Source organism: Natator depressus, chromosome 9 (genome assembly GCF_965152275.1).
Source record: "Natator depressus isolate rNatDep1 chromosome 9, rNatDep2.hap1, whole genome shotgun sequence".
NCBI lineage: Eukaryota > Metazoa > Chordata > Testudines > Cheloniidae > Natator > Natator depressus.
This window is the reverse complement of record NC_134242.1, coordinates 75,733,441-75,874,830: the sequence shown is the minus strand read 5'-3', so window position 1 is coordinate 75,874,830 and position 141,390 is coordinate 75,733,441. Positions and strand designations below refer to the sequence as shown.

Here is a 141,390-nt window from a genome sequence, read left to right as displayed (position 1 = left end):
AAGCAGCTCTCCTGTCTACAATTACAGGATCACAAGCCTCAGCGATGGGCAACGTGTTCTGACAGATAAAACCCTCCCAGCTGAGGCTGGCCTGACAAAGATGCTTCTTTTCAGCTTACAGAGACCTGACAGCACAGGTGGGCTAAGTGTGAGGAGAGGGTACACAGTGATTAAAGGCTGGCGACAGAGTTCATGAGCACCAGCGGTCCCTGGCAGCCCTGGGAGATGGGCACAGAGGGGTCCCAGAGGCAAATCTGGGGGCAGAGAGATCAAAATAATTGGCAAGCTGGCCACTATCTGAAACAGAGTCAGCTGATCCTGTGCCCTAAGAGTAGGGGGTATCTGTGCTGCTTCAGCAATGAAATCCAGAATCAGAGATCTTTACAGTCCAGTATTCCACCTTCCCTGCTCCCCTGCTGCTTTTGGGAGTCAGCGACCTTGTGAATGCACCAACCCTGAAACACAAATGGCAAAGCAATAAAAATAAATACAAACGCTCATTGGAACCTGAGCCTTAACTATCTTCAGTAGTGCTGAAGCCCTGCAGGGCCATTGGGTAGCAGGGCCTTAGGAGCTGAAACAGAAACAAAAACATACTTAAGGCAAAGGGATATAAATAAGTGGGGCTAATAAAGCAACCTAGGCCTGGCCTGTGTCTGAGCAGAGACCCTGGTGAGCTCACTTATGCACTATACCTTGCACGTACAAATGGTAGCATGTCCGTGTACAAACCCCACAAGTGCTCAGTCTGTGATGGATTTGTGCTTGCAGAGGCATTTGTCTCTGCCCATCTTTCAGTGGTAGGGTGGCCAGATGTCCCGATTTTATAGGGACAGTCCCGATTTTTGGGTCTTTTTCTTATATAGGGTCCTATTACCTCCCACCCCTGTCCCAACTTTTCACACTTGCTGTCTGGTCACCCTATTCAGTGGTGCCTGCGAAACTGCACAGGCACAAATACAGGCCACATTCTAAAACACAGGACAAGGATTGCACCTTGAATTGACAAAGTAGCAATAAAGCCCTTGGCCTATAGTTTTGGCACTGTTGTCATTTTTCCAGTCTGCCAGACAATATAGTAGTTATTGGTCCTAAAGCTTAGTTGTGCTCAATGTAATGCTTAGAGAATAACATACATGAACCCCAGAGAATTCAGGTATCAGGCTTGTGCTGCTGCATATCTGATTCTGTGCAATCCCACCACAAAAGAGCTGCTTCTGTTACAGATGTTGATGGCTGGGAGGTCTCTTTTCTCATCTCCCAGTAGCAGCGCCAGCATAGCCAGGAACAAATGTTCTTTCCTGCATTCAAAGTCTTCACACATCCCCAGATTTGCTATTTGATCAGATAAACAGAAAGGCTAAACCCATATCGGCTCCTTAGCAGGTGGAATTTGCAGAATTTATATTCACCCTGTGGGATTTTATTTGTTCTTGGATTTTATAAATGCTAAACTGCTCCATAATGCCTGACTCATAATGGGCACTTCTGGCTGGGTTCTGATCATAATCTTGGGATCTCAGACCAGAACCCCGCAGTGTAAAAGCACACAGTCTTGCGTTGCCCTGAGTTGCAGTCACTATCCTGATGCCAGGTGCAATCACAAAAACTCAACAGATCTCTCCTGGTGGGAGAGGAGACTTTGGCACACTCTGTATGCAGAGCTATCAGCACATGTTGCAGCGCATTGCAAATTGACAGAAATCACCAAAGTTTTCCCCCAAAGAAAACTCATTCCAGCAGGATTTTCTTGCTGAAGGAGGGAAGGAGGCTTTGTTGTTGAATTTCTTTTCTTGGGGTTTTAGTTGTGGTCAGAGGCTTTTGTGACTCTGAACTCACACTCAGTCAAAGGTCAAAGAGAATGGGCTTCTCTTTAGCAATACCTGCCTCTTTCCCTCCCTCTCCCTTTTGCTGTGTTAGGCAAAATATGTCACCCCATTTGACAACTCTGACACCCGGAGACTGCATCAGCTGACAGCCAGACAGATGGTGCTGTAGAATATTTCCTATGAATGAGCGCTAGTGGCTCCTGATCTTGCTGCTCCCTGGGGTCTGGCACTCCCTTCACATTGACTGGCAAATCAGATTATGTGCTGTTATTAATATAGCATGATCCAATGGCTGGAAGCTGAAGCTAGATAAATTTAGACTGGAAATAAGGCATAACCGTAGGGGTAATTAACCATTGGAACCATTTATGAAGGCTTGTGGTGGATTCTCCATCACTGACAATTTTTAAACCAAGGTTGGATGTTTTCCTTAAAGCTCTGCTCTAGGGATTATTTTGGGGATGTTCTCTGGCCTCTGTTATGCAGGAGGTAGACTAGACTATCACAATGGTCCCCTCTGGCCTGGGAATCTATAATCATGTTCAGACACATGCATTGGAGAGGCAGCCTCAAGGAGAGGCTATCGAGTTTGATGAGTGTCTCGCACTAAATGCAAAGCAGCCTCCAGCAGATTGATAGGGCAGTCTCACCAGGGGACTCAGGGTGAAGGATATGATTAGCACTGAACTTGGCCCTGATCTCACACCTAATCATCCACATTCTCCTGAGCTTCCCACTTCCTCAGGGAGCCACCTTCCTTCTGGGCTGGCTGGCTCTCACCTCCTTTGGGCTTCCTGTGCATTAGTCCATCACACTGTGAAGAGAGCAGGACAGCCAAGCACTGAGCAGCCTCCTAGCCTGAGAAGCTTCTTGTCAGGAAAGTGCTCCCTTATCCTGGCATTAATGGGGACAAGAGAAATCAGGGGGGGGCCGGAGTTGCAGTAATGAGAAGAGGCAGCCTTGCAACAACCAGGCAGGTGAGGGTACCAAAGGGGCTTCCCCAGCTCTAAACATCAGTTTGGAAACATCCTTTCATCACATCTTCAATCTGGAATCGGGCACTCTCCACCTGTTGGACTGGCTCTCCCTCTCTCTTTTGGGAGCCATATGATGACACAAGGCCAGCCCTGCTGAGAGAGGTGGGGAAAATTCCTGCTAATTGGCCCAGTCTGTAAAGGCAGAAGGAAGTGGGGGGGTGGAGGCTATTTTGTCTCATAAAACAAAGCCACCTTTACACTTGCAAGAGTTTTCCATTCACAGCAGGGAGCCGTTGATTAAAGGCATTGTAATAGGGTCAGCTGGGATATGTGAGCCACATTCTTATAGGAGTATGCTGGCACTACCATATGGAAGAGATCATTGGCCCAGCTAGTCCTGTGTCCCACCTCCAGCATCATACAGTACCTGCTGCTTTAGAAGAAGACGAAAACATCTTGATAAATTGGAGAATTGGTCTGAAATCCACAAGATGAAATTCAGTAAAGACAAGTGCAAAGTACTGTACTTAGGAAGGAAAAATCACAGGCACAACTACAAAATGGGGAATAATTCACTAGGCAGTAGTACTGCTGAAAAGGACCTGGGGATTACAGTGGATCGCAGAATATGAGGCAATAATGTGATGCAGCTGCAAAAACGTTCATTATCATTCTGGAGTGTATGTGTAAAGCCGACAGACCCCGGTCGATAACTGGTGTAGCATCTGTTAACCACCTAGTCTGTCTGTCACCCACAGGTGTAACCACAGCCTGTGTCTCAATCTTCAGCCCTCTGTCAGAATACACAGAATATCTCTGATTAATGCACTAAGGTACTCTGAGCACAGAACCAGTGAATATAAATGGCAAAACCTCAAAATGAATAGGAGTCACATCCCATTTCTGCCCTAGCTTCTGCAACACACATTTCCTTCCTATGTGTATCACAGAAACAGAGTCTTCAAATTAACAATCATATTCTTTTGTTCTCCCTGCACCTGCCTCAGATTAGTCACATGACCAAAGATTCTAATAGCCCTCTTAATTTCTGCAGTACTATCAACAGGGGACACATAACTGACCAGAATTGTCCTATAGGGATCTAATCCTAACTGCGTACGAGTTTCCATTATCTTAATAATATTAATATGGTGCACAAATTCAATAATGTTCAATAACACCACATTCTTTTATAACTAATTGCTGCAATATTCCTCAAAAGAATTCAGAGGTGAGCTCTGAGCAATCCTCAAGTCCCTGTCTGTTTGGGCACCAATCTGTAACCTTGTGTGGGCTAGAGTTCACTTCATTTCCCATCTCCAGTGCCTTAAAAAAACCCAACTCCCATAGAAAGTAGCTGGAGACTCAGAGTTCAGTCTCTAAGGATTTTCAGCAAGGATTGCACAGGGGCAACCTCCCCACATTCAAGTCCCAAAAGGAACTAAAGAAATGAATTGAATTAAATAACTTTATAAAATCTTATGATAAAGAAACAAATAATCTAATTTTTACAGCATGGCATGGCTATTTTATAATCCACAGACATTACCTTCACAGTTATACATAAACATAAATAAAGAAAACAAATTAAAATCTGAACAGTTCAGTCCCCACAGAAATACAGTGAGAAGAAACTGAAAGTTCCCAAAAGCTTAGTTTTTGTTCACCTAAGTCTCAGTTAGAGTCTTCGATCACCAAATCTATACAGTCTACTGAGTCTAAAACAGTGGTCACCAACTGGTCATTCGTGATCGGCTGGTTGACCCTAGAGGATCTCCCAGTCGATCGCGATCTTCAGGGGCAGCACAGCATGGCTGCAGCTAAGGCAGACTCCCTGCCTACCCTGGCCCCACGCCGCTCCCAGAGGCAGCCACTGCAGCCCCATGGCCCCAGGGGCAGGGGTCTCCCTCCGCGCGCTGCTCCTTCCTGCAAGCACCACCCCTGCAACTCCCATTGGCTGGGAGAGCTGCAGAGAGGGGCAGCGTGTGGAACCATGTGCCTCCTGCCCCTCCCAGGGGCTGCAGGGGCGCGTTGGTCCCTTCCAGGAGGGGTGTGGGGCTGGGGTAGATTGGGAGCCTGCCTTAGCCTCGCTGTGTCCGCTGCCGACTGGGAGGAAAGTGCTGCCCGACAGGAGGCCGCATCCCAACCCCCATCCCTGAGCCCCCTTCCAGAGCCAGCACCCCATACCCCCTCCTGCACCCCAAGCCCCAGCCCTGATCCCTCTCCCAGAGACAGCACCCTGTACCCCCTCCTACACCCCAACACTCTGCCCCAACCTTGACCCCCCTTCCAGAGCCAGCACGGAATACCCACTCCTGCACGCCAACCCCCTGCCCCAGCCCTGACCCCACTCCCAGATCCAGCATCCTGTACCCCCTCCTGCACCCCAACACTCTGTCCCGGCCCGGAGCTCCCTCCTGCACCCAAACTCCCTCCTAAAGCTTGCACCCCTCACCCCCTCCTGCACCCCAGCCCCTTGCCCCAGGCTCAGCCCAGAGCCCCCTCTCACACTGAGCGAACCCCTCAGCTCCAGCCGAGAGCCCGCATCCCCTCCCAAACCCCTGCCCCAGCCCTGTGAAAGTGAGTGAGGGTGGGGGAGAGCCAGCGACCCGCAGGGGCGGGGGGGAGTAGAGTGAGCGGGGCAGGGCCTCGGGGAAGGGGCAGGGCCTCAAGGAGGGGGCGGGGTAGATCCTGGGTTGCCCTTAGATTCAAAAAGTGATCTTGGGCGTAAAAAGGTTGGAGACCACTGATCTAGAACAACATCTTCCCTCCACTTGCTTGTAGGCATCTTCAGTTGGAATCCATGCAGACTCTTCCTCTGCTGAAATCACTGCTAGCCAGTCGGCTAACTGATTAACCAATCACTCAGTTAAGTGTATATATTTAAAGAAAACCCTGTTACAAGAAAATACAAAACTGAGAAGAGCAAAATAGAAATGACTCTTTCCTCATTACTACTTTTAAAGAAAAGTTGGTGAATCAGACTAGTTGAGACAATTTAACAAGAACAGTTTGGCTAAAATCCAAACAACATTCAAAGCATACAATTAAAATAGAAGTTATTTTTCCCTACCAATTCCCTTTGCTATAATTAGCATTGCCCATGCTTCCCTGTTAGAGGGTTAACATTAACAATATCACTAATCTGGCCTTCTGCAAAGCAGCTGCCCTGACTGCTTGCCCTCATGGAGCCTGACCCCAGCAACACAGAACCTATTGGAGCAGACCCAAAACTACCACATCCAATTCCAGAAGCTTCTGGCTGTGGAGCGCTTAATCTGCCGAGCAACAATGACTCAGACCCTTGATGCCCTTGAGGAGCAGTGGGCGCTGTCCGGGGTTCTCTGCTCAGTGTCCCCGTCTGGTTCCTTTCGTTTGACCCTTTAACCGCATTCCTGTCCCTGTTATTTCATTAGTTGTCCCCTGTATTTATTTGGTTTCCAGGTCCTGTGGATCCCCCTCTTATGCTGGGGGTGTGTGTGATCCTTTAGCAGTGGCGGGCTTTGCCCGCCCACTTCCTGGATCCCAATAGGAGCAATGACTCAGACACAACTCACTCCTCCCTTCCTTGAATGGGTCTCCTAAAGAGATATCTCCTTATTAGGCACATGGGTTACATATGAACAGGACTGTCGTGTGTAAGACATAGGAGGTAATTGTCCTGCTCTTCTTGGCATTGGTGAGGCCTCTGTTGGAGAACTGTGTCCAACTCTGACCGCCACAATTTAGGAAAAATGTGGCCAAACTGGAGAGAGTTCACAGGAGAGCAACAAAAATGATAAAAGGCTTAAAAACCTGACCTCTGAGGAAAGGTTAAAAAACTGGGCATGCTTAATCTTGAGAAAAGAAAGTGAGAAGGGACCTGATAACTGTCTTCAGATATGTTAAGGGCTGGTATAAAGAGGACCGCGGTCACTTGTTATTCATGACTATTGAAGGTAGGACAAGAAGTAATGGGCTTAATCTGCAGCAAGGGAGATTTAGGTTAGATATTAGGAAAATATTTCTAACAATAAGGATCATTAAGCTCTGAAATAGGCTTCCAAGGGAGGTTGTGGAATCTCCATCATTAGAGGTTTTTAAAAACAGATTTGGACAAACACCAATCAGCGATGGTCTAGTTTTCCTTGGTCCTAGCACAGCGCGGTGGACTGGACTTCATGACTTCTCAAGGTCCTACATTTCTATAATTCTATGATTGAAGAATGCCAGGAAGAAACAAGGACTGCAAACAGGGGCGGCTCTACCAATTTTGCCGCCCCAAGCAGTCGCCGCCCGAATTGCTGCCGCTGCAACAGCGGCAGAGCTGCCGCCAAATTGCCACTGCCCCCGCAAGAGCGACAGAGCTGCAGCTGAATTGCCGCCGCGGGACACGGACTGCCGCCCCATTCTCAGTGCCGCCCCAAGCACCTGCTTGGAAAGCTGGTGCCTGGAGCTGGCCCTGACCACAAAGCTTCCCCATTCTAATGTCTTCCCAGGGCTCCTCGTTACACCTCGCCCTGCTAGCGTCTCAAACCAAGTCTCCTAATGACCTGGTGTGATTTTGCAGCAGTGCAGTGATTGTGGAAACAGGCTCCAAGCATTGTGCTAACTTCCGATGTGCAAGAGCAAAGCATCCATCCTAATTACAGTACCATCATCAGGATTTAAGCCTGCTCTACCAAGCTCTCTAATCTGCTTTCTCAGGGCTCCAGCAGAAGCATTATTTATAGCCCACTCTTACTTACTAAAAGTCCCTCAACTAATAAAGTAATAGGATTCTAGCCTCGAAATACTCCCCCTACAATATGCACACACACACAAATCACATCTCCAGTCAAAGCCTCTCTGGCAAGAGCAGCCTCCAGGGGAGGGACTAGCAAGGAGCTATAAGAAGCCTACAAGCAGAGAGCAGAAGCCTCCTTGTAACTTGGCTATAGAAGAAAGGGCTGGAAGAGTAGCTGGGCTCTGTTCACTCATCTCACAGGTAAGACCTCTCTACCTCCCTTTTTCTCAGGCTGGGAGAGGGAGAGGCTTTTTCTGTCCCTCACATCCAGTACTCTGGGGGAAGGTCAGTTACTCTGTCTGGTTACGTTATGAGCTCACTGGGGCAGGGACCCTTCTAGGTCTTGTAAAGCGCTAAGGACCAGTAATGTTAATTTTTCAATAGCGGCTATATAGGTGGGTAGCGCCTTCTGGCCCACAGGGGGCTAAAAGAGGGCTGCCTGCCTGCTGAGACACTAAAGGACTTTGCCAACCCTATCCAGGGAACCCAGGAGCCTGCATGTGGTTGAGCTGGAAACCAGAGAACAGAAGTATTAATATGTCAGAGTAGGAGATGCCCCATCCTAACCAAGCCATAATATGTCTCCAAATCCCTAGTGCACCCTTCCTCACAACAGCCTTAGGAGAAATAGGAGGGGACTCAGCTCCTTTCTTCTCTGGCTTCCTCCTTCCACTTTCTTCTTTAATTCCCACCACATCCCACCACCAACATCCTGCCATAGACCTGCCTTGTCTCCATCTGGGGAATGGATGAGTCCCATAATATCCTCCTCTGCTCCCTCTTTCTCTGACTCAGGGTAATCTGCCTGCTACTGCTCCTGAGGTCTAGCTAGGGCAGATGCCCAGCGTTTCAGAATCCCAGAGCTTTTCCACAGGGCATTAAAGACACAGTCTGCTGTTAGGATTAATTACCTGTCTCCCAATGGGGCAGAAGGGGGCTCATCCCTCTTCCCCCAGAGTTCTGATTTCTTTTTTCTCCTGGGTTTTGTTTCAATTACACTGAAAAAAGCTCTGCCCATGTGCCGCCCAACTTAGCAGTTCTGCCTGGGTTCCTATCCCACCTGGCTTAAGCAGGGCTATCCAAGTTTAAGATGCTGAGCTCATCCCTGATAAGCTCCCCGCAAATCAGCTGATTACAACTGAGATGTTTACAAGTGTAATTCTGGCAGCAAAGACTGATAAAGTAAAGCTCATTCAGATGATGACAAGATCTTGAGCAGTCCCCTGACTGCAGGGCGAAGCCAGAATCCACTCCATGTTGGCACAACGCTACAGTGCAGGGTTTACCTGAATTGTCTCTGATGATTAATGATCACTATGGCAGTCTATGCTCTCAGACCATTCACTGGGACAGAGGGAAGGAAACGGAACTGGATATCTACGGTCCCGGGAATTGACCTGGGTTTCGCACACCCCTGGAATGGACTTTGGGACCCTGGCCCTGCACCACTAAAGCCATGGGTTTTCATGGATTTCAGTAAAAGCAAAAGCAGTCCCCATACTAGCTATGTAAAGAGTGAAGAGAGAGATGATGGATTCATGAATGGTGAGAGACAGATGTAGAGGCAGAAGTGGTTAAATATGGAAATGTTCAAAGCAGAATGGTATTTTCATTTCCCACAGGCTGAATTATAGGAAAGCCCATTGTGCAGACTGTGAGCTTTTTGGGGAGAGGGGACTGTGTCTTCCTGGGTATGTGTATAGTGATAAGCACTAGTCAGCAATGACAGTGGCAATTGTGCATTCCCATTAAACTGATGTGGGGGTAGAGACAGGAGAAATAATTTCCCATAGCAGCAGCATGAGATGGATCTTACCTGCCCTATTTTTGTGCATTCTCAGAGTAATAATAATTAATAATATTTAGCCCTTAACTAGCACTTTCCATCCACTGATCTCAAAGCACTTTACAAAGTGGGATCAGCTTATTATCCTATTTTTACAAGGGACAAGCCCACTGAGGAAACCGCGGTACAGAGAGTAAGGACAACAATTTCAGAAGTGGCCCTATTTCTGGCTGCTTCAGCTTTTGGGCAACCAGTTTAAGACATGCGGGATCTAATTTTCAGAGGTGCTGAGCCCCCACAGCTCCCATGGGAGTTACTTGTATCTTGTCAGAAGAGTCTAGGACCTCAGGAAGGGACTTCTCTTATGGGGAAAGCCAGCTCTTTGTCCTTGTTCAAAGACCCCTTCCTGGGAGGTTGTATGTAATTAGTGGCTTGAATATGCATTGGTCTTGACTGCTCTAAGCTTGGTTTCCTAGCTCCCTTTATAGAGGACTGGCAATATAGCAACCAGCAGCTTCCTCCTAACAAGTCATTATAGCAAATTTCTTGCAGATAAGGACTTGCGTAAAATGCTAGCTCCTCTAGTAGCTTCATTCATTCATCCCCCTTTCCCAGCCCCACAGATGCTCACTCAACAGTCACTTGCCATCAGGATGGTCTGAAATGGTTCTTCTGTCACCTTCTAACATCTGTTCTGCCCTACTCATCACTCTCGTCTTTTCTGACCCTCATTTTCTTTGCTGCCTTCCAGTGTGATAGAGGAAGAGTTGGATGCTAGGTCTGTTCCCATCTGGGTTATGGGGGTAGCCTCGAACCACAGTTAAACTTGCATCAGTGCTGCATGCACCTAGCCACATCCACCAAGTCCTTAGGGAATCAGGAGCAAACCTGGGCTGGGAAACAGAATGCCCTAACCCCACTCATAGCCTGTTCCTCTGCTGTCCTGAGACGTACGAAAGAACCAGTGAGACCATAGCCTGAGACCCCAGGCTGAAGGAAGGCCCTGGCCTATCCTAATATCATAGTGTCCCATCAAATGTTAGACCTGTCATTGTGAGAACTAGGGCTCCTAGATATCTCACCCTGGTGACGCTAGGCTGAGGAACTAGGGCGCCGCCCATGCCATGGCCATGCCATTGAGTGGCGCTGTGACCCCACGCACCACTCCCTCAGATTTGGAGGGGGTGGGTGTCAGGGCTTATGGGCCAGGGGAGTCAGGCTGCTGGTGGGAAGGGGGCGCCTGAGAGGGGAAGAGGAGGGTCAGGTGGGAGGAGCACAAATCTATGCCCCCCCTCCACAATTTTAAAGGGCTCTCTGAAGACCCTGCTTTTGATTGTTTTCTTTTGCTTCCTTTTGCAGAACCCCTGCTGTGCAGCGACTGATTGAAAATGTCAGACGGCTCCAAGTATGTCTTCCTCTTCCTTCTCCCACTATGTATTGGATTGGGGCACTGCAGAGTGCCAACATGCAGCACCCTTCACAGGAAAGAGGGGACCCCAAACACACTGTGTTAGCTCGCCCCAGCCCTAGTGGAGGCAGCCCATACCCTGCAGAGATCGGATGGAATGGGGTAAATGCCCATTGTTTTGAAGGCCTCAGCCCCCTCCGGGGACAGTCCTGCAACCAGCCCATGTTGCCTTTTGCTCCCTCTCGATGTGGGACTGGGATGTGCCATCCTCCAGGGATGGTCAGGAGTCTCATGCACGTGTGTTTAGCAGTGGGTGACAGGACTTTGCCTGGCTTTGGTGGCCCATCCCTCTCTCTGTCATGCATATTCAATGCCATCTGCTGGCATTATGCAAGCTCTCCCACTCTGTATCCTGCCCAGAACAAAGCCTGCGTCTGAAGGAAGCTGGGTGCTTAATGTTAGACTTGATGGAAAGGGAACGTGGGATTATGGTAATGGGAATTGACACTGAAGTCACTATCAGCTCCTTAGCATCAGCCTCCAGCTGGCAAGGATGTCCAAGGTGACTTTAATCCTCCAGAGTCTGGGCCAGGAGCCAGATGGACATAGGACCAGAGGAACTTCCAACCCAGTCAAGTGTCCCAGCTCCTGCCAAAATCAAACCAGTTCAGTGGTCCATTAAGTCCAGTGTCCTGGCCCAAGCAGCGGCCAGTTCTTGATACGTTAAAGGAGGAGGAACCCCACCATCACAAAAAACCGACCCTCGTGGTAGGTCACATGTGCTGCAGTGTTCACGTGTAGTGGCTGGGCTCAGTGACTATAAACCCTGCATCTATCTCATAGATCAAGCAGTTTGACTTTGTTGCTGAAGGTCCCAAATCCAGTCTCTTTTGATGAGAGCGGTGTCTGTATGCATATGCAGCCACATCTATGTACATGGGGGATTGTCTCCTCACCACTGGGTGATCAGTTCATGCAAGGAAATAGGAGCATTGGGAGCCCATGTAGCCTTTTACCCTGACTGCAGATAATGTCTAACTGGAATAGGAACTTGCCCCACAGCATATGCTAAAGCATCAGAGTTTAGCATTACTAAGGCCATGTCTACACTACGGGGACTACAGCAGCACAGTTATGGTGCCATAGATAGACTGGCATAACCTGTACTGTAGACGCATCCTACAGCAACAGTAAGGGTTTTTCTGTCATTGTAGGAATATCACCTCCGCAGCTGCATTTACACCGTGGGTTAGGTCTGCATAGCTCACCTGGGTGGATTTTCCCCATCCCTGAGCACCTGTTGACCTAAGTGCAAACCAGGACTGAGTGTTTGGCAACAGTAGCTCCCTGTCCTGTGGAGAAATCCATTCCCCAGTGCCAGCAGCTAGAGAGAATTGGGGAAATGCAGCAGGCCTACCTGAGAAACCTGAGACAGGAGCAGGACCAGTGCCTGGCTGGCTGACCATATTCTACAGTGAAAGGAGATATATACACATGGTCTCCCTAACTCCAGGAGCTGTTCACTAGCTAACACTCTCACATTGCAGTTCCCTGCTTTCCTCCCCAGCCTTTAAAATATGGTCTGTGGCAACAGTATGTCCTCCACTCCTCCCCACCAGGAATATTCTTCTCATGATAGTAGGCAGAGAAATCCACAGCACAGATTGCTCAGGGCATATGATATCTCCCTTCTCCCCAGCCATTTGAGTCTGCACCAGGCAGAAACAGACAGGAGCTCAGTTTGGGGTCTGACCATGCAAGGGACTGAACCCCCAAAGATCCTGAATTCACATGCCCACTCCTCTGTAGCTGAGAGTTCTGGCTACAGACTCAGACTCGCTCCCCGACTTCCTCCTAACTACCAGGTGAACTGACTCCCCTTCTCCTCCCTTTCTCTGAACATAGCACTTAGGCAGAGGCCAGCCTGCAGGGACTTTCAATCTTTTCCCAGACCTTCCCAACCCCTTTGTGTTTGTTTCCTTTGCAGGGTTTTTAAGAAGACCAGCCCCAATGGGAAGGTAAATACCTGCTGAGCTTGGGCAAGCCTGGGGGGCTGCAGAACACAGACACATGCAAATTTGTATCCCAGGACACTTTACCTGTTGAACTAAATTGTATTTGATTTATTCAGGCACTACTAAGAGAGACTTGCAGGAACATGTGTGTCAGAGACTCCATGCTAGGGGGATTCCAAATCTACCAGGGGTACATTGTGGGGAATCCCACCCTCTTCAATCTCTCTCTTACTCTATTTCTGATGCACCTGGCATTTTTAAATATAATGAAGTCCCTAAGTAATGATGGCTGTTCTGGTAACTTGAATAATCACAGTATCGAGAGATCTCCATTCCATGATCCCAACCACGGCTACAAACTTGAAACTTCCACTGGTCAAATGAAGAACAACAATCTGTTTCTTTGCTGTTCTTTTTTTTTTTTTTCCTCCCCTCATGCTGCCTCCAGTTATCCATCTACTTGGGGAAGAGAGATTTTGTGGACCATGTAGGTTCTGTGGAACCTGTAGGTGAGTGACGTTATCGTCCCCATCCCATTCTGCAAGCCAGTATCCTCTGCATGTGACACGGCACCTGATTGCTATGTAGCTGGTTGTCATGTTGCAAACAAAAGTTTTGTGAGGCCAGATTGTCAGCTGGTGTAAAATGGCTTAGCTCCATATGTTCCAGTGGTCGGTGATTTTCAGTGGGAATAAGCAAGAGGAGCAAGCAAGACTTGTGAGAAGCAAAAATTCTGGTTTCCTGCAAATATCTGTAACATAAGACAAAGGTGGGAGAAGCAGAAAATCTAGCCTCTAGGAGCAGGTAGACAGACACGCACTAGCTCTGCTCAAGCTAGCACACTAAAAATAGAAATGTGCCCATGACAGCATGAGCAGCGTGCCTGAGTACGTACCCAGGAGGTCAGCCAGGTCTGTATATGGAGAAAACTGATCACTACATGGAAATGGTTTTGGAAGTATTTTAGGAAGTGGTAGCACCTCTTCAACATGCAATTTCCCTATGGGATGGGCTAATGTCTCTGCAGCTGGAGAAAGGAGCTACTTTTGTTGACTAAATTTATGGATAAAGTACATTTTTAAAAGAACATTTGCAGCCCCACCTGTTGTGAAGGCTGAGCTCACCTGCACTTCTTGTGCTTATTTGCAGATGGTGTTGTCTTGATTGATCCAGAGTATCTGAAGGATAGAAAAGGTAACTCTCTGCAGCAATAAGATGCAAATGTTGAGGCTATGATATGCCTTGTGACTGTAGTTAGGTTAAAGTGCCTAGTGATCACCAGTCTCCCTATTCAAAGCAACCCTTCCTGAGCCAGAGATGAAAGACTGTCTCTGTGTTCTGCTCTTCTCTTCTGTCTTGGGTACTGATTCTGAAGCTACCAGAGGCTTGAAGAAGGATTTCATGGATCTTTCTATCTTTCCACTGGGCTTTAGAGACCCAGCCCTAGATAATTGGGTCAGATTTTTGCCTGCACAAAGAAACTGCTTTTAACTTTGAAGAGTCATTAACATGGCCTCTTCTCTTGTCTCAGTCCTGCTCCTCCACCTGCCCTTTCCTCATTTCCATTCTTTCCTTTTGCTCATCTTCTTTTCTCTCTTTCAATTTCCATCTGTCCTGCACTGGCCCCAGTGTATGTGATCCTGACTTGTGCATTCCGCTATGGCCGAGACGACCTGGATGTCATTGGCTTGACCTTCAGGAAGGACCTCTATGTCCTGACCACTCAGATTTATCCTCCTGTGCCAGAACAGACACCAACTTCCCTCACTCCTTTGCAGGAAAAGCTGTTGAAGAAGCTGGGCGAGCATGCTTACCCCTTCACTTTCGAGGTAGGAACTTCTAACACACATGGCTCTTTCCATTCACACACTCCATTATCTCTTGCTATGCACCGTCTCTCTGGAGCTGTGAAGCAATGGCCACTTCTCATGCTCCCCAACAAATGATCCAGGATCAGTGGCAACTAAGTTAAGGAGGTAACTCATAGTAGTATCCTTCTCAGCTACATCAGCTCAAAGGTGCTGCCATATTGCTGGGGGAGCAGTCTTGAGATTTTGTCCCTTGGGTAAGGGATTGGGGCAGAACCAGCACCAGCATCAGCTTGAACAGAAGCTTCCTATGGACAGACATAAAACCCATGTCATAGACAATGGCTTAAGAAAGTACAAAGAGACTACGGGGCCCCAAATGCGTTGCTACAGTGATGTGGTGTATGGGTGTGCAGTGTGTGTGTGTGTGTGTGTGAAGTTCCTTGCTCCATTTATGCCTTAGGGAACTAATCCTCAGGCACACTCCTTATCTGAGCTGATAGCCATGATGGAAGAGGAAACTCACCTGCAGAACTCTGAGCTGCTACCAAAATATCTGCCAGGGACACATCTATCCCACCATAAACCCCAAGCCTCAGGGGACTGAAGCTAGGGATTTTCTCATCCCGACACCCCTCGGTGCCAGGGGTCACTAGCCTGGAGTCAGACATTACAGTGAGTGAGGGGGAACCTGAGCTCTGATTGTGCTGTTCTGCTGGGTTGGGTTTGGTGTTCTTGGTGAAGATTTCCTCTCTTCCCCCAGATGGCAACCAACTTGCCCTGTTCAGTCACTCTCCAGCCAGGACCAGACGATCTTGGAAAGGTGAGCTTGGGTTCCGCATTTCATACCTATCATTGACCTGAGAGAAAGACAAAGAGGTGGATGGATGAATTAAGAATCTGTCTCCAACAACCTGCCCCAACTTTAGGGCTCCAAAAATCACAGCTGCTTCCATTGTGGTACAGCCAGCTGGGGGGCAGCTCTGAGAGGGAGGTAGCACAGCTGCTTCATGCAGAGACAGGGTCTTCAGAGAGGTTGATGATACACACTGATGTGATGAGGAAAGGAGGTGAATAAATGTAACTATCAGCACTTATTATCCCTGATGGAAGTTAAGGGGCCCTGTTCCACCCTGAGGCCTATCACAATAACCTTGTAACCATCTGTGTTTCCCTCAGGCTTGTGGTGTGGACTTTGAGGTCAAAGGATTTTGTGCTGAAAATCTGGAGGAGAAAATTCACAAGAGGTAATTCCAGTGCATCCCTTCTTCCCCCATCACCCTAAAGCAAAAGAACCAAGTTTCTCCCCTGAGGCCAAATCCCTGCAGGAGAGCAGCCCTCGATTTATACTTCCAATGGAGGCCACAGGCTTTAGCCTCCATCATCCCTGCCTCATGCTTTTTGATTCAAGGTGCCAGCCTCTGTTTCCATTTCTGATGCTTCTTAAGAGCATACTTTGGTTTGCCCATGCATCTCCCTGGGGCGGGGGAATAAAAGTGTCCATCTGTTTAAGCAAACAGACATTTTCCTCCATTCTTTTAGATCTAGCTGGGGGAGAAGGGTAGGTTATATGTGGGACCCCTTGGGACAGACCCAATGTCTCTGTGCTTACAGGCCTGGCCATTTCTCATCCCTGCAGGAATTCAGTGCGACTGGTGATCCGAAAGGTCCAGTTTGCCCCAGTAAATACGGGTCCAGCACCAAAGTCAGAGACCACCAGGCAATTCATGATGTCTGACAAGCCCTTACACCTTGAGGCCTCCTTGGATAAGGAGGTCTGTATCCCTGTATGGAGTCTCTCCCGTGTACTCTTGCAAGTAGGGCCTGTCCCACACAGACTGGTACATGCTGGTCTTTCCCTTTGCTGCTGGAGACTGATTACAGCAGAAATGCTCAGCTGTGAAACTGAGGCTCCAGAAGAGGATCTCACATCCATTCCAGCCTCCTGACCTATTGTGCCTCTCAGCCTTCCAGCATCCATCATTCATTTGCCAATAAATATGGGGGCTTCATCCCAGCCTGTACTTTTTAAGACATGCTTTACCCTGGGGTGAATCCTCAGGAGTTTAGTTGGGCTGGAACTTTCTCTTCTATGTCTGTATTTCTAGTGCTTGGAAACAGACCCTTTCCACAGACCCAAGAAGACAAAGGACCCCCTCCTATCTGGGCTGTCCCCTTCTTGGAGAGGAGAGGTCCTGGTGCACATTGCATATGCATTCCCTTGGGTCCCTGCATCCTAGCTATTACAGGTCTCTCTTTCCATGGTGCCTCAACTTCTACTTATCTATTTAGGTCCTTACTTTGGTGCCCATCATCATAGTATCTGGCTACTTCCTTAACACCTGTTAGCGCGCAGTGTAACCAGCTCCGTTGTGATTGCAGATCTATTACCATGGAGACCCAATCACTGTCAATATTAATATCAACAACACCACCAACAAGATTGTGAAGAAAATTAAAATATCAGGTGAGAGAGAACATGGTGCACACCCTCAGGCCTCAGCTTCATTCTTACCTCCTGTGCCCCACATTCTTCCTTTTGCCCCCTGCCCTACACTTTGCTCATGCCCCACACCCTGGGGCAGACCTTTAAAACACCTTTGTGAGAGTCAGGTTTTATAAATAAGTGTGCACATGGGCCCAGTAGGTGAACTCTGCTGGTTGGGCACAAGGCCGAATGCCTCACCTCTTCTCTTCCCCACTCTCCCAGGCTCAGAGAGTAAATCCCTGCGCCTGCTTCTCCTCTCACTTGCACCAGTTCTACACCAGTGTAGTTCCACTGACTTCAGTGGGGTTATACCTCCTTTAAACCAATGCATGGGAGGGAAGAACCAGGTACTTTGTATGGTTCAGGGATGCGGTTTAGAGACACAATAGTTTCATTCACCCTCATAGAGCTCAGACTGTTAGGGGAGGGATGAGATGTAAAACAACTGAGGCCAGAAGCCTGCACGACGTGTGTCATGCTCCAACTTTATCTAACCTGTCAATGCAGCGGTGGAATGACTAGGAAAATCCTTGGGAAGCCCCCTGCTATTCCACTGGTTTAAGGGACTACCTCTTGAGATGCTACAGAGCCGCAGTGTCACAGGGTATGCACAAGGGGGGCAAGCATGAGCATGCCCCTCCTCCAATCTCAGCGTGTCTCTACAGCCCAGGGAGGGAAGAAGCAGCGTGGCTGGCTGCCAGCTGAGCTCCTCCTTCCCTGATCCCTGCAGGTGCAGCCTGCTGCTTCTCCTTCCCTGCTGCTGGTGTCCCAGGCATTGCCTCGGCCTCCAGCCCTGACTCACCTCAGTGAGTGCCTGCAAAGCAGGCAGCAGTGCTGGGACTCCAGCAGTGGGGAAGAAGCAGCAGCTGGAGGATGAGGGGGAGGGGGAGGAGGAGTTCAGGTGGCAGCCAGCCGCCCTGCTGCTTCCTCCCTCCCTGGGGGGGGCGGGGGTTGCAGGGACACGGAGAGTGCAGTTGCCAGGGCAGCTGCTGCCACCTTGCTGCCGGGCATCCCCGCTAGGGTGTCTCGAGAAATCTGGGCCGGGGGGGGATCACGCAGACCTTTCACTTGTGTGTGTTTAATGTGCCCCTCCGAAAGCAGTCAAATTTAAATTCCTGCGCATGCCTCTGTACAGAGCCACGGACAGTGTGTGCAACATCCTATGTGATAGGCATGTCATTGCCACGATAGACATTGTGTTCCCTTTCTCTCTGATCAGTTGAGCAGATCACAGACGTGGTTCTCTATTCGCTGGACAAATATACAAAGAACGTGTGCACAGAAGAGATACTGTAAGTGAGAGGAGGTAGCAGATCATATATCACTGGGCTTGGCTGGCCAGTAGAGTGAGGGGGAGAGAGAGAGAGAGAGAGAGAGTCAAGGAGTGGGAAGAGAAAGATGGGGAAAGAGAGGAGGCAGGAAAGATGACGTTTCAATGCGGAGCAAGACTATCCAGAGTTCTAATAGGAAATAGGGAAAAAGAAACAGAGCTTTGAAAGGGATATAAACCCCCAAGCATCAGGGCATAAGCCACTGTCTAACCACTGGGAGCTAGGAGGAAACTTCCCTGGGGACAGATTGTCACACAACTGCCCACAGCAGGGTCCTTGCAACTTTCTCTGGAGCATTTGGCGCTGGCCACTGTCAGAGACAGGATACTGCGTGGACTAGATGGGTCACAGGTCAGATCTAATCTGGCAGGTCCTGTGTTCCTGTGCAAAGGAAGAGGGAGAAAGAAAAGGGGAGGAGAAATACAAAGGAGAAGGAAGTGGGAGAGAGAAAAGGAGACAGAGAAGCCGGGGGATACAGACAGCAGGCACGTTTGTGTTTGGCAGAGTGGCGGGGGAAATAGAGATTCTCCTCTTCCTGGGGCATAGAGTCAGCAGGGTTGGGGGAAGGGATCAGGTAGTGTGTTGTGGCCTTGCTCTGCCCAGACACATCTGCTCTGGGTCCATAATCACAAGCCGTTCCCTGGTGCAGCAGCAGGCAGCTCAGGATCCTAGCTTTCCAGTGGGTTACTTGCAATTGTCACTACTCTGTTCTCTGTTGGGACTTTGGTGGCTGTTCTGAGCTTTCCTCTCTGCATCCCTTTCAGTGAGACTGTGGCTGCCAATTCCACCTTCTCCAAAAGCTACACAGTGACTCCCAGCCTATCATCCAACCGTGAGAAGCGTGGCCTAGCACTTGACGGCAAGCTCAAACATGAGGATACCAACCTGGCCTCCACCACCATGTAAGAGAAAGGCCTCCACCCTGCCCACAGTGCTCTCCGGCCGATCTCTTTGCTTCTCTTATCAGTCTCTGCCAGACAACCACTTCCCACACACTACTCCCACTTTGTACCATCCAGTGCTGCTTGCCAATACCTAGGTACCCAAACCTTGAGCTGCAGCCTCCACTCCTGCTAGTCCAGTCCTGGGCCTCTACACACTGCTTATGTACCTTGATCCTGTCCTGCCTCAGTCCCTGCAGCTCTGTTTCTAAGACCTTCTTGAGCAGAGACTGTTAATCATGCTGAAGAATTTGTTGCGTTTGTGATGAGGCTGCACACCCACTGATCCATCTTGCAGGTGAGAGGTAAGCCCATGGGCCTGACCATGATCTTTAAAAGATCCCATAACACTTTTTCCAAGAGCCGGTGCATCAGCCCTAGTGTCCTGATAAAATTCCAGCTGAGGTAATTACCATCTACACCCACAAATTCCTCCATGCTTTCAGCTACATTAGTCTTCCCTTCCTTTGTGCCCTGTGGCTGTGCAGTTAAACAGCTACTTCCCTCTGCACAAGATGGAGCCCTATGGGAGACACAGATTATAAGATTTTTATGGCATTGTTGTGGTGGCTTAAACCTATTTTAGTAGCTGTCATCCTGATCATCAGGTGACAAATTCAACATGGCATTTCTCATCCCAGGTCATCTTCTGACCTCTTTTCTATGCTTTTTCTTGTAGACTGAGACCTGGGATGGACAAGGAGGTATTGGGGATCCTGGTGTCCTACAAAGTGAAGGTCAACCTAGTGGTATCCAGAGGAGGGTGAGCATCTTTCCGGTACATAGAGTGTGACTCTTTGGTGTAAGAGTTGTGTGTTTGAACAACACCTAGCATAACAGTGACCTAGTGCATGACTGGAGCTCCTAGGCACTACCCCAATACTACTACAGCTAATCAGAATAATACTGACATGTACTGACCAGGGAAATAGCTTAATAACTGGATTCCTTAGTTTGCCTTTTGGGGCCATCTCTGTACCCTACAAACACTTAAGCCGGGGTTCTCAAACTACATTGCACCGCGACCCCCTTCTGACAACAAAAATTACTACATAACCCCAGGAGGGGGGACCAAAGCCTGAGCCCGCCCAAGCCCCACTGCCCCGGGTGGAGGGGGCCGAAGCCTGAGCCCGCCCGAGCCCCACCAGCCTGGGTGGAGGGGACCAAAACCTGAGCCTGCCCGAGCCCCACGGCCCCGGGTGGAGGGAGCCGAAGCCTGAGCCTGCCCAAGCCCCATTGCCCCGGGTGGAGGGGACCAAAACCTGAGCCTGCCCGAGCCCCACAGCCCTGGGTGGAGGGAGCCGAAGCCTGAGCCCGCCCGAGCCCCACTGCCCCGGGTGGAGGGAGCTGAAGCCTGAGCCTGCCTGAGCTCCGTTGCTCTGGGTGGAGGGGACCAAAGCCTGAGCCCGCCCGAGCCCCATTGCTCCGGGTGGAGGGGGCCGAAGCCTGAGCCCACCCGAGCCCCACTGCCCTGGGTGGGAAAGACAAAGCCCGAGGGCTTCAGCGCCAGGTGCACAGGTGCCAGCTTACTCTGGGACCCAGGGATGCTCAACCTCCCGCTCTGCGCCCACCCACCTCCTTCTCCCAAGTCCCCACCCCCACTCCACCTCTTTCAGCCCCACGTCTTCCCGCCCAATTCCATCCCCTCTCCCGAGTGCGCCCTGTCCCCGTGCCTCCCTCCTCCCTCCCCTGCGCCTTCTGCCCACTGTGAAACAGCTGATCACGGGCGGGAGGCACTGGGAGAGAGGAGGAGGAGTTGATCGAAAAGGCAGCCAGTGGACAGGAGGCGCTGGGCGGGGAAGGGAGGAGTTGGCTACCGATGGGTGCTGAGCACCCACTAATTTTTGGAGCACCTTTTGGAATCGGCACCTATGCCCAGGTGGGGGCCTGTAACCTGAGCCCCACCACACAGGGCTGAAGCTGGTGGGCTCAGGCTTCGGCCCCAGCAAGTCTAATGTGAGCCCTGGCGACCCCATTAAAACGGGTTTGCGACCCACTTTGGGGTCCTGACCCACAGTTTGAGAACTGCTGACTTAAATCATCCAGGCATTGGGTCATCCACATGGCATCCATTCCAGAGGTGAGCCTTGGATTCTCAGTGATTCCCACCCCTTTGCTCCCAGGTCACATCCCCATTTATACCCCTGCACCTCACTTTATTACCAAACATTCTCTAATGTCCCACATTCTCATAAACAAACTAGGGAAATGTGGTGGAGATAAAATTCCTATAAGGTGAATGCATAACTGATTAAAGACCGTGCTCAAAGAAAGAAGTTATCAATGATTCATTGTCAAACTGGGAGAGCATATCTAATGGGGTGCCACAGGAGTCAGTCCTAGGTCCAGTACTATTCAGTATTTTCATTTATGATTTGCATCATGGAGTGGAGAGTATGGGACTCTTGACACATCACCACAGGACACCTGGGTGCCATGACAGCAGGGATCTGTGAAGGGTGTCACTCACCTGCCCAAAGTAACAGTGACACGAAATGAAAAGCCTCATTGTCCAGAAGGGGACATTTTCCACTCATTCATTACATTTGTATTTGTTGTACTGTTTTTTAGTTGAATTCTATGTTCTTTCTTTCATCCCCACAGCATCCTGGGAGATCTCACTTCAAGGTAAAGAATGAGTCAATTGACGGGTGTCTATCAGGAATGGTGTCCCTGCTTACGGAGCTTTGCAATCATATGGTGCACAGGGCCCAGAGACAATGAATCCTTCTTTCACTGTACAAGAATGAATATCAAGCCGCCCCCACAGCTTCACACCTCCAAAACACACATATGCAAACACACTTTCAGACACCTTGCGTGAAGATGTGATTGTCAAACCCCACACCGCCTGTGTGACACCTTCCTGTGTCCTGCTAGTGGGTGGCTCCTCTTCTCTGGGCTCTCATATTCCCTGCTCAGCTGTTAGTGCAATTACCCAGCAGATGACTTGTGCTAAGAGAACTTCACTCAAAGTTGAGGAAGGAGTGGGTCAAGTAGAAAATCCAAGGCCTTTTCTGGCCCAAACCATGATTTGCAGCCTGACCTCTCTCCAGTCCGCTCTCTGACCTGTATTTCGCAGCACCATTCAGGGAGTTGGATGGTGTTCCTAATGCAAACACACACAGCTGCTCCCCATCCTGTCCTTGTCCCACAAAAGTTACATTTTAACACATATCAGTTTTAATTACGATTTTGATTATCTGATTGTTGCAAAGCATTGTGGGATGTTTCCATGACTGCCGGAGTGCTGTAAGCAAGCCTGAGCAGAGACAGCCAGACCTGTACTCATGCCCATTGAAAAGGCCATCAGTTCAGGAGGATTTAACATACTCTTGTGCTCTTCCTTCACAACTGTCTCTGTGTAATTCTCCCCTTTAAGAGATGTGTGCTTTTCCTTCCAGTGATGTTGGTGTTGAGATGCCTGTTATTCTGATGCACCCAAAGCCCACTGATGGTGAGTGATCACGCTGGAATACAATTTTCACTAGGGAAGCAGCAGGGAGGAAATGCATTCATATTCCTGAAGGTGTCAGAAACACTAGTGACACCAGTTATCTCTAAGGCCAGGTGAAGCAGTTCAGCTCAGAGAAGACCCAACCCAGATGGAAACAAACCTCAGAGCCTTTCCAGGGTGGGATCAGTTCATTTGCCCTTTTCTCTGTGGCTCTGTTCCTTCTGCCATGGCCAGGCCTGGAAGCTCCAATGCACCCTGAAAGAGAGAGGCTTGTATTATTCCCTCTCCAAACTGAGCTTCCACACTTTCTGCAACTGACCCATCACTGGGTTCCCATGATGTCCTGCACAGTGTGCCAATGATACCATCAACAATATGAAGAAGGCACAGGCTATGCTTTCCAGAGTCCATTGTTTCCAATGAATTTGTAGTCAGTCAGAGCAGTTCCCACTTACATTTTAGCCATGATCTGTCTATGGCGTGCCAGGGGAGGTCTCCCGTAAGTTTGCCACCTCTCCAGATCTTGACAGGACCATCTTGTTTCCTGCAAACTTGTCTTGCAGAACATGCAACTCATCATCACACCAGTATGCTGCATTGTGATGGCACAGACATCACAACTTCATGATGCTGTGGGCTTGTAGTGGAGGACAAATTTTTAAGGGTGGTGATCCAATGCCCAGCCAAGACTTGAGGCTAATGCTCTGCTGGAGCAAAGGTCCTATTTTGCAATTGTGTGTCTGAGCCACTAAACACAACACAGGTAACAGGAGAGCTGTGAACTGTGTTTAATGCTTATTTAGCAGAATTGAGTAATAAACGCAAAACTCCACAATGTGTGTAGTGTAGTGGAAGGTTTGACTTTGCCTTGAGATCTAGGCTGAGAAATATTCTCAAGGTTGCATGGTGTCTCAGCCATATGTCTACTACTGACCTTCCACAGTAACTCTGCAGATAAAACACACAACCCCTGTCAGTTATTTGCCCCAGAATGTGTCTTTCCAATAGAAATATCCCAGTAGTAAGAACATGTCCTTTTGAAATGCCTGTTTCAGACTAACCTCTGCGTGTCTCTCTCAATCTTTCTCCGCCTCCCCACGATGTGTTTATAAATGGACTATAGAAATGCCAAGGTAAGGAAAAGATTTCTCGGCCTCTATACCAACACTTTCTGTAAGAAATCTGTTACATAAACTCATTGGTGATAGCTGCAATACTATCTAACCTGCTCCCATTTCAATATGCAGTTATGGAGCTTTCTGTGAGTGTCTTGGACCAAAAGATCCATCATAGGGCTCAGGCCCCACAAATGTGTGCTCTCGACATCACAACAGACACTATGACATTACAATGTGATGTCACCGCTAAAATGAGCATTGTCATAGCGGGAGGAGAAACCAAAGCTGTAAGAGAGGCATGTTTGCAGCTTAATTTTGTTTATTTTATGGTTTCCTGGCTTTTCTTCTCCTTGCTAAAATCACACTGGCCCCTGTTGTTTCAGATCCAAACTGTGTTGCCTATTTCAGTGTTACTTTATTATTTTCTGAAGGGAGTTGCTGTCACCAAGTTGGCTCCATAGATACATGCCCTGCTCTGTTGCTATGGTAGATGGCCCACTGATAGAGATTTCTGTCCCTTGCTCCTATCAGCACAGCTGAGAACACAGACTACAGCGCTCCCAATGCTGTTGCTTCCTTGGTAATCTTAGCTGGCTCCAACTCACTTAAGCTTGGTGGCTGCTGGAAGCTGCACTCCAGGCACTGGACTACCGGAAACTGTAACCAAAACAAAATCCAAAATGTCCCTAGAGAGAGGGCACTGGCTGAATTCTTAACAGCAATAAATCCTGTAGCTACTGTAATTAGTGTAGGAAATGACTAAAGCATCCAAGAACTGTCCCAACAGGACACAAATCCACCAGGATTGTTATTACCAAATCCCACTATGTGCCAATAAATTATATATTGAGAGCCAGCCTCATAAGATAAAGTCCTGTATCGCCCTGGTAATTCTGTTTAGCTCCAGAACACTCTGTCCAAAGGGCTCTAACGGTGAAATCCCACTTCCCCAGCTGGCAGCAATTTATACTGGCCAAAACACAAGGATGGAATTGCCACACTTACAAGTTTCCCCTCTAGGAAATCTCACAATGTCAAATCCATCCCCCCACTCCAAAGTCCACCAGCTATGACTTTGATCTTTAGTTGCAAGACCATGAAAGACCATTTTTGTGTCTAGTTATATCCTGCGAGGTGCTGCTGCGGGACACTGGAGAAATGCATGAAAATCAGAACCGTACTTTGGGAACAGGCAGAGTCCAGGAGCTCCCTGTACCTAGATAAGCTACTCACGTGTTCTCACAGCAAAGAATGTGCCCTTTATAGCCTCTCTATGAGCCTAGTCAGGATATTTCAAATTTCTCTCAGGAGTACGGAACCCACTTGCACTTCATTCAGTTTGTCAAATCACTTTATAGTCTTGAAATTTTGGAACCTGTTTTGCTAAATTTTCTCCTTTTTTCCTTCTGTTCCTTTTTGTGCCTCTTTCTCTGTTTCATGGTGTCATTTTGCATTTCCCTCTTGCAAGGAGGTAACTAATCCTCTTTATGTCTCTCTGTCTCCATTTTGTCTGTTTGGTCACTGTGTAAAACTTTGTCTTCAGGAATCTCTTTAGATGCAGGTTTCCCCCCTCCATACACACACCTAGCTGAATGTCCTGAGCAGAATTGCATTGCTTCTGCTGGTAAAAGTCTTAGCCACTTGAGTAGCTATTTACTATTCATCAGCACATCTTGTGGATTGCCTTCAGTAAATGTCCCCCACTACACTGTCCTAACCAATTAGCACTCCAAGCCTCCTGGGGCCAGGGCTGAAATATGTACAGAAGGTGAAGCACTGTTCCTCAACAGAACATGTGCGTTGAGGAGTCCTGTGAGGCTGGGTGTCAGCAGAAAGTGGACATTGTCTCCATGCTTCTGATTATTTAAGCAGGGACTTCACCCTTTTGGGACTTTCACACTGTGACCCTCCCTCCTCTCCCCCCCCCCGCCCCACACCCCGAGGCAGATGATGTGTGTAGTCACCAAAGTCCCAATTTTGAGGCCTCATCATACTGTCTTCTTCTCTCCAGTGAGGAAGACATTGTGATTGAGGAATTTGCTCGCCAAAAACTCCAGGGGGAGAAAGACGATGAAGATGAGAAGGAGGAAGCTGAAAAAGACGAAAGCTAATCTGCTGCCCTGTCCGGTCCAGCCAAAACATGCAGCAGTGACCACTCCAGTGCACATAGATTTTTTAGAGCCGTCCCTGATGTACCAATCTTATATTGTGGTGTGATACAATCACCATTTGTTAGCAACTGTAACTATTTGAATGCTGTCAAGGAAATGTGTTACATTCTGTTTATGCCACCCACTGGAATTCTGCAACATTCTGCAATTTCTTTATAAATAAAACTATATAAACTGAAATGTGCTGGAATCCATTTATTTTGGCTTTGGTTTTACTCTGATCACTTCCTCATAAGTCAAGGAAGAGCCTACAAGCTAGAGGCAAAGTTGGTGCACAAGTCCCTGTGTCTCTTTCAGAACAGCGCCAGCTAGGTGGACACCACCCCACAGGGAAGGGTCAAGTCCAAACAAATTGGTTTTATAAATATGTTATTAAAGGAGAATGTTCAGCATATGCTGTATATACTATTCTTATAAGCAGTTCAGATCTGGAATAGCCTTCCAAGGGGAGCAATGGGGCCAAAAAACCTAATTTGTTTCAAGACTGAGCTTGATAAATTTATGGAGGGGATGGTGTGATAAGGTTACCTAAAATGGCATATGGCTCATCTGTGACTGCTATTAGCAAATATCTCTAATGGCGAGAGATGGGACCCTACATGTAGAGTTACTACAGAGAATTATTTCCCAGGTGTCTGGCTGGTGGGTCTCACCCACATGCTCAGAGTCTGATTGATCACCATGTTTAAGGTCAGAAAGGGATTTTTCCCCAGGGCAGATTGGCAGAGATCCTGGGAAGGTTTTTTGCCTTCCTCTACAGCATGGGGAATGGGTCACTTGCTGGTTTGAACTAGAGTAAACAGTGGATTCTCAGTAACTCAGCCAGAAGTTGTGCGTCTGTTGCAGGAATAAGTGGGTGAGGTTCTGTGACCTGCAATGTGGAAGAGGTCAGACTAGATGATCATGCGGGTCCCTTCTGGCCTTAAGGTTTGTGAGCCTATGATTTACACATAAAACCCTTTCAAATCAAATGACAGGACGTCATTTCCTATATTTCAGATTTTCCCTATAACCATGGTCATGTTTGCACTAGGAAAATTCAGACCCATAATTTCGACCCGGGTAGTAATGTTGAAAGTACTGTACTAGTGCGTGCAGGACATCAGCATTCTTACTATGTGACCTAAGTCTTCAAGGCCCATGAAGGCTAAAAACATGGTGTTGTTTTTGCAAATGGAGGCTTATAGTCTACAGTACATTTGGGCAGGGAAGCGTAGATCCCTGTTATCCATCGGATGGGTGGGCCCCTGTTATAGGTGGATTAGGGGAAACCCTGGTATCCAGCTGCTGCGGAGCCCCTGGAATAGATGCATGGGGGGATTTTATGTAAAAATCTGGTGTGTGTGTGTGTGTGGGGGGGGTGTTCCTGTTACAGGTACATTGTGTTATCCATCTGGTGGGAGGTCCCTATTATAGGAGCATGGGGGACCCCCTGTTACACATCTGGTGGGAGGTTCCTGTTATAGGTGCATGGGGATCTCCTTTATCCATCTGGTGGGAGTCCGTTATAGGAGCATGGGGGGACCCACCCTTACCCATCCGGGTGGGGGTAGCTAACAGTCTGGGGAAAGGGCAGGGATGGCCTTACCATGAGGCAAACTGAGGCGGCTGCCTCAGATGCCAGACTGTGGGGGGGGGGGCACTAGGACCCAGAGTGTAGAAAATTGTATCTGTTGCTGATGCATATGTATTCTCTCTGCTCTAGATGCACAGAGATGGTGGAGTGCTGTGCTGGAGGATGGAGGGCACAAGAGACATAACAGGCAGGAGAAAAGGGGAGAGGGAATAACAGAAAGCAGCAGGAGCTGGAGGGAGAGAGAGGAGGAGGAGCCTCTTATCTACCTCTCTAGCACCCCCAGGAGCCTGGACTGATTAACCCCAGCTTCTCAGGGAGCTTCCTGTTTCCTGCTGCTTCCCTGAACCCACTTGAGGAGAACAGGCTGTCAACTGCAGTAGTAGGAGGCAGTTAGACCCTTAAGACGCTGATATCTTCCCTCACTCAGGCCCTGCTACCAGCCTGCTTATTTGTCCCCTTCAATTGAGTGTTGAGAGCCACGATAGCTGGCACAGAACAGCAGTCATGAGTGAAAGAAGAAAATGCCCCCTGGGCAGCATTCAGAAAAAAAAGAAAGCAAAGGAAGCTTTTCTATCTAAGCAGAAAGGAGCTCGCCTGAGATACATAGACACAAATGTTCATGGTGAGCCTTCTGGCCCCAGTGAGGATGTGAGTGATGAGGAGATGCCTGATCTTCCAGTTAGTCAGAGTGCAGGTGACCTGGCAGCTACTGCAACATCCATATCTCCATCACAAATGGATGGAACCACGCACATTCCTGAAGAAAAGTGTAGATCAGAGAAGACTGTGGTGGAGGTGCAAGAAACAGCTCCTGCTGAGTTTAGTTCCTTAAGTCTAGATGATCCAGGGCTGTGGACCCACTTGAGCAGTAGCCTGAGGGACTTCCTTGTACTGCATGGGCCACAGCAAGTGAAAATCTTCATGTTCCCCAAAGACAATGAAAATAGAAGTTTCCATCCAACACATTCCTGGCGTGAAATCCCCAATGGTGACGAAGTGGAGAGGCCATGGCTTATGTATGCAAACCCCCAGAATGCTGCGTGCTGTTTTTGTTGCAAACTCTTCCAGTCCAATGTTCCAGCCACATTAGGTTCTACAGGAACAAAGGACTGTCAAAGTTTTGGCCCAAGCAAGGGGGCATGGGGGGCGCCATTTGAGCGCCCCGCCTCAGATGCCAAAATGTTGTGGACCGGCCCCGGGGAAGAGGGTTTGCCCATCGCACCTCAGTCACTGGCTGCGTTGGGCTGTTAAACACCCAGCCTTGAAATCAGCACCAGCGCGCCACGTGACGATTCGGTGACGTCACACGACAGGAACGGGCAAGCTGGTACGTGAAGACGTCGCTCACGCGCCGGCCGGGATGAACCCAGGGCGCAGGGGGATGACGTTTTCGCTCTCTGCGTCTGCGGAAGTGACGCCCGAAGCGGTGGCGGTGGGTGGATCCCGGAGCGGTGGGAGTTGGGCAGCGTCTCTTTTTCCCCAGTCCCGGCTCCAGCTCGGCCTCCCCGCTCCGCCATGTCCGCGCCCGGCAGCGGCGGCGAGTTCGGGAACCCGCTGCGCAAGTTCAAGCTGGTGTTCCTGGGCGAACAGAGCGGTGAGCGGGGCGGGGCCATGGCTGGGGGGCGGGGGGTCGCTCTGTGACTGGGGTGGGGCCGCCGGGGGCGGGGTGGAGAGACAGGTCTCCGTGCCTGGGCGGGGGTAAACTCGGGGGCGGGGCGGGAGGGATTTGGGGGCAGGGTGGAGTCCGTGCCTCGGGGGCCGCGGGCGGGGGGACACCCGGAGCTGGGGGCTGAGGCCTGAGGCGGGGCAGACCCGGGAGTGGGGGTGCGGTGTGGCCAAGTGGAAGACTCAGTGGCTGCATCAGGGGCCCAGGGTGTGGCCCCGTGGGTTTCCGCAGGAGCTGCAATCATCCCCCTCCGTGATTTCTAGCCTCTTGGGGGTGGGGAGAGGGCGCTGCTGTCATCGTCCTGGTGCTCTTCGCACAAGGCCAGACACAGATCTGAGCCCTGCTCACCGTTCCTGGGAATGGCTGGCTGTGTCCCCAGCATTGCTGACCTGGCCTGGTGTGTGGGGTGTCCAGCCCGGCTCTCAGCTCTCCAGTCCTTAGCCAGGGATAAGACCTTATCTGCACCACGGAAATCCACTGTTCTGATGATGACACGCCCCTGTCAGCACACTTATAACATGCCTGGTGACCAAGCACAAGTGCCCCAGCCAGATCATCATATGCCTCCCCAAATCCTTTGCTCCAGACACAGTTCGGTCTCTGCCTTTTTGGTGACAATGTGGATGGAAGTGTTTGGAGTTATAGTATGAATGTTGCAAATAGTTCTTCTTTTACTCTTCTGCAGTGCACTGGTTGTGATCTCCCCAAATCCACAGTGTCTGTCAGCTGTGTCAAGAACTGGGAGTGGACACCCAGAGAGTAGTGCAACTGAAATGGCTTTAGAAATGGCCTAGTGTGGATGGGGGACAAAACTGCATTGGTTCAAAATATGATTCAGTGTAGGCACACTGAACTTTTTATATTAATGGTGGTTCACTCCCACCAGTTCAGTTGTTTAGTGAAGCCCACTGTGTGTGTTTTTGGCATTATCCAGCTTTGCAAAATTCTGCTCACTCACTTTTGAGCAGGTGAGTTTGAAAAAAGCTCACTTTTTTATCACAGGATAAGCAAGCAGACTTTTATGTCTTGGCTGGCTAACGTTCATAACATGTGCGAGGTTGCAATAATATGTGCGCACATAGAGCATTGAGATTACTATTGAGGTTCTTAGTGGGAAGTCGGTCTCTCCACAGGCTGAAAGCTACTGGGTTTAGTGCAGGGGTTCTCAAACTTTTGTACTGGTGATCCTCCTCCATTGCCCCCTTTCACACAGCAAGCCTCTGAGTGCAACCCCCCTTATAAATTAAAAACACTTTTTAATACATTTAACACCATTATAAATGCTGGAAGCAAAGTGGGGTTTGGGGTAGAGGCTGACAGCTTGCAACCCCCACATAATAACCTTGTGACCCCCTGAGGGGCCACAACCCCCAGTTTGAGAACCCCTGGTTTAGTGTAATGCCAAATTTCTGGGAGCTGTCTGTGGAGGGTGTTCGTGAGTAGGGTAAAGAGATTTCAGGAATTCCACTCTCTGCACTTGTGGGAGAATTGCATGATCTTAATGCATTTCCACTAGACTGCTTGGGGGAGCACCATGGCCAGGTGCAAACAGTCAGAAAGGGCTTTTCTTGTTGCTCTGCTGAAAGCTCACATTTATGAAGAAGGATGGTCCAGTGGTTAGGTACTAGCCTGAGGCTCAAGAGACCATGATTCAAGTTCCTGCCCCACCACAGGCTTCCTGCATGATCTTTGGGAAGACATTGAGTGTCTCTACCTCATTCTCATGTGAAATGAGAATAATAGTACTTCCCTACCTCACAGAAGGGTTGCAACTCAAGGATAAATATTTAAAGATTGTGGCCCCGCCTCCCTAATTTCCCACAATGGTGAACACTGAAATAGATAAAAATAGAAAAAATGTTTAAAAATAGACATGGATATTGTCAGTCAATATTATTTAAAAAAAATTGAATTCTGTCTAGCATAATTATGATCCAAGTGCTATAATGTTGCTGTTTCAGATCTGTGTGGCCAGAAATTACCATTTCATAAGTGTTGTTAAACTGTAACTAACCCTGGTTTGGTAGCTATCTACACCAAAATATGGTTAAAGTACTTATGGTGACTTCTGTCCAGCTTTGTAGAACACAGTTGCAAAATATGATTATCCCCAAATGTGTTTAAGCAGCTGTTTTTCAGTATAAACTAGGGCTGAAAGTACAGTGTTAAGAAGCTGTATGAGGGAGCATGGTCCAGCTTGGGAAGGCAGTAGAGGGAGGGTCACTGCAGTGTGCGGTTGGGGTGGTAAAGGAGTACATGAGAAAATCTAAGATCCCATAAGGCAGATTTCACAGTGGTGGCCTGCGGAGTGCTTGGTTGTCAATGGAGAGCCAATTAGTGCTGGCTCTTTCTCCATTCAGCTACTAAACAGTGCTTAAGGAAAGCTAAAAATATATTGTTTTCCTAATGTTACTATCTATGTTGGCAATGGTTGTAGTTTCCACAGATAAGTTAAGCAGTTCTGAATGGATAGGAAGGGATCCATATTAAAACTTGGACCCTGTTATGAAACCACTTGATAGCTCCTGTCAAGAAGTTATGCCCTTTTCCTATGAAGGGAAAGAGAGGGTGCTCAGAAGCATTGGTGCAACTGAAAAAAGTAGATACAAGTGAAGAAACATAGGGTCTGATTTCATACCTGTTACAAGAGGTGTAATTCCCATAGATATCTCTAGGTCAAACTCCATAGTGATGTAAATAGGATACAAGTTGCATATTGGTATTAAATAGCCAAAAAATAGCATAAGTGGTATAGTAGTGTAACTTATATAGCCCACTCTCATCCCCTCTGTTGCAGTTCTACTTAACCTCTCTCTCACTTCTGACTCTTCCCCTCACAACAGAGGCATACTTTATCTAGTTCCTCCCATCTTAAAAAAAAATCTTGACCCCAATTGCCTCTGCAACTACCACCCCTTCTTCCTTCTGTCTCTAAGCTCTTTGTAAACAGAGCAGTCAGTCACTGTCTAGAGTTGCTTTCCAATCTGGCGTTCTTCACCTTACAGTCTACTGAAACTGCTGTTGTGAAAGTCTTTAATTATTTATTCATAGCCAAAGTTCTGAACCAGTACTTCAGCCTCATCCTCCTTGACCTATCAGCCACCTTTGACATCATAGACCATGCTATTCTTGAAATTTGTCCTCCCTTAACTTCAGTGACTGTTTTCTCCTGGTTCTCCTCCTACCTCTCATTGCTCCCTCAGCATGTTCTTCAAAGGATTCTCCTCATCCCCCTTTCATCTAGTTGTGGGGGGTTCCACTGGACTCTGTTCTTGGTCCTCTTTTCCATCTCTAGATTGTCTCCTCTGCAAACACATTCAGTTGCCATCTCTATGATTACAACTTGGAGATCGTCTTCTTCTCCAAACTAAAATCTCAGCCTCTCTCTTACTTCTCATTGTAGTTGTCTAGTCATAAGCTCAAGCTTAACATAGATAAAACAGAACTCTGGATCTTCTCTCCCCAGTACCTCATTTTTCAATCACTGTGGACAACACTACTGTTCTGTGTCTCTTGCAGGCCCATCACCTGTGCATCATCTTTGATTCAGACCTGTAGCATCTACTGATTGTTTCTGCTCAGCATCTCTGAGATACAGCCTCTCCTATCCATCCACACAGCTAAGACTCTCATCAAGGCTCTCGTCTTGATTACTGCAATATCTTTTTTGCTGGCCTTGACAATTGCAAGCATTTACTTCTCTCCCTGGTTCTTTAGACCTCAGAGGTCCTTAGCTGAGCTCAGAATTTACCCCACCTCTTTCTGTCAAGGGTACATGTTTCTTATTGATGGTAAATCCCAGTAAGAGCTCTTAGTTTGCTCCGTGTTTTTCTTCCATCTTCTTAGATCAACCATGCCACTGGATACCATAAAGATGACCTTCCTGGCAGAGCTTAGCTTGTTTGCCTTCTATTATCCTACCATTCTGCCACTGAAGCCATTGAGATTTCACAACATTTATTTTTGGTTCTTCTGTGACTTTCTGCAGTTCCCTATTAGATCTTCTCCCCACAAACTTGACCCAGTCATATCCATTCAAAATATTACTGCAAAGTTCACTTTACTAGCCCATTGTTTTGACCATATCGTCCCTCTCTTTGCATCCCTTTACTGGCTCCCACTTTTCTGTTACATCACACACGAGCTATTTGTCTTCATTTTCAAGGCCCTTCACGGCCTGTCCCAACCCTCCCTATCATCTCTCATTCACTATTGAGATGTCAGCTCCTGCCTCTGATCAGCCTATGATACCAGTCTCCATTGCCCACTTGTTAAATTTTCAAACAAGCAGCTTCTTGCTTTCTCATGTGCTACCTGTCGTACTTGTGAGGAGCTCCCATAAACATCGACAAAGCTACCTCATTATCTACTTTCAAATCCCTTCTTAAAAAATTCCTCTTGTGTGATAAAAATGGTTGGTCTGCTTGTGTGCTGAAGCCACTGCCTATCATGCTGCCCAATACTGTCACACTGTTTCTTTGTACTCCACACTAAGCTCTGTCTGTATCCATTTGTCTCTTAGTTAGTCCCTGCCCCAAACAGTTTACAGTCTATCTCATTGTTCTGTTTGTGCAGAGCCTAATACAATGGTGTCCTGGTCTGGGACTGGGGCTCTTAGGTATTACAATACAAATAATTTATACAGATTTGGCATTGTTTTGGGTGAGCAAAATGAATAATTTTTAAATCCCATCTACACTTCAGCTACAACTAAGTTGAGGACCAGGTTACAGTATACTTAGTAATTAACTAGTACAACCTTGAAAATATCATGTGGCTTGGTTAGATCTATTCTGCATTATATTTTAACCACGTTGTGAGTGGGTTCTTTGTCTAAATATTTAGTAGTATAGACAGTTTCTTACAGACCAAAGAAGGTTGTCGCAAGAAGAGCAACAAACGCTGAATTTGGAAACTTTATCATTTGAATTAACTGTGCTTTGTGGGAAGCATTCTTACTCCTTTTCTGCCACTTGAAAGTAACTTTTTTTCTCTCCTCCTGCAGTCGGGAAGACATCTCTGATCACCAGGTTTATGTATGACAGTTTTGACAATACTTATCAGGTGAGTGGGAGCCCAGTAAATGCTTTCTTTTATCAAAGTACATCAAATTCCTTCACTGTTTGGGAAGAACTGACTTTTCAAGAACTGTGATAGAAGCTACATAAGCCTGGGATTACATCCCTGACTATCTTGGCTAATAGACATTGATGGACCTATCCTCCATGAACTTATCTAATTCTATTTTGAACCCAGTTATATTTTTGGTCTTCACAACATCCTTTGGCAATGAGATCCTTAGGTTGACTGTGCATTGTGTGAAGAAGTACTTCCTTATGTATGTTTTTTAAACCTGCTGTCTATTAGTTTCATTGGGTGACTCCTGGTTCTTGTGTTATGTGAAGCTAGATGCATGACGTTTCACATAGGTGGGCGCTGACATCTCAGTGCCATGTGGAGATAGGTAAGATGTGGAACCTGTGTAACTCTCCCTCCTTACAGAGGCTACACAGTTCCCTGCCTACACTGAGTTTCCCAGCAAGTCGGACTGCCTAGATAAGTCAGCATGAGCATTTTGCTTTCTTCTCAGAGGCTATAAACAACATAATTGCCCACAGTTATGAGTTCTCACACAGCCCTTTCTAAGCAAGCACACTTATTCTTAAGGTGAAAGCATTACAGAGAAAACATATTAAACAATAAAAGAACCTACACACACCAATAAGCTTTACCAGAGAGAATTCAACTCCCACAAAGGCTCTGGCAGGTGATCAGTTCTTCAAACACCACCAAGGGTTTTTTCTGTGGTTCATAACAGCTGTTAGCTCAGAACAAGCACTCTCATGAATTTGTAGTTTAGGACTTTGATCTTCAGATTCCAGGAATAGGTAATCTGCAGATAATGGGTTTCTCCTCAGGGCATAGCTTCAATAGGTTGGATCAGGAGGTGGGAATTTGCATTCACCTCCTCCCTAGCATTTCCTGGGAAACCCACTTAATTTTGTCCCAAAAGTTCCTTCTTATCTGGTACTTTGTTTAAAATAGCCTTTTGATGCTCAGAACACTTCCCAGGGTTTACATCACATCTCCTCCCTAAAGAAGTTATGCAGTCCTACAATAAGAGATAAGGTTTGCATGTGTAATACAAATGGATTCCAAAGCTACTTAAACTTAATTCAATAAGATCTTGCAAAGATATTGCAGAAAATTGCCCTATCTGTCACTGTGTAAGACACTCTCTCATGGACGGATTGAGGCGATAAATGCACATGAACAACCTTAACTGGAAGATTTTTGAGACTAATAAATATAATGCTTTACAAACCAGTATAAGGGGATAAATTGCAGGTTACTGAGACCTTTTTCTTCTTTTCAGGCAACCATTGGAATTGATTTCCTCTCAAAGACAATGTATCTAGAAGACCGCACGGTGAGTGGGGATGCTGTAATTAACCTGGCAAATGCAGTCACAAGAGCCGCAGTTGCCCCCGCACACAGTGTTTCTGCCTGGTTCTTCATGCAATGGCCATTCCTCCAAACCCCACAGCAGCCTTCCCAGGGGCAGTGTTTAACAGGAATTGCCAGACCTGGTCAGGCTAGTAATCTGTCTTGCATGGAATCCTGTTGTACTGGCTCAAACCACTGGTCCTGTTTCTGATACTTGCGATACTTGGTGCTTCAGTGGAAGGTCAAAAAAGCACTATGCAAAATTGTGTCAAGTTCACAAATCCATATGCTTGAAGAAAAGGGCTGTCTTTGTGTTGTACTTGTTGCTGCTATATCACAGGCATAACATGCTCATTCTCAAAAGTGGCTGCAATGCTGCCTTTGGGACTGTCAGTATGAATGAATCTAAGTAGACCAGAGGTGATTCTGCTCTGTGAAGTTACTGAAGATTTCTGAGGCTAACAAGGTCAATTCTCACAGGGCAGGTGGCTAGATAAGTCAGTAACATAATTCTAACCTACAACATTCAGATAACAAACATATATATCTGAATAAAGTCAGTGAAGGAAGGAAAATGTTCACTGAAGCAATACAGTTAAGTGTGTCCGCTACATGAGGCCCCTTAGATTCCTCTCTTATTCCTTTTGGTATTCCTATTCCTTTCCTGTTGAATCTCAAATGAGTACTCATCACTGGCTGAGCAGGTGAAACTGGTCTTCCTTTGGAGACAGTCGCTGCTCCTGAGTGATGTGATGCTAACCCTTCTGGTTGGGTGGCACTGGGCATGCTGCCTCTGCACCTGATCTTCAAACCAGAGCAACATCCCTCTCTCTGGTCCACTGTGGCAGAGAATGAATTTCCTAACTGCCTTCCTCTCGCATTATTTCCACGGTTAGCTTTCTGAGTCATGTAGGGGGTCCACCAGAGGCCATAAAGCCTGTTGAATGCAGGCAAAGATGGTGAAATGGGAGATGACACAGGAGCAAAAATACCTGCTCTCTGGTTGTCTGCATGTCTTTTCTCACAGCGCCTTGTAAAATCTAGCACCAGCCGTGTCTGAGATAAGGCTCTGGCTGCCATGCTTGGATGGAAGCATGACAGGGCCTTGGTTGCACACTGGCCTAATTCACATTTTGGTGCGTTTGATGTATCCTCCCCTCAGAGCTATCCTTGTTCCAGATGCTCAAACTCTAAATCCATCCTGTGTTGCCTGTACCGTGAACAGAAGAAACAACTGTCTCTAGCCCCTAGTGCATGTACTTTTCATTCTCAAAATCAGCCCTCAGTAAATTGCCAAAGAAAAACACACACGGGCTTTGACTGTGGGAGATAGAACACAAACATGCTACTTACAACTCATTGCTTGTTGGGTGGATGAGACGCACCAAATTAAATGGAGTGCTGAGGAATCTCATTTACCTTAATGAGTACCCATAACTGTCAGAGCTCCATGTCTCAGCTACAACCTCAGCCTGGGAGGATGGATGGAACTTTGTCCCTCACCTCCCAGTATTGCTCACTAACAGGCTGAATTCTCAAGTACAAGTTCAAAGCTTTGGGGCTTCATTCTTCTTCATACTATGAATCTTTAACTTGTGTGATCCTGGAATGGAAGAGAGGAATAGGCTGCTGAGGTGTGGAGAGATTTGACCTGGAACTGAAGCTCTGCTTGCCCTCAGCCATCAGAGTGTCTGGGTGCAACTCCCGAGTCAGTGTGATTGGTAGGTTTTTGTAGATTTCTTTAGGGCTTGTGAAAACTGGTCCCACATGGCATAACCTTCATCAAGAGGTAAGGAAGAGCCTAGTTTATGGTAGCAATGTCAACTGTTAGTAAATTATCTTGGGATGGTGTGAAATCTGAGGGAGCACAGAGGGCTTGCAGGTAGTCCTGCTTTTTAGGCTCCCATGTAATGGCTTCCAGTGTCTCCTGTTGTATGTATTCCCTCTTTCCACTGTGGGATCCTCTGTTCTGAGCATGAGTGACGGTAGGCCAGTTTGGAGGGTGTTTGATAACACTATATCAGGAGAGCAAACACCTCAGTTGAAGGTGGCTGGGCCTCAGGCATTATCCTACCTTTTGTGCTTTACACCTTATAATGAGATTAAACAAAGACCCTCTTGGCTTCATAATGAGCTAATCTACAAGAGGCTCCAGGATGATTTAGTCCTTATGTATTAGGTATGATAGCGTACAGCCATATGTAGGTAGCAAGCATTGTGGATAGCCCTGTCCTGTCTGACTGCCAGGATGCAGTGATATAGATACACAGTCATAATCCATCTCTGGTGGATGTTAGAAGTGATTTTATGAGGGATGTTTTGGTTTTTCACCGAAATAGGGTCTGTCTCACAGGTCAGCAGGTTGGTGTGGAGGCCAAGTGATGGTTCTGCCATGTTGTTTGCGGCCATTGCATGGAAGGGATGGAGAGGTACCTTCATCACTCTTCATTCTCCTGCACTGCATTTTTGTTCCATTTTAACTTTCCTTTGAATGTTTTTGTGTTATTTTTTGCCTTGCAAAATAGTTTTCTTTTTATTTCACTTGGGTTTTGGTTTTATTTTGTTTCCATTTTTCCTGCTCTTCCCCTTCCTCTCCCCCCACATTTTTCCATTTCCCAGATCAGGCTGCAGCTGTGGGACACAGCCGGCCAGGAGAGGTTCCGCAGCCTCATTCCCAGCTACATCCGTGACTCTGCTGCAGCTGTCGTTGTCTTTGACATTACAAGTAGGTACTGAGCCTGAGCTCCTGCAGGGGCCTTGCTGTTAACAGGTGCCCTCTAAGTGGAGGAGACAGCTCTGTTTTTGGAAGGGGCTCCTTTCCATATGGGATGGGCTAGGCTTGCAGCTAGAGGCCTGCAGGTGTTCTGTAGATGGATCTGCTGCCTCTGAATGAGGTAGCCGAAGTCTTTTCTTTCCCACTTCCAAATGTAATTCTGCCAAGGCTGCTTAGGGAATTGGGAAATCATTGATTTCTATTTACTCAAATCTCAAACCTCAAACCTTAAAGATGACCTACAAAGGGTGAGTACGTGTGTGAATTGGATTTATGCCTTTTTATATCCCTCTGTGTTATTAAAAAAGGTCTTAAGGGTTTTTCGGACACTTTTATGTACTTGTTTTAACACTAGAACTTTAGGTTTTCTCTGGACAAGTAGAGCACTAGAAGGAATTTAACAAAGATACCAAAGAAGTGAAACCTGAGTTGGGGGAGTAACTTTTTTTTTATTTTCAAACTGTGTGAAACTGCATAACACCAACTTAAAAAACTGCACAATGCATGTCTGGGTTGTCCAAAGAGCCCTCTAACAAAAAGGGAAAGGCAAGACTTAATATTCCTGGCATTTCTAAAGAATAAACAACTTTGAAGGGAAAACACCCATCAATCAAACTTTCTCTAAATTAAAATGGTCTTGTCTATATGGGAGGTGTAAGCTAAGGGGTGAATTTAAATTGATAGTTGTACTAGTATAACCCCTGGGGTAGACACTTATTCCATTATTAAGAGTTCCTTTTCTTGGTTTAGTTTATCACTTGGGAAATCAAAAAGTAATTTATATCTGAAGAAGTGCCCACATGGAGGGTTATACCAGTATAGCTATATGGTATAGACCAGACCTAAGTAAAATAAAAAACACTGCCCCAACAGTTTTTCCTTTGCAGGTTCCCTTAAATCTACAGCTTCGGATACAATATTCTAAATCCGAAGGATTTATGGGTGGGGACTACTTTTACTTTTGTCTTGCACTGTGCTGAGTACATAAATGTTTAACAAGTAAGATCACTTTTCTGCTTGAATTTTCCACAGTGATTTGTAGTGGGGACAAGCAGTTGAGGTCTCTGTAATTTCTAAGCTTACTCCACTTTGGGAATGATTGTCTGAGACTTCCTTTGGGGAAGGACCTCTGGGGTGGCAGAACATACACATGTAATGTGCTATAGGGCACCATGCAGGAATTTGAGGTTGAAAATGAGGACAAGTCTGCCTTCTGCACATAGACATGGACGTGCTCGGATATACATTGGGAACACCTCTAGCTGAGGTTGGAGTTTGAGAGAAAGGATGCGCACTCTGCCAGTCTGTGATGACATCTATCCCTCCCTGCTCCTTCCAGGGTTGGATATTGCAAGGGGCATAACATGCCATTCAGCCTGTACTACAGCAGGCTATGGGAGGCTTGCAGTTCTGTTTGGACTTGGAGTAAAAGATTGTCCTTACACAGCCCCGGCCACAAATGAAATGGTGAGAGTTGGGGATAGGAAGGATGTTACGATTGTTTCCCTTATTCTCCTTACACACACTAAAAAAAAAAAAAAAAAAATGTACATATATGCAGTCTGTCTCCACAGCAACTTCAGCTTCTCCAAACAGGCTTCAATAAGTCAAAACAGTCTAGCAGATCAGCAAAGCTGTGGCACCCCATACAACATACTTGGGTGCCTGCTGAGACAAGCTGGCAGAGCAGGATCAATCCAGAATGAGTGCTTGAACCTCGCAGTAACACCTTCTAGATACATGGCTACCACTCATGTTCCTATGTAAGTGAGGCACTACTGGGTTTGGGGCTCTTGTGCAATCAAGCAGGTCCATTTCCTCCATAATAGTGTGACACTCCTTCTGAAGTCTGTTACCTTGTACTATAAGGAGACCAGCCAACTTGTGCATACCAAAGGCTACGAGAGAAATATCTGGATGAGGACCTCTCCTCCTTCCAGAGTAGGGAAGGGGTTTCTCTCTCTACAGCACAACCCTTGTACAGCACTGCTTAGGGTTTTGTGGTGGTACTACTCCCCAGAGACTGTCTGAGCATCAGTTTTTTGACTTCTGGGAGCCACTGGAGGCTAATAAGGTATTGCAGTTAAAAATTGTTTTTCTATGTCTCCTCCCCCCCTGACCCTCCCCTCCCCACCACACACACCCCTTAACCCATCACCTTAGGGTTGTGTTGCTTCTGAAACCGTCTCAGAAACCTTTGTGTGTGTCAGACCATGGCTCAGTGTTGGTGAATTTTTATGCTTGTTCAAACACAAACTGCTTGTTAGTTCAGTGGTTCTCCGTGTTGTTCAAGCAACAGTATTCCTTTACTAGAATGAGATCTTGACTGTACCATCCAATGCCCACCACCTTTGATTCAATGGTTTATCCTATGGCTATGCTTATGATCACAAGGCTGGAGTTTGGAGCAGCTTAAACTCCATCTTGTTTAGAGCCTGTCTGGGTGAATTGGAGGTGGGCAGCAGCAGTGATGTGTAGACCACCATGGAGGTGCATCATGAAGCTAAGGAATGGGCCTAGGATACAAGTCAAACCTGAATCTTGAGGGCTCATTTACAGTGTAGCCTAGTGGCTGGGATTCACTGTCCTGGATTTCCTCTGGCACTGGGGGACGCTAGCACAAAGCAATACCCTTTATAGGAGAGGGGAGGGCACCAAGGACGTGAACACTTAAAGTTAGACCCCATCTCTCTTGAAGCCATAGGGCAATGGAGTGGATTCTAGTGCTAGTACCATGGGGGTTTGGAGAGGTGTGGTCTGCCAAAGCATCTCCAAGAACAAGTCTCTTCCTAAACAGAATTTGGCAGTCTGCCCTGCCTTCCTTCCTTCATAAAAACTGGCACGTTCATCTTGTAGCTAGTGTTGGGCACTTGCAAGCTCACTCAACTAACATAATTTTTCAGGCATAAAAGGGCCATTGTTCCAAACTGCTGAGTAATGAGCATTTGTGAGCACATCGAGCCTGCTCAGATATTCCTACTGGGTCCTTTCTGGGGCTTCCTCCAGCTCACACTAAACATGTTGGATCACTGGGAATGTCAGTAGCAGGCTTTTCTCACCCCATCAGACTGCTCAGCTGAGCAGCGCAGCTAACAGGATTACAGTTGGTAGCATTTTGGGGAGGGGGAATTTGAGGTGAAACTACTTGATATATTTTATTAAGCATCTGTTCACTCACCGTTGTGGTATCTAGGGGCCTTTTTTGAGCCCTGACACTTCATGTAGGTAGGACACACCTTCAGGCAGGCATAATCACTGTCGCTTCTTTCTGACCTCCCAAGAACCTCCTGTGGATGTGAGGATGGAGTGAGTGGGGGAAGGAGAAATAACATTTTTAAATTGTGGTGTCTCCTGTAGTCCCTTTCATGCTTAGATAGTCTGACTGGGCTAATATGGCTGCTGTGCTAGAGACCAAACTGCCCTCTTCTTACCAAGTAACTGGTGCATGTTTCTGCTTTTCATGTTTTCCTGCAAGGGAGCACTGAATGCAGTTTGTGAGCTTGGGCTTGCTGCGTGTGCTTTTTTTCTTCCTGAAACCTCTTGACCTAAGCTTACATGAAAATCCCCATTACCCTCTTTTGGATGCTTGATGCTGAGGAGAATGTAGATGCTATTTCACTATGTTGTCTCCTGAAGAAGTTGTCCCATGTCTTTGCATTGAGTATAAATCTGAGAATTGCACAAGGGGCACAGATCTGAGATTCTAGCTCTCTAGACTAGGTGTGTTGGGGAGGCAGCGCATGCTCCTCCCTTGGAGGGAATGGCCAACATGGTAGGTTACTTACTGGTCACCTTTCACAATGTTAAAGAGTGTTGGAGGGTGCCAGTGGTGTCCTTTTTGGTTGGAATGGCAATAGCCTCAAGGTAGAGCTCATTGGTATGGGGAGCGGGAGGGTGTGAACTTCATGGGACTCCCAGGCACACAGAAGGGGTAATTAAAGTAGGCCTTCTTACAGCCTGAAATAGAACAGCTGGGTTCACTGCTCTTTGCGTGTTCAGGGGGCTGGTCAGCAAGGCAGGTGTCCAGTTCCCAGACTGAGACCTGTAAACAGTTAGCTCTGGCAAATAGCCTTTTCTCTAAAGGACAGTTTCCTCCTTTCTTCTTTTTCTCTCTGCTCTCTCTGCTCTCCCTGGCCTGGTACCAGCAGGTTCGGCTACAGCTTTGGGACACAGCAGGCCAGGAGCGGTTCCGCAGCCTCATTCCCAGCTACATCCGCGACTCCACCATTGCTGTGGTAGTCTATGACATTACAAGTGAGTGGTGCTTTGATGTCTCGTGTTTGAAATGCTACGCTTGAGAGAGGGGCTAGTAAGTGTACAGTCATGAGTTATTACAGAAAGATAACATAAACATAACTGTCTCTTCCCTTCTGGGTGGACAAGAAGTAATCTAAGGATGTCATCTATGCAGTGCTGGGGGAATTGGCAAAGCATAGGGGTAAAGACACAGGTAGTTTTGGAAGTGTTTCATTATCCCCCTGTTTGAAAGAGCCTCTAGTTAACATGCTCAATCCTCCCCTCTTCACACAGATCTGAACTCGTTCCAGCAAACCTCCAAGTGGATTGATGATGTGCGAACAGAGAGAGGAAGTGATGTCATCATCATGTTGGTGGGGAATAAAACTGACCTGGCAGACAAGAGGTAATGGAGGGGAATTGGTGACCTTGCCAGTTTGATAGCAAGTGGCTGGTATACTTTTTAAGGGGACCACTAACTGTTCTTAAGCCCAGACTACAATGGCCCTGTGGGGCTTAAGTAGCCAGTGATGAGTGAGATTCCCACTGTCCTTGCTGTTTGTTCCATAACATATGTAATAGAATGCCCAAGGTGCTTAGTCTTGTTAGACTGTACAAATAATCATGGTTAGAACAAAGTCAACTGAAAACGCTTCCCAGCCTACCAAAACCAAGCACCTGCTCCACACTGTTTGGTACAAAACACGGCAGATAAGACTGAAAAAGTAACTTTGCAAAAGTCAGGAAATTCTGGTTCCCACAGCAACATTAAGTGGGTCTTTGTGCATGGCAAATGTAAGAGGCCCTGTCAGGTTGTCTTTGGTATCAGATGTAGGTGTGTGGAAAACAGATTTTACAAAATCTGAGATCAACAGAGAGGCTTCCTACAAAACAGAATTCCCTGCAGTAGCACAGCAGTGCAGTGTTTGGAACCAGCAAATGAAACAAACTCACAATTAACAAAAGTGAATCTGGCCACTCTCAACTGTCCAAAATGAGACAGGTAAAAAGTAAGCTTGACTCTTCAAACTCAGTCTGGTTTACTAATATAAAACGCTACTAGTATGTTAAAGAAAGCAGTTCAGTTTTTGAAAAATATTTTAAACGTGACGGTGTCACTTCAACACGTGTAGCAGGGTAGTTAGCATCCTAGGGGACCAGAGGCTTGCATTCTTTAATCTCTTAACTTCAGATTCTTATCCTTAATGTTGAATTCAAGCTTATGACATTAATTGAAATTTACTTTCTATGAAGGACAAAGTGCACTGAGATTCAAATGTCACATAACTACCCTTGTGATGGAACAATAGAAATACGGTAGATACAAATAGTGGCTGTGCCTTTATTTCATGATGGATAACCTCTTAAGCATGTTTGCTCATGTATATCAAGTGCTAGGCACCTCGGCACATTGTTAGTGAGGGAAAAATTAGACTGCGCAGTATTTTTTTAACTACTAATTTCAAAACAGTTACCTTCAACTATGTCAAAAGCACTAACTTTACGGAGTTCTGGTCCATGGAAAATTTGCTTCTAGTTAACCTATTTGCGTTATTGGTGTACAGTAAAAATCTAAGTTGCTGAACTGGGGTAAACACGTGGAATTCTCACAGCCAAATGTAGTCTTGCCAAACTAAAGCCATTCACTCCAGGCTGCACACAAGATACTTCTGTTTGCTGGGTGAGGTTCAAGCCGTAAGAGGAATTTAAACAGAAATGCTTTGTCAAATATAATTCTTTCACTGGTATGGTAGCCATGCTAGAAAAATTGTAAACATTCAGCCAAACCCCTTCAGTTGGCTATTTAATTTCCTCTGCTTTGATGTAAGGCTCAACAAGATGTCTGACTGTACAACTCTGTTAAAGGGGTATTTTTAATACTTCAGAACTTTTAAATCTGCTTTTTATTTTACCATTTCCATGAAGTATAAAAATCATTTTAGAGTTTAGCGCTTGCATTCTCTGCTTCCCCCGTTGTGTTGGTGTTACACAGTGCTCATGTGACATGATACTCAACCTTGCAAGTGCATATTGCTGCCATGAGTCTCATTTTCTCCTTGGCGCTTGTCTACCCTTACCACTTCCCCTTCACTTTGGAGAACATGCCTTGCTGCTGTGTTCAGCTTTCTAGCCCCACTGGGAAGAGCATATACAGTTCTGTTAACTCATCTAGCAGTGAGTTAATCACAGGGGCTAGGCTCCTACTCACTATGCCACCTTAGTACTTGGGCTACTGACAGATGCTCTGTGTCAACTGAACTAAGCCATTGTCATGTTTACTTCATGCCAGCAACTCTAATTCATTCCCCTGTTGCTCTCCTATAGTTCTGTTCTCAAAGCTCCTTTCTACCAAGGTTACTCTACAGAGTCCCAGCTTCAGTGGATGCCACCATAAATGATGCCTTACTACCATATGTTCCAGGAACGTTGAAAACTCTTCCCACCCAGGAACAACTTAAACTAGGTTGTAATTAACACACACCAAATGCTCTGGACTGAGAAATCTGCCTGACAAGGATTCCAAGCTGCCTCACTTTGGATCAGCCAGGGAAAGTGACTAGATAAAACATGAGAACCATGCTCTATCCACAGTAACGCTATGACCTGAGCAATTAGTACTTTATGTCCTTCCTGGGTTCCCAGAATAATATCAGTCATCTGGCTCTTGGATTTTGGGCTTTCTAATTTTTAATAAGCTTGTGAAATCTGCCACTCTTGTCATTTTCCAGTGCTGGAAAAAGACACAATAGGAACCTTATCAGTCATCCTCCCCAGGATGACAGATGGGACAGACATGTAGGGCACCCTGCGTATGCCAGCTCATCATTTGTACCAGCCCTAACAAAAAAGCCAGAGACTTTGCCATGCTTGCAGTATACCTGTAGTTGGAGTGCATGTGGCATTAGATATTCCCACCCCGTGGGGTAATCTCGGTGGTATCAGATGCTTTGCTTATGAACAAGCTAATGTGATCTAACACCTGAAACTCTGGTCAAAGCAAGAACCTGCCTTGTCGTGTCTAGAGTTTTAGGTGTTCAGATCATGTTGGTTAGTTAAAATACTGCACCTCTAATCCTCAACTAAACAAAGCCCCAGTGTCAGTCTGAGCCTGGACATGAATTCTGTGTCTTGATAAAGTCCTCAGGAAACTGTTAGCCCTTTGGGAAGAACCAGGTACTGTCCTCTAAGCTGTAGTGTCAAACATGTTTGAAGAGTTGAGCTGTTTATTTAATTTGTCATTTTATTTTGTGTAGCCTGTATGTTTTCTTTCCATGCTAATGTTGTTTCAGTTGCTGGCTAGTTCCTTTGTGGTTTTCTTTTAATTTCTACTACCATTTCTGTCTAGTTTTCTTTTGTTTTGGTTTCTTTTCTGTGATTTGTTCTCATTGCTGTAGACAGGTTTCTATAGAGGAGGGCGAGAGAAAGGCCCAAGAACTGAATGTGATGTATATTGAAACCAGTGCTAAAGCAGGATATAATATGAAACAGGTAAGTACAGGGCATTGGTCAGGGATGCTCTTGCAGGTGCTTTGCTTCCAAGCAGCAGCTCAGTACTTCACCTCCTGCTGGAGCCTTTTTGAGACCTTCCTATCACCTTACGAAGTTTCCTTCTGTTGACTTGGGGGACTTGCTTTTTGCATGGCTGCACACTGATTCTGTTGCATTAGGTACAGCTGAAGAGGTTCCTTCCTTCCCCCACAAGAAGGCTATGAATGAGACTTAAGTGTGTTGTTACATGAAACTCACCCGGTGCAGACTCATCCTTATTGGTTATTATAATCTACATATTCCCTCAGCTGCTCATTTGGGTTGGTCCCTTCTTAGCTGGAGCATAAGAAGGTAAAGGGAGGGAGGGGCGTAAAGGCTCAGAAGCCCTACGGTCTCCCTTCTTGGACAATGCTCTACTATTAAAACCCTTTACTGAAGAGTGTTTCAGTCACAGAAGTCTGTAACTCATGCCTTCTCTCTCCTGTCTGTTCTTCCTTCTCTTGCTCTTTCTTTCCTGTTTGCATCTGTCTGTCCAGGCAAATCACTACGGAAGAAGGTGAGCAGAGAGCCAAAGAGCTGAATGTGATGTTTATTGAGACAAGTGCGAAGACTGGATACAATGTGAAACAGGTAGAGCAGCACTGTGCCCTCAGGATGCAAATTCTGCACTTTTTCCACTTCACTGTGATTAGGGAGATGAGCTGCTTTATGGGTTTTGTGCTGCATCAAATCTTCACTTCCCACTTTACCCTCTGCCTCCATATTCCCAGCCTCTGAAATTCTTCCCTTTAGGCAATCAGTGTGTCCTTTAAATAGAGGAGGCTCCCTCTCTTGCCAAGCCAAGGGTGGCTCATTAAGGTAGAATGCTAAGGGATCCTGTCAGCAGCTGACGTACCCTGTTCCCAGACTGTGACACCAACAATACTTGTTGCATATACTGATATGCTAAAGTATGTCAGAGCTTTGGAACCAAAGCACCTGTGTTCTCTTCAGATCACAGCTAAATTAGTGTCCTGTGGAATTTCCTTTCCCAGGTGGTGGTTTCTGCTGGGACAGAATTAAACCTTGTTCCACATTTACTTTGAAGTACACCCAACATCATTGCTGTCAGGACATTCTTCATCTCTGATTTGCACTAGTCACAACATGCTGCAGGGCAACAGGTTTGGCAGAAAACCTCACACTTGGGTTTGGGGACTTCTCAAACTAACTTCATTTTACTCTTTAACTAGATTACTCTGCATTAGTGTAAAATTCTGGGCCTAATCTACTTGATAGCATTGCTTTATTTGCCTAGCAGAATTTGTAATGCATGAATTTCTGTCATTCTCTAGTGCTGCAAGGTAAGTCCAGCTTTGTGTGTCCTGGGCACAATTACCATGCTGCACCTGAGGCACTGTTCATGATTTGTCTAAGGTAGGGCAGGAAGAACATGGATAGATAGAAAAGAGTCTGTCCCTAAAGGCTAATGTGCAGCACTCTCAAGTCAACCCCTCTACTCCTGGCTCACTGCCTCAGAGCTTGGATTTCTTTTAACTTAAAGGGTAGACTTTTAAATACCATGTCAAACACCGTGTCCCTAGAATCCTGAGCTCATTCTGGAACAAACTAGATCAGTTTAGTGGTGGATAGCACTGTCCAGTAACAAAATCAATAATAGCTATGCACAGAAGCAGTGGGGTTGGAATGGTAAATTGCTGCATCTGACTTGCTTCCCTGTTGAGTGGAGGATGGAATTATTAGCCAGCTGGCTCTTAACATCCTGGCATTTTGTGGAGCAATGGTCTGGTACATTTAAAGAAATAAAAAAGCTGAAGCAAAATCCTGCACCAGAGGTGTGCTTTGTGGATGTTCAGTAGTTTACTAAACTTGATAAAATGTTTGGACTGGGGTTGAATAAAATCCTTAGAGATATTCTTGTGAGGACTATGTTAATTACTGCAGTGCTGGCTAAAATGTGTATATAACTCTTAGCAAAACCTTGGCTTTCCAACAGCAGCTGTAGAGAGAAAATTGGGTTTTTAATCATTTACTTTCTTTGACAAGTTCTGCGTTCACCTGTTGCTTTGGTTGCTGCCTTTCAGCTTTTCCGCCGTGTGGCTGCTGCCTTACCTGGGATGGACAGCACACCCGAGAAGAGCAAAGAAGACAGTATCCTTGTCTGCTATGCAGTCACTTTCTTATTTCAAGAGTTAGCAAGGTTTCCTTGTTGCCAGGTCTGGCTGCTGTCCTTGACAGATTGAGAGCAGTCATGGACCTCGATTCAGTTGCATCACTGTAAAGCATAAGTAGCCTTTATATTGTAATGCTCACCTGCATGTGTAAACTGAGGATCTGCAGCCAAATGTCTTGGCCACTTGCACCACTGGGGCCAGTATTGAGCTTTTGCTGTTTAGGCTTGGTGTGAAATGTGTTTTTTGATTTGTAATGATTCAGTATGATCTAATCTTTTCTGATTCTGTATTCTGCATGCCTCGGGCCATACAGACCTCCTTCTGACTGGCTTGTCCCCTTCAAAGTGCTGAGTGAGGCCAGTCCCCCACTGTTGCGCATCATGTCTGCTTTTCAGTGTACATGCTCTGTTAATGCATCTTCCCTTCTCCGGAAGGGTGACTGAGAGGCTATTCAGAATTACAGGAGAGAGAACTGCCAAGTGGGGCTTAGCTAGAACCCATCAAACTGAGCTCCTAAATGACTGTCTCAGATTGAAGGGCAGGAACATAGCCTCTGCCAAAGCAACAGTCCATAGAAATACATTACTTGCCCATGTATCCAGTTAATGCTCTAACAGCAACTGGTGACTCCATATGTGCACACACTGGTAATATAGCATGGGGTGGAGACAGTCAGTTGTTCTTGAGAAGCATGATTTGTGGGGCTAGTGGTTTGCCATGGGCTATTTATGGAGAAAGACCAGTTCAGATTTATAGTAAAAATGCCCCAAATCGCAGGTCACACTAGTTTAAAGCTACAGGTAGTTGCTAATATGTTGTAGTCAAAGTGCTGGCTTCTGTCAAGGAGAGTAGGTCCTGTACTGGTCAGTGCATGCTGGTTCAACTGTGTTATCACACAGCCTTGGTTGTCAGATGCCAAATCTATAGCTGTCACTTCAGTACTTCTTCCTAGCCTCAACCTTCACAAAGGCAGCAGCTCTCTACCAGTGCCTTCAGCCAGCTGTTGGTTCTGGAGATGTCTGCTTCAACAAACAAACCTCATAGTTCCTGGCATTGATGCCTATGTACCAAGCCACCTAGGTGGCTGTACTTGTTACCTGGTTCTTAACTGTGGAAACCCCAGTTTTACTCCTGGGTTAGGTAAGGTCTGTGCTTTGTCCTGTGTGCTCTACTGGACTTAAGTTGTATTGTGATGCTTTGCCCATGACGCTGGCCAGGTGGCTTCCTTAACTTGTCTTCTACAGTGATTGACATCAAGCTAGAGAAACCTCCTGAGCAGCCAGTAACGGAGAGCGGCTGTTCCTGCTAAAGTGCCCGTTGTATAGCAACACTTTCCCTGATTGGCCAGTCTCACTGAAGAGCATCACTTCTCATTGGCTAGGCAAACCTACTTTTTGTGAACTGAAGAAACAACTAATCAATCTACTAAGTGAGCGAGCTCCCTGTTAGCTGGTGGGGAACAGCCCTGGCTGCCCCTTCTGTTGCATGGTATGAGCCCTGAGTGCAGAATGAATGTTATGTCCTCTTTTAGTTGTTGCACTTTGGCACCATGGTGCCCTTTACTCCATCCCACACCTTGGGCCTATCTGCACAGGTGTATTTTTTCCTGTGAATGCAACAAAAAAGCTGCCACGTTAGGGAAATAAAGCTGGGGGTTGTTTCTCCACCTCCCTAATTGCCTTGCATCTTAACCAGTTTTCCTTCCACTCCAGTAATGTTTTCTCTTCCACACCCCACTTCCTTTTTTTATTTTTTCCCCTTCAGCGGCTTCTCCTTTAAAACTAGTCACAATTTGATTTGGCCTTGTCTGTTTTGAGAGTTGGGGGTGATCTGTTCTCCATGTCTGGCTTCTTTGAGAGGGTGCACAGTACAGGCCTCCCAATCCTTCCCTCCTGTGGTTGGTCTTAGCCAATTCCTGAGTCTTCTCTTTTGAGGTTTGGGAGAAGGAGCTTCCCAGCCCTCCTCACTTCCCACATCAGTGTGAGAGCTGAGCCCTGGACATTCTACTCCCAGTCTGCTCTAGCACAAGCCACTGATCTTGTTTGCTCCCTTTGTCCTGTGGTGGGTAGAATTCCCCAGGATCATTGGCTTCAGTTGGATTCTTTGCCCTGGGGAATGATGTCAGCTGCAGGGGAGGAGGGTAGACAGACTTGCTGCAGCATTCAGTCTCTGTGGGGGAGCCTGCCTGACTTCATCTGTTAATGACCTGGGCTCTATCTGTAGGCTACAGATGAAATCTAGAATTTATCCCTAGGATGTCAGTATTAGGACTGGGTATCCCGGGTCCCATTCTGGTTCTCTTCACCTGCAGACATACTGGGAATCTCCTTTTTCTTGTGGAACATGCACAGTCTACTGTCTGCTAGCCAGACATAAGATACAAGCTACACAGTTACTAGTTATGCAGAAATGGGACTTGCACTGCAGAAGTGGCTCAGTCCAGTGCCAGCAGCTTCAACCGATGTGGTGCAAGGGCAGCTGAGCATCTCGTATTCCACTAGGTTGAATCTGGGTGACAGCAGTTTTACTCTTTTAACTATCTAGTGTGTTGCCTATGAAATAGAACATGGCTACCCTCAACCTTGCAGCTGCCTTTGCCGGAGAACCTCCCCAGCCCTGTATGTGGGGAAGATGCTAGGTCATAACATTCCCAACATTGGGACAAGCAGTAGGATGGCTTTGTTCCCACCTTTATAGGAGGGGAAGATGGGATTAAATAAAGGGAAATGTTGCTTTTTTGTGGCTGCTTCTGTTCCATTAGCTTGGGTTGAGGGAACATCTCCTAGTGACTCTTACGATAATTTTAAAGGGGATTTTTTTAAAAAGTAATTTTTGCCTCTGTGCCCACCCACAACCCTGCTGTGATCAGACTTGTCCATTCGCTGAGAGGAAAGTACAAGGAAGAGATGGAGAAGTCCTGTTAGACCATCCATTTGACCACCTGGTCTGTGTAGTGGTGTCAGGGTACGTCCTAAAGAAAGGGTAGAGACAGTGCAGTAGAACAGGGGCTTAGGCGGCGTGCATCAGCATAAATTCTATTTCCTCTGGTATAATGCCTGGTTGGTCACCACTTCAGCTATGTACTCTTTGTGTGAACCTTGTGGTCCTATCCAGGAAGAGGAATGAACTGTCACTCTTACCTGGATGAACTAACTTGAACCCTGATAGCTGGGATTTCCCTTTTGGGAGCACCAACTCATGATGCCAGGGCTGGCTTTTCTGGTTGTGTTTACTTAATGGCCCTGGAGCACCCTGCTTCTGGTTAAGGTAGATACATTTGGTATGTGGTCAGCATTGTCCCTTCCTCTCCATGTGAGTTGACCTGCAGGGAGAAGCTGGGATGTTTTGTTCTTTGTTTCTCCTTCCTATTCTGGAGTGTTCCCTTTTTCCTACCTAAAGCTCTCAATGGCCTAGTCTGAGTCGTTTAGAAACCACCCCCAGGGTGAAGCCCTGGCCCATACTATGTGTATATACTCCCTGTTGTGTGGGAATTGCTGATGTTCTGTCAGTGTGTCTGTGTCTGCAGTAGAACAGGTTCCGCTCTCCCCTCCTTACAGGCAGACATACCCTGCCACTGTGTTGTATTGGTCTCTCGAGTCACTGGACTTTCTTTTTTGGGGGTGGGGGGGGGGAGGGGTGTAGGAGGGGGAGAATAAGTAATTGGGCGGGAAAACCTAGTGAAATAAAATAGTTCACTTTCCACTGCCTTCCCTATGAATGTGCATAATAGTGAGTGTGTGTCTCTGGCCCTGCTGTCTACTAGCTGTTAGCCAAGTAAGTGTGACTATTAATATGAATAGCGACTGTCTGACCACAGCCGTCTATCACACTAAATAAAGTTATTTCACCAACACCTTTTCTATGTTTGTTTTGGGGAGAGGACTGCTGCTGCCACCATTTACTTTACTCAGAGCCCCTGCTCATCAAAGGCCAACACCAATTTATCTGTGGAGGAAATAGGTAACAGGCTGTTCCATCTAAATGCATTCTTCAGCTATAGATGTTCTGTGACGCTGAAGGGTTGTCTGGGAAATGTCTTCTGGATTCTTTATACATCTCAAAAAGAACCTACCACTTTGGCCTTTAGGATATTTTAGTCACTGTTTCTACCTAGAAGTTCTACAGTCAGTAGTGCACTTAAGTCCTATACCTGCTCATTCTGATGAGACACATACATACAAAAAGTAAATGACCCAGTTTCATCAAATCATAGACTATCAGGGTTGGAAGGGACCTCAGGAGGTCATCTACTCCAACCCCCTGCTCAAAGCAGGACCAATCCTCAATTTTTGCCCCGGATCCTGAAATGGCCCCCTCGAGGATTGAGCTCACAACCCTGGGTTTAGCAGGCCCATGCTCAAACCACTGAGCTATCCCTCCCGTCTCTTTCATGTGAACTATGAAAGAAGGCCTAGTAGTTATACAGTTTTAAAGCACTCTACAAACCAGTTGCAAACAAAGTATTGTGTACTTTACAGATAGGGAAGCCAAGGCTCTGAGAGAAAACTACAGTGCCCTCAGATGATGGTGAGTTAGTTATAGGCTTGGGATCCCGGAGTCCTGACTCCTCCCAGCCCCAATACCCATTGTCTCCTGCTTTAACCAGTATGTACCACTTTTTTGGGAAGAAAATTTGTATGTGCCAGTTGCCAAAGGACGAGGGAAGGAGAGGCAGAAATGTTTGCTCATTTCCAAGCAACCCCTGACAATCAGAGTAGGGGGGTGCTAGCAATAAGTAATAGGTGCTGCTGCTGACACTAAGAAGCCTGCTGATCTAGTCTAGCTAAGACCTGTCAGTTGTCTTCCATCATGCTGTGAAGTCAGATAAGTCAATGAAGAGTGAAAACACAAACAAGAGGAACTTCTTAAAGTACTTATCAGGGCCCATGTAAACAGCTAGCTCCCTATGGGGTCTATTGTGTGCTTGCAATGAGTGAAACTCAAATAAAGAAGGGATTTGTACAGTAGGAAGTTGGGATTGCTGCAAGGTTGCATGCTGTTGAAACATGGTACTGTCATTGATATTTCCACTCCTGGCTGAGGGATATTGCTCCCCTTGGGAAGTTACAGTTGAACAAATTTAACATTTGGAGATGCTCCTTTAGTCTGTTTTTGCAAGACTTGAAGCTGAGTGAGTGAGGGGGAGCACTGGAGAATTCATTTCAGTATCACCCAACCAGTGAGGAAAGCATCCCTCTGAACAGCAAAACCCAGACTTTGTGTGGCAGACATCCTTTTCAGCCATGGGTTGGGTCCTACCAGTGAACTGCCAGCTCTGGAGTTGCCTGTCATTACATTATCATCATGAACATAAGAAACTGGGCTTTTCTGTTGGGCATGGAATAGTCCGCATTATATACAACTTGGATACATCGCTAAGTTTGTAAATCCACTTCCTGGAAAGGATGTTGATGGCACTTCAGGAGCCTGTGTGAGATGAGTAGGTGGGCTTACCATTATAGATGGGCAGGTAGCACCATCTATTAATAAGGTTGCCTAACACTTCCCATTGTAAGACCCTGTTTTCAGTTGTTTATAACTTTGCCAAACTGAAATTTTCCATGTTGCGTGTCTGTCAGGCAGAATTATATCAGCCAAAATAATTCAGCTGTTTCCAAGAATTAGGGTAAGGAAAAATATGCTTTGCCCTGTTAAAAACATTTTGGTGACTCCTGCTTTACAAAGCTCTAGTGCTCCATGCTGTGCAGTAGGGACTGAAAATTTGTCAGAAGCGTGGCCTGTGTCACTAATGTGCCTTTTGCTGTCACCATGAAAATCCATCCAAATTTGATCAAATTATAAGCCTTTGAAACATTGCAGTTTGCACATGCTTGGTACAGACTTAGATTTTTACCAGTTAAGACTCCAACTGCACTAGGCATGCTCCAACCTGAGGTTCAGTGAGATTTTCCCTGCAATTGCAGTTCTGGGTTGATGCAGACCTGGCTGGGTCCAGACACTCTTACTGAGAGCAAGGAGCCTCTCTCTCTCATTGACCTCCTCTGCTGGGCTCAGGTGGCAGAGAGGAGGAAATTAACTGATTCAAGTATAGAGGGGACAAGAGCCAGAACTGGGGGCGACTAGGACTAGCTGAGCAAGGAGAAGTGGGATGAGGAGTTTGGAGGACTTGCTGGGCAAGAACACTGGGACTGAAATGAGACGTCTGATGAGCAGAGACAGATACAAGGAGCCAGGGATGGGAAAGAGACAGAACTGGGCAGAAGAGTCTGTGCCCAGTAGAACACTCCCTTCCAAAGCCTGGAATGGAACCCAACATTCCTAGCTCTTACCATCCCTCTGTTATTAGCAAATATCTGTGAAACCCACTGACAAAGTGTCCCATTCCCTTCTAGTGCTAGTTCACAGAGGATGACAGCCTACTACTGCTATCAGTTCTTCTGTCAATTCAAATGTCACAGGTCTGTGTGGTGGACCTAAAGGTTCCAAACCTGCTGATGATCCATGTGGGTGTTAATATGATGCCACATGATAATTTTTTCTTTTTGAGTTTGCTTTTTTAAAATTCTAAGAAGTTACTCACAAAAATATTAAAAGAACATTAGTCCAGCACTCAAAAGTTAGGAAATGCTTGTGTAACCTTAATTCAGCCCCCTTCTATCTGTGCATCATAATGCAATCTAGTTACATGATCACACATGGTTTCCACAGGACCCCTGCCTCATTCAGTGCACAGGCTCTTTCTGCTCTGGGGTAAATTAGGATTGTGTAGTGAAGAAGACTTGTCTGTAGGACTCCTTTATTTGTTGCAGAAGTTGGAAAGTATGTACTTACTGTGGTTGGAGAGAGACAGCAGGCTTAACCCAGCCATCAGCTGAATGAGAATGGCCATTGAACCCAGGCCACAATTAAATACTGGGCACAGCAACTGAAAAAATAGGGATGGAAGTGAAGTTCAAAGGGCAAAAATCAGAACCACAAGGGGACACCAAGCAGAGAACCCCTGGCAATGTCCATTGCTCCTTAAGAGTGCCTAGAAAGTCAGTGGACATTAGCCCAGAGGAACTCTGCTTGGAGGTATGACTTCACAAGGGCTCGGAAACAGGCCCTACAGAGCACCCTGCTCCATCCAGCTTCCTCTTTCTGGAGTGATGGATGGCCATCTTGGCCAGCACCAGGGAGGAAATTGACGAGGACATCTCACAACTTTGTTGCTATGGATGGGGTGTGCACTGATGAGGAGGTGCATGGAGAAGTGCAACCAGAACCTCTTACAGACATTCTGGAGGAGCCAGAAGAGGGGTTGCAACCTGGCACTCCCTACGTAGATGTGTGCCAGGGTGTCCTCACCACAGAAAGGAAAGGGGTCATGAGATTGTAAACTGTGCCAGGTACACACCCATGCTGATGGATCCATGGAGGTGCTGCCAACTGCTATGCCCTGCAGTCCGTGAACCCAGAGTGAGGTACAGACTGGCCAACCAGGGTTCCTCACCCTCCTCAGGTGGCAGTAGGCCCCATCACTGAGGGTTGGGGTGGGACATGAAGGCAAGGAAGTGGATGGTGTGAAGCATGAGCACATACAGATGATTTCTGGGCACAGTGTGGAGATGGACCATCTGGCCCTCGTTCAGCCAACTTAGGGGATCGGGGTCCACTGAGTTCTGGAGGGCCGGGGTGAGCAGAGAGGACCTGCTTGAGAAAAGTGAGAGAAACAGGAGGCAAGGATGGCTTCACTCCTGGAGAACCCAATGGGGGAAATGCAGGATGGGCAGCCCATGCACTGGCTGAGCACCACAAGGTCCACCCGGACCCTCCAACTATTGCCCAGGAGGTCTCCAATTCTGGTGGTGCCAGCCAGGACCAAACCTCCGGTGCACCGAGGGGGACTCCACCACCTGCATGAAGAAATGGGGGTTGTGTAGCAGGGGTTCTATAAGGAGATCTTCCCACTTGACAGCCGCTATGGACCTGGTTGCTGAAACTAGCTTCCAGGTCCTGATAAAAGACTGGCAGCTCAGAGAGGTCTTGCTGGAGACAAAAGAGCTGCTACTGGTACTGGAGGTGAAGGAGGAAGGCCTACATCAGCACACTCTATGCCAGCCTACCTGCACTACCACAGAGTCTTTGCAGGGTCTGAAGGTGGAAGGCGTGGACCTGGCTACAGTTACATACCAGGCCCTGCCTGCCCTCCCCCAGAGGGAGGCTCAGGACACCTGCAGAGAACCAGTGCAACCCTGGCCAGAAAAACTCCGGGATCTTCTGCTGGAGGGTGGCCAGGGTCCCCGGGGGTTAGCTCAGGGTGTTGAGCTGGTGCCAGAGCATGGACTGGACTAGCTGGTTGATCACCAGCATCAGTTCCAGCACCTGAAGGGAAAGACACTGGAGCAGCCCTGTTCACCTCTACAACCCATCAGACATCCTGGCCTCTAGGTCAATCCAATTCTCCAGCAGGGAGGGACCAATGGCAGAAAAGTGATACCAAGAGAGCGCAGTAGACCCCACAGCTGGCACAGTATGGGTGGGAAGGAGCCTACCTGCTACCTGTCTCTATCAGACCAGCGCTTGACTCAGTTGACCCGGGCAGAGGAGGCTGCCAAATAAATGGCTTTGCAAGCCTCAACCCGTGCTAGGTCTCCTGAGTCCTGGCCAACAAGAAGTACATTATTGGCATATGCCAACAGGCCCACCTCCAAATCCAGCTCCTGAAACACCAACCCAGTCATTCTCTTGCAGGGGAGATGGAGGAATGGTTCAATAGCACTGGTATAGAGCTGGCCGGACGGTGGGCAATGGAGGCAAGTAGGGCCAAGACGCCGTGGGAGGCAAGAAACAAACAGTGAAGGAAAGGGCCTGGGCACAAAACAAACAGCAAAGGTTGAGGCCTGGGCAACCTAGGGAAGGCAAGCAGGGAAACAAACAGATGGAGGTCCTGGGCAAGGCAGGGGAGGCAAGTAACAAACGGAAAGGGGAGTGAACTGCAATGAGAGGGGGACCACACAAGATGGGGGGGCTGCAGTGAACTGCAAGGGGAAGGGAACTGGTGAAATGGGGGGAGCAATAAACTGCAAGTGAGATTGGGGCCTTGTGAGATGAGGGGGAGGGGGTTTTGTAAACCATAAGAGAGAGGACTGGTGGGCAGGCAGGAGAAGGAGGCCCACCAGCCCAATGCAAACTGAGGGGAAGGTATGTGAGGGGAAGTCCAAGGAGGCATGTGTACCCAAATGCACTTGCCACTGCTGCAGAGTTCCTATGCGATGCTGATGCTGGCAAGTCACTTAAACCAAACTTTTCACAAGTTGTTACTAATTGTATGTTCTTAATTTTCTAGTGCCTAACTTGATACCTGATTTACAAATGGGTTGAGCACTCACAACTCCAACTGAAGTCAATGAGAGTTGTGCTTTGAACATATGAAGTGCCATATAATGCTAAGTACTTTGAAAAATCAGCTCCTAGGAATCTCAAATTGGGCACCCAAAATAAGTGACAGGTTTCAAAGTAACAGCCGTGTTAGTCTGTATTCGCAAAAAGAAAAGGAGTACTTGTGGCACCTTAGAGACTAACCAATTTATTTGAGCATAAGCTTTCGTGAGGTACAGCTCACTTCATCAAAGTACTTTCCACAGTATGCATCCGATGAAGTGAGCTGTAGCTCACGAAAGCTTATGCTCAAATAAATTGGTTAGTCGCTAAGGTGCCACAAGTACTCCTTTTCTTTTTCCAAAATAAGTGAGCACTTTTGATCTTAATCTCTTTGTGCCTCACTTCCCCATTTGAAAAAGTGGGATCATACCCACTTGTGAGGCCTGTGAAAATGAATGTATTAATAGTTGTGAAGCACTTAGAGGGAAGTGCATAAAAAAAGCCCCAGAGGAAATTTTAAAAATCTGTTTTGTGAGCAGGTTTGAATAGTTTGCAGTAAATAAGGCCTGGAGTCACGTATTGAACAATGTGGAGAAAACAAAATATTGAATCAATAAGTGAGCTCTGTCCAATAGCACTGAATGAGGCAGGTTCCTGCTGAAAAAATAGTATGTGATCATGGAACATAATACGTATGTACAAGGGGGCTGAATTAAAGCTGCATAGAGGAAGGGCTGGTGAGTTGCACGAGCAATCTTAATTCTGGTCTTTTCTGACTACACAGTACTTGACTTTGCAATGTTAAGAGTGTTCTTTTAGTGTTTTGGGTGTGTTCTTTGTTTTGTTTTTGTAATTACAAACCATTAGTTCTTATGAACTGGCCTCCTCCTTGCTCAGGCACAGAGGAGAGAAAAAGAACTGAAACATACTTGCTTTGTGTCAGTCTCCACACCAGAAACAAGTGAGAGTAAGAAAGTTTCTCAAAGCGTAAGTAATTCTCCTCTTTAAAGGGGAAGAAGAAAAAGTGTGCTTAACCTTAGACGTGAAAAGGGTAGTGAGAAAGCAGCCTGTGACTGAGTCACAAACGGACAATAAACCCACATAGGCTCATGGGGTAAAATAGCAAGTACCTTCATAGAGCCCTGTGCTAGATCTTGTCCACATTAGAATTTACTTTGGTATAATTTACATCGCTCGTCAGGGATGTGAATAATCCACACACCCCTGATTGGCCTAAGCACCGATGTTGATCAGTGGAAGAGCTTCTAGTGAAGATGTAACCTGAGATGTACATAGAACATCTTGTTCTGACTTACTTGCTCTGCAACCACTCTGGTCATTGATTCCAGGGAATGTAACTCAGGGCAAGATTTAGCCTGTTGTCTGTCTTAACTTTGATGACATCAGTACAGTTTCTCATCAAAAAGGATTTTAAACTTAAACTGGGCACCTCCTCTCTTCCCCAGTGGTGGATAGCTCCAGGGCACTGAACTGAATGAGTCTCACTGGCATGGGGCAGTGTGGGCCGGGCTGGTTGCGTGCCAATCCCTAGATGCTGGTCTTAGCCCCAGAGGTGGTGTAGCTGCATTTCAATCTTGCGTGTAGTGAGGCCTGTCTAGTTCTATTATTATTCAGTTTTTTCAGCTCTCCCAAGGGCACCCCTCCCTAGCGCTGAGTGCCCACTCTCTACATGAAGAGTTACAACACAGACAGCTAAGGCCTTGTCTACACTTGCAAGTTAGCACGCATTAAATCAGCCCTGGGTGACCTAACTCCTAGGTGTCCACACTGGCAAGGCACGTAGAGTGCCCGGACTCCGCAGCTGGAGCGTCCCTGGTAATCCACCTCCACGAGAAGCATAAAGCTTGCTGTGCCCCGGCTGGAGTGCCGTGGGACCAGTATGGATGCCCTGGTCCATTAATGCGCTCTGATCGGCCTCCAGAAGTGTCCCACAATGCCTGTTCTAGCCACCCTGGTCATCACTTTGAACTCAACTGCCCTGCCCTCAGGTGACCAACTGTCAGACCCGCCCTTTAAATTCTCTGGGAATTTTGAAATTCCCCTTCCTGTTTGCTCAGCCAGGCGTGGAGTGCTCTCAGCGCATCCTTCCAGGTGACCATGCCTCCACGCGCCAGGCGATCCCCAGTATGGAGCAATGGAAAGGTGCTGGACCTCATCAGTGTTTGCGGGGAGGAAGCTGTCCAGTCTCAGCTGCGCTCCAGCAGTAGGAAATATGATACCTACAGGCAGATATCAAAGGCCATGATGGAAAGAGGCCATGACCGGGACGCAGTGCAGTGCAGTGTTATAGTGAAGGAGCTGCAGAATGCCTACCACAAAGCGTGGGAGGCAAACTGCTGCTCTGTTGCCGCCCCCACGACCTGCCGTTTCTACAAAGAGCTGGACGCAATACTTGGGGGCAACCGCACCTCCATTCTGAAGACCACCATGGACACCTCAGAGGCCGTAGCAGCCCACAGTTCAACAAAGCAGTAGGAGGAAAGTGGGAGCGAGGGTGCTGAGGAGGAGGGGAGCCCAGAGCCAGAGGACAGCCCGGCATTCCTAGATGCATGCAGCCAGGAGCTGTTTTCAAGCCAGGAGGAAGGTAGCCAGTTGCAGCGGATGGTGCTTGGGGAAGAACAAACAGCAGAGGAGGTGCCCGGTAAGCGGCTTTTATTTTGGGAAGGTAGTTGTTTGGTGTGGGCTCTTGGGGTGAGGAGGGTTAGGGCTGCATGCATATCTAGATGCGGAATAGGGCGTTGATGTGCTCTCTCACATCGCGGTAATCGGCCTCAGTGATCTCATCAAAGGTCTCATACAGAAGCTGGGCAATCTGCTTGTGCAGGTTCCTTGGCAGTGCTACTGTGTTCCTTGTCCAAGTAAGGCTAACATGTCCGTGCCACTGTGCCGTGAGGGGCGGGGGGACCATTGCTGCACACAGACAAGCGGCATAAGGGCCAGGGCGGAAGCCGCATTGTAGTAGAAGACCCTCCCTTGCTCCCCAGGTCACCCTCAGCAGCGAGATATCTTCCAGGATGAACTCGTCCTGTGGAAAGCATGGGGACAGTGTTCAGTATAGGGGCTCCCTGCAGCTGTTGGCTCTCCCCAAGGCACAGAACCCCAGAGGACAGTACGGCCGTGAAACAATCAGTCCTCCTTGCCCCTGTGTTTGCTCACCATTTCGGGGCTCCTGTGGGTTATGTGCGCTCGCTTTGGGACGGGCACTTTTTGCTATTGTGTACACTGTACTTGTCTTTAAGTTCAGCTGAATCATTGCTCTGTCTGGTGTGAACAATGCTGTCTCTGTTAAGTGTTGCATTTTGGCTTTACAGATGCAACCATGAGATCCCAGCCATCCTTGTTATCAATGGCCGAAAGACGACAAAGAATCAGGAAGCATACGCGAAGAACCAAAGAGGACCTGTCCCTTACTGAAAATCAAAAAGTACAGGAGTGACGGGAGACTAAAAGGAGGCTCTGCCAGCAGAATGTGGATCGCCGGCACCAAAGCACGGAGCGGCTGCTAAGCATTATGAAGCGCCAAGCGGACTCGATACAGGAGCTCATAGCACTGCAGATGGAGCAGATCCACGCCCGTCCCCCCCTGCAGGCCTTGTCCCAAAACTCTTTCCCCTATGCCCCCATGTCACTGCCAACTCACTTCCCCCAACATCCAGTTTCTTACCGCCACCAGCTGCCTCCAACACCTGTAGCTTCACCACCCAGCCCTGCAAACTACGACCCTTACCCACTGCACTCAACCCCCATCACCATACATTTTAGCCAGCCTGAAGTGCAGCACTCATTGTGCGGCACTCCAGACAGGAAGGCTGAATACGATAACAGGACATACGCAAATCTGTGATTGTCCCGTTCCCCACCCCGCGCCCTTCCCTCCTCCCACACAGCACAGATGTGTCATGCCCTTTCAGTTTCCCCAGCAGTTGTGTTTCTTTTTTGAAGAAATGAATTTTTTTGGCTTTGAAAACATTCTTTATTGCATTAAGTAAAAGATACCGTAGCCCAGGAAAGCAACAGGCACTGCAAGTCAGTGCATCATACGTAGCAAACACAGATGCCTACTAGCATTGGAGCCACTGCACTTCACACCCGTGCAGGGCACCAAACATTACTGGTGGCTCTCAGCATCAAATTGCTCCCTCAAGGCATCCCTAATCCTTACAGCCCCGCACTGGGCCCCTCTAATAGCTCTGGTCTCTCGCTGTTCAAATTCAGCCTCCAGGTGTTGAACCTCCATGGTCCATGCCTGAGTGAAGCTTTCACCCTTCCCTTCACAAATGTTGTGGAGGGTACAGAATGCAGCTATAACCATGAGGATGTTGTCATCGGCCAGGGTCCAGCTTCCCATACAGACAGCGCCAGCGGCCCTTTAAATGGCCAAAAGCACACTCAACAGTCATTCTGCACCGACTCAGCCTATTGTTGAACCGCTCCTTGCTGCTAAGGCTTCCTGTGTAGGGTTTCATGAGCCATGGCATAAAAGGGTAAGCGGGATCTCCAAGGATCACACCGGGCATTTCGACTTCCCCTACGGTAATCTTCTGGTCTGGGAAGAAAGTCCCGGCTTGCAGCTTCCTAAACAGGCCTGTGTTCCAAAAGATGCATGCCTCATGCACCTTTCTGGACCAGCCTGCGTTAATGTCCATGAAACGCCCACGGTGATTCACAAGCGCCTGGAGAACCATAGAGAAATCCCCCTTCCGATTAACGTACTCAGAGGCTAGGGGTCTGGTGCCAGAATTGGAATATGCGTCCCATCTATCACCCCTCTTCAGTTAGGGAAACCCATTTGTGCAAAGCCAGCCACGTCACGCACGTTACCCAGAGTCACAGTTCTTCTGAGCAAGATACGATTAATGGCCCTGCAAACTTGCATCAACACGATTCCAACGGTCGACTTTCCCACTCCAAACTGGTTAGCGACCGATCAGTAGCTGTCTGGAGTTGCCAGCTTCCAGATTGCAATAGCCATGCGTTTCTCCACCGGCAGGGCAGCTCTCAATCTCGTGTCCTTGCACCGCAGGGTGGGGGCAAGCTCAGCACACAGTCCCATGAAAGTGGCTTTCCTCATCCAAAAGTTCTGCAGCCACTGCTCGTCATCCCAGACTTGCATGACGATGTGATCCCACCACTCAGTGCTTGTTTCCCGAGCCCAAACGTGGCGTTCCACTGTGGTGAGCATGTCCGTGAATGCCACAAGCAATCTTGTGTCATATGCGTTATATGAGTCGACATCATCGTCAGACTCCTCACTGTCAGTTTGTAGCTTAAGGAGTAACTCAACTGCAATCCGTGATGTGCTGGCAAGACCCATCAGCATATTCCTCACAAGTTCAGGATCCATTCCCACAGACCGAAAGGAAAGACAGAGCGCTCAGTACAAAAAACGTTGAAAGATGGTGCCAAATATGGATGGAAGCACAGGGATTGCTGGGATGCGAAGCGATGCATTAGGACAGGACCCAGAATGCTCTCCCCTCCCCCACCCCCTTCAAAGAATCATAGAATATCAGGGTTGGAAAGGACCTCAGGGGGTCATCTAGTCCAACCCCCTGCTCAAAGCAGGACCGATCCCCAATTTTTGCCCCAGATCCCTCAATGGCCCCCTCAAGGATTGAACTCACAACCCTGGGTTTAAGCAGGCCAATGCTCAAACCACTGAGCTATCCCTCCCCCTTGCCACAAGCCACAGCACCAGAATGAGAAAAGGTGTTCTGAGGGATAGCTGCCCATAATGCACCACTCCCAATGCTGCTGCAAGTGCCACAGATGTGGCCACCCCACTGCGCTTGCAGCTGACAGTGTGAACACATGGCAGCGCTTTCCCTGCTGCGGTCTCCGAATGCTGGTTTAACTCAAAGCACTCTACATCTGCAAATGTAGCCATGCCCTAAGGCTATTTCATTGCCTTGCTCCAATCAGGCCACCTACTCCCCCATCACTAGAGTGTCTGCAGCTAATAGACATCAGAGATCGCAGCCTTGTGGGCCAGCTCCGTGCCCTGGTCCTGGTTACGATTGCCAGGTGTCCGGTTTTCAACTGAAACACCCGGTCAAAAAGGAACCCTGGCAGCTCTGGTCAGCAACGCTGAGCAGCCCATTAAAAGTCTGGTTGGCAATGCAGCAGGGCTGGCAGGCAAGCTCCCTGCCCAGCTCTCAGGAAGCAGCGACACATCCCTCTGGCTCCACATGCTGCCCCCACCCCAAGTGCTGGCTCCGCAGTTTTCATTGGCCAGGAACCGCAGGTGCAGCACAGGGAGCCTCCTGGCCGCCCCTTCGCCTAGGAGCCGTATGGCCATATCACCGCTTCCCCAGAGCCGTCTCAGGTCAGCGCTGCCTGGAACCTGCATCCCGAGCCCCCTCCCACACTCTGAGCCCCTCAGCCGCAGCCCAGAGGCCCCTCCTGCACCCCAAACCCCTCAGCCCCGTCCTGCCCCAGAGCCCCCACACCAGCCTGGTGAAAAACGAGCCAGTGAGTGAGCTGAAGGGGGGGGGGGCAGAGCCTCCGACAAGGGGCGGGGCATGGGGCCGGAAGGACAGGCCACGCGGCGCCACAGGGCTCGTAAGGGCCGCCCAGCTCCCGAGCTGTTCCTTCTGGAGCCAATCGCCACCAGACACTCCGTCCCAACAGCCAACCCGAGCTCCCCCCGCCGCCGCTCTTGACCACGTGGCCCGCGGCCTGTTTCATGCTGCATCTAATTCCGAACCCGCCATTGATTTTTAAAATTTCACCAGTCACGAGGCGGCAGGTGTGTGCCGCGCGGGGGCAGTCCAAAAGAAGCAGCGGACACCGTGGCCAATCAGCGGGTAGGGCGGGGCGGGCGGGGCGCACCTGGCCGGAATCGTTCGGTGATTGGCGGCTGGTTCGACGAGGCGAAGCCAATGAGGAGCGGGGACAAGCTGGGCGAACCTGGTAGGGGCGGGGCGCGGCGGGACCTGCTACGCCAACTGCGTGTGGGGCCGCGAAGGGGTGGGGCCTTCGTCGGCACCTGTGTCTACCCGTCCGGCGCCTTCCGCTGCTGACGCCGGCTGGCGGCTCCCCAGCGCCCATGGAGCCTGTGCAGGTGCCCGACGCCGACGCCTTCCGGGCCTTCCAGGCTCAGTGCGAGGCGGAGCGCGGCTGGCAGAGCAGGTACAGCCGGGAGGGCGTCGGGGTGTGGGTGCAGCCGCCCCCGCCCGCCGGCCTCGCCGTGCACACGGTCAAGGTGAGCCGGGGGAGGCAGGAGGCTAGGCCAGGGCAGGGGACGCGGGGCAGGGCAGGGCATGGTGTGGGGGGTTAGGAGGGGGCGGGAGCCTGGCGGCCGCCTTGCACTCCTGGAGCTCCCCTGGGAGCGGCGCTCGCTGTGGGGGTCTGCTGGTTGGCCTCACGCCCAGATGTGGCACCGCAGGCAGCTCCACCCACCGAGAGTTTGACTATTTATAGTCCTGACTCCCTATTGCAAACTGAGGTCCACTGAACTCTGGGCCTGGACCCTAAAGCGGGGCGTCAGGGATCTTGTCACGTGGAGACAGAAACTGGGCACCAGAGGCGTTGCTGGGCTCCTGCCTGGGAAGGTGCTTGCTAGTGCCTGTGCCAGTTACTAGAGTAACTGATTAACTCTAAAATATGATAGTGGAGCCCCATCTGTGCTAATTGTCACCATCTCTTATGGGCTTTGGTGTCCCTTTTTCCTGGTATGCAATTCATGTGACCCTTGTCTTTGCCTTGTGACACATCTGTGATCCAGAGGCACTTGTCACTCCAGTGTCTGGGTGCCAGGAGTCTGATGTGAACTTCCCAAGAAAGTGATCAGTGAGCGGGATTAATTATTCTTCATATCCAGTAGTCTGCCCTGGTGATAGCCTTCCCCACAGGAGTCTTCTCTGCCCATGTGGTATAGAACTACATAGTGAGTGGTGGTGGAGTTGCACCAGCCTTGAGAGTGCAGTCTGAGTTATGCTTTCTCTGTAAATCATTGACCCATAATGACAAACACCACTGTAAGTGGGTGAAGTTTGGTAGAGGGTGATGGGATTGGAACTAGAGGTGCAGCTTCTCTGAACCAGTAACAGGAAAGCCATTCTTTCTGGGATCTCCCAGACCTGCTATCTCCCCAATGAATTCTGGTCAACCACAAGCCACGGAGTGGGCCTACTGTGCATCTCCACACTGGAGTCATCTGTGTAAGATTGGACACCTCCGCTTTCTGCCTGGTTGCTTCCATCTGGAGATTGGAACGTAGTGTCCAGCTCTGACTTGCTCTGCTCACATACTTCCCTTCTCCATTCTTCTACACCAACAAGTGTGGTAGTATCTTACCTATGGAAGCCTGTGCCATCTGCTTCTTGTTCATGATTCTGGTTGCTATGTGGACTGGGGTTTGTCTAGTTATGGGATAGAGCTTTTAACAGTGATCCGTTTACATTTCTGTTTCTGCTGAATGACTCAAGGGCAATAAATATTGTTACTTTGGAATGGATTCTCTGTCCTTATCCCTGTTTTTTTTATCTTAAGTGAGTTGCTTCCCTCTCTGTTCATCATTTTACCCTCACAGTGGGTTGATATTTGCAAAGTGTTTTGAGTGGAGGGTTTCAGTGTTTAGTAAAGGGGTGGTGTTTGCCTGGCTGACACACTTCCTCACAAGTGGGAGCCCAGCTGAGGATGAGGAGCTCTTCCCTACACATGGACCAAGTCAGCTACTCCAATTGGGAGGACGGGGGTGGGGGCAGGGTGGGTGCAACCAGCCAGTGTCCTGACTGTGGTCCTGCTCCTGCCTGCAGTGCCGCATTGACATCCAAGATGTGCCAGCGGAGACGGTATATGATGTGCTGCATGACATTGAGTATCGCAGGAAGTGGGACATGAACGTCATTGACACACACGACATTGCCCGTCTTGCCACCAATGCTGATGTGGGCTACTACGCCTGTGAGTGATTGGCTGAGTGTGGCAGTAGGTGTGATCAACCCCAGAGAATTGAAATCCTGAGTTAAACAAGTGGAGGCCCATCCAATTTCCTTGAGTAGGAAGGAGCAAAGACTGAGCCCATTCTGTATGCCCTGAATAGATACCATCTGGTCAGCAGTAGGGCAAGCTTCCCACACACCAACATGCCTCAGCCCAAGCTGGACTTTCTAATAGGAGAGGGGAGTTCAGTCCCCCGGGTTCATTTCATCCTTAGCAGCCTCAATAGAGATTCCAACAGAAGGGTCAGCTGGGCTCTTAGGAGATGAGGGGAGGCATTGGTGGCAGGATACAGAGAGATCACTAACCTCATCTGAGGGGCAAGTGCAGGCAAGGTAGAAACCCCTTATTGTGACTGCACTTCCTGCAACTCTTATCACTGGGTGAGTTGAAGTGACTTTGCTTCCTTCTTGGCTAGGGAAGTGTCCAAAGCCCTTAAAGAACAGAGATGTGGTGACACTGCGATCCTGGCAGGTTGTGGATAAATCTTACATGATCATCAACTTCTCTGTCAAACATGCGGTGAGTCGGGGGCAGGAAGAGTTTAATTACATGGACCCATGGTCTCCTGGGAATCTCAATAGTGCCTGCTTAGATGCCTCCTTGATGAATGACTCCACCCCACAGCTACAGTCATGAGCTGGGTGGAATTTGTCTGGGTTAAGGATGCTCTGTTGAGCAGAATGTGACTCTGGCTCTCATTAACCTGAGCTGCACTTGTTTATCTGCCACCCCTTACTGATGCCTTAGAGTGTATGTAGCCAGTCCCTGTGTCCCTTTGGGTGTGCGGGGACCTTTTATTATTGTGCAATATGAATTCACAGCTAACTCTTTACAGACCAGGCACCGTGTCTGAGCCTCTAGATTAGTCCCATTGCCCTGTGTGTATAGCACCAGATCTTAGAAAGAGTTCAGGGAAGGTGACAGGGTCTGAGTGTCTGATTTCACCATACAGCAATATCCTCCCCGAAAGGACCTGGTAAGGACTGTTTCTATCTTGGCGGGATACTTGGTGCAGTCGACTGGACCAAACAGCTGCACCTTGACTTACCTGGCTCAGGTGGACCCCAAAGGTAAGTCTGGGTCTGTATCCCTTGTGGGTGTGCAAGGGGATGAGGCAACTTCAGGTCTAGGTGAACAGAAATTCTACTCCCTTATATAGGACATAAGTTGCATTGCTTTCTTTCCACACACTTCCCTCCTAGGTATCCATCTAGGATCACTTTGCAACTTGCCATGGAGACGATCTTGCAGCTTGGCAATTGTACCCTGGTGAGGGGCTGGAGCATTGCGTGCGGTTGCATCCTGGCACAAATGCAGCATTTTTCTGCCATGGCTCACTAATAATTCTGTTTCTCCACCTTTCTTTCTTATGCATTAGGGAAACTGCCAAAGTGGGTTGTGAATAAAGCTTCCCAGTACCTGGCACCAAGGGTGAGTGAAGGCACTCCTGTGTAGTGGGTAATAAGGATCAACCATCGTTCATGGTTATAGGAAAGGGCTGGCAGTTAGTGGAGATCTACTAACTTGTCCTTAGACTTTCCAGCCCCTCTAACTTCCTAGTACGGGCCTGAGCAGTAGAAAGAATGGGGCATACTAGCTATCCTTGGATTTGATACTAGAATGTGCTGGCCTGGTTAGTCCAACATCTGACAATGACTGACCTCTGATACATCAGAGAGGTGAAAAACCTGTGCACAATGCTTTGTCTTGGGGTCCCCAGCTTCTGACCAGCGGACTCTGCATTCTGAGGTTTGGCATCCTCTGAGCTCTTGGAGTAGTGGGGAAGGCACAGGTCAGGATTGCAGGGCATAACTGTGGGGGAACCTATTTGGCATGAGGTGTAGTTGAGACACAAAATTGCAGCATGGGTCAGCATCCTGGGTTCTGTCCCCAGCTCTGTCACTGGACTTGACCAAGGTGTCACAGTGACTTTTTGGCTCAGCCTCCATTTCTCCATCTGTAAAATGGGGATAATAGCTCTCTGCCTTCTAGAGGAGAAGCAGCTGAAGCACAATGAGATCTTTAGATCTATTGAAGATGCTGATTGCTTATCCAAATGAATGGAAAATGCTCCTGTATGGAACTTTACAGTATTAGTCTGTCCATCCATGCACTCAAGTCTCCCCCCCTCACCCCACCTGTCTCTGCTAACTGCATAGCACCCACCCTTTCCCAAGCATTAAGTACATAAGAAAATGCGGGGGGTCTGGTAGTGGTCAGATTCTAGGCTGCTTCCATTTTCTTGGTCCCCTTTTCTGCTTTTGTCAGATGCTGAAGAAGATGCATAAGGCCTGCTTGAAATACCCCTCCTGGAAACAGCAGCACAATGTCAGTGTGAAGCCCTGGCTGTACCCTGAGCAGAACAAGCTCCCCACCATGATGCTGTCAGACCTGGCACTCCAGCATGCTGCCTCTCTGGAGAACATTGACGAGAGCAGCCTGTCGGAGGTGAAGGATGAGAGGGGAGACAACAGTGGCTCTGAGAACTGATGCTGCTTGGCTCTTTTCCAGGAGCAACACTGCACTAGACTGTTTTTGGACTCTTCCTGACAGTTTTACATTAAAGGGGGGAAATGTATTTTTATGCCCAGGGTTTGTAGTTCTTCCTATCATGACCCAAGAGACCATGTTTAGGCCTCAAGCACAGAGGGGTGTCTGTGGACAGTGGCTGAGTGGAGAGCTTAGAGTGCCTGGGGCCCATTGTGCTGACACAGCTATCGCAGTGAGCAGGGTAAATCTTGAGAAATTATCAGACATCTGATAGGATGGTATGAATTGCTTCTGCTTGATGATCCTTTCTGTCCTTTGACCAAGATCTGTTGCTTCATACGAAGGTAAAGATATCCATAATGCATCTGGCCAACTGTGCTGTGCTGCCTCTTGGTGGGAGTTGCTCCCTGAAGTGCTCATGCTGCCCCAGTCTGAGAGTTTTTGCCTGTGTATTCTGAGAGCCATTAAGAACTGGACAGCATTAGACCAAGTACCCTCCTATGGAAACGGGTAGCAGGAGTGAGTTTGGGGTGGACAGACATGCCTGCTTCCTGGGGCACTTCTGGGGGGAGAGGATAAACGTGTTTGCCTGTTCAGAGTTCATGTGATGCTACCTGTCAGAGCTGAGGAATTCAACTCCAGTGCAGGAGGGAGGAGTGTGCCCCAGAAAGGCCTTGAAGACTGACCCAAGTTTATTGCTGCTGTAACTCGAGATGTCACCCTGTTGCCCCAAGGCTGAACTTGACCCTAGCAAAGCAGGCTTGTATTGAATGGGGTGATGTGATAGGTAGCTGCAGCAGTGAAGCTGGAAAGGGATAGATGCAAATAAGCCTCAGGGAAGCAGGTTGGCTTTGTTGTCAAGGTGACAGGAAATGGACTTGGAGTGGTGAGAACTGGGCTGCCAAATGATTAAAAAGAAAATTACGATTAATCATGAGATTAAAAAGTCATGATTAATGGCAGTTTTAATCCCACTGTTAATATAATACCGCTTATTTAAATATTTTTGCTAGTATTTTTGGTTTGGTGTGTATTGGGGGAGTGCGGTCTCTTTAAGCATAGCACTCAGGAGCCTGAACACTTTTCAGCCAGCAGCAGCTATTGTCAGCAGAACTCACTCCTGAGCCGCCGCCAGCAGCAGACAGGCTCCCCCGTTCTCTGGCCCCAGCTCAGTAGTGACCAGCTACATGGGCAAGGGGAGGGGGATACCCCAACATCAGCCTCCCCACCCCCACTCTGCACAGGAGGCTGGCTCCCAGTCAGGAGCAGCTTGGCCAGGGGCAGCTCCATGGGGTGGAGAGGTGGGAGCTGCAGTGGAGGAGGGAGGCAGGAGATGGGGCACCCCTGCCCCAGAGGCATGCAGCAGCACCCCCTGAGCATGGTGCCTTGGGCAATGGTCCCCCTTGTCCAGCTGGTGGCTCCCTACCTGGCCACCACTGAGTCCCAGCTGCAGAGGTCTGCAATTAATGCTCATTAAAAAGTGTTAATTTTTGAGTTAATCACATGCATTAACTGAGATTATTTGACAGTTCTAGTAAGAACGTAAGTGGCCATACTGGTCAGACCAGAATACGTTTAGCCCAGTATCCTGTCTTTTGACAATGGCTGGTTCCAGGTGCTTCAGAGGGAGTGAACAGAACAGGGCAACTTATTGAATGATCCATCCCCTGTGGTCTAGTACCACCTTCTAGCAGTCAGAGGTTTAGGGACACCTAGAGCATGGTAAGGTTGACTGAGTCCTGGAGCTGAGAGGTGTAAAATGGATGGAGCTAGTGCTGCGCTTGAGGGTCCTGCTCTTAACAAATAGGATGAGCAGGTTGAATGTTCAGTGAGAATTTTTAGGGTTTATCTCTGGGTTTGTGTTTGTAGTCATCTGTGTGCAGGTAAGTTAGGGACAGCCGATGGGCCTCTAGCCATAGGCCCCTCAGTGATACTGACTGGAGTCTCTGTTAAAAGATCCTGTGCAAATACACTTGTCTGTGAGAGCATTGCTCAACCCTGCGAGGCCTATTTGCTCACTGCACTCTTCATTCTGCAACATATGGTCGGTGTTGGCTCTGAGAGGCTGGGTGTGGAATTGTTCATTGAACTTTCCCCCAGGATGTTTGCCCTTCTCAAGTAGGTGACACTACTAAAGCTAGAGATATACTAATCTTGCGGGCAGTTGTTGGATTTGTGGGGTGTGAGATTGGCTTGTCATGATAACAAACTGTTCCTTCTCCAAGCCAGTGAAACTGTGTCCATGAGTGCGCTATAAAGGCAAGTCAGTAGAAGGAAAGGGCATTGGCCCTGTGCAATACTTTAACCTCTGTGTGCTGTGGAAATGCCTTGGGTTCCTTGTCCCTAGGGCGCTATTCCTATTGGCAGCAGCTGGCCATGAGGCTGCCAGCTCATGTTAGGTTTTGATAGAAGATTGTTACTGAGAACAAGTCATTGTGTTAGTTCTGTCCTCCATTTTCACCTCCTTATTCCCTGGGTTGAGTCCAAAGTACTGGGGGTGGGGAGAAGAGTGGCTAACCCTGGCCTGTGGTGCAAAAGCTGGGCCTAGAGCTGCTCTTGTCCTGCAGTTTGACCCTTTTGAAGAGACAGTTCCAGTGTTGCTAACAGCAGTGGTTACTAGAACTTCCAGCAGAAGTGAGACTCACTCCTCCCGCCCCCAACCTGCTTGTGTTAAGTAGCACATCCCAGACTTCTTGTCAGAGAAAGTCAAACTGACTCAGTGTTTGGCTTGGTTTGCACTGGGGTTCCCACCTCTGGAATTGAACCAGTAATCACAATGGTGGGTGACTGTTAGAAAGTGTCCCTATATGTGCCATGGGTCCCTTTCAGTGCCTGCAGTTGCAGAAGTTAAGGATAGTGTTGCGCATAACTTTAGCCTCCAATGCTGATGTCTAGTGAGCTGTGCTCACTACTTCCTCCATGTGTGGGGTGGGTGGGTACAATTCATCAGACCACAATCACTTCCTGGGAGGGAATTAAAAGAGTACAGGAGCCAGACTTCAAAACTAACTTTTTTTTATTAAGACTTTTAGGTGCCTATAAAGTGATAGAACAAATTCCAGCCCAGGAAGGCAGACCTAGCCCCAAATCCTGTTTGGCAAGAGCAAAGAAGCTTTGAGGATAATGACACCACTGTTGTGCTTCATACCAAGTCGTCAACTGCTAAGAGAAACTGCAATAAGCTTCCCCATATAGGGCATGGTGGGTTCTCTTTCGTGTCAAACAACCAACATTCAGTTAATCCAGTAGCAGGTTGTGAGACCTGTCTACAGGGATGGAACATGAGGGATGAGTGCAGGTACCTCCCCTTATACAGCTGGCTGGGAGTCATAAAGGGAGAGAGTAGTAAAGGGATAAACGGTGTGATAGTGCACAATGAAGGATGTATCGTCAGTAAATAATATCCACCACATCAGCAGCAGGAAATGCTTAACAATGAAAGCAGCAGTGCCACACAAGGAGCCTAGCAGAACAACTGTGTGTGTTTGGTGCTAGACCACAGCAAGCATGATTTGAAAACCAGTCCCAAGAGTTACTCTACTGTTAAGTCATGACAGGATACAAGCATATGCCTTACTCTCAAAATCCAGGAAGATGGCTGGACAGACACACATACTGAAGTTCACTGGAGTTACCTCCTCTCTCTTCCCTGGATCCCAACCAACCCATTGTCCTAGAAAGGAGCAGCTCAGGGGAGGGTAGGGGTGGGGAGGATTTCTAGCCATGCCCATAAGAGGGGCTGAAGAGCCCGTTTACCTTCTAGAATTGGGGAAGATGCCAGTGTCAGGCTACAGCAAGTGGCTACCAGACAGGGAGAACGAGTCCATCTCCTATGCAGTAACTGGCCCCACCCATTCTCTTACCACAGAGCACTTGTTCCATTTAGGCTCGGGGGGGGGGGGGGAGAGTGCTACTGTGCTGTGAACAAGGTACAGGGCCTACTTTAAAGGAAACTCCAGTGGATAGTGAATCAGGTGGAGGCAGACAGCAGCTTGGCTGTGCCTTCTGCCAGCTACTTTCTCCCTCCACCACAGCAAGCAGTAGCTGCTTCATTCGTGTTGTACAATTTTGAAGTGCATGATGGGTAGGGCAAAAGACATTCAAGACCACACTGGAAAGAAAAAGCCTGCTCTGTGCTTGGCTTAGAATCAGCACCACAGCCCCCTCATCTTGTGCTCTAATTCAGACATGACAGGTTTCAGACATGGTGCATGTATACAGACCCACACTCTTTGGCCTCACACCTCATTGTTGAGATGGACAAGAGCTGCACCCCCTAAGAATCTCCTTTAAAAGAAGCAATCACATACTGGAACAGACACTCACTCCATGGATACAGGTCTGGCTAGAGAAGCCACCCTTCATGCCCCAGCATCCTCCATACCCCACTTCTCCATCAACCTCTGCAGCGCAGTGCCTGAGTCAGAAAGTGGAGTTTAGAGTCCAGCTCCCTATCCTGTCGCATCCTTGACTCCATGGTGTAAACAGCAGGAAGTAGTTGGGTCCATCAGTACAGAGAGCAGAGCTGGGATCTTGTGGAAGCTGAGGCTCATGGAACCAGTGGGATAGTCACACCTCTACCCAAAGCTAAAACTTGAAGGAAAATCTAGTTTAGTGTCAAATCTCCCCAATGCTGAGGAGAGCAGAGTCTTCTTGCTGTGACCCAATGAATTGCAGGGCAGAGCAGCCATTACTGGGGAGGACCCCATCAGGGACAGTGAACAGTTCTCTCCTTCTGCCTCTGGTAATCTGGAAAGGAAAAGCTGGCATTAGTGAGGCTGATAGAATAGGACAAACAGGAGAGAATGGGCTCAGGTGCTGCTATTTGACTGCAGGCATTGCTCTAAATGGAACAATGTCCTGTCAGTAGTGGGGAAATTGATGCTACTACAGTAAGGGTGACAGGTCTAAGGTCCAGCCTGAATACAACACTCACTGGACTCCTCTCTAGCAGTTGATTTTAATGAGATGGCATGTTTGTTGGCAGCTTAGCCACTTCATTCCTAAATTCCTCCAGCACTCTTGAAAGTAGAGCTAAATCTAGGGATTTGGTGTCCCTTAATTTGTCAACTTGTTCTAGCACTTCCTTTGACACTCCAGTCCAGACACGATCTTAACTAAGGTGAGGCACTATCTCACACCACCTTAGAATCATAGAATATCAGGGTTAGAAGGGTTTCAGAGTAACAGCCGTGTTAGTCTGTATTCGCAAAAAGAAAAGGAGTACTTGTGACACCTTAGAGACTAACCAATTTATTTGAGCATAAGCTTTTGTGAGCTACAGCTCACTTCATCGGATGCATACTGTGGAAAATACAGATGATGTTTGTGTTTATACACCCAATTCATGGAAAAAATGGGTGTTTATCACTACAAAAGGTTCTCTCTCCCCCCACCCCACGCTCCTGCTGGTAATAGCTTATGTAAAGTGATCACACTCCTTACAATGTGTATGATAATCAGGGTGGGCCATTAGAAGGGACCTCAGGAGGTCATCTAGTCCCAAAGCAGGACCAATCCCCAACTCGGTCTTCATGATGGAAGGTTTATGTAAAGAAATGACTTAGCTTCACTGCAGTATCCTCATCCTCTTTAGCTACTCTGATTTCCTGATAGAATTGTTGGGTCCAACATACTCTCTCAGGCATCCTACATCTCAGATTTAGAAAATGTCTTTCTGGTTGTGTCTCTGGCTATTTGCTCTAATTTCCATCCAATTTAACTGCCATAGTTTGCTTCTCTCTGATGGCCTCATTAGGGTTGGATTTCCATTTTCTGAAGGATACTTTTTTGGCTCAAATAACCTCTTGAACTTGTCATTTTACCACCTGGGTTTTTTCTTGCATCTTTGCACCTCTGTTGCTTAGCATGCAGTGTCCTAAGGCTTTAAAATTTGCTCATGTTGGTCAGTCTCCTTTTTAAAAAAATCTCCATTCTAAAGAGCCAGCACTATTTGGAATCTTTCCTCCCTTGAGAAAGTTTGTGTCCACTGTTTAAAGTTATTCAAATTATACCTAGTGAACCAATTTCTGACTTAAGTCTAAAATTGCTGCTTGTGTGCTCTAGAACTAGCTGTTCCAAGAACCTGTTTAAGCTGGTCAGTTTGTTTAAACTTTGTCTTGTTAGGATGTGACCAGTTTATATGCAGGTGCTTGATGTCACTTATTGTTGTATTTGACGAGTGTAAAATCTTGATCAAAGCCACAATAGTTTCTGATCAGGAGCCTGCTAGTCTAACCCTATGTTTGACTTTAGATTTTTAGTATTTGTCTAGCTGGAGTCAGCACAGTCTCTTGCTAGGATGCAAGGCATCAGGCTTCACAATCAGCATTTCAGAAGCAGCTAACAGGCACTTACTGTAGGGGAAGTAACGCACTCGCATGATTATCTCACGGGCAGTCTTCAAGATCTCGACAGCCTGGAAGCAGCAGCAAGGGAGTCAGTAAGTTAACAGATTGGGCTGGCAGAAATTAGTTCAAAGGGGCCTGCCCCAATGCCACCCTTCAAACCCAGCTGGAGGTTCCAACCTCCAGTATACAACTTGCACTGATTACTGCTGCTGCTCCCTTAAGTGCAATGCTTTAACATCCAATCAACTCTTATGGGTCAGGCCTAAACCGTAACACACTAAGGAAGGTATAGTGGGCTTCCCTACCCATCCTGTATCAGACTTGTGATGACCAATTCTGTGCTTTTTCCCATTTAGGGTTGCTCACTTCTTTAAATCAAGAGTGAGCTCTTACCAAATGATCCTTGTCTGTGAGATTCTTCTATTTTATAGGTGGAGATGGGAGCTATGAGTCAGGAATAGAACTAGGAATAGAGGTCTAAGAGCTTGCCTCCTAGACTTGCTCTACCTAGTGGACAAAGCTGTAAAGTAAATGTCACACTGCAGGTGAGTCCAGGCTGGGGTGATGCTGTGAGGGGGCAGGATCAGCTCCCCTCACTGCATGTCTCCTCCCTCAGTTCCCTTAAACCCCTGTCTCTCTATCAATCTCAGATTGTACAAGCAGTATATGATTCCCTTAGCAGCAGCTGGGGAAGCTCTCACCTTGCTGTGCTCAATGTCCTGGAAATCTACATCGTTAACTGCCAGGACCTGGTCTCCCTCCTGAAGCCCTGCTCTGTGTGCATCTGAGTCAGGGATCACCTGAAAATGGAAGAGAAGAGAGAGCCACGTCAGTCAAACCAACGTATCAGATTATGCAGAGCCACCAGTCCACAGTTCTCTCCCCAGCCAGATCAGGTCAGACCCTCAGAGCTCTGTAGTACCAGTCAGCCTCTATATTTCCCCTTCATGTTGTCCACCTCTGCTCCTCTCAGAAAACAGCAGGGTGTGGAGTTTGGGTCAGAACGAAGGTTCATTAGAGCTACAGGCCAGGTTGTCCCCAACTGCTGATCCTTTGGCAGTTGGTAGTTCACAGCAATGGGTTCTGGAGCTCCATGCAGTCTGAGTCAGCCCCAAATAGGTAAACTCTCTGCTGGTTTAGCTTGTCCAAAAAAATTACTAAAGCAGCTATTCAAAGTGGCAGAGAGAATGGCAAAGGGACTGATGTACCTTGGAGATGAAGATTCCCAGCTGGGAGGCCTTTCCTCCTCGAATGTTGAAGCCCAGCTGTGAGAGGAAAATAGGATTAATAGTTAAGTGGAATGTGAACTACTGCCAGCTACTGGGACTTCTGCTCCAGTGGCAGCAGGGGAAGGCCTTCAGAACCTGCAGCTGTTATCCATGGGGTCAGACAACACCCTGAAGTGTTCAGGGTCTCTATTGGTACCTTTATGGCAACCCTTGCACCCCCGTGAAACATCATCCCCATTTTACAGCGAGGAGTGGAGGTAGAGGTCAGTGGCCCCGTTGGAAAATTAACACCAAGCTTTTCTCAGTCCCAACCCTGTGCTCCAACCATGAGACATCCACTGTCTGGGCAGGATAAGTGTCAGTCATCACCCAAGAACAGGGCCAGCAGAATTCTCATGCCCTGGCTCCCAATTTCTAGGGGCAGTTTCAGTTTATTATCTAGGAAACATTTTAACAAGTGATAAAAGCAGGAGAGGGGGTCACCTGGTAGCAGGAGCCCCATTCCCAGGGACAGTAGGTTTGAATAATTTTTGGTGATGCCCAGAACGGGTTCAAGTCCCCCTGTTCCCCTCCCCACAAACTGTCTACAGTTCTGGGAGGGAATTTTGGCACTGGGTGCAGGCTCTGGGCTGGGAGTGCAACACTTACCTCAGATGGCTCCCAAAAGCAACCCACACACTCCTGTGGTAGCAGCTCCTAGGTGGGGGGCAGGAATCTCCTCATGCTGCTGCCTGCAGGCACCACCCCTGCAGTTCCCATTGGCCACAGTTCCAATGGCAGAGTTGGAGCAGAGGCAGCGTGCAGAGGCAGCCCCCACTCCCAGGGATGTGCCAGCTGCTTCCAGGAGTGGTGCGCTGCACGGAGCAAGGGCAGACAGGAAGCTGCTTTAGTCTTGCTGCGCTGCTGCTGGCGGTGGCAGGGGCCCTTTTAAATCACTTAGGGGCAGCAGTGGGGGCTGGGAGATGCTCTAGCGGAGGCGTGCAGGAGAAGCCAGGGGAGAGACCAGGCCATGAACATTGGTGGAGCCAAGCCCCCATGCTCTGAATATTCCTGGAGCATAGGCACCATGGGCCCATACAACTCACCACCCCTGCCTCCAAAATGTCTTCCTTAGCCTATGCAGAAGAATGATATCCTTCTCAGGGCATGGTGTGGGTTACCTCCTCCCTCCAACATCTATGTGGCCTGGTCTCCAAGCAGGATTTTTCACCTCTCAATGGAATGAGACTGTGATTGTTGCAGGACAAGGGCGTGGAGAGGTGAACCTGAACTATCCCCTTCACTGCCAACAGATTCCCTAGGAAGTGGTAGATGAAGATAGTATGTGTGGGTGACCCATACCTCCCCTCCCTTGAAGCTACCGGACAGTCACACCATGGTGCATTTTGTGACTTAAAGTCCTGGAGCGAAGCAAACCTGCCACAGCAAAACAAGAACATACTAAAGCAGCAGACTGCACACATTGATGCCAGGCCTCAACCAGCAGGCAACCCTATCTGGGCCTGTAGAAAAGGCTAGGGCTGTGCCCTGAGAGTTCTCACCTGAGCCCCAGGAGGCTTCTTCAGCACAATAGTGCGAGGCAGGTACTGGGTCAACTCATTATTGTAGTCAGGGTGGTAAACTCTCTGCAAAATACAACAGCCACTGTAAGAGACCTGAAAGCAGCAGGGAACATAATCCCCTAAAGGGGCTTTCTGCACCCTAGACAGGAATTCCATGCTATCACTGCTCAAGATGCACTTTGTGATACCTATGGTATACTGCCAAGTAAAAGTGGTGTGGCTGGTGGCCAGCAGGGATTCCTCATGTCATTGATATCAAGTGCTTATATACAGCTGTAGGAGATCCATCGCAAAGCCAGCTTACACACAGCAAGGCTACATTACCATCACCCTTCCCTTCCCCCCCAAAACACACACCATCATTTACTTGTTACCCCCACTTGGGTTATGTATGCTTTTCCAGGAAAGGTCTGTCTCGTCCTAGGTCTTTGTGCAGCACTCAACACAATGGAGACCGGACTCTGATAGAACAGGGGTGGGCAAACTTTTTGGCCCGAGGGCCACGTGCCAGTTGCAAAACTGTATGGAGGGCCGGGTAGGGAAGGCTGTGCCTCCCCAAACAGCCTGGCCCCCACCCCCTGACTGCCCCCCTCAGAACCCCCACCCCATCCAACCACTCCCTGTCCCCTGACTGCCTCCCAGGACCCTTTGCCCCTTATCCAAACCCCCCCCCCCGCCCCCTACCCCCTTACCATGCCGCTCAGAGCAGCAGGAGCTCACAGCCACGCTGCTGCGCTGCCCAGCAGGAGTGGTGGGCCAGAGCACTGACGGTGCAGCTGCGGGGGAGGGGGAACAGCAGGGGAGGGGACAGCCTCCCTGGCTGGGAGCTCAAGGACCGGGCAGGACGGCCCTGCGGGCCGTAGTTTACCCACCTCTGTGATAGAGCGTGCGTGTGCTACCACGCTACAAGCAGGGTAACAGCCTTTTTCCATCGGGGACAAGCAAGGATCTCTGCTGTCAGATGCAGGCTGTGAGGGGAGGGCAGTGCCAGGCAGAACTCAGCATCAACCTGGATTGTTGGTTGATCACATGTTAAACCACTATATATCAATATTAAAGGATGTGTTGAAGCAGGGGGTTAGACCCTGATTCTTCAGGGCTTTGACTGGGCCCTAAGCAGACCACATATCTTCTCAGCCAGTTCCTTATAAAAGGCACCATCTCTACCCCAAAAGTTAGGCTTTCTGGTCCACCCAAGAAACCCAAAGACCCAGCTGTTTAACTCAGAGGGCGAGGGCCAAATAAAGTTGTAACCTCAGCATCTCCTTTAATGGGCACAACAAAACTTTGCTCGATATGACACAATTACTGTAGATCAGTGTGTCTAGATGGGGGACCTGGGAGGACAGTAGGACATGTGGTTTCTTTTTCATCTAAAACACCTTGGCACAGCATCACTTCCTACACTCTGAAATGTTTGGTTCTTAATTGGCCCAGTAGTCAGGAAATGCTTTGGTCAAGTTTGGAAGAAATGGCTATGGGTGGAACAGGTTCCTTGCATTAGTCAAGGAGGCTGGGTGTGGTAGCCCTAAGCAAGGCAGATGACTGCCATTTTTACTCAAAGGATGCTCCTGTGATAGCCAGAGCAGGTCAGAAATCCGTGCAAATCAACCTAAACAAGCCCCAGCAGCTGCTGCAAATAGGAACTCCATGGTAATAAAGGGGGACTGCAACCACTATATTAAAACAGAAGGGAAGAGGACACCAGGCACACACAGAGGGGCAAGTTTCAAAAGATTATTGGAAGAGTTAAAATGTATCCTTTTAAAACAGATTTTTTTCTGTCATTAATTATGCCTGAGGTAACCAGTAAAAATAAACTTTATAATCTTGTTTACTTTTTGTGCTTCTTGTTATTTGTATGGAAAGATTAGATTAGGAAGTTTGTGGTTCTAGTGAATTTTGCTTTAGATTTCTCCTGTACTCAATACTGTGAACACTGCAAAACAAGATTTAAAACAAAACATGACTTTCACTAAATATTTTATTTCAGGGAAGGTTCTAGCACCATCAAGTTATGGCTTGTAAGGTAAGTGCTAGTTCAGCTTTCTGATTTATTGGAGGTTTAGCTCTTATTTAGGCCCCTGTCCTGCAATGAGTATGCCTAAATCTCTGTACTAATATGAGCCTCCATTGTTTTTAATTGAGTTCCATGCAGAAGTCCATCTGCTATTGTAGGATGAGGACCTTGAATTACATGCTCCTGGGGCAGAGCACTTGCGGTCTTAGCCATCTGTAAGGCAGAGCAAGTTGTTGGTGTAAAACGAAGCAATATTTGACAAAAAATAGTTGATGCTTACCTTTAAAAAAAAGGTTACAGCCCATTCTAATAGCTACTTTCCATCCAATCTGCATCTCAATCTGCCCAACCTGACAAAGGTTTAGTAAATGCTTAGCTAATTTTAAGAGAATCACTGGCACCACCTACAGCTGTAAAGGTTTAGAAGAGATTTCGGAAGACTGCCCCATGGTTAAGCCACGGCAGCTCGCCCAGCACCGAGCTCGCAGAGGAACCATTATTTCCAGTTCGAGCCCAGTGGAAATACTGCCTCCCTTGTAACGAGTGTCCCCGGGGCCCAGCAGCGCGTTTTTCAGAGCGCTGGGAGCCAAGCACTGACCTCGTGGGGAGGGATCCAGGCCGGCGGGTTCTCATAGGCCGGCAGGAAGACGACAGGATAATCGTCATAGGGGATCCTGCTGTCCATCGCGGGAGCGGCTCTGCAGGGAGAAAGCGCGGCGTCCCGTGAGTGGCTGGACCACTGAACCCCGAAGCCACCCCCACCCCACGGCCAGCCCGCGGCGCTTCCACCTACGGCGGGGCGAGAGCAGGCTCCTGGCTGCCCCCCGCGCACATCCCAGCTTTAGTCTCAGCCGATGGGGCCCAGCCCGCCGCACCGATGGCGGAGAAGCCCCCTCCAACACCCCGCAGGCCCGCCAGAAGGAGCCCGCCCCTGTACCCCCCTCACCGTCCGGTTTCGTCGCCTCGCACCCCCAGCACGATCATGTGACCGTGACCCACAAAGATCACGTGACGAAGCGCGAGTCGATGACGCTATCCCTCGGTGCTGCCCCGGTTACATGTAGGAGCGCGTCTCTTCCCGTACGTGGTGACGTATCGCGTCGTGGCTCTGCCATTGGCGGGCGGGGCGGGTTTGAATGTTGGCGGTTAAAGCTCCAGGACAAGGGGAAGGGTTACTAAGTGGTGGCCGAAGGCTCAGGCAGGCGGCGGTTCCCTTCCGCACCAGCTTCCCGCGGCCCTGCTGACTTGGGGCGCCGGGCTTGGGCTGCTGGCGCCTGGTCGTTGTCACGGGGCCTCCGCGAAGGCAGGTATCTCTCCCCCGAACGGCCCGGGAGCTCTGCGGCCCGGCCCAGGGCCGGCTTGTTCTCCGGAGCCGCTCAGGCCCGCGGGTGGCGGGATCCGAGCTCTCCCGGTGTTGGCTCGCTCGGGGGCCTGGGCTGCCCCCACGGCGTCCCCGTGACCCTCTGAGCGCGGGGCGGGCGGAGCTGGGCAGGGCCTCCCGGTGCAGAGCTCGGCCGTGTCCCCCGCTGGCTTCCCCACGGGGCCTCGCCTCAGCCCCTCGGAGTTAGAGAAACGGGGGTACAGCTAGGAGCAGCCTCCGCCGCCCCGGCTTGGCTGAGCCGCCGCCCCCCCCGGCAGGAGCGGAACCGTCTCCGTGCTGGGAGGCCCCTGCAAGCACCACGGGCCGCTCGCCGTCGCCTCCCGCCCTTGTTCCGCGCTACACGGCTTGAGGCAGTGGAGCCCCGTGCCGCGGCCCCCGGCGCTAGAGCTGCCTGAGTCAGCCCAAGCCTGGGATTGTCATAGAATATCAGGGTTGGAAGGGACCTCAGGAGGTCATCTAGTCCAACCCCCTGCTCAAAGCAGGGCCAATCCCCAATTTTTGCCCCAGATCCCTAAATGGCCCCCTCAAGGATTGAACTGACAACCCTGGGTTTCGCAGGCCAATGCACAAACCACTGAGCTATCCCTCCCTTTGTTGGCTTCCCTCCAATGAGTGTTTTATGAATGGTTTTGAGCTTTCTTCCTGGTCGGTTTGTCACGATTTCTCCGTGGGAAGCTTTGGGGCAGGCAGTGCCATGTCTGTTGATGGTGTGGCATGATGATGCTCTCTTACAGAAGGGGCTCTGTTACTATGGTGACTGGACACAGAACGGGTGCAAGACACTGAGGCTCAGGGAAGTGAAGGTTGTACAGCACGTCAGCATCGTTTAGGGAATAGGGAGGCGAAAAGCTGCTCATATCTCTCCAGAGCCTCAGGTGACACAAATCCTTCTTTCTTCCTGTTAAAACTGATATTTTTATCAGCTGTACTATTTTTCCTAACAAACAAAAACCTCCTTTCCAACTAAATAGCAAGGGGTGGGGGTTACATTTTTGGGATCCAGGACAATAGCATCTGCTGCAGACACCTACTAGCAGAATATTGATGAGAGATTGCAGCAAAGTCTACAGCAATCCTTGACCAGAAGTGTAGCCACCACCTGCTGCTGAGGAGAGAGAATTGGGTCTTTACTACTCCACATGTTCCTAGCTTTAGTGTTTTTTCTTTCTGTTGCTGTTCATCCTTTTTCCAAGCATTGAAGCACTTGGAGGAGAGGAAGGTGATCAGGAACAGTCAACATGGATTCACCAAGGGCAAGTCATGCCTGACCAACCTGATTGCCTTCTATGATGAGATAACTGGCTCTGTGGATATGGGGAGAGTGGATGTGGTATATCTTGACTTTAGCAAAGCTTTTGATACCGTCTCCCACAGCATTCTTGCCAGCAAGTTAAAAAAGTCGATTGGATGAATACACTATAAGGTGGATAGGAAGCTGGCTAGATTGTCAGGCACAATGGGTAGTGATCAACGGCTCAATGTCTAGTTGGCAGCCGGTATCAAGTGGAGTGCCCCAGGGGTCGGTCCTGGGGCCGGTTTTGTTCAACATCTTTATCGATGATCTGGATGATGGGTTGAATTGCACCCTCAGCAAGTTTGCAGATGACACTAAAATGGGGGGAGAGGTAGATACGCTGGTGGGTAGGGATAGGGTCCAGAGTGACCTAGACAAATTGGAGGATTGGGCCAAAAGAAATCTGATGAAGTTCAACAAAGACAAGTGCAGAGTCCTGCATTTAGGAAGGAAGAATCCCATGCACCGCTACAGGCTGGGGACCGACTGGCTAAGCAGCAGTTCTGCAGAAAAGGACCCGGGGGTTACAGTGGATGAGAAGCTGGATATGAGTCAGCGGTGTGTCCTCGTTGCTGAGAAGGCTGACTGCATATTGGGCTGGATTAGTAGGATCATTGCCAGCAGATCGAGGGAAGTGATTATTCTGCTCTGTTCGGCACTGGTGAGGCCACACCTGGAGTACTGCATCCAGTTTTGCTCCCCCCATGCTACAGAAGGGATGTGGACAAATTGGAGAGAGTCCAGCAGAGGGCAACAAAAATGATTAGGGGGCTGGGGCACAAGACTTACAAGGAGAGACTGAGGGAACTGGGGTTATTTAGCATGCAGAAGGGTGAGGGGGGATTTGATAGCAGCCTTCAACTACCTGAAGGGGGGTTCCAAAGAGGATGGAGCTAGGCTGTTCTCAGTGGTGGCAGATGACAGAACAAGAAGCAATGATCTCAAGTTGCAGTGGAGGAGGTCTAGGTTGGATATTAGGAAACACTATTTCACTAGGAGGGTGGTGAAGCACTGGAATGGGTTACCTAGGGAGATGGTGGAATCTCCATCCTTAGAGGTTTTTAAGGCCCAGCTTAACAAAGCCTTGGCTGGGCTGATTTAGTTGGTGTTGGTCCTGCTTTGAGCAGGGGTTTGTTCTAGATGACCTCCTGAGGTCTCTTCCAACCCTAATATTCTATGATTGTCAGAGTGAAATTACCTGATTCTGGTTAGTTAAAGGCTAGCCCTGAAATTCTAATTTGCAGTCATCAAACCAATCAAGTTGTCATTAGTTACTTTGGTCCTTGGAACAGCTTTGAGCAGCAGAGGCTTTGGAGGTATGTTTATGTGCTTGGGTAGGTGATGCTGCTTCAGGTCACTTACAGCAGGCTGTCTTTACAATTCTGAAGGCTTGTCTACATTACAGGTTATGTCAGCATTGTGCTGACATAAGCATTGGAGTGGATGGCACAACATTGCTACCACCTCTCATGGAGGTGGTTTTATTATGCTGATGGGAGAGCTCCCTTCTGTCAGCATAGTGTGTCTTCACCAGATGCACTATGCCACTTTAGTGCTTCTCGTGTAAATGAGCCCCAAGTGTCCTAAGATCTAATTTTGAAGTGAAATGTTAAATTATTCAGAAACTGCTAACTTAGGGTTTCTCACTCTCTCTGGGTAATCTTTCTTTGTGCAGTGAATGTGATATAATGGATCATAGACTCTTTCCAACTTATGCCAGTTGTAAACAAACACCAGTGCAGACTGTGTGGAAGCTGAATGTGTCTTAATGCCCAGAGTGGCTGTCAAGCCTGATAAAGGAAATCCAGCTGATGATACTTACAGTGAGACACACTTAACTCTATGTCTTTGGTTTTTTTAGGGAAGCTATTGTAATCTGAAATGGTGAAAGAGGATGAGAAAGTGATTCCTGTGCGTGTGGTACTCCGCTGCCGCCCCTTGGTCCCCAAAGAGATCAGTGAGGGATGCCAGATGTGTCTATCCTTTGTGCCTGAGGAACCACAGGTAAGTAAATGATGTCTTGACTATGAAGGGTCAAAATCTTTCACTTACTAGAATCACTCTATTGACGTCAGTGGTATTTCTGTAGACTCGCACCATTGTAAATGACCTGAATTTAGTATCGAGTAAATTAACCCATAAACTGCAGTGTATGTGTCACTACCTGCTTTCTCATCTTTCCCACAGGTGATTGTAGGCAACGATAAATCCTTCACATATGATTTTGTGTTTGACCCATCTGCTGAGCAGGAGGAAGTTTTCAATAGATCTGTTGCCCCTCTGATACGGGGCATCTTCAAAGGTGAGAGCCTGTTGGATTGTTCATAGTAACTAAGTGAAATCTCTTTTTAAAAATGCTGTCAGTTGTGGTCAGGGTGGCATTCCAAAGTCAAGTGAAACAGGAAAAGATCCTGTCAAGCCAGGAAAGATCACTTGGTTATCCACTCTGATTTCCCTCACCCACCATACCTTTCCATGTTAACAAAATGCTTTTCTGATTAGAAATCAATCCCAGGCTGAAGTGGTGAGTGCTAAATCCTGCCTATTTACTGCTAGCATGGTATTCCACTGGGCCACCAAGATGAGTTGTGCAGTCTCACTGGGCTTCAAGGAAAGCAAAAATGGATGGACTGACTTAAAACACCAGGATTATGTTAAGATCCTTTATGATTGTTTGTTTGATCTGCAGTCCGACACTTGAATGTTATATGCTTCAACTTTGAAACTGGTTACCTAAGATGTTGTGGGGAGGGGAAGGTTGACAGAGCAGTTAAAAATTGTTTCTGGCATCTTTAGTCGGAACCATAAAATTAGGCTTAATTAACAAATCTCACCTCATACTTCATAGTCCAGATAAGGCACCTGGTTCTGTTCAGCTTTTTGTTCTTGATTTAGCAGACTATGAATTGTGCATTTATGCTGTGTAAACTGAATGGGTGAGTGGCAATGCTTCTCTGAATTGGAGATTCTAGCTTCTGAGGACACTTCACACGGAAGCATACTAGGATGCTCCAATCTGACAAGGTCTCTTCTTAGATGATCCCATCCTCCTCCTGATTCCAGGCATTCTCTACTTCTTCAGGGTATAATGCTACTGTCTTGGCGTATGGACAGACAGGTTCTGGAAAAACATATTCTATGGGAGGGACTTACACTGCTGATCAAGAGCATGAACCTACTGTTGGGGTCATTCCTCGTGTTATCAAACTGCTCTTTCAGGAAAAAGAACAGAGGCTGGAATGGGAATTCACCCTGAAAGTCTCTTATTTGGAGGTAAAAGCTATTTACAGTTTCAAAATATCTGGAATTAAAAGCAAACTTTGTAATAAAGTGAGGCTTAAATAGGTCAAATTCTTCAGGCAGCCGGGCTTATTAAAATCGAAGCCTCAGGTCACACACTATGTTGGAGTCTTGGTTGGGACTGAAACCAGATTCAACTAGGCTCCTAGTCTTTTTTTAAATCATAAAGCCTCCTTATTGTGGTTATTTAAATAGTCTGGTGTGGGGGTTTTTGTTTTTTTTTCCCCTTCTATTTTTCTTTTGTAACACTCCAGTGAGTAGGGTTGTGGCAGCTGAACCAGGAGAGCTGGTATAAAGGGGAATCTAAAGGACTTTAGAAAGGGACCTATAACTTCTCATGAACGAAAGCCTATGTAGCAGATGGGTGTCCCTTGCCTCTGTTTTTCAGAAGCTGGGAATGAACGGCAGGGGATGGATCACTTGATTACCTGTTCTGTTCATTCTCTCCAGGGCACCTGGCACTAGCCACTATCGGAAGACAGGATACTGGGTTAGATGGACATTTTGCCCTACTGGGTCAGACCATTCTTATGGGACTGCATGCTTTCCTGATCAGTGTGCAGATCTGGCTACTAAGTCTAACCTTTTATGCGTGCTACCTGGGACACAGTTCCTAGAATGTTCTGTTGTAATCTATAATGGGGATAGGACTACTGCATTTCTTCCTAGAGCAGTGGTTCTCAAACTTATTTGATCAATGCGTCCCCCCACCCCCCTTTGTGTCTGTAGACGTTTACGCAACAAGTACATATACCACCACACAGCTCTGAATGCAGAGCGGAGAGCAGCGGCTGTTGGAGGGGTGCCCAGCTCTGAAGGCAGTGTGTGCCAGCAGCAGCACAGAAATAAGGCTGACAATGTGAAAAGTGAGATTTGTCACTTTTCACAGTAGACTTAGCGCCCCATTGCCACCTTTGCTTCTGCCACCCTGGTGCTTATAGCCAGAGCCCCGCCACCTCCTGGTGAGGGATTGAGGGAGAGACTGGGGAAGGAGAGCCTGAGCCTGTGTGGCGCGGCTCTGCTCTGGCTGTCCCCTTTATCCCTGCCTCCTAGGTGTGCACAGCCCTTCTTCATGAGCCCCAGCCACCTGGGGCTGACAGCCAGAGCTCTTTCCCGCCCCCCCCCAAGAAGCACACAGCTCTCTCCTCCCTTGACATATTCCCACGCCTCCCTTGGAAGTCCCACCCCATGGTTTGAGAACCGCTGTCTTAGAGAGATTTGCCTCAGATGAGCAAGGAGCATCTCCAGCATCACACTCTTCTCTTTTGGGAATTGGGGTTCTCAGGCTTGTAGAACTTCTGTCACTGAGGAGCCAATGGGGAATGGAGAGTGGGGCACATGTGTAAGAATTTAATTTAATAAAACACAACTCCTACTCACAGGACTGGGGCCAAGTTAAATCTGCATGTCTTAGTGAGTAAGATGTGTGCAATATCTTGCAAAGTTAGCATGGTTCAGCGTAACCCTTTATTGTCCCTCATGCTCCATGCCCACTTCCGCCTGGACCACTTGTTCTGAGCTTCTGTTCAAATACCTTCAGATCTACAATGAGGATATTCTAGACCTGCTGTCTCCATCTAGAGAACGATCTCAAATCAGCATACGGGAGGACCCCAAAGAAGGCATAAAGGTGCGTTGTTCCCACAGAGGTGGGCACACTGGGAGGTGGGAGAGGTCAGAGTCCAATGTTTCAATCAAACCCAGACACACTTTTGCAATTCATAATCTTGCTGTCTCAGATTCTCTCTCATGCTTTACTCTGGCTGGTCGCTGATACAAAAGAATGCTGACTTCCAACTCTTTTCTAAATTAAATGTCTGGGGATTCTCAAACCTGCTCTGCGGTGACTTCATTAGGATCTAGATTTCAGACCACAGCTAGTTAAAGCTCTCAGTGAACTGATAACATTAACTCAAACCCTGATTTTATTTAAAGTAACACATTACTGCAGTTCCTGAAGCCAAACTTCCTTGCTGCATGCCTTCTCCAAACTCAAAAGGAGGAAAGCTACAGCAAAATGGCCATGGCAGGCACTGGCTATAGATATGAAACTAACTTCTGTCTCTAAGTCCCCCAGAGAAGGCCTGAAGTCCATAGATGGGTTTGGGGTACAGTGTAGGGAAAGTTTTTTGTGCTGCTGTTTCATCCTGCATCTGTTCTATGGATAAACTAGCTTTTGTCTCCAGGGCTTGTCAATCATACTTCATTAACATGAAACTCCATTTCCAAATGGTGGGTGGGTTGCTGAGTGCCATACTTCCAAAAACCTTGGGCATATGTAGTATCTGTGTTCTAGATGGATGCCTGGAACAAAGGTTCTCTTATGCAGCTTTGTATGCTGGCACCTTCAGAGGATTTGCTTCTGTATTTTAGATGAGGCATGACTCATGTTAGTGGCAGCATACTGGGCTCCTAGATGGCAGTTAGATATGCCTACTTATAAGCAGTTAATACAGCTCTTAGTTAGCACAAATTTGGACCCCTTGGTGAGCATTAATCTCTTTCTGGTAAAGTCTGTTAGACTACAGCAGAGTGCAAATGTGTGTTTCTCCTTTGCTAGTTGTGGTCACAGTGGGATGGAAGCAGGGACTTGGTCTGAGACATAAGTACACATCTGTAATGTAGTAAGTGAAGGCTGAATATTGAGAGGCAAGAAAACGAAACCAGATTCTTCATTCTTGGCACAGATTGTAGGATTAACAGAACGGGATGTGGCGTGTGCCCAAGATACCGTCCTCTGTCTGGAGCAGGGAAACAATTCCAGAACTGTGGCCTCTACAGCTATGAACTCTCAGTCCTCGCGGTCCCATGCAATCTTTACCATTTCAATCGAACAGAGAAAGAAATGTGACAAGTAAGAAAGCGAGAACTCCTTCGGTAACAGTTCTGATTCAACCCTGTCTCTTGTCAGTCTGAGATTTCATACTTGCCTATCAAAAGGTAACCTTTTTAACCATTACTGGTTGACTCTAGAAAAAGTTGCCTCGAAGATATACAGTCACTGGGCTCTCCTAATTTCAAAAGCCAGTGGCAGCACTTTGATGAGAAATGCACTCTTAAACCCATTGGATCAGCTCTGATGTGAAATCCCCTACATCCTGCTTGCATTCTAACCACACATTAGCTGAGGAGTGTAACTTTTCTGTCTGCTGTAGGAACAACAGCTTTCGCTGCAAGCTACACCTTGTAGATCTTGCTGGCTCCGAAAGGCAAAAGAAAACCAAGGCTGAGGGAGACCGACTAAAGGAAGGTAAGGAAGCACAATAACTTCAAACAACTTCAGTAGTGCAAGCTTGTGCTCTTCACCTCTGACATTCCTAGAAAGGACAAAATACAGCACACCACTCTGAAATCCTGACCTTAAAGGTGACACATAAAGGAGAGAGACTTGTTTTTGCTGGGTTTTGAGGTATAAGGAGAGCTTGAAAGGTATCTAGTAAAACTTTCTGTTTGGCTTTTATGTCAGGAATATATCAGGCTTTGTCTTCTGGAATTTGAGGACTGAAGGATTAGCTGGATCATGGCTTCCTAAGTGACTGAAACATATGCAGTTGAGGGGGAAAGCTTTTTGGTCTGATGATCAAACACAGTGTTCAGTTATTTAGCCCAAGTGCATGAAATGCTTTGGGAGAAAAGCTCTCTGAAAGAGTCATATACCTTCAGTTAAGGGCTGATCTTCCATTGTGAATCTCCAAGGAATCCAGCAAAAACAAAGGCAAAAAATTCTTCTCCTTCTTTTTTTTTTTTTTTTTTTTTTTTTAAATCCACTAGAGCAGTGGTTCTCAAACTTATTTGTGTCTGTAGTCCTTTATGCGCTTCTTCCCCAAGTACATATACCGCCACCCAGCTATGAAGGCAGAGTGGAGAGCGTGCAGCAGCACAGAAATAAGGCTGGCAATGTGAAAAGTGATATATGTCAATATCACTTTTCACAGCAGACATAGAACCCCATGGCCACCCTTACTTCTGCACTGCTTCTGCCACCCCAGGGTTGACAGCCAGAGCCCTGCTGCCTCCTGGTGAGGGACTGGGTGTAGGGGGGGGGGAAGGAGAGCCCAGGTGCTGGGGCTCTGGCTGTCCCCTTTATCCCTGCCTACCAGGTGTGCACGGCCGTTTTGCATGAGCCCCTGTCACCTGGGGCTAGGGTGACCAGATGTCCCAATTTTATAGGGACAGTCCCGATATTTGGGGTTTTGTCTTATATAAGTGCCAATTACCCCCATCACCCTGTCCTGATTTTTCACCCTTGCTGTCTGGTCACCCTATCTGGGGCTGACAGCCAGAGGTTTTTTTTTTTAAACCCACACATTCTCGACCCTCCCGTGGGAGGCCTGCCCCATAGTTTGAGAACTGCTGCATTAGAGGACTCAACCAGTCTTTCCTCTACATTCACCCTTTAAAATCGGAACAAGATTCTTTGGGTTGGTGCAGAAGAACGGAAAACTTGGAGGAACTCATGCTAGCCACTGAAGAGAAGTAGGGTTCTAGGTAGATTTGAAATGTCTATTCACCTTTGATCATAAGGACATTCAATGAGCTCCAAAGGCAGCCAATTCAAAACTGATAACTAGCTTTTCACACAATGCACAAGATATTACTGCCATTAGCTTAGCAGGATTCCAAAAAGGGTTAGACATTTTACTTGGATAACAGAATGTCTTAAGTTATAATAGTAAAAGCTAAAAATAAACAAGAGCTATGGAAAAAAGTATAAACCCTCAACTTTGGGGCATAAGACATCCTCTAGTGGGAATTAGGATCAAACTTTCTCTGGGAGCAAGTTATTCCATAATTACCCACTGTAGGGTTTCTTCTTCTGAGGCTCCTGGTGTTGATCACTGTCAGAGATGGGTACTGGACTAGATGAGGCACACTGTCAGTTACTACATTCCTGTGTTCAACTAGCAAAGTATGGGGAAAGAAAATGTGCCTTATCTTCCACTCTCACCATCACGCTGTAGCTGATGTCAGCATTGACTCTTCTAGGCGGAATGGATATAAGGGTAGAGGTCCAACATGCTAAAACATCACTGATTGCTACGATCTTTATGAACCTTTGACTGTAGCAAAATAAGCCATCTGTTGCACTCTGATAATGGGGTAGGAGGTGAGAAGGGCAGATGCTGTTCATCCTTGGTTCTGGTTTTTCAAAAAAATATCCAAATCTAGTAGGATGAGACTCTGATGTTCATTGAGTCAGAAATATAGGGTTGGAAGAGACTTCAGTGAGTCATTAAGTCCCGCCCCCTGTACTGAGGCAGGACCAACTAAACCGAGACCATCCCTGACAGGTATTTGTCCAAACTGTTCTTAACCTTCAGTGAAGGGGATTCCACAACTTCCGTTGGAAGCCTATTCTCGAATTTAATTAGCCTTCTAGTTAGTTTCCTTTATATCTGACCTAAATCTTTCTCGCTGCAGATTAAGCCTATTACTTTTTATCCTACTTTAGTGGACATGGAAAACAATTGATCACCATCCACTTTATAATAGTCTTTAATGTATCTGAGGACTATCATCAGGTCCCTCTTAAGTTTTCTTTTTCAAGATTAAACATAACCAATTTAACCTTTCTCCGTCAGATTTCCTAAACCTTATATCATTCCCCCCCCCCCCCCCCCGGACTCTTTCCAGTTTTGTCCACATCTTTCATAAAGTTTGGCACCCAGAATTGAACACCGGTATTCCAGCTGAAGCCTTACCAGTGCCAACAACCTCCCGGGTCTTAATATGACACACCTATTAATACGCTTCAGAATGATATTGGTCTTTTTTGCAGCTGCATCACATTGCTGGCTCATATTCAATTTGTGATCCCCTATAACCTTAAGATGCTTCTCTGCAGTGCTACTGCCTAGCCAGTTATTCCCCCTTTTGTAGCTGTGGATTTTTCCACCCCCGCCGCCCCCCTTCCTAAGTGCAGTACTTTGCACTTGTCTTTATTGAATTTCATCTTGTTGATTTCAGACCAATTCTCCAATTTGTCATGGCAATTTCGAATTTTAATCCTGTCTTCCAAAGTGCTTGTATCCCTACCAACCTGTCATCTACAATTTCAATAAGCATGATCTCCGCTCTATTATCCAAGTCGTTAATGAAAATACTGAACAGTACCAGATCCAGGACTGACCCCTACAGGACCTCACTAGATATACGCTCCCACTATGATAGCAAATCATTGATAACTACTCGTTGAGTATGGTCTTCTAACCAGCTGTGCACCCATCTTATAGTAATTTCATTTAGAACACATTTCTCCAGTTTGCTCATGAGTGTCTTGTGGGACTGTCACAAAGCCTTATTAAAATAAACATAACATCTACTTCTTCCATTCCCCACAATCCCCTAGGCCACTTACTCTGACAAAGAAGGAAATTAGGTTGATTTGGCCTGGTTTGTTCTTGACAAATCCATGCTGGCTATTCCTTGTAACCCTGTTACCATGTAGATGCTTCCAAATTTGTTTAATAATATGTAGGCTGACTGGTCTATAATTCTCTAGGTCATCTTTGTTCCCCACTTTAAAGATAGGTACTATGTTTGCCCTTCTTTGGTCCTCTGGGACCTCGCCATCCTCCAAGAATTCCCAAAGATAATTGCTAATGGTTTGGAGATTGTCAGCTAGTTCATTAAGTACCCTAGGTGGAATTTTATTAGGCCCTGCTGACTTGAATACATCTAACTTATCAAAATGTTCTTTAACCTGTTCTTGCCCTATTTTGGCGTTTTCAGTTGGAGCAAAGAGCAGGTCTTTAAAGAAGAGTTCCTCTGCCATCCTGACTAGGACAACATTGAAGGTTATTAACCTGCTGTGCTTCATATGACTCCACATAGCACATCTGTTCTGTAACCATGATCATATCCTTCTTCATTAAATCTCTTATGCAAACCTGTGGGAAGAAGGCACAGGGAGGGATTTCCTTCTGGGAACTGGAGCTTTTCTATGAGGACTAAACCTCTTCATTTTCTACATTTTCTGGCCTTTGTTGGCAAGTATAGGACATAAACAGTAATAAAGCAAACCTATCTATTTGGTTTAGCTCTTACTCACTTTGGATTTTATTTGTTTGTGTGCAGGAATCAACATTAACAGAGGTCTCCTATGCCTGGGGAATGTAATCAGTGCTCTTGGCGATGAAAATAAAAAGGGTGGTTTTGTCCCTTACAGAGACTCCAAGTTAACGCGGCTGCTGCAAGGTAAGAGCCATACCGGTATAGTTCTGTTCTATAGTTAAAAATAAGTATGTAACAAAATAATATGTCAAGAGCTGTGTAACCCTCAGGCCAAGTGTGTTACATTCCTATTGACCGGATATGAATGTATTATTTGTGCTTTATTCCACATACCCATGATCCTTAATCCCTCTGTGTTTTTGTTGTCTTGTCTTTGAGTGCAAATGCTTTGGGGTAGGGGCACAAACAACTCTAACTCTATCCTGCAGTGACACTATAAGGAAAAAACCTTGAGACACTCTAAACTGCCTTTTTAAAATACATTAATCTAATCTGGAGGCACAATCACTAGTATCAACAAATCATAACTGAATGGTTACTGCACCATGTCACCACAGGGCAGAGCTAAGACGCTGTGTCCCTTAACATTTACACCTTAATGTGTGGGTGTTTTGGGTTTTTTTTTTTTTTTTTGGATTTCTTAAGTTTAACCTTAACTCTGAATTTTCTGAGTTTGTAATGCTTGTTTTTGTGATAAACACATTACAAGAATGTTGTTATTTACCCTAAATTCCTGATCTGGAATCTTTAGTCTTCATCTTAATGACACTTTAGTCTGGGAATAAAAAGGAAATAGCTCAATTTACTAAATTAGTTTTTCAGTCTTCCTTTTCACAGTGCAGTAACTTTCTACACAAAACCATTTTACATCTTGCAAAACATGGACTGTAAGGTGCCATAACCTTCTTAAGAAACCCAGTTGAGTGAGCTGAATTTGAGCAGGGCCATTTGTGCCCTTCTCAGGAGACTTATGGCACAAAGCTGGATAATACAGATGCTTATACAGGTGCAAAAGTAATAAGCCATTTTGGGCACCTCATTGCCAGAGGGAGTATATTTGTTCAGATCCTCAAATGAAGGAGAATGAAGTCTGATTTGATGTTTGGCTGTCCAGAGTACCCATGAAATTTCATCTTCCAGGGGAGCTGATGCCAGAAGAAGTAAGAGTACCTGAAACATTGATATAGGGAATTGTGTAGCTGCTTGACATGAGACTCCCGTCAGCGGCATGTGATGTCAAACCACCGGCGTTTGGAGTAGAAACAGGAGGCAAAATAGCATATGTGAAAAATGTTGTTTAACTTTTTGAGGGGAAGAAGGAGGTGGGGTGACATATTTCAGTGGGGCTCTTACTAGTTGCTTTTCTTAACAGTGTTTCTTGTAATGGGAGAAATCAGCTATTGAGTATTACATGACTAGCACGTTAGCCAACACAGACAAGAGGTTTTGACCATTGTGTTTTATGGGTTTGGTGCACTCTTACAGCTCTGGGTTTCCATCACTAACCCAGTTTGACATTTTCACTGTCTCAGTAATGCTTTGTCCCATTCTGTTTCTATTCAGATTCCTTGGGTGGTAACAGCCACACTCTCATGATTGCCTGTGTGAGCCCAGCAGATTCCAACTTAGAAGAAACCTTAAACACTTTGCGCTATGCTGACAGGGCGAGAAAAATAAAAAACAAACCAATAGTCAACATTGATCCTCAGGCAGCTGAACTAAATCATCTAAAGCAGCAGGTATTGGACACTTCCCTCCTTCAGCTGGAGGCTGGAAAACATCTGTTGTGCATAGCAAAAGTGAGAGAATCCTCATTGCATCAAATTCACGAAAGAGAAATAGACACTGAACTCACTTAGCTATGGGTCACCTTAAAGGAAATCCTTAAATGTTTCTTTGTATGCAGTGGCCTCTTCTCTAATGCCACATGCTGCTTGAGATTCTCCACTGTAAGTGCGCTGCAATTAGAACATTTATTTTCTCCACTTTTAGGTAGGGCCTTCAAGGTCAAGCTTCGGTCATGGCCAAGTGTTGGTGTCCATCACAGTTTACATTTCACATTAATTGTGCACTGGACACACCATAAGAAATGTCACTGCCACCAAAGTGCAGCCATCTCCGGAGTGAAATATGGCATCTAGCAAACACTACACAGCTATACTGCCCAAGTTTAGGATAGGAAATGTAGAAGGGTTCATATGCAATCAATTGCAGGCAAATCTAGTTAATCAAATTCTAGTTTGCTTAAAACATAAAGGATAATGCTTTCTCCCGGCACTCTTGTAGGGACTCTTCAATGAAGATGTGCTCATAAACTCTATCTTGTGTATCATGTGAAAGGTAACACTGTGCTGTCAAATAACGCTGGTGCATTGGTTCAGCACTGACAGAGAGGGAAAAGCTCCCTCTTAGTCATTAATGTTAATTCCTGCAGCTCCAACTCTTTCTTAGAGGTCAGTGTGCTCTGAGCTGATTGTTATAGAGGTAGATTCAAAGTTGGGTACTTTTTTTCTGTTTCCCTCTAGGTACAACAGCTGCAGGTCTTGTTGTTGCAAGCCCATGGAGGGACGCTCCCAGTGTCTGTCAAGTAAGAATTGTAGACTAATGCTCTTAATGTAACTAGAGGCCTTGATTCCCCGCACCTCCCCCTCCCCGCAGCTGACTAGCCCCCTTGTACTGAGGCTCTAGACTGCACTTGGTGCTAAGACAGGAACTAATTTTTCACTCAAGTATTTGTCAAGTCCTCTTTCTCACTCCTTTGTCATGCTCCCAGTATTTCGCTTCCATGTGCAACAATACCCTCTGTAAGAATGCAACAGTCTAGCTGTAGTAGAGGAGGCATGGGGAGGAACTTGGTCAATAATGGTAACATTTTAGTGGTGTAAATATCAGCCTTCCAAGAGGCTGCTAACAAACACTATGAGTAACTGACTTTATTTCCTCTCTAGCTTAAAAAGCAAACGCTAGTAAATCCAGGGAGGAAATGATGTGTGTGAGGAGTAGATGCACCCTCTAAGACAAACCCAAAGTGAATGCCATTTCTCAATTTAACACCAGCCACAGTGATGCTACCTAAATAGTATCCACTTGCCTATGTGATGCAGTAACTGTTTAACTTTTATAGTGCTTGAAGGTCTTAAATTCAGGATTTGGGTTTCTCCAGTTATATCCTTCTCTCAAACTGATCCAGCCCCTCTTTGTCATAGTTCTGTTGGGAAATGTGCGGAGAACTTCAGTCTCACTCCAAAACTTTACTAAAGTTGCAGTTGAGCTGTAGTTGGTCTTTTCTGACTGGCAGCTGCTGGGGTTACCCATAAAACTTCTCTGAGCAGGCATCTGACCCTGCTTTTTAAATTGAAGAGTAGCATTTTACTGACCATGTATTTCTCATATTGGATAAAATCCCTTGTACTTTCTCCTTCCTAGTGGACACTTCTGCCATATAGTTTCTCAATCCATCACCCAAACTGTAAATTAAAAGTAAGCAAAGATTACTTTTCCATCTTCCTAGACTGTAAGCTTCTCAGTACAGGAGTTTTCTCCCTCCAATTTTCTGTCACAGTTCAGGGTGACTGCACCTGCATCTCAGCAAGGGTGCCTACCCTTAGGCTTCCAGCTCCCCAGCTGTCGCCTCTCTCAGGTGGAGATACCCTGGTCAGAAGGGTGAGAGACATGCATTTCCAGGTTGTACAGTTTCCTGCCTTCATTGTGTATTTCCCAGCAAAGACAGTCTGCTTAAACAGACTTACTTGCTTTCTCTTGAGAGACTGATACCAGAATGATTGCCATGGATATATGACTACATGGTTCTTTTTAAGGAAGCCTACTTTATTCTTAAGATAAAAAGCATTAGAGAGAGAACCTATTAAAAACAATAAAAGAACCCAGAACATATGCTAATAGGGGGTTCTGGTAAGCTTAAGGCCATGCCTACATTGCAAGCTTATGTTGACTCAAGTCATGTTGGCACACAGCTGCCGCAGTTACTACATTGCTTGTGTGCATGCATACTTGGCTCCTTGTGTCGGTGGTGAGCATAAGCACTCCTGGTAAGTGTACTGATGCAGAGTGCGGTGCTCCATGGGTAGGTATCCTGTTGTACAACTTGCCACTGTCCAGTGCACTGTCTTTTAGGAAGATGCATTATGGGTCCTAAACAAGTCTCACAGGAGTGACTGGGAGCATGGTGTCAACTCACCAGTTTGCAGCTGTCTGCATCCCATACTTTTTGTGACTTTTTTTTGTCAAAAACCTATGACCCTCCTCACTGTCTGCCATCTCTGACAGAAGCATGGAGCCTGCACAGCTCAGCACTATTGTCATGAGTGTTGCGAGAACAGGGTACGTGATCCTGGAGTATTTGCAAAGCCATAAGAAAAACCAAATGAAAGGGAACATGACATTTCCTTGGAGGACAGATAGCTGTGGAACATAGTGAGAACCAATTCAAGGTTGTTGGTGGCATTCACAGAGAAGCTGCAGCAGGTGGAGCATTGCTTCCAGACCCGAGAAATAAGCACTGACTGGTGGGATTGCATCATAATGTGGGTTTGAGATGACTAGCAGTGGCTGCTGAACTTTTGGATGCGGAAAGCCAACTTCCTGGATCTGTGCGCTGAGTTCGCCTGAGTCCTCCAGCGCAGAGATACCAATGTGAGCTGCACTGACCATGGACAAGTGAGGGGCATTTTGTATTAAGGAAATTTGCTATGCCAGATTGCTCCCCATCAGTTGGGAATCAATTTGGAGCTGGGGAAATCCACTGCAGGTGCTGTTGTAATACCAAGTGTGCAGAGCCATTAATTGCTTCCTGCTATGTAGGACTGTGATTCTGGGCAATGTGCAGGATATAGTAGGTGGATTTGGCAGCAATGGGGCTCCCAAACTGCAGTGGAGCAATAGATGGCATGCATATCCCTATTTCAGCACCAGACCACGGTGCCACTGAGTACATCATCAGAAAGGGCTACTTTACTATGGTTACACAAGCGATGGCAGATCACCGGGGTTGCTTCAATGACGACAGTGTGCGCTGGTCAGGGAAGGTGCATGACATTTGCATCTTTAAGAATACAGGACTGTTCGGAAAGGTACAAGCAGGGACTTTCCCAACTGGTGGATTACCATTGGGGATGTTGAAATGCGAATAGTGATGGGGGCGTCCCAGCCTACCCTTTGCTCCCCTGGCTCACGAAGTCATACACTGGCCATCTCGACAGATCAGCAGGTGCAAAATAACAATTAAATGGGCTTTTGGTCATTTGAAGAGTCACTGGCATTGTTTACTCATAAGATTGGACCTCAGTGAGAAAAATATCCCAATAGTTAGGACTGCCTGCTGTGTCCTGCATAATATGTGAAGCAAAGCAGGAAAAGTTTCTGCTACGGTGGAGCAGCTGTCTGCTGAATTTGAGCAGCCAGATACATGGGCTATTAGAAGAGCTCCGTGCTATGCTATCTGACTCAGAGGTTTTGAAGACAGGTTTTTAACGGAGAGCCAGAGTAGGGTATGATGGTGTTGGGTGCTCTACCTGTCCCTGTTCTTTTGTGCCCTGGTAAGAATCGTGTGGTGATTGCTACACATGTAGGCATATAATTTTGTTTGTGAATGATCCTATGAGTTGTGTAACAAAAACAAATACATTAAAAACTTAGTAAATTAAGAGAACAGAACTTCTGAAGGGGAAAGGACCTTCATGTCCATCTTAACTAAACACGTACACCTATCTGTGAAAGTCATAGTTGGTGAATATGAAGCTGTGATTGTCATTAATGTTCCCTGGGATGGAATGGAAGGAGTAGTGCAGCAACCCCTAATGCCATGTGGAATGTTGAGGGGGTGCATACAGAGGTCCCCAATATTGAGTTCTCAATGGGCTGCAGAGGGTGGCGAGCACAGGATTGTTGAACCTGCATGTTCACCAGTGTGCAGCACCTGTGTTCTGCTGCCTGAGAAGCCCTAGTATGTCCTGGTGCATCTCCTTTTCCTGTTGGGACTCCTGGGCCTTTGTCCTCTCCACGCTTTCCTTCTCCAGAATGTCCACAAAGTTCATGCTCAAGGCCTGATACAGCACTGATTTGCAGGATCTCATTGAACATGTCATCCCGAGTCCTGTTCTTTCCTCCTTATCTGGCTCAGGCATTCTGCAAGTGTGGAGGGGGAGACTTTAAAGGCCACAATGGCAGCAGCTGAAGATAAAACAGAGGTACCATTAGCAGCATAATCTCTACAGAAAACAAAACTTAAAATGCGGATCTCACTCACCTTGCTCCCCTAAAGTTATAAGCACTACATTCTCGCTGCTTCTGCTTGGGATTGCTTGTGAATAGTGCCAGTGACATCACCAGCCGTGGTCAGTATGGCCTGCTGGAGGATGTGAAAATGAGGGGGGAATTGCTCTGTTGCATGATTCTAGTAGCATAGGGCAATGGCACTGAATGCTGGCACCGTTTTCCACAGATGATGGTTTTAGCTAGCATCTCACTCTTGAGGGTAACAAAGGCGGAGAACACAGCTGCAGCTCATGTCCTGAAGCAGCCCAGGCCCAGATGCTGCTAGCCTGTGTACTGCAATAGTATCGTCTGAAGTTATCACTGAGTGGCATGGGAAAGTGTCCTATTGCGGAGGAAGAAATAAGGCAGCTCTCCCTAGAAACTTTTGGCAGAATACTCTCATGAAAGTTTCATCGTGATCTCAGGAGGATTCAAGGGACATCCCTGTGTACATACATAAACTACTGCACATGCCCCCACGTAATCCTGGAGGGGAATGAAAAGCAGATGGCAGTTCTACCTCTTTTGGTTGTATGAATAAATTAATGAAAAGACCGTGTCCTGCTACTTTGAGAGTGCCAGCCTTGTAATTGAAAATAATGGTTCCTTTCCCTGTATCAGGCTTGTATGTGTTGGACTGTGGTGGAGTCAAAACAAACAAATAAATCCAGGTCCTGGCTTGCTGCGTAGCTGGATTCCCTGGTCCCCTGTCCCCCATACTCCTCTTCATCCACTACCTCCACTGTTCATGGCGGGGGCTTGTGACTCGGGGCCCTCAGAGGTATCCCCGATGCTGTGGGAGTGGTGGTGGTGTCTCCATCAATATGGCATGCAGCTTTTCATAAAAGCAGCACGTCTGTGGCTTGGCACCCAGTTTGATCATTGGCCTCCCTGGTCTTCTGGTACGCCTGCCACTACTCCTTTGCTTCTCACCCAGTACTACCGTTGGTTCCTGTCATTCATCTTCTCCTGCATCCCCTGAGCAATTTGTTCATAATGTCAACATTTTACGGCTGGTCCACAACTGTGCCTGCACAGCCTCTTCTTCCTGCAGGTCCAGGATATCCAATATCTCCTGTCAGTGCATCTGGAGCACGTAGCCAACATAGTTTGCTGGAGAGTTGCACTCAACAGTGAAGAGCTGCTAGTTATGATCACCAAGTCTAGTAGCCAGGAAAAGGAATTTCAACAATTTGCAGGGCTTTAAAGGGGATTAGGGACTTATGGATCTCTGTGACGCCTGGGCAGTGGAGGTCACAATGGTGACTAAAGCAGTCAGTGTAGAGCATTGTGGGACAGCTCTGGAGGGCAGTTAGTGTCAACATAAATAATGCAGTGTCTACACTCGCATTGTGTCAACCTAAGCACACTGATCGTGGTTCTATGCTGCTCAGGGAGCTGATGTTACTATGCTGGCGAAACGGGGTGCTTACAGTGGTGGGAGACTGATTGTAAGTGTAGGCACGTGCACAGCTAGGATGACATAAACTGCTTTGTGTCAACCTAACTGTGTTGTGTAGAGTAGGCCTGATGTATTCTGGTGAGAAAAGTCTTCCAACGCTCCCCTGGGGCTTCCTTATAGTTGCCGGTTCATAACTGCTTCAGCTGAGAACAAGTACCCTCATGACAAGTTTAGGCCACTCTTTTATACAGTTCCAGGAGTTTTTGAGCTGGACTTTCCAGAAGCCGGTAATTAGAATACGAGTGTCTCCTCTTCCCCCCCACCCCCCCCCAAGCGTGTCTTTGAAGGTTGGATCTAGAGGGGTAGAACTTATATTCCCTTCACCTCAAGGTACTTCCTTAGGAAATCCATTTCAAACGTATTGTTCCAAAAAGACCTTTGAACTTCCTCATACCTTCCGAAGATTGCAGTAATCTTTGTCTTCTTGCTAAAGAAGTTCCATAAAATCTCACAATAATACATACATTGTATAGGAAATGAAAATGTTTATCCCACAGGTATTAACCCAAATTCAATAAGGTTTATCTTAATTCAATAAAGTTCATTCAGGATACTGTCAGTCTGTAACAGTAAATACCTCATTGGCATTAAAATAATAAACACTTGTCTTAATTAGTATGAAGCCATCAGAGAACCTGCAGTCCCTCATGGAGAAGAACCAGTCCCTGATGGAGGAAAACGAAAAGTTGAGCCGAGGTCTGAGTGAGGCAGCTGGTCAGACAGCCCAGATGTTGGAGAGAATCATTCTGGTAAGGCTCAAAATTCTATGTGAAGAGCTTTTAGCTACACACTACTGTTTCCCACCTGTTGGAAATTGACCACTAACAGTGTTCTAATGGTATTCAGGAGCATCTGACTCTGGAGGACTAAAGCTAAATTTGTAGGGAACATATTAAATGTCCAGTAGCAATATGATGTTAAGCTACAGAATGCATCTGGTTCTGAAGCCTGCAGGTTTTGACCCAAATGTACTAGAACTGGAATACATTGCACTTTGCTCTGAAAATGCATTACCCACAGGAATACAACACTGAATACCAACTTTTCTATTTCCCAAGTTCTCCCATCAGTCACTGTGGCTCTGTGTCTTGACTATTTGGAGGCCATTTGCCTGCAGCGGTTGTACTGCCAAACTTTGTGATTCCAGGGCTAAATAAGTCAAAATGTGTCTTGCATGCCAACTTCTCCCAAAAGCTGCTTATACCTGCTCTTTTGTTGGCTTTGGAGAAAAGTCCAGACTTACTTTAAATTAAAGGGAACTAACCTTCCCCTGAGTGTGCAGAAATCTGTACTGAATCACAATGCAAGTCACCTTACAGTAGAATGATGAAGCAGTATTGCTACAAAGAAGATAGCTGTTTCCTGCTTCTCCTTCTATAATTCAGTATCTAATTGACTTTTCTTTTCTTAGACAGAACAAGAAAATGATAAGATGAATGCCAAACTAGAGGAACTCCGGCAGCATTCTGCGTAAGTCCAATCCAGTTTCATGTGCTGCAGAAGTGCCCTGCAACACTGTTCATTTCATTGATTGGCTCTGCATTTGTTATTCCAAAGACCATCTGTATGCAGGGAGGGTGAGCAAGTATGTTGGCAATACCCTATCTATTGAGCAGTCAGACATGCAATTGCCAAGCAAGACCCGTGGACTCAGTTGCATGTCTGAATTTTTTAGGTGCAAACTTGATCTGCAGAAGCTGGTAGAGACTCTGGAGGATCAGGAGCTCAAAGAGAACATAGAAGTGATTCGTGATCTCCAGCAAGTGATAGTCCAGTTGCAGGTAAGAACTGACCTAGGGAATGGGAAGATCCCTGTACCAAATGAGCTTCCTACTGAGATGAACTCAGTGATATGGTGCCAGTCTGCTAGGTAGTGGTTTCTTTAAAGCCCTGCTAAATAAGCCCTTTGCACAGGTGTGTGGCTGTTAAATGGCTCTTGGCAAGTTACTTTAATATAGACTTCCTGTTGAAACCTCAAAGCCAAAAAATGACCATTTTATGCTCAGATAGCTGCTCGCTCCAGAGTAAATGAGTATCCTCAGAAGAATGCTGTGACGTGAAACTATTGCACAAATTTACAGCCCAAAGACTGGGTAATGCAGGGTGCAAAAACAACTCTTGGAAGCTCAGGGTTTTAGCTTCTATGTTTCTAGTAAACGGTCCCATTGGAGGGAGCTGGAATTGTTTGAAAATGTCATGTCCTTGTCTAATATATGATTCTTCCATGTTCCCCTTCCTAGATGTCCCTCAAAGCTCCAACCACCCCGTAAGGAACTGGCTGCCAATTCTGTGCAGTGCAGGAAATGTCTGATAGGGAATAACTTTGCCTTGTCAATTGAGACTGCGTTCAAAAGAGGCGTTCACTGCTGCTGTTAAAATGGGATGCCAGTGGCCTTCTCTTCCTAGAGAGGAGAGTTTTTTCAGATCAGAGGAGAGTCTAGAGAAGCCTTTGCTGTTCTAAATGGACAGCAAGGAGCCCTTGTTAACTGCACATCACTTCTCACTGCTGTACATTAAAGTGCTCTGTTTGCGCTACACAGGATGAAAGTGCTGCCTATGTGGCAGCATCCGTGGAAGCTGTTGCTGAGATGGCAAACTCTGAGCAAGAATCTGACGCTGTAAGTAGTGGGGGGGAGTATGTGTGTGTGATATACTGCAGATTTTGACTATATGTAAATATTCTCATTCACTCAGTAACTGCATCTTTCCTGTTCCCTAATCCCATGTGTTTGTCACTTTATAGTTACTTCCTACCATCCATCCTTCCTCCTTTACTGTACCCTTTCCTGTTTTTTTTATTTTGTCCTTCTTAAAATTATAAAGTTATGTTTTTTTAAAAAAAAAAAAAGGCCAAGCATTTTATATAAATACTGCTGCTTACTTCAGTAGTATTCAACTGTTCTGCTATGTTCAAACTGCCAATGCAAGCACTGAGGAGCTCCTTGGAATTCGTTTCTTCTGGCTAATAATTGTGTCTATATTCCAGCAAGCAGAAACCAGCCAGGACAGCAAGAGATCCCCAGATGCTTTCACCACCCAGCATGCCCTCCGCCAGGCAGAGATGTCCAAAGCATTGATAGAATTAAATAAAGCCCTGGCTCTGAAAGAGGCCTTGGCCAAGAAAATGACTCAGAATGACAGCCAGCTGGAGCCAATACAGTCCCAATACCAGGTAAATGCTCCTTTCCAGGAAGACTCATGGAAATATCTGTCCAGTGTTGTCCTCTTCTTCATCCCATATGTGCATGTTTTGTAATGCTAGTGGGGGAAGGGATTAATCAGAACATGAGCATTCCCTTGGTGGTTCTCATAGTAAGAACTCCATATGTCTTGAGGTGTGGTATGAGAGAGCCTCCGTCACAGGACTTGGCCATCTCTGGAATGGTAATCATCTAGCTGTAGGTGCCCACAGGTGGCAGAACTACGGTGCCTAAATGTCATTCTAAGCAGCCAGTCCTTGCTGCTTCTGATCAGGACACTGGCTACTGACTGTTCCATGTAGTCCCAGTCTTCCAACTCACCCCTCAGAATTGCACTTCTGCTGTGGCACTGCTTAGCCTCCATGGAACTCAGCCACTGCTGCCATTGAACTGGCTTCCTCTTTCCTATAAGTGCTGGAATCCATCATTTTTGAACCCACCTGACTTATTGATCAAAACATGACGGCCAGACTAAAGGCTAACTGCAGGTGTATATTGATCTGGCTCCTACAGCTGCTGCATGGAGAAGTCTTCTGATTCCTCTGACAATAGTGCAGTTGTCCAACCTATTGAAGGGAAACATGGCTCCCCAAGACCTTATCTAGCCTTGTCCCTAGCCATTGGGATTTCAAGACTTGAAATCTCTCTGCTCCTGTCTCCTTTCTAGACTAATATCAAGGGCCTGGAGTTGGAGGTCAGCAGCCTGCAAAAAGAGAAGGAAGAACTGATCCTTGCACTTCACACTGCAAAGAAGGATGTTAACCAAGCAAAGTAAGGCTGGCTAGAAAGGCCAAGTAGATTAGAGAAATGAGCATCTACTGGAACCAATCAGTGGCACTTGGCCTGGCAAGTAAATTGGCCTGGCCATTGCAGCACATACTGACTACTGGAATAAAACATAAAATCCTAAATTCCAAACTGTGTTGCAATGAATGGGCTTGTCTCCTCCATGACTATGTCCCATTTGATAAATCTGCACACTTCAGGTGCTGGGTGTAGTTTTTATCACCACACTACACAATGAACCAAGCTAAGGAATTGAATTCACACCCCTGTCAGGTCATGAGGGCTCTGGGGAATCACTTCACAAACCTTAACTACTTCATTGAGACAATGAGTATATTTTTAGGCTGTGGAAGGGTTCATGTTTGGCACTAGGAAGGTGCCTACTGTATCATGTTTTTACCCTACAGACTGGCATAAAGTGTGAGGTGGGGGGAATACCCTCAACTCTGAATGAGTAAATTTTCAATTTCTCTTGTAGAGAATCTATTCTGACCTAGTGCATCCTGCTAGGAGTTGAGATGAGGAAGGGGAGGCTCTTGAGACTTAACGCCCAGAACAGGGAGCCAAAGCATTATTCTTAGCCCTGCTACAGACTCTGATGTTGTGTAGTTTTCTCCCTTCTCAGTGCCTCAGTTTCCCATCAATAAAACAAGAATAATGCATACCTGATTTGATTTGTTGGGAAGGACTTGTCAGACTTGCTTATCTTTAAAGCACTTTGCCGTCTGCTGATTAAATCTATTCTTATCGCTAGCCTCTTTAGAGTATGCTCCTGTTTTTCCAAATAGCTTAGGTAACAGCTGAAACTTTTGGATAACCAGGCATTCAGTTAAACAGAAGTACTATTTTTGATCTTGGTTCTAGCTTCGGGCTGGGAGGCAAAGGTCTGGATACAGTGGGAGTTGCAGGCTGAAGACACTCTGGGGAGCTGCTTTGCTCAATTGGCCACTGTTGTCTTTCCGCGCTATGAGCCAATGAGCTCTGTGTGTCAGCCCCTCTCCTGCACATGTTGCCTGCCCTGGGCTATGGCCGGACACAGCCCCTCAGTGATGATTCCAATGTCCATGAAATTCCTGCATTGATGGTCACTGGCAGGCGTTGTGTCCTGGGCTGCAGGGCTTCATGATGGGAGAGGAGGGCTGACTAGAGAGGCTGCTATGGATACAACAAGTTACAGGCTGCACTTTTGAACTGGGCACAATGCTGCAGCCATGGAACCAGATTGTGAGTGGATATATTGTTGCACTGGTATAGCATGAATTATACTCCTTGCTGAATATTAGCTTAGCACAAAGAGGTTAATTGAGAAGTTATTAGTGGGCTACTTGGGGAGTGCACTGTGGATTCAGATAAAGGAAATTCTGGTTAAGTGGGAGTGTACCGTATTACAGTTCCAGACTCTATTGGTATGTCTATCTACACTGCAAAAAACAAACAAACAAAAAAACCCAAACCCTGCAGCAGCAAGATTCGGAGCCTGGATCCAATGAATCAGGCTTGCACTATGGAGCTAAAAATAGCAGTGAAGACATTTGGGCTTGGACTGGAGTCCAGGCTCTGAAAACGGGTGAAGAAGGAGGGTCTCAGAGCCTGGGCTTCAGTCCTAGCCCGAATGTCTTCATTATTGTTGTTTTAGCTCCATTGTGTGAACCCTACAAGCTTGAGTCATTTAGCCTGGGCTCTGGGATTAGCTGCTGTCCGTCTCTTTGGGAGTTTTAAGGTATGTTTGCAATGCAGTCGGCTCTCGTTCACCTGAAGGGAACTGATCTCATAGCAGAGATGTTCTTGGCTTGCCCAGGATCAGCTATTCTACTTGCACCCTGGGAAATAGATTTCTAGTGTGCATCTCCCTTCCAACCTTCCCTTTGGATTGAATGAGTTGCTGAGAAGCACAGCCAGAGTTTCTAAACTCTGCTTTATACAATGGTCAGGTCCTGGGGTGAGTGAGGGACAGCAATTCTGGGTCTGTTTTCACAGTAAGGAGAAGGGGAGTCTATTTCCGGAGAATAGCTCTACTAGGCATATATTTATAGGGTGATTCTTTGCAGGCTGAGTGAACGCCGCAGGAAAAGACTCCAGGAGTTGGAAGGGCAAATGAATGAGCTAAAGAAGAAATTGAATGAACAGTCAAAACTCTTGAAGCTGAAAGAATCTACAGAGCGCACAGTCTCCAAACTGAACCAGGAGATTCGGGTAACTAACACGGCCATATGCAGCCTCTGAGCTCATCTAATGGAGTAACTTCAGCCAGAAGATAGTGAAAACTTCCATTTTATTGGGTTGGCATCACCCTGTGTATTACAAGACTCCTGTAATTGTAGTTATGTGACTATCGCTGCTAATGATGGAGTGGATAGGAGGCTCTTGTAGTAGAAGTATAGGCATGGGAGTCAAATCTGGCTATACTACGTGTTCAGTCCAAGCCTTGGGCAAGTCACTTGACTTTGTTGTAACTTGGTTTCCATGTCTGTAAAATCAAGATGATTCCCTACCCCTTTAAGTGGGGGTTAAGAGGGTGAAATCATTAGTCTCAAGCACTGACATCCTCAAAAGGCAGGTGCTGCGGGTGGGCAAAGTTTTGTAATATGTCCTCTTGTCAAGAGTACTTGGAAAAACTATCCAAAGTGTAAGTACTGGAATAACTTCCTGCTGCAGGAAATGAAAAATCAGCGGGTACAGCTGATGCGCCAAATGAAAGAGGATGCTGAGAAATTTAGACAGTGGAAGCAGCAGAAGGACAAGGAAGTGATCCAGCTGAAAGAACGGGTAAGTGAGCCATTAATCGCTTGGACAGTCACTGCTGGCCATGAGTTAACATCTGAAAACATAACATCTCTACAGTGCCTTGAGAATAACAAACCAATAGGTCAAAAAGCCTCTTGTTCCATATATGCCTGAGTGGCAGGCTGCCACCTTTCACCAGTTATATGTGTCATGGGCAGATAGACAATTGGTTTATGTCTGAGGTTCCTTGATCTGCCAGTAGAGTGATCACAACTCCGATCTAAATCAGAAGGAAAAAATACCATGGCGTCAGTACCTAGGGGTAGCTTTACCACAAAATAGAAGTAGGAGGCATCTGCCTTTCAAGGGTATATTGAGAATACACTACATGAGCAAATAGTTAAAGCTGTTACTATTACAGTAGTTAACTTAATCAAATCAGGTTGTGGCATTCAGGCCTAATAGGGCTTCTGTGCCTCTTTAGTTTTCAAGTTTCCTTGTCTCAAGGTGTTGTGAGCAGAACAGTCCTAGCCCCAGAGGATGTAGGAGACCATATTCTAGAGCAACAAGGGCCACCTGAATTTTAAGTCAGCTCAAGCTTACAGTGATCAGTGTTTCTGTCATAGATCACACAGGATGTCTGTGTCATGCTCCCCCTGGACTAAACAAGTGCACTGTAAAACATGTCTTTATATGACCTGCAACTTTTTGACTTGCCTAGTTTGTTTCTCTTCAGGATCGCAAGAGGCAGTATGAGCTGCTTAAGCTAGAACGAGACTTCCAGAATCAAGCCAATATCCTCAGGCGCAAAACAGAAGAGGTAAGGAGCCAGCATCTGCTAGGGACTCCTGATCAGTCCCCCAAGGTCTGGAAGACGTGACTGGAGTTTTGGCAGGGGACAGATGGAACTCTTGATATTCTGGGGAACAGTTTTGGGGTTTGGAGATGAATTGAAGATGTCAGTTCAGAGGGGATGCATTGTGACTTTTTTCTCTCCCCCTTGAAAAATTTGGGACTCTTCCTCTTAATTCTCACTGTTTCCTTCCCAAACCCAGTACCTCTTGATTGCACTGCCTGCCCTAGATTTTACCACCTGTTCCAACAATGATGGATAAGCACACTAGCTGGATCTGCTAAAATGATCACCAATGAGATCGCTAATGTTTAAAGTGTTGACATTAGGCTTCAGACTTCTCATTGATGTGTGTGGGTGCAGTTAACACTGTGCAGAGCTTGTCTCAGGCTGTTTGCAGATGTGAGAAGACAGCACTGCATCAGTTTTCTCTGGGTCCACCTCTTGAAGGCTTTCTTCAACTATAAGGCCTAGAAGCAGAAATGTTTTGACACAAAAATGCTTTTAAAATGAGAGCTTCGGTTCTGGTACACAACTGCATTGGGTGTATTCTGGAGACAACTTGGCTGCAGAATCACAGGAAATTGGGTACCCGGCGTATAGACTTAATAATAAAAATGCATTCTAAAGGTGAACCAAGAGGCTTGTAATATGTCTAAGACCCTAGTTAAGGGGTATTCTCCTCCAAAGGCTATTGACATTCAATAATTCCAAAAGCAGATCAGGCAGCTGTTTCCTTCATGCTTAATACTGCCCTGCGCTCCGTGACCTCCCATCTGTATTAGCTTTATAAGGGTTCAGTGAAGGAAGAACGGATTCTTATAAATGTAGATCTACTATTCCACAGCTAAAGCTAAAAGCAGCAGTGTTTTTGTGCAGATGTCATCGTGCAGATGTTTCCTGACTGACTTTCAGCAGCATGGAGTCCTGCACCCAGAAATGTGAATCAAATTAAGCTAAGCAGCCCAACAGTTTCCACTGTGCTAGGGATGCAGGGAGGGGAAATGCTTGTATGTGTGGTGGAATTTTATTTATTTATTTATTTATTTTCAGGCAGCAGCTGCTAACAAGCGCCTGAAAGATGCTCTACAGAAACAGCGTGAAGTAGTGGATAAACGGAAAGAAAGCCAAAACCGAGGAATGGAAGGAGCTGCTGCTCGAGTAAAAGTGGGTATCAGCATGGTGGTGCACTGCCAGATGCATCCCTTTGAATAATGAGCTCACACAAAGGTTGCCTGACTAGCTCACTGATGGAGGCTGGGTTTGATGGGTGGAGAACAGGGAGGGCCATGGAATTTCCTGTCCTGTATAGGAGTAAATAGAGGCAACATAGTTTATTTGTCCCTAGATATGGAAGAGTTCAGAGGAGGAAGTGGGTGACGAAAGTCCCACTGTTGAAATGTTCAGTAGAGTTGATTACAGGGGTGGGCAAACTTTTTGGCCCAAGGGCCAAATCTGGGTATAAAAATTATATGGTGGGCTTTGAATGCTCACGAAATTGGGATTGGAGTGCAGGAGGGGGTGAGGGATCTGGCTGGGGGGGTGGGCTCCAGGGTGGGGCCAGAAATGAGGAGATGAGTGTGTGGGAGGGGGCTCTGGGCTGGGGCAGAGTGGGGGCTGAGGGGAGTGAGGGCTCCAGCTGTGGGTGCAGGCTCTTGGGTGGGGCTAGCGATGAGGGTTTTGGGGTGTAGGAGGGTGCTCTGGTCTGGGACCGAGGGATTCAGAGGGAGGGAAGGGGATCAGGGCAGGGGTTTGGGGCCTGTGGGGGTGGCTCAGGGATGCAGGCTCTGGGTGGCACTTACCTCAAGCAGCTCCCAGAAGCAGTAGCATGTCCCCCCTCCAGCTCCTACGGGGAGGTGCGGCCAGGCAGCTCTAGTGCACGCTGCCCTGTTCGCAGGTGCTGCCCCTGCTGCTCCCGGTGACCATGGTTCCCTGCCAATGGGAGCTGCGGTGGCAGCTCTTGGGGCGGAGACAGTGTGTGGAGCTGCCCTTATGCATAGGAACCAGAGGGGGCACATGCCACTGCTTCTGGGAGCTGCACAGAGTGGCACCTGACCCCGCTCCCCAGTGGGAGCTCAAGGGCTGGATTAAAACGTCTGGCAGGCCGTATGCAGCCTGTGGGCTGTAGTTTGCCCACCCGTGGTTTATTCTCTGTCCTGTCTTTCTCCAGAGCTGGCTTGCAAATGAAGTGGAGGTTCTGGTTAGTACTGAAGAGGCCCGGCGCCACCTCTCTGACCTTCTGGAGGATAGAAAAATCTTGGCCCAGGAACTCCTGCAGCTTAGAGAAAAGAGGGAAGCTGGGGAGACTCCACCTCCAAAACTCAGGGTGAGTGACATACAGGGAAACAATAGCTGAGAGCTACACTCACTCTCTGTCCTCTTACTGCTATGCTTGTTTTCTCCATTCTGGGCCTGTGAAGAGTAGATGAATGTTTCCACAGCCCCCCTGGCTGATGAAAGGAATAGCAATGAAGAGGTGGTTGTAGCACAAGAGGTAGCGGGGATCTGGTTCTTCGTGGTTCTATTCCCTAAAGCAATTAGTCTGGCATCAATGTCATGAGAGTGGGCCTCTGCCCCATCAAAGGTTTTGTATACAACCCCTTCTTCAATTGAGAAGGAGGGTCGGGTTTCAGCTGAGAGGAACTATTTATAAACATCTTTCCTGGTAATACAACCCCTATCTTAAGTGTTTAGAGTGTCTAAACTAAAACTCAGACTCAAGCACTGGGTGGGGGAATTTTTTGGCCTGCGGGCCACATCTGGGTATGAAATTGTATGGCAGACCATGAATGCTCACGAAAATGGGGGTTGGGGTGCAGGAGGGGGTGAGGGCTCCTGCTGGGGTGGGGGCAGAAATGAGGAGTTCAGCGTGTGGGAAGGGGCTCCAGGAGGTGGGGGAGCTTTCCAGCTGGGAGTGCAGCCTCTTGGGTGGGACTGGGAAGAGACGCTTGGGATGCAGGAGGATGCTCTGTGCAGCGACGGGGGGGTTCAGAGGGTGGGAGGGGGATCAGGGCTGGGGTTGGGGCAGGAGGAAGAAGCTCCAGGGTGCAGGCTCCGGGCGGCGCTTACGTCTAGCAGCTACTGGAAGCAGCGGTATGTCCCCCTTCCGGCTTCTACCCAGAGCCGTGGCCAGGCTGCTCTGTGCGCTGCCCTATCCGCAGGTGCTGCCCCCACAGCTTCTGGAAGCAGCAGCATGTCCCCCTGTGACACTTGGGGCAGGGGCAGTGTGTGGTGCCCCCTTGCTGCCCCTATGCGTAGGAGCCGGAGTTGGGGCATGCCGCTACTTCCGGGAGCGGTGCAGAAAGCCCCCAACCCCACTCCCTGGCTGGAGCATGGAGCAGGGCAAGCCCCTGCTCTCTGGCGGGAGCTCTAGGACCAGATTAACAGGTCCAACGGTCCGAACGTGACTCGTGGTTTACCCACCGCTGCTCAAGCACTAGGTTGTTCTCACTCTCCTCCTGCCTCCCCAACCTCAAATTATTTCCTATTGTGTCTTGCTGCAATTCTCTTCAGAGACGTACATACTCGATCGCAGATGTGCAGGCTTCAGAAATAGACCATTCCATCACAAAGCAGATAGAAAGCCTGGAAACAGAGATGGCGCTCAGGTAAGGGAGTGTCATGAAGCTTCTAGCAGGCAGAACTAGCTCTCATTTCTATAGCACCATCATCTCAAGGTACCTTACACGTTCACCGTTGCAGCTGTTCTGTGAGACCTGAGAGAAGTAAAGAATAGGAAATACAACTGACCTGTTCTCTGTAGTTTCAGGCAGAATATAGCTATCCAGTGAGAATTTCCAAGATACTGGGGCTATGAACACTATTTATGCAAAAGAAATGTATGTCTGTTTTGCTTATCTGAAAGATGGTAGCACAGCCCTACTTGCATGATGCTGAAGCAGTGGCTTGGTACAGATTCAGGAGAACGAATTTCCAGCTGACCCACCAATGCAGCTTTGCAGCAGACCCCACCACTGTGCAAACAATCAAGTTTTAACTAACTGAAGTTGCTTTCCATAATGTAATGTTTTGGGAATATGACATTAGTGTTATCCAAGAGCTACTCCAAATTCTTTTCCTTGAGCTCAAATGTGTGTTTGTTTCCAAAGGAGTGCCCAGATAGCAGATCTGCAGCAGAAGCTATTGGATGCCGACAATGGAGACCGGGTGAAGCAACGCTGGGAAACTATTGCAACTATTCTAGAGGCAAAATGTGCCCTGAAATACCTGATTGGAGAGGTAAATTCTTTCTGCATTGTGGCACATCCATCTGTTTGGGATTGCTACACTGTATTTATTAGCTTTCACCATAGACACGTCTGCCTCAAAGAGCTCATAATCTCGGGTTGGACAAGAATAGAAGGAAGTGACAAATGTGGTGATACATGACAGGAAGGGGTTGTGACAAGGGCAGAGGTGAAAGTAAGCCGGTATGCCCCAGTACGGCGTACTGGCAAGAGCCGGTGCGCTGTACTGGGGTGGATCAGCTTCCTCAGGTGCAATTTAAAGGGCCTGCGGCTCCCAGCAGCAGCTAGAGCCCCCAGCCCTTTAAATTGCTGCCAGAGCCCTGCTGCCAGAGCCCGGGGTAGTGGCAGGAGGGCTGGGGCAGCAGCAGCAGGGCTGGGGCAGCAATTTAAAGGGCCCGGGGCAGTAGCGGTGGCCGAAGCCCAGGGCCCTTTAAATCGTCCCCGGAGCCCCGCCGCCGCTTCCCCAGGGCTCCAGCAGGCTCTGGGGACAATTTAAAGGGCCTGGGGCGGTAGTGGTGGCCGGAGCCCTGCTGCCGCTGTTACCCCGGGGAGGGGGAAGGAGGCACTTGCTGGTACAGGGTGGGCCAGGGCTGGCTCTGACCTCCCGCAGCCCCGCCCCTTCCACCCAAGGCCCCACCCCTTCTAGGGGCCAGAGTTGGCCCCAGCCCAGCCCCGTACTGGTAAGTTTCTAGACTGACTTTCACCCCTGGACAAGGGTCATAAAAAGATCATGACGACGATTGGGTGAATAGTGCATTCATTTTGAAGGTTACATAGATGGTTGTTTTAACATTTTAAAACAACCATTGGTCTCCTTGAAGTGGGTTATATGGGCAGCCTAAAGAGAGGGAAGAGGCATGCTGGATGGGGTCAGAATGCGATTCCTGACCTGGGGTGTAGCATGGAGGAAGTGTGGGGAAAAGACACACAGGATGCATCCATGACAAATGGGTTGGGAGGGGAGACACCATCCTTGAAAAGGAAGAACTTGAATTTGACACAGGAGGTATGGGGGAGCCTATGATGGTGTTCAGGGAAGAGCTGAACATGGTTATAGCTACGAGTGAGGCATGTGACTTTCTGCTGCGGAGTTTTGGAAGGTTAAGAGTGAGGGATGATGTGTGTAAAGAAAGCCAGAAAGGAGCAAGTTGCATTAGTAAAGGTATGATACAATCAAAGGCTGATTGGCACTTCCAGAAACTGGAAGCATGGATTGTGGAGAAACAGGAATTTACTAGCAATGTCTACAGTTGGGAGATGGGGAAGATGGCTTTGAGTTGGCATTGAGACTCCAGGAGGAAAGGTTTAAAAAAAAAAAATCCACAAAAAAATTAGAAGGAAATGTGGAGGCACTGGCCTGGAGACACTAATCAGAACTTTGTGAGCAGATGAGTTTGCCCAGGGGCAGTGAGGGCAGAGGACAAATCTCTGGGGGTACTCTGAGTGCAAGGGAGGAGGGGAAAACCAGCATAAAAAGCATCCCTGAAGGAGTAGTCAGCAATGAAAAACACAGTCTATAAATGTGAGGATAGGGAGTAATTGTCTTTCTGTGTGGTGGGTAACTTTGAAGGATAACGGAGACCTAGAGATTTGTCCAAGGAAAGACCACTCATAATGGAAGCATAGATGAAGTGGAGGGAGGGGGAGGAAATCAGACTTGTAGAGGATCAAGGAGAGAGTTAGAAACTCAAGGCAGGAGAAGTAGATGTCAAGTCCAAGAAGACTGGAGACAAATGAGGTAGGTGGGATCAAGAGATCTGAGGAGTGGGGGAGACAATGGCATGCTGAAATGCAGCAACAAAGGTAATAGACAATGGTGGAGTCATTCTAGTAACTGTTGTCACTGCTGCCGATTCTATCTGCTTCCATAGTGAAGTGTGTGCGCGGGGGGTACCTGATGATGGTTTTCAGGTGTGTCTAGCTCTAAATTTGACTCCAGCACCCTTGTTGCTGATGTCCAGTCCCACTCATAGGCTGTGGAGAGTGGCACCCATTTTCTCCAGTAGTCTCCTTACTGATGTCTTTCAGCTGGTTTCCTCCAAAGTGGAGGAAAGCAAACTTCACAGCAGCCTGGAACAGAGCAAAGCTAACTGTGCAGACATGCAGAAAATGTTGCTTGAAGAGCGAAACCAGGTGGCAGAGATAGAGGCTGAGCTCCAAAGTCAGTTGGTGACGCAGGAGCAGCAACATCAGGAAAAGGTAAAACCCAGAGGTGAAGGAGCACCATTATTACCACTGCTTGGCTTCCATGGGGTTAAACAAATGTCTTGGAGCTTCTCTTCAAAAAGGTCCCTAAAGGTCTGCCCAGAAGAGTACCTAGATCCAAGTACCTCTTTCCTTAAGAGAAAAAGGGTTAAATTAAAATCAATTTGCAACCTGTCTTTTATTTTAAAAAAACAAAAACAAACAAAAAAACCCTATTTTCATGAGGCTTTATTGGCCTCTGGCAGGAGACCTGATGTAATTATCCCTTAGGAAGTCTCCATCATCTGTCTTCTGGCCTCCATTTCTAAAGTTTTAATGGTGCTAAATGGTCTTGCTGAAGTAAAAACAGAACCATTTTATTCAGCTCCATTCAAAGGCACAAACTTGCTGCATCTGAACACAAGGTGGTGTTTTCAAGTGGACCCAGACTACTCTTATGCTGTGGATGGCAAAGAACTAGCTTGCTTGTCTCTACAACTTGTCTGCCTACTAGAGATTGCCCACCACATCATCTCTTCAGCTGCCCCAAAACCTCCAGGTCTACTGAGAATGTCAAGACTGCCAGGCATGCCTTAGGGGTTTATCCCTTAAAAGCATGTTTTGTCACTGTCTGCATCCTCTTCATCTAAGCTGTGTTAATTTGCCTATAGGTTCTGTACCTGCTTAGCCAACTGCAGCAGAAAGAAGCAGCAGAGAAGAAGCTGGAGGACTCTCTAACAGAGCATGAGCAACAGCTACTTGAGCGGCTCAAGTTCCAGGTAGATTAGATGGAGGTGGACTCGGCTGTGGTAGGTTCCCTCTTCATGGAGGGGGTCCCCTGGTGCAGGATCTTTTTATATGTGGGTGTCCCCCCATTGCCCCTGCTGGCGCAATGCCAGCTCCTTGCCATTGGAAGCGGGGCTTCCAAGTGGCTGAGTAACAATGGAAATTATTCATGCTGCTCTCCATCTGTAGACTAGGCTGCTTGGAGTAGTTGCTAGTAGATGGCTGGAATATTGGGCCTCTAGTCTGTGTTCGTAAATGCTCCTTCGAAAGAAGCAAACTAAGTGACAACAGCCTTGCCTCAAAGACCAGTTCAGCTTCCACAAGCCCCACATCAGCTGCTTTTCTGCATGCTCAGGCCAACCAAAGGAATACTGTTAGCTCCATGCTGAGTGCAGCATCAGTCTGCCTTCAGTGATGAAGGGCCTTTGGGGGGGATCCAACAGTGGAAATGTTAAAAGCACGAGCTCCAGGGTGGGCCCTACAGTAGCAAACAACAGTGGAATACACTATTCTCTCCCTCAAAGCTACTAGAGTTTAGTATAGCAAATTGCTAGGGAAGGAGAGAGTTGGCCGAGCTACTGAAGCAGAGCTTTCCTAGCCTAACTCATAGATTGTCCCTGAAGGGTAAGGAATGTGTTAAAAGTTTGGAGACTGTAACATGAGGAGAGGGAACTGTTGGCCTGTTTGGTAGGACAGAGGAAGTTATTGACAGTGAGGCTTGTATTCCTCCTGACCTCAAAACTAAAGATCTAGTCTCATGTTGGAGATTGGTGGGGAGGCCACCTCTGCGGATGTGGAGGAGCAGAGCACTCCTAGGCATTGAGCAAGACCTCCTCCTGACTTGAACAATCTGTTGCCAGCAGTTTGGAAGCAGTTTCTACCTCTCAGACCCTAAATAACCCTACAGATTTCATTCTTTCTTGAGAACAGGATGAAGAGCTTGAGAAAATGAGGGAACTTTGTGAGAAGAACCAAGAGCTTCTCCAGGAGAATGAGTCCCTCAAACAGGTAGGGAAGAGTGTGTGCACAGCCACCTAGCGGCTTATTGGTGGCAGGGTTTGTTAGGTTTGGCTACTTATGATGCAGTGAAATTCATCATCTTTTTTAACAGAAATTAATACTCCACCAAATTGCCAGCGGACAGAAGCTCCGACACATTCAGCAAATGCCGACTCAGTCCCCAGATTCTCCCTTTGATTATATTCCACCCAAGGTAAACAACTGCCATGTGCTAATTGCCACACTTCTCTGTGACTGATCAGGCTCTGTATGGATAAAGATACTGGCTAACAAACCTTTCAAACTTCCCTCTTACACCCGAGTTGCTTTATTAAGCTTCTTTGTTCTGAAGACTGGGATAGATGCATCATCTGACCTAGGCAGGCCCCAAGGATTTCCCCCACCCTCTTCTTTAGTAAAGAACTAGAATCCTTTTGGAACCAGTTGGCACTGCTGCTCCTTTTCTGTCTAAAGGAAGCTGTCACACCTTGTATGTTGATACAGTTTGCCTCGTCCCCACCCTCGCAAGCAGGCTGCTTCCTCTGCAGCACTGCCAGCGTTTGCTGAGCCAGGGAGCAAGAAACTAGAAATCAAGTATAACGTATGGCCTGCAAATATGCTAACCACTAGGAATAATGTGGTGATTTAGGATCACTTGTCATAGCTGTGTAGCATGGGGCAGTGCACCAAAGTTCTGCAAACTTTAAAGATAACAGGCTAAACCAGCTGCTGCTTTGAACTGTTAAGAATCCCTGCCAACCTGATGACTTGGCACCTCCCTGGTCCTGCAGTTCTCTTGGCTGTTCAAGTAAGCTGGGTGTGATATGCTGCTGGGACTCTGGAGTTGTCCAAATTCTGACACATTCCTTAGGAGGTCTCAAACCATCTAATTTCCATCTGTAGCCAAAGACTCGCCGTCAGACAACTGCAAAACCCCGTGCACAGACACCAGAAATGGATGTGCAAGAGCTGTTCTCTGAATCTGGGGAGTCTGGAGGGGAGATGGAAGATGCAGAGTGGGTGCCAATAAAAGCAGCCAAAGGATCCAAGAAAAGCCTGTCAGGGGTATGATCCAGTTACCTTTCTCTGCCTCCGGCTTGGGTTACTAGCTCTGACTGAGGGGGCCACTTATATATGTCATGATGCTGCCTAGCACATACAGAATGAAACACAGCTGAACTGTGGGGTTTGTGCTGGCATTCTGAAGCAAAAGCCACTTACTCCAGCAGCACCAGAGGGCATTTAGTTGTGGCCAGTAGTGCTTTGGATGGATTGTTGTCTGCCATCCACCTGAACACTTCAGATAGCAGCAAAAGTAGCAAGTGCTCCAGGGCAGCTGTACTTCCTGCACATCAAAGGAGTTTGTAACTCTCTGAACTGCTATGCTCATGCATGTGGCTGTTCCAGAGAGAAACTGGCTAGGATTGCAAAGTCCTCCTGCAGACGGTCCCAGCTATCGTGTGATGCAAAAGAAGCTGAGTAGTCAGCTTCTATGTGTACAGGGCTGCTGACCCCGTGGGGAGAAGATGGGTATGGAACACTAAGCACTACATGTAGGATGGGAAAGGGGGACAGAATAGAAGATGAGTGGGAGATGATAAAGAGGCAAAAATATTGATGACACTGGTACCATGCGGCTTTCTCCACAAGCAGTGATGGGTACCAAATGAAGCGCATGCATACAACTAAGGAATGGCATTTGGGAGGTAGAGAGAAGTGTTAAACTTTGTGGGAACTCTCCCTTCCTTCCTGGTTCCCATAGTGATACCTTGTTCAGGCTCTTGCTCTCCACTAAGACTTTTGAGGGAGAGGCAGTGTGGATGGAGCTTGCGTGTGCTGAACGCTTAAATCAGTAAGAACCAATGGGCCATTCTAAGCTTGAATTTCCCCAAAGCCAGCGCTCTGATCCCCTATGAAGGCTGATTGCCTTCTCCCTCAAATTTTTATTTTTTTTATTTTATTTTATTTACAGATACACTTGTGTAAAATGTATACTCTGACACATCTGCAAGCTACATGCAGGCTCAACTGACCTGAAGGGTTGGGGGCCATCCGCTTTGAAACTGCTGCTTGGCATCAAAGGGAGTTTGTAATTCTGAACTGCTGTGCTCAAACCTTATTTAAAAACTAGGCAGTTTCAGAACCTCCATTGCAGGGGTGAGAGTGGCTAATTGTACTTCACGCTTAGAATTTAAAACTGTGCCACAAAACCAATGTAACCTTTTTACTTCTGAACTGGGATGTGCATTAGCTTTATCTGAGAGAAACTCTAGTTTCATGCACTTAGACCTGTGAGTGAGACTGGCTATTGCTGGCATGTGTAATGGGAACATGGAGAGGTCTCAAGCTTGAATTTGACCTGGCAAGGTGATGAAAGTTATCGTGGTGGTGCTGAAACACCAATATTCAGGATGAACATCTACTCCAGGAGATGGCTCAGTGGGTCACATGAGCACTTGCATCTCTTTTCTGGGGATAGAGTGGCAGTGAGGTGATGAGGGTCATGGTAGTTTATGCAATTTGGTGTCCAGTACTAGCACTGGTAAAGACCCTCTGCTGTGGCTATCTAGACACAACCCAGCAGCAGTGGAACTGTTATTACATTGAGCTCTCTTCTCTTAAGTGTTCCTGCCGGGGCCGATGTGGAAACAGGCAGTGTGGCTGCAGGAAGCAGAAGCTAGGCTGTACTGCAGGCTGTAACTGTGATGCAACAAAATGTAGAAACCGTGATTCTGGCCTGCTGGTGAGTAGTACTGCATTTGGCACTTGGACCTTGGTGCTGGATGCACCCAACATCTACCTAATAACTTCCATATAATCTAATTCAGAAAGACAAACATGGGCATCCACAAGCTAGTGGTGCCTACATATACAACTTGGCAACCTATGTTGGAAACAATTGTAAATGTCATTTGAGTATAATCCACCTGGTGCATCTTGCCATGGTAGTAGCTCCACCTGCTTTGCCAGCCTGCAGGATTAAAGAATATGAATGTGGGAGTCTTTCTACTGATCTCCAGTCTTCTGGGTTAACTTGCTGCAACCTGGCAGATGTCTCTCAGAGGACAGGTAATGGCAGTCCCTTCTGCCTGGTAGTTGACATGAACTTGTGCCTCTGGTCCAAACTGCAAAAAACTTACTCCACTCCATTTATTCATGGCTTTTTAAAAACATCCGAAGAGGAACTTAGCTGGTTTTAGCTACCTCACAAATCATCCTGAATCATTTATGATTCCGAATAGTAGCCCTATCTGACTTTTGCATTTGAGTTTGACTAGCAGTCTGGTACTGGGAGGCCTCTGCTCCAGACCTCCCACCCTGGTAATCTAGAAAGCAAAATTTAGCTGACTCTTGATCCCTTATCACCTTGAAGAACCAGTTGCGTTATAACATGTGCCTTCTAGTGCCTATGCCACTTTCTCTAGAGTTGCTGTTCACAGCAAGGGGAAGTAAAATACTAGGATCCATAAATAAGTCTATTTCCCGAATAAGATTTATTGATGGGGCAGCATTGGCCTAGGCTAATGTGCATGTTTGTCCCCAGGATGGTCCTATGAGTGAGGACCAAACAAGAGATTCTGAAGGATCCTTCAAACTGGAAGATCCCACGGAAGTGACTGCTGGGGAGACCTTCTTTGAACCAATATGTATCACTCCAACCAAGAAGGTACAAATCAGAAATGGGGGAGCCTGGGTGGAATTGATTTCCAGCCACTGGCTGCTGTATCTTGTTCATGGCTAGGAGTGGGCACTAAATCAGGAGAAAATTGAGAGGCAATTTCACTGCCTCTGCCTCTTGCTTCTCCCCAACCTTCTGAGTAGCCTGGGGGAATTAGACCATTTTGCTATCAAATAAGCCATTGACATGTTAGCCCTTTACCTGGTTCAACCTCACCCTAATTGATTCCATGTCCTTATGCCAACTAAGTACACTGGATTCTGCTCCCTCCCACCGAACTTTTCTGCCCCATTTTATAAATCTCTTCAGAGTTTTGACACGTACAGAAAATAGAGTAGCTTTTGTGAATTACCGTTAGTGACTGGGGAAAGGCAGCTTGCAATTGTGGATGTCTTCCAAGTCTCAGGGAGGGTTGGCTGGTTTCTTTGAGTGCTGTGGCAACTCAAGCTAATAGCCTCATTTTCTTACCAGGTCCTGAAAGAGATCACTGAGCAAGATGTGTTTGTCAAGAAGGCCAACACAGCTGCACTCTTAATTAATGGAGATGTAGAGTTCCAGGAGAACCAACTACCACTAGTAAAGAAGAAAAAGCGAATGTTGAGTAGTAACACCAGCTTCTTCTCCGGCTGTACCCCCATCAAAGAGGAGGACAACTGAGGGCAAGGGAGACTACCTGTGACTTTTAATGTTACCATGTTGCACTTCCTTTCCCACCTCAGACACTAACTCTGAAATGATTAACAGGATCTATGGCTACAAAATAAAACTTCAGAAGGAACAAGTCTCAGCTACTGGCCGTGATATGGGACAGCAGCTCTCCCTGGGTTGTTTGTCTAGATCTGCCTGAGCAGATGTTCGCTGTACCAGAACAATGGAGGGAAGTGTTACTTTCTCTTTGGAATATTTTAGTGAGCAGAGTAGACTCATCTAGCCCATGCATTCCAGCTGCATCCTGAACTGTGAACAGTTTTACCTGCATTGCTCTTAAAAGATCATTTTGAATTGCACTGGTCACTGGGCCCTTCCTTCAAATGCAGAAAAAGGAATTCCTGCCCAAATTACCATGTGAGCCTTCATGGTGCTTTTATCTCAGTGAGGCACTGTTTGTCGTCTTAAAACTAGCTAGCACAGCAAACTTGTCAGTGGGTGTGCTCCCTCTAGGCCACTGGTGCCTCATTAATGAAATGACTCTCACTAGCCCTTGTGTTTGTGAATATTAGTAATTTTTAACTTTTTAAAAATTTTTGTAGCTTTAATAAAGAAGTACAAAAATGCATAAGCTCTTAGTGCATTATGTTCTGAGCGATTCTAACAGCACCTACTCCACAGAGCCTCAGTAACTTCCTAATCCAGGTTGATCTGACTAGACAATGAGGTTTGATCATGTCAGTGGGATAACTGCAACTATCAAAGTTCTTCTCTGACTACATGCCCAATTGTACTGCAATGCATGTAGTTAGTAAAACTTCCAGCAACTGCTCCAACCAAGCACAGGGCTTGCTGCTAGGCTGAATTGTGTTCAATAGCTATGCTATACTTTGAAAGAACAGGAAACACAAGTGGCGTTGTCTAACTCTCTTCCTCTTGACCTACAAGGAAAAAGTACTGCCATTTGTACTTGTTCCTGTTTACTACAGCACACTGGGTTCTTCTGTTGTCCATGCCAGGAACTAAACTACAGGGCCCCCTGAGGCTGAAGCAGTGCAGCATGCTCTAGCTAATCTAATGTACAGATGGCTCCTTTGCTAGAGGATGACTGTAGTGACTCAAATAAGCAGTTATCCTTGGGGAGAATGTACCTTTTAAAGGCATGTGGTTGTAAAAGAGTGGATGGTTGTTAACTTTGTGAGCTAAAACCCCTCTTCTGCAAGTAGTTAGCAGTTCTGCTGTGGTAGTTTCACTTCTCATGTTTGTTCAGAGGAGTGAAGTTCTGGAACAGCTTTCGAAGGGGAAGAGTGGGGGCAAAAAAAAAAATCATATTAAGCTCAGGCTTGAAACCAGTTAAAGTTGTTTTGGGGGTCTGTGTGTTTAAATGGAGGGGATGGTATATTAGGACTGCCTATATGCCATGTGATAACCAGTAGCAAAAAAACCCCCAACTACTGTAGATGGGCCGCTAGCTGGGGAGGGGTCTGAGTTACTAACTGAATTCTTTCCCCAGGAACTGCACAAATTGCAAGTCCCATCTTTGTACATTTTGAAATGTCAAGGTTTTCCCCACTTTAAGGAAGACCCTGAATTTCATCCCTACCCTTCTTTCACTTTTGGAACAACTCCTTGGTTGATATGAATTTTCAGCTGGCTGTACAGTTGTTAAAACTGCAATCCAGAAACTACTTTCTAGGGGCAATTAGCTTACAGCACTGACTGGTGGAATGCAGGATCTGACATAACATTAAATAAAGCAATTGGAATGATCTTCCAGCATTTCCCAGTGCTGCATTCTGCAGCTATGCTACTGGCTACTACTATTGAAAGTGGTCAAAGTGGCTTCTTGCATGAGTACTGTTAACAGCTATTGTATGCATCTAATTGCTCCTATGCTGAGACTCTCCACTTCATATGGTGTGCCTTGCTCAGTGTACTAGGACAAACAGCCCTCCCATTGAGTATCAGCTAAGAACTACACCAAGTGAAGATGCAGGATAAGTTTCTTTATATAGTTTATTGGACTGTCACTGTCAACTATTTCAGCTCTCACAAGTTACTGCTTGCAGAGTACCATTTTCTTTCAAGCCACAATCACTTTAATTATGAAGCTACCAGAAATCTATTTTGTAAAAGCCCAAATGATTTGCTAAAGGCAACTAGGCCCTGTTTTTAAAATGGCTAAAGTGCTCAGTCCAATGTAGCACATTCTTCTTTTGCAAGTTTTCATATATCCTACCACAGCATTGCTATATTAATTCTCACCACCTCCAGTGGTACTCAAACAGTGTGAATTGCACATTCACTGTCTTTAAACAAATCTACTCTACTAACTTAGCTGGAGAAAGAGAGAAGAGCTCTACATAGCTCAAAAGCTTCTCTCCATCAACAGCAGTTGGTCTAATACAGGGGTCTCAAACTCAAATGACCATGAGGGCCACATGAGGACTAGTACATTAGCCTGAGGGCTGCACCACTGACCACCTGCTGCCCAGCCCTGACCCCACTCCACCCCTTCCCTGCCCCCATAGGGGGCTCAGGGTTGGGGGGTGGGTCCAGCCCAGCACACACTGAGGGCAAGGCAGGCTGCCGGCCTGCCCCCATGCCACTCTGGGAAGCAGCCAGAACCCAGGGGGGTGGGGGGAGTGGCAGCACGCTGGAGGGTCTGTGTGTTGCCCTGGCCACTCTTCCAGGTACCTCCCCCAAAGCTCCAAGGGCAACACACAGACCCCTGTGCCACCGCCCTGCCGCCTGGTTCTGGCCACTTTCCAGAGCTTGGGGGGGGGGGGGGCAGTGCAGCCAGAGAGGGAGGGAGCCTACCCTGACATTATGTACTCCCCCACCCCCTTTAATCCCCTGCCCCTGATGTTCTAAATTCAATGTATCAACACAACCTAGGGACCACTACAGACATGCTTAATAGGCAGCTCCAGTTGAATGAGAGGATATATTAAAAAAACAATATGCCATAAGGTAAATTATGGTATTCCAGATTTGGGATAGCATGAAAACACTTCATCTGAAGAGATCTAATATGTCTCCTTTAAAGTAAATAATCTGAGTAGCAGCTCAGGAGCAGAAAAAGAACATTCTCAAGAACTAAACCAAAACTTTTTCTGGTTATTTAAAAATTGACACCAACTTCAAACCTAGTAAAAAAAAAAAAAAACATTGTCCTTTCAAAGTCTACACCTACCTCTGACTCCTTTTTAAAAATTCTCTTATGATACAGTATAGTAAGAAAAGCATCTGGCAGAAACTGCACTCTTCAAAACTTCAAGCATTTCTATTTGGATTACAAGCAACACACTCAAGAGGAAAGGGAAAGATGTATATAACTATGGTACAAGACAGAAATCCTGAATAATAATGAACATCATGGTGAGTGAGCACCAAAAGCAATTTTGAATCACAGACACAGTTAAAAAAGAGCTTTTATTGCAGCATCGTTATCCTGGCACTATCATTCTTCTCCTGATTCCATTAACTCTGAATATTTACATATTTTCTGTCACAATTTGTGAACAACATTTTGGCAAGTTCCAACTTGGCATCAGACTCAATATGAATCACACCTCTGAAAAATCATGGAGACTGGACTGTATCCCTTTACAAATTATCATAATCATCATCATCTTCATGCTTCCTTTTCAATGGATTTGCCTCACTGGCTGTATTCTGTGATGACACCATATTTGTAGTAATCAGAATGTTTTTTGATCCAATTAATGAAGGATTAATCAGAACATTCTGAACTGTAGGGGTAGTGGGCGTTGCTGTATTTAAAAGGAAAAGAAAAGTGTTTATTAGCTGCCATTGCCACAAAAATATAGTTAATATTTCAAGCTAATGAAAATATAGTTTCCTATTATAGGACATGTAATATCCTAAAGGCAAAAGGTGTGCTGCATGCTAATATTCCTGTTTATTTTCAATACTGTTCAATGGAGTTTCCATCACATAATTGTGGATTTGTTGCAAAGCTTAAATTGAAATTTGCTATATTGTTTCCTTCAGGTTTTGCTAGTCCTCACTTAAAGTTGTCCCGGTTAACATTGTTTCGTTGCTGATCAATTAGAGAACATGCTCCTTTAAAGCTGTGCAATGCTCCCTTATAACGTTGTTTGACAGCCGCCTGCTTTGTCCACTGCTTGCAGAAAGAGCAGCCCGTTGGAGCTAGCTGGTGGGAGTTTGGAACCAGGATGGACCAGCAGCCCCTATCAGCTCCCCACTCCCCTAAGTTCCCTGTACAGCAGCAGCCCAGCAGGCTACCAATTGCCAGGAAGTTCAGCTCTCCCTCCCCCCACTGCCTAGAAGCTGCTCCCAGGAGCCTCCTGCTTGCTGTGCAGGGAGAAGAGAAAAAAAGTCAGGATATTCCCCTACCCCCGCTAATTTACCCCATTTCCACAGAGCAGTGGGGGATATGACAGGGCTCAGGACAGAGGGAGCTTCTTGACAGCAGCTGCTGTCTCAACTTGCTGATCTACTTAAAAAGGCAATGTACTTAGAGTGGGGTCAGTGTACTTAAAGGGGCAATATGCATCACACACACAAACACACACACACACAGTGTGTGTCTGCCTCTCTCTGCCGTGCTGTCTCCCCTCCCTCCATTCGTGCTGCCTTACAGACTGAGGCTACATTAACAACAATGTGTTAACCGTTGAGAGCTCTGCCAAATGCTAGTTCATCATTTAGCAGTAAGGCATTCCCTGAGGAATATCCCACCCTCTGACTTTACCACCTCAACCAAGCTTCACAATCATCCCTGCTGTGTATAATATTAAATTGTTTGTTTAATAGGGAAATTGGATTTGCTTAAAGTAGCATTTTTCAGGAACATAACTACAACGCTGGTTGCTTGTTTTTGTTCGTCTGTTTTTAAACAGGCTTAGTCCTTAAAGGAAGTTTTTGCTGTCTGTCTGTCTAAGTAGGATCTATGACAATTTTACTGATTAAGAGAATCTGTAATTGTTTAGTAGCAGAAAGTGAATTATTTCAATAGCTAAGTAAGACTAACAATGGCTTTGGTACATTTGTACTGGTTATGTTAAGACTAAGAATTGAGGACCAAAATAAAGTTGAAAAGACAAGCTTAATTCTGGCATTTCATGCCTTCTGGGTGCTTGACTTTTAAATCTTAAGTAAGTAAGTAAGTAAGTGTGTGTGTGTGTAGCTTCCTAGGTTTTTAAAAGAGAAAATGGAAGAAACAAATTCCATCATGTGGTATCACATTAACCACATGGGTCATCAATAGGGTTAGAACCTCTAGATCCACCATGCAGATCTCTTGCACCTCAATAAAAGAAAAAAACAAAATAACCAATATATGTGGTCTTTTAAAGAAGTGGTGTAGGTCTCAAGAGATTGGTGTTTTGTAACTTATGCCATACCTGATTTGACTGTTGTCTGAGAGGATGGGATTTGTACAGTGAACCTCTGACCTGTCAGTGATACCGGAGTGCCAACTTTTGTTGAAACAGCTACTGTTTGTGCTGAAGGAGTTCCTGAAATACACAATGATTTCATTAGAGAACTCTTTACATTACATAAAATGTCTTCAAAAAAACTGAACTTGCTACTTTCATATAGAAAAGAGATAAATTACTATTAAATAATACCAATATACATTGATACTTCATAGCTAGGTTTGATCTAGATCCTAACAAATGGCCAGATATGCAGAGTAAGCTGTGTGCAGCAGCATGCATACATTTGTGTATGAACACAACCAGTTAAACTCCCAGCTGGCCAGAAGCACATGCATGGTTACATGTATATCATTGCATGTGCCCAACTTAAATTCTGGTTCAAAATAGCTGAGTCACTAAAAAACCTGTTTCAATCTATAGTTCAGGGTGTAAGCCCTCCTCAGAATGTAGTTTGTATTTTTTTAAAAGTCATTCAACTAGTTCATTTTTCTCTCCTGAAAAAGTGCCACAGTTTCCATTTTATAGAACAGGTCAGAAATACAAGAATGGTATTATCATTCCTACATACTAAATAAAAATGGTCTAGCTTTGGTAACTTAGAGAGAAACTTATTTTCATTTAACTTCCATTGCACTTTTCTAAAAACTCATTAGGTTGTTAAGATATCAAAGTTCACTGAAATGGCGAGTTGGATGTTATCTACTGTTCCTTAAAAACATACTCCAAGATGGTTTTTAACATGTAAGAATATTCTTTAAACTTATGGAACAGTTCTAAATTTTGAAGTTTTTTCTAAGCAAGGTCAATATGGCAAACCATAACTGAGTTCTCTCTTACCTAACGTAGGCGTGCTAGGTCTACTACTTACAGCACCAACACTTAGTCGGGGCACTGTTATTCTTCCCGCAGAGGAAGAGACCTGTAGTTAGAGAATATATGCATTCAGATTAGAACCACCACTTCAGTGTTAAGAACCATTGATTATTTCTGTGATAACACATGTACCCTCTGCAACATGGAAGAATAACAAAATATGAACATGTGATCATGCGCAGCCTACTGCAATGCAACACTTATGTCGCAGAATTTACCCACTGGGACAGAGGTTCTCAAACTCCTCACACTGTGAACTACATTTCAGTAGAGATGCCTTGTGGAACCACTAATCCACCATGCTTATGCACAAAGTGCAGAATCCTAGCCTTTTCAAAAACTATCTTTTAAAAACTCAAGCTGCTTGAGTTATACAAGTGTAAAAGAAATTACATTAAAAAGATTTAATTTTAAAACACACCATTCACAGACTAAGGCCTTCTAAACTTTGTTTTGGCTCAGGATGAAATTTGTTACCTGGATAGTGTTTACAAGGGAAGTGTTGCTACAGTTATAGCAGTGTTTTAATATTGTGATAGCACTAACCAATTTTAATATTGTAGTTACAGATACTAACCAATCATTTATACTGAAAGTGCATTGATAGTTTTGAGTAATACTGAAAATTATTATACTATTCACAGTATATGTGACCAACAAACACTACTATTACATTAATAAGAAGCAATACAATTTACTTTGATTTGCTTTTTCAGTATAGTAAGTCATTGCTTTAGCCTATGCAAAAAGAATCTAACCAAAGGACAAGTCTTCACTTTAGCATTTGTTTATCCAGGAAAGCTTTGTTCAGATTCTGTGTCTGATTTTCAATGACTTTGTACCTTTTACCCAATAGTCTAGCTGAGCTGACTGAATGGTCCACCAGGATACACCTAACCTGAAATCCTTTGTGCTAACTATTAAACAACACAGCCTCTTTTACACACAATATTAAAAGGTAAATTGGTGGAAAGAATATCTGCAAACAGCAGATTATTTCTGGCAATTGCCAGAAATAATTTCCATATACTTTAGCATCCAGAGATCTCTACTGGTATTTGCACCTATGTTTGTACCTTGAGCATCCTGTTTAATAAAATGTCATCATCACACAAAAATCCCATTTGGCTCATAAAACTCTTACCTTTTTTTGCAAGGACTTAAGTCTGTAATTTGGAGCTGTTAAACAGTATCTATCAGGTGGTAGTCTGGGTCCAGAATACGGCTTTATCAATGGCAGTGGGGTCTGATTCTTTTGTCTTGCAATATCTAGCAAAAACTAGGGGGAAAAAAAGGGAAATAGTTATCAATACCCAAGTTCTTTTGTTATATCATGATTCTCTAAATAAGCTTTACTTACATCTCTTGGGGGAGGAGAGGTAAATGACTGGTCTGTTCGACACTGGATTGCTAGTCTCACATCATCTGCATCAACACTGGACTTCTTAGCATGACTTGAGTAAATTTTTGCATCTTCCAATATAGTAGTCACATACCCTTTGAAGAACAAAACAGAATATCTCCCGATGCACATGTCTAAAAAAATAGCAACTTCTTTTCACAAAAATTTGGTAAAAGTTCATGTACTCTATAGATTTTCTAGAAGCTATGAAAGAACATTATTTCCTGATACACATTCCATGAAACAAAAGATGAATCTGTCTCGTCACAATCAACAATACATTTACTGTGACAAAAATTAATTCCTAAGTACCCATCTAGTTTTATTTCCAATAGTTCCTCTTTTTCTTCAAAAAAATTTTTTTAAAACAATTGTGCTCATTGAAAAGCTAATAGCAATGACTTGTGCAAGACAGTACAAGTTTTTCTATCAAGCATTTGTTTATGTACATGAAACCTAGCATGCAATATCACTCCCACCTGTGCCACAGTCCAGGGCATCTCATCAGCAACATTTGCAAATTGTGCCAAATAATGTGGTGGGTTTTCCATATAATTTTTTTTTTTTAAATGGCAATGGACTCATTTTTACTTTTGTTCTCATGCTAAGATTGGAGCCAAAAATTCCACAGGTGAAATTCTACAGCAGCAACACACTGCACCACAAACCTTCTAAATATCCAAATTTTTCTTTTCTTTTTCTGTGCCATATGTTGGAGAGTTAGGAACATGGAAACCGCCATACTGGATCAGACCAGCAGTCCACCTAGCCCAGTACGTTGTCTACAAGTATCCAGAACTAGATGCTTCCGACAATAACATAAGATCATCCTGATCTCAGCTCATCAGAAATTGGTTTAAGCCCTGAAACACAAGGTTTACTATTGTTTCCTACAGTTTTATTGTCATTACTGATAACTCTGGATATTCTTTCTATACCTATAAATATGCAATCACCTTCTGAATCTTGATAAGTTCTTGACCACAATGATCTCCCGTGGCAATTAATTCCACAATTTAATTACAAGTCATGTGCAAACATATTTTCTTTTATTGGTTTTGAACTTTCCACTTTTTAATTTAATTGAACATCCACTTGTTCTCCTATGCTAAGACAGACAGGCACTCCTGATCTGCCTTCTCCATACCATTCATTACTTCTCAAACAGTCCCTCTTATAGGTCTCCAGTTTTCCCAGGTCTTTGATCATCCTCACTGACTCTCTCCGAAGCCCTGCCACTTCTGCAACAGCCCGTGTGAGAGAGGTGCCCGGTACCGCCTCCGGGAGGCCACACCTGGAAAGGCAGCGCAGCATGCTCTGTAGGTAGCACTTTGACAACTTACTGTAGGCGAATTCCAACATCTGATTGATAACCCGGGGTTCATACTCCGTGATCCCCATGTCCTTCAGGATCTGGGCCATAACCTGCGTTCGGGGAAGAGAAATACAGCGTGAGTCCATTAGATCAGGCGCTAACATCCCCCTGCCAAGGGCGCAAGGGGCTCGGCACACAGTGCTCTGGGGCTAGCGCCCCCAGCTTCTCAGCGCTCCTTCGCCTCAGCAGCAGCCGAGCACAGGACCCAGTCGGCTGCACCGAGGACGCCCCGCAGCCGCCCCGCCGAGCCCCTCCACCCAGCCCGGCCCGCGACGCCCCCACTGGGAGCCCCCCGCTACCTGAGCATCCTTAGGCGCGCTCTTGGGAGACGCCATCTTGCTTTGCTCCATTGCTTCCGGTCAGCTGACCTGCTTATTTCCGGGGCTGCCGTGCGAAGTCCCGCCCCCCCCCCCGGTTTGCTAGTGAGCATGCGCAAGAGCCTCCGCACGGTGCTGTTGGGCATGCGCAGTGGAGTGTCAGGGTGGGAGTAGTACCTCGTTTTCGGCGGTGCGCGGCGCAGTCAGAAGCCGTGGCTGTGCGGGAGCGCCAGGCAGGGCCCGCGCTCTGTGCTCCTCTGCTGCTGCTCAGGGCGGCGCGCGGACCCAGCCCCCGGGGTGCTGCGCGAGCGCGGGAACTTTTGCTGCTGCTTGGAACGGGCGGGTCCAGCCCTGGTGGCGCGCAGGGCTCAGGCGGGGGGATGCCGCGGGGCGGGCTGAGGGCTCAGGCGGGGAGCCCCGAATGCTCGGCTTTGGAAAGAGCCGGGTGGCTGTTTTTAAAGCCAGTCTCATGGTTTCCGGGGGCCTGACTCGTGACTTTTTTTATTGCTCGGTTGGGGCTAGTGTTGGTGACCCCAAGTGTATAAAAATAACGAGTGGGCCTCTACAAATCGTACTTAAAAATTAGTAAATGAAGGGTTCATTTGATGTGCCTTCCTGTGCCTGAGCCTTTGGCCTGCTCTTGTGTCACATAATCAAGTTTTTCTCTGGCTGGAGGGCTAAAAACTTACTTTTTTTTTTTCCTAATGAAAGCCTAATCACATGCCTCCAGGAGCTGGGGCTTTCAGAAATATATCAACAATCATATGATTTGCTATAAAAGCACAAGAGTTGGCAGTGCTAGATGACATGAGTTTGGGGGAGTTAGAGGAGGGGCAGGATTCCTACCAAGCAGTGAGACACTCGTACAGGCTGTTACGGGAAAAAGTAAAAGTGGGCAGAGGTCTGCAAAATAAATAAAACCACAAATAAATGGCTGCCTTTCTTTGTTCCTCTCTCCCACACATGCAAAAGGCGAGGGTGGTGAATAAAATGAATTGACATAAGAATGGCCATACTGGGTCAGATCAAAGGTCCATCTAGTCCGAGAGTGGACAACGCCTGGTGCCGAATGAACAGAAGAGGTAATCATCAAGTGATCATCCCCTGTCGCCCATTCCCAGCTTCTGGCAAATATGCTAGAAAATAGGCAAAAGTATCATAAAATGCAACAGACAACAGTGATTAATGAAATTCTAAAAGAGGAATTGGGCAAAGGTTAAATATGGACCAGCTATGGGCAATTAATAAGCATTCATTTGAAAAATTAGAAAATAGGCAAAAAGTGATTTTTTAAAAAATGTATTCCTATCAGCAAGGGCAGTTCAGAAAATTAAAACAAAAAAAACCAATCGAGGTAACATGACATGTCTGCCACCGCTCTGATCACTCTGTGTGTATGGTATATCTCTGCCCGTTGCCTTTTGGCTTTCTCTTTCTAGGTCCAAATCTTGCAACTAGATGTGCGTGGGCTTGTGTGGTTTCACTTACCTTAGGTACTGATCCACCAAATACTTATACATATGCATAAGTTTTTGCACGAGGGTAGTCTTGTTGATTTCAGTGGAACCACTAACACATGCAAAGTTAAACATATTTTTGCAGGATTGAGAATGTTTAGGACACTTAAACATTTTTGCTTTTGTGCATGATTCAGTAGGAACTATGGACCAAGTTTCACCACCATCTTGAGGGGGTTACCAACAGAGCCTCTCTGGAGGCATGGGGGATGAATGGGACCATGTGGACTTTGTCCTCCTGTCTCCACATTACTGTTGAAAGAATGAGGGAAGGGGAAAATCATTGTGTGGAGCTCAGAGGGGAAGTGATTTGGGGGGTGGGGTTGCTACTTCTCGAAGTCACTGTCAAGAGGCAGTGCAGTTTGGGGCAGGACCATCTGTGGGTGATTCAAGGTGGAATAAGTGTGATCCATGATCAGTCTGGGCTGTTGTGGAGCCACCCATTCAAGGTGGTGTGGCCATGGGCTGCCCCGGGACAATTTAGGGGCTTGTGGTCACTGTGGGGCAAACTCCATTAACCTCTCTATCTACGTTCCAGAACCCTGACAGCAGCATTACTATGAAAGGACTGCAAGCTGGAAGAACATTGCGCAAACAAGCACAGAATTACTTATGTTTTTAAAATCATGTTGCTATTCTGCGGAAGCAGGGAGAGGCTTGTAGAAGATAGTAGGCAGAGCAGCTACCTTCCTTTCAGGCTAAATGTGGGAACAATTAAATACCCTTTAGTTTAGAGATAGTTGAAACAATAGTTGCCACTGCCCAAAGCACAGGCTGCATTTAAAGCCATTCAGGAATCTGAACTATATGGACAGAGGAGTTTCACTAGGGGCTGAATGTAAGTACAGGGCAGGGGATTGAATTGATTGCAGCTGTGTGTTTGTGCGTGTGTGTGAAAGAAGGCAGAAGCACCACAGGAGCATGCAGAGAAGTAGCAAAGAAGCCTCAGACAAAAGAGAGAGAAAGCCCTCATAGCATGACCCTGACAAAAGCCTAGAGAGGGAGTTTTTGGGTGGAGTGCTGGCTGGAAAGAGGCTTGGAACTGTGAGCAAATAAACTGTCTCCTGACATTTGATTTCTACTGTGGTCAGGGAAACAACAACATATGTGACACTATCATCAGTTTCTCCTAATGGCAACAACCCACTTAACTCCAATTTTAGTTAACCACAGAGGTCAAAAGGGGTAGCAATATTGCCCTACAAAACTATTTGGATTTGGGGCTCCAAACTTTTCCGAGTTGGCAACATGGCCAGAAACCCAAAGCCCACACCTAATATGCAGACAATAGAGAAGACTGCCACCCTTCTTGCTATGGAGTCAGGCTCTGTGAAGATGACAAATCCTAGCATGCAGGGTTCCATTATTAACTCTGTGGATTTAAGCGGACCAGGCAGCTCTCTATATTAAAGATGAGGGATGCCATGCACGCCATTGTGGTGCTCTGCACAGGGCCATCTCTCTCATAGAATTTGCAGCCCCTTAGTTGTATTAGTTAATTTCTCATGTATTAATTTAACAAGAAAGAAAGCAAGAACCATCATGGAAGAAATGAGCCAAAACTGTTTTATTTATCTTCTAATTTTCCATGAAAGTCACCTTTACCACTTACTTACATTATGTACGAGCTGTGGAAAATGATGTGAGTGGTACAAAACGAGAGGCTGTATCCTGGAGACAGCATGAATATTGTATAATGTAGCTCTTGCTGTCTGTTCATTTATATACTAAAGCAAACAAGCATGTGAAATTTCAGCACAAGTTGAAGCCACAGTCTCCTGGGAAGCACAGATAATGATTCTGAACAGGAAGGGGGGTTGGGGACATATTTCCCCTAAATGGAGTGCATTTTTCCCCATAGATCAGCCCTTCTCAGCTTGCTTTTTTATTTACTTTGAGGAAGACATTTTCCTATTAACAACTGGATGGATGTCTCATTTCTGTACTCTCTTAGGTACTTATTTGACCTCATTACTGTAGCATTTGAGCAACTCACAACATCCCTATAAGGTAGGGAAGTACTATTATCCCCATATCTGGGGAATAACTGGCTAGGCAGAAATAGTGCAGAAAAGGATCTGGGGGTTAGAGTGGATCACAAATGGATTATGAGACTACCCTGTGATGCAGCTATGAAAAAGGCTAGTATTTTGGGCTATATTAACAGGCATATGGTATGATCTGTTCAGCATTGGCGAGGCCTCAGCTGAAATACTGTCTCCAATTCTGGGCACCATACTTTAGGCAACATGTGGCCAAATTGGAGAGAGCCTGGGGAGAGCAACAAAAATGATAAAAGAGTGAGGAGGAACCTATTAATAATCTTCACCTATGTTAAGGGCTGTTGTAAAGAGGACGGTGATCAATTGTTCTCCACAGCACTGAATGCAGAACAAACAGTAATCAGTTTAATCTGCAGTGAAGTAGATTTAGGTTAGATTTTAGGAAAAACTTTCTAACTGTAAGGATAGTTAAGTACTGGAATAGGCTTCTGAGGGAGGTTGTTGAATCCCTGTGATGAGGTTTTTAAGAACAAGTTAGACAAACAGCTGTCTGGGAAAGTCTAGGTTTACTCTGCTGTATCTCAGCACAGGAGCTGGATTAATTGACCTCACAAGGTCCCTTCCAGTCTTATGATTCTTACGGAGGGGACTGAGGCACAAAGAGACTAGTTAACTAGCCTGAGGTCACACAGGCCAGCCTGTGGCAGGCAAGGACTTGAACACAGCAGGTCTCCAATGTTCCAGGTGAGCACATTAACTACTGGATCACTTGTGACAGGTTTCAGAATGGTAGCCGTGTTAGTCTGTATTAGCAAAAACAACAAGGAGTACTTGTGACACCTTAGAGAAAACACATTTATTTGGGCATAAGCTTTTGTGGGCTAAAACCCACTTCAGATGCATGGAGTGGAAAACACAGTAGGAAGATATATATAACAGTACATGAAAAGATGGGAGTTGTCTTACCATGTGGGGGGTCAGTTCTAACGAGACAATTTAATTAAAATGGGCTATTATCAACAGGACAGAAAATCACTTTTGTAGTGGTAATCAGGGTGGCTCATTTCAAACAGTTGACAAGAAGGTGTGAGTTATAGTAGCATGGGGAAATTAGTTTTTAGTTTTTGTAGTGACCCATCCATTTGTCTTCTCTTGTCTTCAGTGTGTTACAGAAGTACATGATATGTCATTACTAATAATGGCAACAGCTGTAAATGTTGAAATTAAATGTTGAGGGGTGTTTTTTGTAACAGCTATACAGGAGAAAAATACAACTGTACTTAAGGCATTACATTTTTGTGTTCGTAATCTCATGATGAGCATTAGCAGCAAAAGCCACGTCATGATCTTATTGCTGTACCCTCTTTTTCCCCTCCCACCCAGTGTTTGAAACCATCAACTCTCATTGATGTCAATGTAGCAACTCCCAATTATTTCAGTGGAAGTAGAATGAAGCCCATAGTTCCTGATCTTGCAAACCAATCTGCAGTTAGATCCCTGTGCCCTGGGCTCACATCATTTCATCCCCTGCACTAGATGAAAGGATACTGGCACTCACAGCCTTACGACATTCTGCCTTGATGACAGGTTTTTTGCTATGGAATGTATTCTTGACATTGAAAACCAAGTTAAAGCAAGGAACTGAACTTCAGAGAATGTGGATTAGCATGTACATTGCTTGGAAGGTAGGTGGGAAGGAATTTAAGTTATCACCAAGAGTCAAAACACTCACGTGTGGCCATCATTTTAATTTCAATGCAAAATTAATGTTCTCATATGTGATAATGATGTGTGACATTTCAAAGCATGGAAACAACCACCTGATGAGCAACCACACAAGTGCAGCTCTACTAGCCATCTGGCTCTCATACTGCATCTGTTCTCTCCCATCGCCTCCTTAACCCCATACAGACACTCCTCCACTGGAGCTCCAAGTAGAGAGAGCAGCTCGGGGTGCTCCATGCCCAGATTTCTGCATGGAAATCAGCATGGGAGATGGTACAACTGGGAGCTGTTGTTTTAAGTTTGTCAATGAAAATGTCTATCAATATCTGTCATCTGCATCAGTGGTGCAAGTAGAAATAATTTCTTGACGATACTGCACTCATGGGAGGGACACGAGGGAGGGGACGTGACCTCCCCACATGACCCTTCATGTGACTCCACCCCACCCAGCTCCCCCAGCCCAGGGCCCCCACACTCTCCCCATCCCCTCCGACACCCCTCTTTGTATATACAAACATCAACATGCTTAACTGCTTACTTTCCCCCACATATGTAGTATTCAGTCTGTTTATATGGAATATGGGAGTTGGATGAGGAGCCATTTCAGCATACGTATGATTTATTAAAAGACAAATTGTAAGTAGAACTGTATCCTAAACTGCTTTATGGCCTTGTACCCAAACATTTCATTTCAATGGGGGATTTAACTTCCTTTATAGGAATAGACCCCTGAAACTCTTACCAGTCCACAAAAGTGGTCCATAGTTATGCAAATAGTCCCATTATCTTCAGTGGGATTGATCAAATGATTAAGGATTTGCAGGATTAAGTTCCAAATTTGGAAATTGTTCTGGGTGAAACTGACAATGCCTGAGCGGTCAGATCAGAAGGAGCTTCATTCAAATAAAGGTGGGCAGATGTGTGATAAGTCCTAGCTCCATTGCTAAGATGAGAAACATATTTTCAGCAAAGTTCTTGGCATCAGTGTCCAGCATTATAATCTTTACTTATAGTTCTCTCACCCACAAAGCTGGAAAATGAGGCATTTATTTTCTATGTTTTGCTGCTCCAGTTCCAGTTAACAAAATGCATGTTAGACTAGTTTGGCTGCAAAGAAGAATTCTATGTACACTGGGGACAACACCTGATTCCTGTCAGGCTGCAGAATTGGGCTGACATCAGAATCCAAACATCCTCTGGTCAGTGCAAGCAGGGGCATTCCTCTAATGATTTGGACTTGATGTGATGCAATATGAATGTCATGGATAATTCAGACAAATGGGGCGAAACAGAATCAAAAACACTGTTTAAACACTTCCGTTCCACCCCAACGCCCCCCCCTTGAGGACTCCTGACCAACATAACAGCACAATACATATGCTAACAAACTTAAACAAAGCCTTTGTTTAAGTTTGTTAGCATATGCATTGTGCTGTTAAAGCCATTTAAAGAATGAATGCCCTCCCTAGTCACGTTCTTCTCCTTTAAGGAGCAGAGCACAGCCCCAACTCCCCTCTGGGGGGAGGCTAGCCCCAACTCTTTCCGGTATCCCTGTACCCACTAAAAATCTCTTGGCGGTACTGCGTACTGGAGGGTACCACCTTACTTGCACTCCTGCCTCTGCTTGTCCCATAGGGGCAAGGGCACTGCAGTCTAGTCTCATGTGGGGACACACAAAGCTCCAGGGCCAGCCCTGTATCCAATACATGCCAGCATTAGTTCTGTATGAACAGAAAATGCAGCTGCTGAGATTCTTTGGGTTGCTGCATTATTTCACTGTAGTCCAAGAAATTTAAATTTCACGAATCTTAGTATATTACACAAAAACATCTTGCTAGGATGGGAGGAAAGACAATAAAGGCTATAGACAACAAAACAAAATTCAGCAAAGACAAATGTAAGGTGTTACACTTAGGGAAGAAGAAACAAATGCACAAATACATATTGGGGGATAACTGGCTGCTGAGAAGGGTCTAGGAATTGTGGTGGATCACAACCTCAACATGAGTCAGCAATGCGATGGTGTTGCCAAAAAAGCAAATGCAATTTTAGGTTGCATTAACAGAGGCATAGCATGCAAGTCACGGAAGATGACAGTACTACTGTACACGTCGTTGATTAGGCCTCAGCTGGAGTACTGTGTCCAGTTTTGGTCACAAATATATAGAAAAGATGTGGAGAAACTGGAAAGGATGATCAAAAGGATGATCGTAAGGCAAACCATATGAACAAAGGCTGAAGGAACTGAGTACGTTTAGTTTGGAAAAGAGGAGTTTAAGGGGGGACATGATAGTGATCTTCAAGTACTTGAAAGACTGCCATAAAAAAGATGGAGAAAAGTTGTTCTCTCTTGCCACAAGTGGCAGGACAAGAGGCAATGGATTCAAACTACAACATAGCAGATTTAGATTAAATCTCAGGCAAAACTTCTTAACTGTAAGAACAGTAAGACAATGGAACAGACTGATATGGGAGGTCATGGAAATGCCTTCACTGGAGGCTTTCAAAAGGAGGCTGGATAGCCATCTGTCTTGGATGGTTTAGACCAGAGGTGGCCAACCTGAGCCTGAGAAGGAGCCAGAATTTACCAATGTACATTGCCAAAGAGCCACAGTAATACGTCAGCAGCCCCCCATCTGCTCCCCCGTCCCGCTCCCAGTGCCTCCTGCCCACTGGCAGCCCCACCAATCAGCACCTCTCCCTCCCTCCCTGCACCTCCCCATCAGCTGTTTTGTGGCATTTAGGAAGCTGGGGGGGGGGGGAAGGAGCGAAGTTCATGGCAGGCTCAGGGGAGGGGGTGGGGGCAGGAAGGGGTGGAGTGCGGGCAGGGCCTGGGGTTGAGCAGTGAGCGCCCCCTCCCGGCACATTGGAAAATTGGCACCTGTAGCTCCAGCCCCAGAGTTGGTGCCTATACAAGGAGCCACATATTAACTTCAGAAGAGCTGCATGGGTCTCCGGAGCCACAGGTTGGCCACCCCTGGTTTAGACACAACAAATCCTGCATCTTGGTAGGGGGTTAGACTAGATGATCCTTGTTGTTCCTTCTGACCCTATGATTCTAAAGATTAATACCAGACACTGAACTAAACCAGCATGTTTCTGGCAGGAAAGGGGGATCTATTCCACCAAAAACTGAGCAAAGTTTTTACACAGCCTCAGCCAATGGATTAAATCAAAAGCAGACAAAATCAGGACATCTGTCATGTTGCCATTCACTCCTGCCATACTGTATAAGAAGGAAATACATTGCTGACAGCTTATGAACAAGGACTGATAGCATGCATCTTGTACTGGTGAAAGGAGCTACCTTAACAACCCTGAAAACTGAAGTCCTCTGTTTATCCACAGACAGTGGGAGGGCAATCCTGTTTTGGAAAAACCATTTTTAAGCATGCGCAATTAGTTCACTTTTCCATCAGCCTGGTTCCTCTCTGTGGAGACTAACAACAGGGACAGAGTTTGGGAATGTTTTTCACAATGGTCCACTGGGACAGAGACCACAAACTCCTTTTACATAAGCAACCAAGCATCCCTCAGATGATACCTTTTGATTCCTAAGGCTTGATCTGGATTCAGACTGGCTGCCTAGACAGGAAGGGTGGAGAGTAGCCATTACCCACCCAGTCCTCCTGATAGTTCTATAGATGAATGTTTGGCTAACTTGGAGGTGCTGTAAGTTTTGGAAGAAGAGAGGAGCATTCACAGTGCATAGCGCTGATCAGGTAGTGAACACTGTCCAGGCAGCACAACTCTACAGTCAAAAGATCACTTTTTGGAACATAAGTTGTTCCTTGTCCAATAAGATGCTCTTAGCAGTGTTGATAATGATGCTTCCTGCAGGATTTAGGGTGGCTTATTTTTAGAACTCCTATTCACATGAGTGTTGTACATGCAGCACAAGAAGTGAGGGCTTTGGGGACAGATTTTTAAAGGCATTTAGATGCCTAAAGGTGCAGAAAACGTAGTAGGATTTTCAGTAGTGCCCTGTCTAATGCCCATTGATTTAAAAGGACATTTGGTGCCTAGACTCAGCTCCTCAAAACTATTTAGGCATCTAACTGTCATTGAAAGCAGTGGAAGTGAGGTGCCTATCCACACTTTTGAAAATCCCACGAGTTGCCTATATGCATCTTTAGGCACCTAAATGCCTTTAACAATCTGGCCCTTTATGCCTACTCCTGTTGAAGTCACACTGGAATGCTTCACTGTAAGCAAACCCACAGCTCTGGAGTTTAAGGAATTAGCTGTGCTGGACATGCACTTTTCACCCCAAATACTGAACTACTGTGCAGTACATTTCAACAGCACACCTTGAATAGGCTTTATGACGAGAACAAATCAAAAACAGTGTAACTGAAGAAAATGAACATAACAGACTTCTTCTCTTCTGGGATCCCTGTTTCCCTGCTCTCTGATCTTGAATTTACAGGGAATATAGAAGTTCCCTCAGATTACTCAGTAAAGCACCCTGTTTTCATATGGAGAGTACTATAGCTCTGATATTTAGCATAATGGCTCTCTTCTAGCTGTGAAGAATGAAACCGCTTTAAAAGTTTCCCTGAGTCAGCCGCTAATGGCTTCCTTTATGTTTTGTACAGTACCAACACCCCTAACCCCCAATCATTTAGTAAATAATTACTGATCCTTTCTGAAGTTAAAAGTAAATCAAAGTGACACGGTCTCATTTTTTAAACTGATGTCCAAACAAACATGTTTCCACCTAACTTGATTATCTTATTAAGACACGTTCAGTCCAGCCCTCTCACCCTGCAGCATATGTTATGGAGGAGATGTAGGGGAAAAGGCACTAAATAAACACAGCAGTCCTATGTACAGGCCAATGGAAAAATTACATAATTATCCTGAGTGGTCATTAAGTTTCCAGTATCAAAGAGCTCTTTAACCTCTCTGTCAGCTGTGACTACTTTCCACAAGTTAGGGAGAAAAATAGAGTGAAGCCTAAGTATTTAATGATGTATCATTAACTGTATGTAGATGGAAGAGGAGGAAGCTAGATTATTATGAAAGTCTGTGTAATGTCCGTGCTCCACAGGAAGTGCACTAAAAGATCAAAGTACCTACCCCAAATGCTTTCTTCGGGAATTGTGACACGTCAGAAGTCTACACTCGGCTGGGGACATGCTAGTACAAAGAACATATTTAGCACAGATTCTGCGTCAAGTTGATGTTCCATATTGCAAGTGAAGCGTACCTTCTCTCTGCCTAGGGCAAAGACGACCTGTAAATCCAACTGCTTTGGAGGATTCTTTAGAAAGGAGTGCTTCTTTGTCAAGAAAGGGTCTGAACTTTTGTAACTTGCAAATTCTTAAAATATGGCAAACTTTCGCAGAGGTAAACAGTGATTTTCTCAGTCCATATCTCTCTGTCTGTTAAAATGGATTGTATCTATTTGCATCCACATTGGCTCCATCTTCATCTCTCAAGAAATACCCCTGGTGGACTTGTCAAGATACAAATGCTATTTTGAAGCAGTGTAAAGCAAACAGTAAAAATGTACA

At 46.8% G+C, this 141,390-nt stretch overlaps 5 protein-coding genes and 1 pseudogene across 8 annotated transcripts; 4 read left to right on the top strand and 2 right to left on the bottom strand.

The window, feature by feature from the left end:
- Nucleotides 1-7,681: 7,681 nt before the first annotated feature.
- ARR3 (arrestin 3) lies at nt 7,682-26,105 on the top strand. Its single transcript, XM_074963131.1, has 17 exons — nt 7,682-7,772; nt 10,717-10,762; nt 12,753-12,783; nt 13,229-13,289; nt 13,930-13,974; nt 14,410-14,609; nt 15,352-15,411; nt 15,768-15,835; nt 16,228-16,363; nt 16,971-17,055; nt 18,296-18,368; nt 19,172-19,309; nt 20,028-20,111; nt 21,953-21,976; nt 22,753-22,805; nt 24,790-24,799; nt 25,935-26,105. Exons 2-17 carry the CDS (start codon nt 10,746-10,748, stop codon nt 26,032-26,034), a joined length of 1,185 nt encoding a protein of 394 aa, XP_074819232.1. The 5' UTR covers nt 7,682-7,772; nt 10,717-10,745; the 3' UTR covers nt 26,035-26,105.
- A 2,956-nt stretch (nt 26,106-29,061) lies between these two features.
- On the top strand, nt 29,062-52,064 carry RAB41 (RAB41, member RAS oncogene family). Of its 2 annotated transcripts, none has more exons than XM_074964484.1 (8): nt 29,062-29,264; nt 34,342-34,400; nt 35,713-35,766; nt 42,702-42,810; nt 43,087-43,198; nt 46,818-46,911; nt 48,366-48,432; nt 49,700-52,064. In XM_074964484.1, the coding sequence occupies exons 1-8, from the start codon at nt 29,186-29,188 to the stop codon at nt 49,762-49,764; spliced, it is 639 nt and encodes a 212-aa protein (XP_074820585.1). In that variant the 5' UTR covers nt 29,062-29,185; the 3' UTR covers nt 49,765-52,064. The 2 variants fall into 2 exon arrangements, with proteins under 2 accessions (XP_074820585.1, XP_074820586.1); XM_074964485.1 differs by having other exon boundaries at nt 29,065-29,264; nt 42,705-42,810; nt 49,700-52,063.
- A 12,617-nt stretch (nt 52,065-64,681) lies between these two features.
- LOC141994260 (START domain-containing protein 10-like) lies at nt 64,682-70,031 on the top strand (annotated as a pseudogene).
- Nucleotides 70,032-72,247: 2,216 nt separating this feature from the next.
- PDZD11 (PDZ domain containing 11) lies at nt 72,248-81,480 on the bottom strand. The gene is made up of 7 exons (XM_074964499.1): nt 81,344-81,480; nt 80,996-81,095; nt 78,357-78,440; nt 76,795-76,851; nt 76,288-76,386; nt 75,594-75,654; nt 72,248-73,985 (listed from the first exon to the last, which is right to left on the bottom strand). Exons 1-7 carry the CDS (start codon nt 81,379-81,381, stop codon nt 73,945-73,947), a joined length of 480 nt encoding a protein of 159 aa, XP_074820600.1. The 5' UTR covers nt 81,382-81,480; the 3' UTR covers nt 72,248-73,944.
- Nucleotides 81,481-81,531: 51 nt separating this feature from the next.
- Nucleotides 81,532-121,775, top strand: KIF4A (kinesin family member 4A). Of its 3 annotated transcripts, XM_074964491.1 has the most exons (32): nt 81,532-81,700; nt 82,513-82,653; nt 84,934-85,076; nt 85,260-85,374; nt 86,155-86,345; nt 87,913-88,002; nt 89,060-89,226; nt 89,528-89,622; nt 93,450-93,569; nt 94,950-95,125; nt 95,912-95,973; nt 101,738-101,870; nt 102,533-102,591; nt 102,797-102,902; nt 103,662-103,739; nt 104,108-104,293; nt 104,989-105,092; nt 107,156-107,300; nt 107,763-107,873; nt 108,568-108,651; nt 109,738-109,851; nt 110,855-111,010; nt 112,198-112,292; nt 112,794-112,923; nt 114,960-115,130; nt 115,787-115,894; nt 116,832-116,909; nt 117,013-117,114; nt 117,804-117,965; nt 119,524-119,643; nt 120,445-120,567; nt 121,051-121,775. In XM_074964491.1, exons 3-32 carry the CDS (start codon nt 84,954-84,956, stop codon nt 121,234-121,236), a joined length of 3,690 nt encoding a protein of 1,229 aa, XP_074820592.1. In that variant the 5' UTR covers nt 81,532-81,700; nt 82,513-82,653; nt 84,934-84,953; the 3' UTR covers nt 121,237-121,775. The 3 variants fall into 3 exon arrangements, with proteins under 3 accessions (XP_074820592.1, XP_074820593.1, XP_074820594.1); XM_074964492.1 differs by lacking the exon at nt 82,513-82,653; XM_074964493.1 differs by lacking the exon at nt 82,513-82,653 and having other exon boundaries at nt 81,532-81,704.
- Nucleotides 121,776-124,259: 2,484 nt separating this feature from the next.
- TAF9B (TATA-box binding protein associated factor 9b) lies at nt 124,260-130,702 on the bottom strand. The gene is made up of 7 exons (XM_074963129.1): nt 130,609-130,702; nt 130,278-130,359; nt 128,893-129,029; nt 128,677-128,811; nt 127,497-127,578; nt 126,621-126,734; nt 124,260-125,003 (listed from the first exon to the last, which is right to left on the bottom strand). Exons 1-7 carry the CDS (start codon nt 130,657-130,659, stop codon nt 124,837-124,839), a joined length of 768 nt encoding a protein of 255 aa, XP_074819230.1. The 5' UTR covers nt 130,660-130,702; the 3' UTR covers nt 124,260-124,836.
- Nucleotides 130,703-141,390: the final 10,688 nt, after the last annotated feature.

Bases quoted from the DNA above. Each gene is read 5' to 3' on its own strand.
- ARR3 (XM_074963131.1), top strand. The intron at 15,836-16,227 runs GTAATTCCAGTG...TCATCCCTGCAG, and splicing joins GAGGAGAAAATTCACAAGAG to GAATTCAGTGCGACTGGTGA. The intron at 17,056-18,295 runs GTGAGAGAGAAC...CTCTCTGATCAG, and splicing joins GAAGAAAATTAAAATATCAG to TTGAGCAGATCACAGACGTG.
- RAB41 (XM_074964484.1), top strand. From the start codon at position 29,186: ATGTCCGCGCCCGGCAGCGGCGGCGAGTTCGGGAACCCGCTGCGCAAG. The intron at 34,401-35,712 runs GTGAGTGGGAGC...TCTTCTTTTCAG, and splicing joins GTTTTGACAATACTTATCAG to GCAACCATTGGAATTGATTT. The intron at 46,912-48,365 runs GTAGAGCAGCAC...GCTGCCTTTCAG, and splicing joins CTGGATACAATGTGAAACAG to CTTTTCCGCCGTGTGGCTGC.
- PDZD11 (XM_074964499.1), bottom strand. From the start codon at position 81,381: ATGATCGTGCTGGGGGTGCGAGGCGACGAAACCGGACG. The intron at 81,096-81,343 runs GTGAGGGGGGTA...TTCTCCCTGCAG, and splicing joins CGAGGCGACGAAACCGGACG to AGCCGCTCCCGCGATGGACA. The intron at 76,852-78,356 runs GTGAGAACTCTC...TTCCTCTCACAG, and splicing joins AGAAGCCTCCTGGGGCTCAG to CTGGGCTTCAACATTCGAGG.
- KIF4A (XM_074964492.1), top strand. From the start codon at position 84,954: ATGGTGAAAGAGGATGAGAAAGTGATTCCTGTGCGTGTGGTACTCCGC. The intron at 115,131-115,786 runs GTAAAACCCAGA...ATTTGCCTATAG, and splicing joins AGCAGCAACATCAGGAAAAG to GTTCTGTACCTGCTTAGCCA. The intron at 119,644-120,444 runs GTGAGTAGTACT...GTTTGTCCCCAG, and splicing joins ACCGTGATTCTGGCCTGCTG to GATGGTCCTATGAGTGAGGA.
- TAF9B (XM_074963129.1), bottom strand. From the start codon at position 130,659: ATGGAGCAAAGCAAGATGGCGTCTCCCAAGAGCGCGCCTAAGGATGCT. The intron at 126,735-127,496 runs GTAAGAGAGAAC...TGTGTATTTCAG, and splicing joins ACCTAGCACGCCTACGTTAG to GAACTCCTTCAGCACAAACA. The intron at 125,004-126,620 runs GTATGGCATAAG...TTTTAAATACAG, and splicing joins TCAGACAACAGTCAAATCAG to CAACGCCCACTACCCCTACA.